The sequence below is a fragment of the Palaemon carinicauda genome, chromosome 3 (assembly GCF_036898095.1).
Source record: "Palaemon carinicauda isolate YSFRI2023 chromosome 3, ASM3689809v2, whole genome shotgun sequence".
Lineage (NCBI taxonomy): Eukaryota > Metazoa > Arthropoda > Malacostraca > Decapoda > Palaemonidae > Palaemon > Palaemon carinicauda.
This window is the reverse complement of record NC_090727.1, coordinates 124,225,154-124,368,399: the sequence shown is the minus strand read 5'-3', so window position 1 is coordinate 124,368,399 and position 143,246 is coordinate 124,225,154. Positions and strand designations below refer to the sequence as shown.

Here is a 143,246-nt window from a genome sequence, read left to right as displayed (position 1 = left end):
CTTATTCGATGAACCTCAGGATGACTCAAACTGCTTTTACAGGAAATAACGGAGAAATTGCTGTAAATATTTTCAACTGGGAAATAAGATTTAGATATTTTTCAAGGATACGCAATCTCTATGTCAACTACAGACAACCACCAAAATAAAATGGTTGTTAAACTAGAAAACAACAAAAGGAATTTGTCATTGCAATCTAGCAATTAGCAAAAGTATGTTGAAGGCAAATGCAAAGTTGTCGGGTTTAGATGTATGCAAAATTGTGCATATTTGAAGACAATACTCTGCTTAATAGGACAGTGAAAACCAGTAGAATTATTTTGAAAGTATTTGTTAGTCCAAACAGTTCAAAGTAAATATTTGCAGTAGTAGGTTTATGATAGTAAATTGAATCAATAATTATTATGGCAGTAAATATTGACATGTGTAGTGGAGAGATGGAAGTGATTAATTCATTTCAGTGTTTGTTAGTAAGTACAGTAAATAATAGTATGAAGGAGAAATTGCAGTTACAGAATTGGTGAATGGCCGGAGGGTGTTTAAAATATTGATAGGATCCTCTAATCATATTTGAAAGTTTAGATGGGCATTTATAAAAGGCTTGTTGAATCAATTGTTCTTTATGACTCTTGAGTATAAAGTACGAATAGGGAAGGAAATGATAAAATCAATGGATTGTGCAGTCAATGTGCATGTAGATACGGAAAAAATGAAAGAAACTATATATCATGTGCGAGGTGCCAGTTAGGTGATAACTGAGAGACGAGGTGAATGCAACTAACTTTATTTTAACAGACTGCGCGCTTTTATAAGAACAGTTTCTGTGGAAGAATAGACAGGCTTAAACCGGTTCTGTTAACAGAGGCGTAGACCAAGATATACAATAAAAAAAGAAAACACTGTTACAATATACGAGTGTGTGTGTGTGTGTGTGCGTGTGAAACACGTTGTGGTACAATCTTGAACTTGGTTAATTTAGCATGAATGGAGGATGATATATTTGTGAAAATGAGAACGCATGAAGAAGTTCTAATAGGTGAGAAGTTCTTACCTATTAGAAACACTTACTGAAAGATTGAAAATTCCAAGAAGTTGAACAAATGTCCTGAAAGCATTGTGGACAAGGATGGGTACGAGAAACTTATATGTATTGACGAGTGAGTGATTTTTTAAGTATATGAAGTAGATATTAAAGTCTAAATTTTGCTGATGAATTATTCCATTGCATGATTTGGCCGTTAAAGTAAGAAAGTGACAAGAAAAATGGCCAAATGATTATTATTATTATTATTATTATTATTATTATTATTATTATTATTATTATCTAAACTACAAACCTAGTTGTAAAAGCAGGATCCTATATGCCAAGGAGCTCCAACAGGGAAAAATAGCCCGGTGAGGGAAGGAAACAAGGAAATAAACAAACTAAAAGAGAAGTAATGAACAATTAAAATGAAATATTTTAAGAACAGTAGCAATATTAAAATAGATCTTCCATATATAAACTTAAAAAAAAACCTTTAGAAATGATGAAGAGAAATAAAAGGAACTTCACATTAAAGCCAATTATTATTCTCTCATCAATTATGAAAAGACCAACTCTGACCTTATATGCAATCACAGGAAATCCGCCATATCAGAAACAAAGCCACGAAATGAAGCTCTGTCAGCGTAATGGATTTAATAAGGCCAACTATTAATTAGCAGCATTGCATGTTTATGAGGATCGTGTTAAAGATTTAATTCGGTCACTTACCTTCATTACAGGAGGTTATATAAGGCCATGGCAAAGACAGAAGGTCTAAGCAGCCTTCGTTTGCTTTTCCAATTACTCCAATCTTTGTTTACATATTTTGTTATTCGACACGACTTTACAATCATAGAAAGCAATGCTCTTAGTATGATTGATGCAGATAAAGTGTTTTATATTGTAATAAGAACAAACTGAAATGACGAAGTTGAAATGGCATTCTTTATAAACTGATGGTTCGACAGTACGAAGCAGTACCAATTATATTGTTAATGTATAAAGAAAACAACAATACCAAAATAGGCAACGTAATTTCATAGAAATTATTATATGCTATAAATCAGTGATCAATGATTTGAAGAAAAGTATATGAAAAGAGCTGTTGCAACAATAGGAAAATGTATTGAATGTTAACATATATTCAATTTCCACAAAGAAATGATATCATGAGATGTTAATAATGGGAGTTGAACTGCTAATTACTATGCATTGGAACGCTATTATTATTATTATTATTATTATTATTATTATTATTATTATTATTATTATTATTATTACTTGCTAAGCTAACAACCTAGTTGGAAAAGCAGAATGCTGTAAGTCCGAGGGCTCCAAAAGGAGAAAATAGCCTAGTGAGGAAAGCAAATAAGGAGGCTACAAGTCATTATTCTTAGCTCTTGTTATGGATAATACCTTCAAATGTCATTTACTATTTCCAACTTAGAAAAAGATGAGTCCATTGTAGTTTGTGTATACATATGAATTGGTAGTTACGATGGATTATTATTATTATTACTATCCAAGCTACAACCCTAGGGTGAAAAGCAAGATGCTATAAGCCCAGGGGCTCCAACAGGGAAAAATAGCCCAGTGAAGAGAGGAAATAAGGAAATAAACAAGTGAAGAGAACAAATTAACAATTAAATCATTCTAAAAAAGTAACAACGTCAAAACAGACATGTCATATATAAACTATTAACAATATCAAAAACAAATATGTCATAAATAAACTATAAAAAGACTCATGTCTGCCTGGTCAACAAAAAAGCATTTGCTCCAACGTTGAACTTTTGAAGTTCTACTGATTCAAATACCCAATTAGGAAGATCATTCCACAACTTGGTAACAGCTGGAATAAAACTTCTAGAGTACTGCGTAGTATTGAGCCTCATGATGGAGAAGGCCTGGCCATTAGAATTAACTGCCTGCCTAGTATTACGAACAGGATAGAATTGTCCAGGGAGATCTGAATGTAAAGGATGGTCAGAGTTATGAAAAATCTTATGCAACATGCATAATGAACTAATTGAACGACGGTGCCAGAGATTAATATCTAGATCAGGAATAAGAAATTTAATAGACCGTAAGTTTCTGTCCAACAAATTAAGATGAGAATAAGCAGCTGAAGACCAGACAGGAGAACAATACTCAAAACAAGGTAGAATGAAAGAATTAAAACACTTCTTCAGAATAGATTGAAAATCTTAAAAGACTTTCTCAATAAGCCTATTTTTTGTGCAATTGAAGAAGACACAGACCTTATGTGTTTCTCACAAGTAAATTTGCTGTCGAGAATCACACTTAAAATTTTGAAAGAGTCATACAAATTTAAAGAAACATTATCAATACTGAGATCCGGATGTTGAGGAGCCACTGTCCTTGACCTACTTACAATCATACTTTGAGTTTTGTTATGATTCAACTTCATACCCCATAATTTGCACCATGCACTAATTCTAGCTAAATCTCTATTAAGGGATTCACCAACCCCAGATCTACATTCAGGGGATGGAATTGATGCAAAGAGAGTAGCATCATCTGCATATGCAACAAGCTTGTTTTCTAGGCCAAACCACATGTCATGTGTATATAGTATGAAAAGTAATGGGCCAAGAACACTACCCGGTGGAACACCGGATATCACATTCCTATAATCACTATGGTGCCCATCAACAACAACTCTTTGAGATCTATTACTTAAAAAATCAATAATAATGCTGAGAAACGACCCACCCACTCCCAACTGTTTGAGTTTGAAAACAAGGGCCTCATGATTAACACGGTCAAAGGTAGCACTAAAATCAAGGCCAATCATACGAACTTCCTGACCACAATCAAGGGATTTCTGTACAGTATTGGAGATTGTAAGAAGGGCATCACATGCTCCAAGGCCTTTACGAAAACCAAATTGCAAACTAGGGAGTATTTAAGACGTTTTGCCGGAAGACGTTCAAAAACTTTAGATAATATGGGAGTTATGGAAATTGGGCGGTAATCAGTGGGACTTGAGCTACCACAAACAAATTTACATAGAGGAGTAACAGTACCAATTCTCCAACAAGTGCTAAAAGCTCCTCTTCTTGCTGACTTGCGCAAAATAACTGATAACTTTGGAGCTAGGAAATCTGTTGTCTTTATAAAAAACAAAGGAAAATACCATTTGGGTCTACACTGTTTAAATTAGAAAGTTATTTGAATTCCCTTTAAAAGGGGAAAAGAAAGCTCATCACTCGGTTTTTTAAGTGTGCAATATTATATGCGGTAAAAGCAGCAACGGATTCTGCCGATAAAAAGCTAAACATCTAAACTCCGAATCTTTTATTAATAAAGTAAAAATACTTTTAGTTTTCCAACAGAAAGTTATAAAACGTTCTCAACAACCTGGTCTTGAAAGCCACAGCCTTCCCAGTAGAGAATATTTCATGGTTGATTTTTGAACACCAGTTCTCATGCAAAAGCCCTATTAACAAGGTTCAACCTCATCCTCTACTGTGGGTGAAGCTGTATAACATGCAGCTTTTGCCTTGAGAAGATGCATTGAATATCTCGGAATCTTTTCCAATTACTTTCAAGTTAGTTCAAGCATATTTCGCATTTCACATTCGTTATCGTAAACAACTAGCAAAACTCAGATAGAATTGCTATTTTCTTATCTGAGGATTTCCCCCAGTCAGGTTGCCATTCAGAATTAAAACTGCAACTCTTCCATCAAGTAATATGATACGCCATTATCAAGAATTTGCAAGAGGCCAATGCCAGGATTCAATCATGCTAAAGATATTTTAGGATAATCGTATTGACCTTTTTGGCTGCCAGCGATATTTTGCGCTGTTATATATTTACTAGTGAATCCGGCCCGTCAGAAATGACATCTAAATATTAGGTACATATGTACACTAACGCTCAGGCAGCCCCCTCTCACCAGGATAAGACTACTCCCTCTCCTCACTACCCAAGAGACGGAGAGAGCTGAGCGTGACCGGAGAGAAATATCTCTCTATCTACCTATATATATATATATATATATATATATATATATATATATATATATATATATATATATATATATATATATAAAGAGAGAGAGAGAGAGAGAGAGAGAGAGAGAGAGAGAGAGAGAGAGAGAGAGAGAGAGAGAGAGAGAGAGAGAGAGAGAAATTTGCTCTTTATTATTTAAGGAAGATTCCCCAAGCTATTTTGCTGTTTTTACAGCATTTCTAAATGTGTTTTTTATTTGAAATGTTTTGGAAATGAGGCATAAATTGATATGCCATAATTTATTGTGTATTTCTTTTGAATTCTTTTGCATCAATTTTCTATTCACTTGTCATTGTTTTGTTTATTCTGCAATCATTTTAATGTTCTGCGCTTTTGATTTTAATACTCATTGTGTTTAGGCTTTGCTAAGTAAATTAACACTATTGACAGTTTTTTATGCTACTCTTTACACACACACACACACACACACACACATATATATATATATATATATATATATATACATACATACATATATATACATACATATCTAAGAGCGAGGATAACACACCACCCGGATTATTTAATTATTTATCTATCATTATTTCTTCTCCCTGAATAAACCCCTCTAGAGATTAGACCTATATGGTGGGTGGTCTTTTTTTCCTATGTCACTTCGTTCGGCGACACTTCGTCCACGTCTTTTTGTCCAATATAGGCAACGTTGAATATAATCTAAGCTTCGGCTTATAATAATTTATTGCAAGTTTCAAAACCACGACAATAACTTTTGCTTTATACACAAAACGACATAAGCAAAATCATATAATAACTTTGAATTCAAAACCCAAATGCATAATTTGTTATCATTAGACTACAGGACTAAGCTTAAATTATTTCCCCTCTTGACGCCCTCTTCCTCACTCAGACATTAACGCATTTCTTTTCTTTTTTTTCGATTTTTTTATCGCTCTGATATGTTTCTATAATATTTTTTTCATAAAAGTAGACCAACGTTGTCTCATACAAACACACACGCTTGTCCGACGCAAACATTTATAAGCATCACCAGTTTCCCACACCTCTAAGAGAGAGAGAGAGAGAGAGAGAGAGAGAGAGAGAGAGAGAGAGAGAGAGAGAGAGAGAGAGAGAGAGAGAGAGAGAGAAAGGAGAATTCAGCACCAGACTAAAGAAAGCCTGTTGCTGTTTTGCTGGATAACCGGGGGACGTCAGTAGCAGGATACTCTCTTTCTATCCTGCCTGTCTCAGAACCCCAAACCGAGAGGTAGTCCTGAATCGGAAGACACCTAAGAGAAAGGATCCTCAACGGAGTCGATTTCTTAGGGCTTGACCCGAACCAGGACTCTCGGAAAACCCGAGTCTCTTTACTTCAGGTTATCCAGGAAACTAGAGACATCACTGCCATTACTGGTCGGAAAATATTTTCCAATTTAGAAGACTCAAACATTTTATGCAAAGTTTATAGATTTGTTAATAAATTCCCTAATTTCTTATATCGGTTGATGATTAAGAATTTAGTTGCCTTTACTGCTAATTATTATTACAGCTACCTATGAATTTTAGATTTTTTTTTTATCAAATAAATCAGTAATATGATGGGCAAGAAGAGGCACCCGGGGAGATACTACTGCCAGAGAGTTATTTGGTACTGTGATGGCAAGATAGTACTACACTGGATCCCTCTCTGGCTAAAGCTCATATTTTGTTTGCCTAATTTTCGAGTTAACACAATACTAATCTCTCCATTATTCTTTTAAAGGCCAAGACTGAATAACAATATTTTTTTTTCCAAATTTGATTTGAAAAAAGTTTGTCTTTAAAATCATTGATTAAAGATTTGGTGTTAATGTACTGTACATAAGATGAAGAGAATATAAATAGATGGAGAGAGTTGACTCGAGCGGCCGACCCTGCTATACAATGGGAATAATAAAGTTAAAAGAAAGAGACAGTTACTTGAATAGCTGAGCCAATCTATAGTCTACGCTTTGCAATTAGAACACAACTGCTAAGAACCTTCTTTTTTTTTTAATTATGGCTCAGCAATAGCTTATTCGGAGGCAGCGGGTTCTCTGGTGTGTTGCAAGAAGTCTAAAATGATTAAAACATTATTTACATGAACAGTATCATGTCGACCTTTCAGGGGTCGGAAATATAGTCTGAACTCTATGTCACTGAGATATTCTTTAAAGATACAAGACTTTTCACCCTCAACTTCATTACACCTTATTTGTTAGGCCTATGAATATTTTCATTCCTTAACTTGAATATCCAGCCTAGAATATCCATCGAACAGTCACAAATAATTTCCAAAATTTCACTATAACTGTTGTTTGTTCGTAACTATGACGGTCTACGTTCAAACAATATTTATATACCATGTTTAATACAATTCTTTGGACACTTCCATTTTACAGAATATGAAGTGTGAAGTGGATGATGAATGGAGAAGTATTGATTTAAAAGCTCAAGATAGAGACGACTAGCGAAATGTAACCGGGGCCCTTTGCGTCAATAGGTGTAAGAGGTGATGAGGATATATATAATGAATTTACATTGAAACGCTTTAATGTAAAGATAATAAAACTGGTAATTTTTATTTATGAAAATTAACTTCACTGAAAATAGTTCTTTCACATCGAAAAAAGCCATAGACCTACAATGCAACGCTTAAAACATATCGATACAGAAGCTGTAATGTCATATAGGCCTAAGATGCAACGCTTAAAACATAGATGCAGAATCTCTAATGTCATATACGACTACAATGCAATGCTTAAAACATATAGATGCAAATGCTGTAATGTCATATAGGCCTACAATATCAAAAATTTTAAGTAATTTTTATTTTTTCTAACATACTTACCGAGAACTACTTTCTTAGGAGTTACCTGTAATCTCTCTACCGACCAGAGTTTTGTGTAGGGTACCCTCAATCCCGTTTTCTATGGAGGCCTACCTCGGCATTAAAGAATGTGCCCCGAGGGTAGGCTTAGCGCTAGGTTGATGTCCACTTCGGTCGAAATCTTCAGTAAGTTCTATTGAAGTAGCACAATACTTGCAAGGGAAGAGAGGCATTCGGGGAAGGAAGGGAGGGCCATTACCCGAAAGTAGTTCACGGTAAGTATGATAGGAAAAATAAAAATTACTTAAAATTTTTGATTTGTTCCAACACGAATACTTACCTCGAACTACTTTCTTAGGAGACTTATACTTTAGGAGGCGGGAGTGCTATTCTGACCTACAGACCCAGTAAGCGGAGGCCAAGAAGCCTAGGTATAACGGTACATACTAGAAAACGGACGAGAGGGTAACTACACAAAGAGCTCACGTTAGTGTCTAAGTACTCACCCTTTGAAAAAACTTCTTCTGATGTTGCATCCAGTAACGTAGTCGTGAAGAACGTATTATCCAATGGTACAAGTTGGTAATCCCCGATGAGGATAGGGAGCAACTGGGTAGGATGAAAGGAAACGCACCTGTGTCTCCCGGTTGCTATCCGTGATTGAGCCTGGGGCTTTTACCGTTAAACCACTTGGAGGGCGGAGATGACTGTTCCAATGGAGAACCCGTCTAAGGACTTCCTCGAGTAGTCCTTGAGGTAATGGGCAGTAAAGGTCGACTGGTTCGACCAAGTACCTGCCCGAAGGATCTGACCCACTGCCATGTTTTTCTCAAAGGCTAAGGACGTGCTCAGGCCTCTGATGTCATGAGGTCTGGGGGCGCCTGGCACGGCCAGGCCTTCTTCCTTGTAGGCTCTGGCAATAACTTGTCTCAACCAGAAGGAAATGGTGTTCTTGGATACTTGCTTCTTAGTAACACCCGTGGAGACGAAGAGGCTCTTGATGCCTGGCCGAAGATGAGCCGTTCTTTCAAGGTATTTTCTAATGGTCCGGACAGGGCATAATTTCAAATCCTCCGAATTACCCGTCTTAGGGATACCTGGTATGGAGAAACCTTCGAACTTCGGATCCCAGACCGCTGGGTTCTGGGTCTTCGCCACAAAAGAAGGAACGAACTTGAAGGATACTTCTTTCCACCCCTTCGAATGAGAGACGTCATATGACAGCCCATGGATCTCACCTACTCTCTTAGCGGACACCAAGGCCAGCAAGAAGACTGCCTTGAGAGTGAGATCCCTGTCCACGATATCTTTCAAAGGTTCAAAGGGGGGGGCCACACAACATCTTCAGGACCTTAGCTAAGTCCCACTGGGGCACCCTACTCGCTTGTGGGGGGCAGGACTGCTCAAAGCTCTTGACAAGCATCGCTATGTGCCTAGAGGCCCCCAGGTCGATGCCCTTCAGGAGGAAGACTTGGCCTAAGGCGGCCCGTACCCCTTTTATGGCTGGGATTGACATTCCCATTTTATCTCTGAGAAATACCAGAAAATCCGCTATGTCCGGGACAGAGGCATTGAGGGGCTTTATGTGCTTCGCAGCGCACCACTTCGTGAAGGAGGCCCACTTAGCTTGGTAGACCGCAGCTGAAGACTTTCTCAGGTATAGCGACATTCTCTTAGCAGTGGATGAAGAATATCCTTCCTTCTTCAGGAGTCGCTCGATAGTCTCCAGGCGTGAAGACGTAGGGACTGTGGGTTGTCGTGGAGCCTGAGAAAATGAGGTTGATGTAAAAGGTCTGACCTGTCGGGTAGAGGCCACGGAGGTTGACTCGCCAGGTCTTTTAGGTCCGCGAACCACTCTCTCTCCGGCCACCAGGGCGCTACCAAAGTCATTTTTAAGTTTCGGGCTGCCCTTACTCTGTTGAGCACCTGCCTTATCAACGTGAAAGGGGGAAAGCGTACACGTCTAGATTGTCCCACCTGTGCTGAAAGGCGTCTTCCAAGGCTGCCTTCGGATCTGGTACAGGAGAACAATATACGGGGAGTTGGGCGTTCAGTTTGGTTGCAAAGAGGTCCATCACCGGGGAACCCCAACGTTGGATGATGAGCTTGGCTACTTCTGGGAGGAGGGACCACTCTGTCCCTACTATTTGGCCCACTCTGCTGAGACCGTCGGCCAGCACGTTTTTCTTCCCGGGAATGAACCTTGCTAACAACACCACTTGGTTCTCTTCTGCCCAATCTAGAATCTTTATGGTGAGATCGCACAACTCCTTCGACTTCAATCTTCCTTGCTTCTTTATGTATGCTACTACCGTGGCGTTGTCGCACATCAACGCCACGGTGTTTCCCCTTAGAAGATCTGCGAAGTGTAGGCAAGCCTTCTGGACTGCCTTCAACTCCAGGACATTGATGTGGAGTTCCTTTTCCCCGTCCATCCAGGTTCCTCGCGCTGTCTCGTCGAGGAGATGGGCTCCCCATCCTTGGTTGGAGGCGTCTGTGAACAGTAGTAACTCGGGGGGGGTCGTTCGCGAAGGGCATCCCCTTGAGTGAGTTCGACCGGCAATGCCACCATTCCAGGGAGGGCCTCATGTTTGGTAGAACTTGGATTAGTACTTGTTGCGAGTCCAGTTGGCACCAGAGGTTCTTCAGGTTCCATTGCACGGCTCTGAGTCTTACCCTCCCCTGGGGAACCAGTTTCTCCAACGACACCAGGTGCACTATCAGTCTTTGCCAGTCTTTTGCTCTCCTGGGACGCCCCGATAAGAACAGGCGAATGATTTCCATGAGGTTGTTTATTCTGTCTTACGAAGGGAAGGCTTTTCCCAGAATGGTATCTAGAGTCATTCCCAAGTAGGTCATTCTGGTGGATGGGGATAGGTTTGATTTTTCCGGGTTGATCACGATGCCCAGATCCTTGCAAAACTGGAGGAGTTTCATCCCTTGTTCCTCCAAGAGGTCCTTCGAGGAGGAAAGAAGCAACCAGTCGTCCAGGTATCGGATGAGGCGAATGCCTCGTTCGTGAGCCCACACTGAGACAGTCGTGAAGACTCTCGTGAACACCTGGGGCGCTGTTGACAATCCGAAACAAAGGGTCTTGAATTGCAGGATCTGGGAACCCCATTTCACCCGGAGAAACTTTCGACTCGAGGGGTGGACCGGAATTTGGAAGTAGGCGTCCTTGAGGTCTATGGTCATCATGTAATCTTTCTCCCTCAAGGACAGTAGGACTGACTTCGGAGTGTCCATTTTGAAATCTGTCTTCTTGATGAACTTGTTGAGAGCCGACAGATCTATAACCGGCCTCCACCCCCCGTCGCCTTTTCTACCAGGAACAGGCGACTGTAGAAACCCGGGCCTGGGTGAAGAATTTCTTCCATGGCGCCCTTCTCCAACATGGAGGACACTTCCTCTTGAAGGGCGGTCTTCTTCAACGGGTCCTTGGGAGCCAGCCATTCCGCCCGGCTGGCCGGGATTAGAGGGGGTGGTTCTGCTAAGAACGGCAGTCTGTAGCCCTCCTTCAGTACGGACACTGTCCAAGGCTCTGCTCCGTGAGCCTTCCATGCTTGCCAATGTAGTCTGAGGCATCCCCCAACCCGAGGCTTGGGCGGGGATAGGGGGCCTCTCACTCTATCTCCTTCTGGAGGAGCGGCCTGAACGGCCTCTCCTAGAGGCAGAATAACCTGTTCTAAAGGAGGTTGAAGATGCTGGAGCCCCCCTACGGGGGGGCTGAGGCGCTGAGGACCAGGAGGAAGAAGGAGCCTCTCTCCTTGTCGTGCTGGGAGAGGCCTGAGCCGTCGCGGCACTGTCTGAGACGGACCTCTTGTAGGGCGGTCTCCTTGTAGGCGTAGGCCTGGGGGTGTTCAAATCTTTCCTCTTCGAGACCTTCTCCATAATGGTCTCTAATTCTTTTAAGGGGAACAAGGAGTCACCCCACAAGGGCAGGCTCCTCATGGCCCGAGCTTCCCTGTCTGGGACCTTCCGGGACACCTTAGCCAGGATGGTGTCTCTCTTGCGGAGTACCCAATTCGCTGTCAAGGCGAGAGACTGGTACGTCAAGAACTTTAAGGTTTTACCCCCGGAGGTAATAAGTTCCCTCAGGAGGTTCTGCTGTTCCGGGTCCGCGGGGTCGAACGAGGCTTGCACTCCTACTAAGGTGGAAGCCCACCAGTACAGCCAAGAGGAGACGTGCACCAGGTCCCTCGACATTTCTTCCATCATGGAGGCCTCCGATGGAGAAAAACAAACTGGGGCCAAAGAGGCTCTATCCTCCGAGACGCCTTGACTCAGGATGTCAAGGGAAGGTTCTACTTTACAGGGGCCTGGCCGACGCCCTTCCGGTATATATACCTTGCCCTGAGTCTTGAGACCCTGGAGTAATTTTGAAGAACTCTGAGTTTTGGGGGCCTCGGCATTACTAGCCACCACTTTGTCAACATATTCTTGCCCTAGGACCAGATCTCGGGCTAGAGGAAGAGCTAGAGAGGTCTTAGGTTGGGTAGGGGCCTGCATTAGCCGTATAAGGCTGGACCTCCAGTAGTCTTCGTCAGTAGCTACAGGTTCTTCAATTTTATGGTGCCTCCTGATAAGGCCAATCACCCTTCTATAGGCCGAGTCCTCCGTTGGGGAACCCTCCCTACCGTCAGCCGAGGTCTCGGCTTGAGACCGGGGAGCCGGGTCGCCGGGCACACCCACCGGACGTCTTGTTCTTGGAGCCAGGGGCGCCGCCCTACCGAGGTACTGGACTTCTTCGGCGGAGGCGTCCGCACCAGGGGCAGGGGTTAATGCAGGCATCGTCGACTCAGCGAGGACTCTCGTCCGCTCAAGGTCTCTGGGGGACGAGGACGCGGTTCCCGTGGGCTGACCCGACAGCGGGAACCGTTCCTTCCGACCCGAAGGCCGCACCAGCTGGGCTGGTTCGGCCAGGCTGCCTGAAAGGAAGCGCGGTTCCCCCCGCTGGGCGGGGTGAACCGGAGGTTTCGAGGTCTTATGCCTGCCTGTAGAGTCCTTCTCGCGAACTTGCTTGCGAGGGTCAAAACCGTGTTTGGAGGAAGATATCCTTGGCGAGAACTCCTTGGACCGGCGGTCCGGGGAACAACGTACCCCTGTCTCACGGGGTACGAAGACCCAATCGCCATCCGGTGACCTACTCCTTCTGTACTTTCGTCTTGGAGAGCGGGAGCGTTTCCTGCTGTAACCGGAGCGCGACCTTGAACGGGAACGCCTGCTCCTGGACCGCTCTCTCCGACGGCGACGTTTTCTCCTGGCGTCTTCCGCCGACGAGTAATACTCCTCTGAAGAGCCCGACGACACTGCACTTACCGTACGGCGGGCGGGAGCGGGGACCGCGGGCGGGAGCGGGGACCGCGGGGGACTTCGTGACTCGTTGAGTGCCCGAGGTAGACGGTTGAAGGAATTCTTCGGGGACTTCCGTGAGAGGGGTCAGGAACGATGATCGACGCCCAACGCTAGGAAACCATGGATCCAGGCCCTCTTCCATTCGCAACGGCGACCTACCTGGTGTCTTCGGAAGCTTCCAACCGAAGGCATCACTCCCCGTAGAACCTAACTTACCCTGGTTGTCGCCGCCTGCCGAAGACCCTGAAACACAGGCCCACGAAGGGGGCAAAGACACAGAGACAACGTTACTACCCCACAAGGGGTCATCGGAGGACATGTGCCCCCCGAGCACAAGGGCCGAGTCTCCGGACGCACTGCTGGGCTCTTCACTAGCCCTAGAAGGACCCGCAACCCCCACTGCACATTCACTAGATTCTTGGGGAAGATCGCTCTGTTCTTTCCCCACGACAGACTTACCTCGGCCCCTACTCTGTGTAGGGGACGGCGAAACAGAGGCCCCGTCGGACCGTTCACTGGGTGATGGTAGCGGCGAAGTAACGCTAGCCTTCCTGGGGGAACGTTTCGACGATTTTCTCTTCTTAGTTCCGTAACGTACCCACTGGATATCACTCCAACCTACACACTCGGGGCACGTATCCGATGATGAACAAACCTTTCCCCTACAGGAAGAGCAAAGGGAGTGAGGGTCCACTTCAGGCTTGGAGAGGAACGCTCCACACGATTTACCGGCTCTAGGCCCAGGACAACGGCGGATTTGCTCCATACTGCACAAACGCAAGACACAGGCACGCAGGGAATCAAGGAATACACTGGGTAAGCACAAGGGTGGAAGGTGAACACACAGGAACACCCGGGAACAGTACACAGGAAACACAAGTTACCACGCGGGAAACACGTGGGACACACACAACGCACACAAAGGATCGATAGAGAACGAGAGCGACGTGTTGACACGTCGCGACCAGAGAACTTACTGAAGATTTCGACCCAAGCGGATATCGACCTAGCGCTAAGCCTACCCTCGGGGCACATTCTTTAATGCCGAGGTAGGCCTCCATAGAAAATGGGATTGAGGGTACCCTACACAAAACTCTGGTCGGTAGAGAGGAGATTACAGGTAACTCCTAAGAAAGTAGTTCGAGGTAAGTATTCGTGTTGGAACAAACAACAGTTAAAACATAAAACAGTTAAAAGGAAAACATGACGGTGTTTTTATGCTTTGACATCTCCGCACTTGAAGAATAATCTCCAACCAAAGGAGGAGGCAAGAAAAGACACAGTCCTTTAGACCTATTCAATACGAGCTGGCAGTTAACTGACTTATGAAAACTCGCTTATCAAGCCATTTTCTAATCTTGCTTTCTAATTTGGCCCTTTTCCTTATTTCTTCATCTGAGGCTTTGATCTAACTGATTTTATTCTTTTATTAGCATATTTAAATTGTCTATGGATAATTGAAACACAGGATTTCCTCTGTTCCTTTCATGTAGCCGCTTCTCTCACTCCGAGCACCTCCCACAGAAGCAAATTATCTCCTCGATTTCAAGGACAAAAATGCTTATACAATTAGTTATCCTATATACAAATAATTAAATCCTTTAGTAAATATATATTATTTCGATAAGTGTATAATTCACATTAGTTTTGGAATGAAATTTAAATTTTGAGGCTTTTATAATTTAAGAATCGCATAGAAATTTAAAATATCGATATATCATGAAATTATTTTGATCAAAGGTTTCTGCGCGTGGAAGTCGTTTATCTTTTCGAAACCTAACCTTTCTTTACCTCTATAGTTAAGCAACCAAAACTGTTTCTTATTTTAATCATTAACTCCGTCTTTTAAATAATACATTCTATTACTATTACGATTCCTTCCGACTTTTTGCTAGCTCCCTCCCCCATCAGCTAGCACACACATACACACACTCTCTCTCTCTCTCTCTCTCTCTCTCCTGCTTAAGGGCCCGGCCAGACCAAGCGCGGCTAGCGGCGAGGTTAGCGGCAAGAGGTTATGGCGGCAAATTGAAACCTTAGGTATCTTATGTAGGTCTCCTGCTTAAGGGCCCGGCCAGACCAAGCGCGGCTAGCGGCGAGGTTAGCGGCAAGAGGTTATGGCGGCAAATTGAAACCTTAGGTATCTTATGTAGGTGGCCAGCTAGCGGCGAGGTTAGCGGCAAGAGGTTATGGCGGCAAATTGAAACCTTAACCCCGCCGCTAGCGCTGGCCACCTACATAAGATACCTAAGGTTTCAATTTGCCGCCATAACCTCTTGCCGCTAACCTCGCCGCTAGCCGCGCTTGGTCTGGCCGGGCCCTTAAGCAGGAGCTTCCCGCGCCTCCTATCTGGCCACCTACATAAGATACCTAAGGTTTCAATTTGCCGCCATAACCTTTTGCCGCTAACCTCGCCGCTAGCCGCGCTTGGTCTGGCCGGGCCCTTAAGCAGGAGTGAGAGAGAGAGAGAGAGAGAGAGAGAGTTACAAGGATTTTGAATGTCCTAAAGACCTTTTCATCTTTCCATGTGGACTCCATTTGCTCTTGGGTGGTAGAGCAATTCACATTAAGTATTTAGAGAGTTCTTATGATCTTGTCTAACTTATTCTTGAGCTTGTTTACCATATTACTGTATACATCCGCTGGAAGTCTATTCCATGTATTTGCTATTTTGTATGTAAAGAAATTGCCACATTGAGTGGTGGTGTATCTTTTCAATTCCAGTTTGTATCCATTACCTCTGGACTGATTTGTGCTAAGTGCTAATAGATTGTTGTAATCTATATTTGTTATTCCTTTAAGAATTTTGAATGCCTCTATTAACTGTCCCCTTAGTCATTGAGTTTGTAGTTCAAACGTTCCATCCTCCATCTATATCCAAATTGCCTTTCTGTTCAAACTAGTTTGGTGGGCCTAGCTTGTACTGCTTCCTGTCTATCTATATTCTGAATACTCTACTTGGGGCCCAATGTCTTTGTTTCTGTATCTGAATTGTCTCTTTATGTAACCTAATAGTTTTTATACTTGCTTTCCAGCTTTTATGCTCTGTTTGGTTAACTTCAAATCCTTGCTGATAATAATACCAAGATCTTCCTTCTGGTTCACACTTTCTATTTCATTTCCCATTTATTATTCCCATTGTATAACAGGGTCGGCCGCTCGAGTCAACTCTCTCCATCTATTTATATTCTCTTCATCTTATGTACAGTACATTAACACCAAATTTTTAATCAATGATTTTAAAGATAAACTTTTTTCAAATCAAATTTGGAAAAAAAATATTGTTATTCAGTCTTGGCCTTTAAAAGAATAATGGAGAGATTAATATTGTGTTAACTCGAAAATTAGGCAAAGAAAAGATGAGCTTTAGCCAGAGAGGGATCCAATGTACAGTATTGTCTTCAGAGCCATGCTCTTTGGACTAAACATAGCCCCAAGGATCTTCAGGAAACTTGCAGACGCAGTCGTTCAACAACTACGCCTAGAAGGTGTTCAGGTAGCAGCATACCTGGACGACTGGCTGGTGTGGGCAGCATCCAGGACAGCTTGTCTGCAAGCATCCAAGAAGGTGATCCAGTTCCCGGAACATCTGGGATTCAGGATCAACTTCAAGAAGTCTTGACTCTCTCCAGCTCAGGAGTCACACTGCCTCTCCATTCCCCCAGGAAAGAGGAGAGAGATTGTGGGGTTTGTTAAGAGACTACTGAAATCCGACAGGATCTCAAGATGCCAACAGGAAAGAGTACTGGGCTCTCTCCAGTTCGCAGCAGTAACAGACCCAGTGCTAAGAGCACAGCTGAAAGATGTGTCAGGAGTCTGTAGAAGATACGCATCAAACGCTCGTAGAGATCTAAAAAGACCGATACCGACCTTACTACGATCACTTCTCAAGCTGCGGTCGAAGGCCAAGAACCTATCGAGGACTGTACCCTTGGAACCACCTCCACCATCGGTGACCATCCACACGGATGCCTCGACTGAAGGATGGGGAGGTCACTCCCATCAAAGGAAAGTCCAGGGGACTTGGTCTTCTCTGTTCAAGACCTTTCACATCAATATTTTGGAGGCCATGGAAGTCCTCTTGATGTTGAAAAAACTCTCCCCTCGCAGATCAGCCCACATCAGGTTGATCTTGGACAGCGAAGTAATAATGAGATGTCTGAACCGACACAGCTCGAGATCGCCCCATATCAACCATGTAATATTAGCCATCTTTCGTCTAGCGGAAAAGAAGAGATGGCACTTATCAGCAGTTCACCTACAAGGGTTCCGCAATGTGACAGCGGACGCTCTATCCAGGCTCAAGCCGATAGTCAGAATGGTCCCTAGACGCAGACTCATTCTCCTTCATCTTGGAACAAGTCCCGGAACTGCAGATCGACCTCTTCACGACGAGCGACAACAAGAAACTACCTCGATATGTAGCCCCATACGAGGACCCTCTAGCGGAGGCAAACGGACGTCATGTCCCTCGATTGGAACGAATGGACCCAGATTTACCTGTTCCCTCCTGCTGAAGGTCCTCAAAAGGCTGAGATCCTTCCTTGGAATGGCAGCTCTAGTGGCTTCCAAGTGGCCCAAGAGCAACTGGTTTCCTCTGATAATGGAACTGAAGCTGAGGCTGGTCCCTCTACCGAACCCAGCACTATCTCAACGGGTTCAGAGTCGACTGTCTTCGCTTCGTCACAGAGAACCCAAAACCTTCATCTCATGATTTTCTCGCCTTAGTGGTTAAGAAAAGATTTGGGATCTCAAAAGGCAATACAGTATAGACTTCTTAGAAGAATACAAGTCCAAGTCAACCAGAAGACAATATGAATCGTCTTGGAAAAAGTGGGTTGCTTTCATTAAAGCAAAAGGACCGAAAGAAATCTCAATAGACGTTTGTCTGTCCTTCTTTATCCACCTTCATGAACAAGGTCTGGCAGCCAACACGATAACTACGTGTAAATCGGCCTTGACTAGACCTCTTCTATACGCCTTCCAATTGGATCTGACGAACGAAATCTTTAACAAGATCCCGAAGGCATGTGCTAGACTTAGGCCTGCAGTTCCTCCAAAGCCCATTTCATGGTCCTTGGACAAGGTCCTACATTATGCTTCAACCGTGAACAATGAAGATTGTTCTCTTAAGGATATAACCCAAAAAGTTATTTTCCTGTTGGCTATAGCCTCAGGGGCTAGAGTTAGTGAAATAGTAGCCCTATCCAGTAACGAGGGCCATATTAAGTTCACAGAAGTGGGAGAACTGAATCTTTTTCCTGATCCAACATTTCTCACCAAGAACGAGCTACCCACTAAGAGATGGAGTCCCTGGAGAATCTGCTCTCTGAAGGAAGATGTCTCTCTGTGTCCAGTAGAATGTCTAAGGGTCTATCTTCGAAGAGCTAAAGACTTCAGGGGAGGACAGCTCTTTAAAGGAGAAACATCAGGATCAAACTTATCCCTAAAACAACTGAAGGCGAAGCTCACCTACAGTACTTCATTCGCAGAGGAGATCCTGACAATCCACCCGCAGGTCATGATCCAAGGAAAATTGCTTCATCACTGAACTTTTTTCAGTATATGGACTTTGAGCGTCTTCGCTCATATACTGGATGGAAGTCATCCAGAATGTTCTACAAACATTATGCGAAGCAAGTGCAGACTGAAGCATTATGTGGTGGCAGCAGGTAGTGTATTAAAACCTGTCATCTAGTACTGCGATGAACAGTGAATTGATTGGGACTATCAATTAGGGTGAAAAGGTGTTGACACCTTCCAGTGCAATACCTTTTAAGTGAGTATCACCATGGTGACACTAAGACTGTTCAAAACCTCAGGTATAGAATTATACAGATAACAATTGTGCCGTGTGTACATTGTACACAGTGTTGATAATATACAACATTTACAGAAAATTATATTGGAAAATTTTATCAATTTTTCAAATTTCATAGTGGCACTAATCATTTCTTCCCTTTCAGGTAGAAAACTTTTCTGTTTAAAGTTGTATGTATAATTCCCTTAATGTTACACTTGTTATTCTATTTACTCATTTATCGTAAATAAATGTCTATTGAAGTGTAATTGTGTCTTATTTCGCCCTGCAATTAGCACAATAAACATAGCCATAGTTCTCATATTATTGTATGCTTACAAACAATGGATATAGTTTATACTTATTGTTCCGACAACATATACAAACCGTTAGACTTTTGTATATCTAGTTGATACTTATGTTTGTTCCTAAAATATATGCAAACCTTGAGACCCCTTTTCTACTGTCTAGTATAACTCTTCCCTGAAGGGGGCAGGAAGCCCTAACATTATCCATGATTAGTGGTAATGACGTATAACGGTAACGTCGTGTCTCAATGGTCCAGATGACCATAGAAAAAATTGCCCCAAGGTTAAGGCACCTATGAAAATCCACAGATACAGTACTTTCTAGTAATTCTCTGGTAAACTTCCAGCAGGACGACATGGCTTGAGCCCAGAAAACGGATTTTGCAGCAAAGCGAAAAATCTATTTTTGGGTGAGATGGCCATGTCGCCCTGATGGACCCGCCCTCCTTTTCCATAGAAAAGGCTTAGGCAAGATCCCTCCCGAAACTACTATATCTGTAGCACCATGCTCAATGCCACAAGGAATGAGCCCCATCTTGGATCCTTGTAGTACAGGAGGAAGGGTAACCTTTATAACAGCTCCCCTTCAGTTTCGCCACTCTTCCCCCTCGAAACGAAAATGCGTCCCCTGATTTTATGCGATATCCTTAAGAGAAATTTTAAGGATATTCGCGCCAGGAGTTAGAATTCTGGAGATCTAAAGGTCAATTCTCTGGGAATATCACTGTAGCCAAATATCCCTTAGAAAGCTACCAATAGGAACCTTCCATCAGGACGACATGGCCATCTCACCCAAAAATAGATTTTTCTCTTCGCTTCAAAATCCGTTTAGGGTGTCTTTGGATCCCATACATATGGTCCAAGACCGTGTCCCTGCCTTTCTGAGGAGCTCTCTTTGGGTCAGAGAACCCGTTGATCGCCCTCATGCAAGCTAGGAATTGCTGGAAAACGTACTTGGACTTCCAACGCTCTGCTTTGAACTGGAACTTAGGACTCCCTGCCTTGGGGAAGTTTTCATCATCAGAGTCAAGGAAGTCATCCACCTCCAAGCTCTCACCCAAAGGAGCCTGGGGTGGGACAAAGCCATCAACTAAAGGGGGGTCATGTGAGGATCCCACTGCATGAGAGCCTCCCATGCCTTGGTGTTCTTGGGAACCGTCTTTGTATCCTTAGGCTCCCTACGGGACGTCAAATTTTCCTCCAGTAGGGAAGGTCTGGATGGTGCCTGCCATTCCTTAGGGACCTTATCCTCTCTTGCTCAAGGTTCATCGTCCTACGACGGTGGTCTGGAGACGGGCCGTAGTTCAGTGAGAACTACCTCGATAGGAGACAGACGGAAGTAAGGCCCATGAGATATCTCGCGAGGAGAACCTAAGTCCCTACTCACTCGAGGGTGGAGAAGGTCTACGTGAGGAGGAGTTTGTTTCGGCATCCTCCTCCTCTGTTTCGCCGTCATGATGAGCATCAGTTCCAGGGTATTGAAGTCCTGTGTAAAGGGTCCCTTGCCCCTCTATCTACCAATGGGATAGAAGGACATCAGTGAGACTAGGTCCCTAGCGGAAGCAGGTCTCTTGCTGGGGTCAGTTGGAAAGAGAGAGAGAAACGAAGGAAACGGACTTCTCCAACAAAATCACAGGAGTAGAGGCTATAACGGGCCTCTGGCTAGGAGAAATCTGCGCCCACTGCGAAGTGTCTACCATTCCCATTTTGACCGCCATAATAAGGTTGTCAAACCAGGATGGCTGTTCGCCTACAAATGACAGGTCCAAGGTGTCCTTGGGGAGGCCTGGAGGTGGAGATCACTTCCTCGCAGGGCGTTGCCTCGGAACCTGAAACTATAAGGAAAATGGATGGGGAACAGGCATCTGGTGATCTTCCTTCGAAACTTTCCATGGGCGATCCGCAGAGATAGTCACGCCAGCATGCCGATATAGAGGATGTTGGAAGCCTTCTGAAAAAGGAATGGGCCTTCTGTTAGCTGCAGCAAAAGTCGAGGACTCTTGAGGAACCTCCTTTCTTGTGAATGCCCGTGAAACTCGCTGTGGTAACATCTAATCGCAGGGGCCCATAATTCACGAGCAAGAGATGGAAAACAAGGAGAAGGTCAGGAAGATCTCAGAGACCCTCGACGAATAGGCGATCAATGATCACCCACTGGAGATCGACGAGCAGGTGACCGTAGAGCAGGCAAACTGCGAGAAGGGGAGTGACGCGTTGGCGAGCATCGCGATGGAGATCTTCTCGAAGGCGAATGAAGAGATGATGCGTAATGCGTTGGTGAACAACACGTTGGCGAGTGACGCATAGTAGAACGCCGTGTTGGTGATTGTTGCGTAGGGGCAGCAACGAGCTGTAGAGCGTCGCGTAGGAGATCCGACGAATTATGCCTCAGGTATAAAAATCAAGTTCTTCAAGATCTACATTTTATCAACTTCACAAAATCAAGATTAGTCCCAAGAAGTATATTTCAGTAGCTAGGTCTTCAATGTAATATGTTAAGACACCCCAAGCTTGTCAAAAGCATCTCTGCAAAGAATTCTAAGTAAGGTCAGACTCTTTCTTTCTAACCGCTTCTCCTCCAGACCGCATCTGGAAATGGTCTAGGGCCTTCTGATGGCCTCAATAGGCGACGTAGTCTTAAGACAAGGTTGAAGGACCTTAATTGAGTGCGTAGAAGGGTGACTCAGAAAGGTTGTTGAGGCATTTGGGCTCAATTGTCCGAGCATTGCCAAAGAATTCTCAGGCCATGTATGACACCAAACACCCTTTCCATGTCGGTCCCATTGGTCCTATATGTTTAGAAAATGGTCCCCTCAGTTTGCAGCATTTTACATGTATTTGAACTCATGGTGGTCTTCCTGATGCTGAAGACTCAGTCCAAGAAGGAACTCTAATATCAAGATTCTCATAACAACTAGGAGTCAGTCTGTTGCCTCAAAAATTCTCAATGCAGTGACTCTTTCAATTAAGATGTTCCTTCACAAAAGGAAGATGTTTCTTTGCCTACTCCATCTGTCCAAGTCTTTCAATGTAGTAGCAGATGTCCTGTCCTGACAGATAGTCTGTTGCCAGACAAAATATGAAAGTAATATGTGGAACATGACAGGGGTGGTAGAGGCGGGCATTTATATTAAATGATTACGGGTTTGTATAGCTAGGAAAAATACAATTTAGGACAAATTGTCATTTGTTCCGACACAATATACAAACCTTGTAACCACTTAATACAGGAAGACTCATTGGTTGGTGGGAGGTCTGCCTTTGGTGCTTGTGGACAGCTAACTGCCCGGATATAGACCTGGTCTCGAATGAGAGCAGAGGACTAAATCCACCCACCCCTGTCTCTTGACCCAACATGGTGATGGTGGGGTCTGAGAGACTGAGAGCCGCCGCACGATGTGTAAGAGCATCGCGCGACCAGAGAGCGTGAACGTAAGAGACACTTGACCCTAGGGTTACAGTGACTGGATGAAACTCCAAAACCAAAAGGCAAAGGGTTTATACATCCACCGTCTTCCCTGCCTAGAAGAAGACGGGGGGAGAATATTTGTAAACAAACACTAACAATCTTACCTGGGAAGACTTGTCTTGATGTATGGAACTCCAAGGGAGGAGACAGAGAGAAAGGCGGATCACCTGCAGACTGCTTTCACACTGCCAAACATACCATAAAATCAAGACAAGAGACTTCCCTGTCCCAGAGGAACTGGAAAGGTCAGACAATAGCTTGAGCTGCTACCACAGGGCCAAGAACAAAGGTGTCCAAGGACTTGTGCATAAACTCCTTCAAGTAAAAGGCCGTAAAGGTGGTCTGGTGTTTCCCAACACCAGCCTTCAGCACTTGGCCCACTGCAAGATTTCTCCTGAAAGAAAGTGTGGGGGGGGGGGGGGGCAATGCCCTTGATCTCGTGAGCTTTAACCCTCGCTGGTGCTTGGACTCTTGAGGAAGTCTCATACGCCTTGCGGATGGTCTCACGGATCCAGAAGGATATCGTGTTCCTCGACACCTCCCTCTTGGTTCTGCCGGTGCTAACGAAGTTGTCGACATTTAGGTCTGAGATGCCGAGTTCACTTAAGATAGCACCGGAGACCCCTGACGGGACAGAGAAGCCTCTCACCTGAACCGCCACATCCGGTAAGGATGGAATAGTGAAGGCCTCAAACCTGGGATCATGGATCGCTGGGTTCTGAGTCTTGGCCACAAACTCTGGCACAAAACTGAAGGAGATCTCCTTCCAACCCTCTGCGTGAGTGACATTACAGGAGAGGCCGTGTAACTCCCCGACTTTCTTCGCGATGCTAAGGCTAGCAGAAAAAACAGTCTTAAAGGTCAATTGCCTGTTTGAGGCACGGTTCAAAGGTTCATACGGAACACGAGTAAGAGACCCGAGAATTAAGGTGACATCTCACTGGGGAATTCTAAGTTCCCTCGGGGGACGCGACTATTCGAAGCTCTTGACGAGCATAGAAATCCCCAGGGCGTTGGAGATATCTATGCCCTTCAGATGGAACACCATTGCAAGGACAGACCTGTACCCTTTAATGGCAGAAACCGAAAGGAACTTATCTCTGCGAAGAAAGACTAGGAAGTCCGCAATCTGAGTCAGAGAGGCTCCTACTGGAGAGATACCCCTTCCACTACACCAATCACAGAAGACCAACCACTTCCCCTGGTAGACTGAGGAGGAGGATCTTCTAAGGTACCCTGACATGTCTCTCGCAGCGAGTCGCGAAAAGTCTTGCGGTCTGAGGGGATGCTGGATAGTCTCCACGCGTGAAGTCTGAGCGACTCATTGCCTGGTGGTACCTGTTCGACAAGGGTTGCCAAAGGAGATAGGGCCAGTGTGGTAGCTCTCGCGGTGCCTCGACCAGGAGTAACAACAGATCGGGAAACCACTACATGTGTGGCCATAGTGGAGCAATGAGAGTCATCCTGAGTCCTGGAGCTACTAGGACCTGGTACAGGACTGCGAGAAGCAAGCAAAGAGAGGAGGAAACGTGTAGCAATCCAGTAGTTCCCAAGGATATTGCAGTGCGTCCTCAAACGCAGCCGCGGGATCTGGTACTGGAGAGCAAAACACAGCATGCTTGGCAACCGTGTTGCGAAAGGTCGATGCATGGTTCTCCCCAGAGGTCGAGTACTCTACTCGCGACCCATGGGTGAAGAGACCATTCTGCCCCTATTACCTGGTTTCTGCGACATATGGCGTCTGCCCGAACACTTCTCTTGCCTGGAATATACCTGGCTGACAAGGTTACGTGTTGACTCTCTGCCCACAGAAACACCTGCCTCGTCAACTGCTGCAAGGGACGTGAGAGTGTGCCCCCTTGCTTATTGACGTGCGCAACCACGGATGTGTTGTCGCTCATCAGCACTACCGAGTGCTCTCTCCAACGGGCCTGGCAATGAAAGAGTGCTCTCGAGACTGCCATCATTTCCAGCATGTTGATGTGCAGGTGTTTCTTCTCTTCCGACCACACACCTGACACGACCAAGTCGTCCAGGTGTGCACCCCAACCTTCCGTGGACGCGTCTGTGAACAGACGAAACCGAGGTGGAGGAGGGTTTATGAGAAAACCCTCTCTTGAGGTTCTCATTTAGCCACCAAAGGAGATCCTCTCTTACCTCGCATTCCATGAGGACTGGACGAGAGGGAGGATCGGTGGCTGCCGACCACTGCTCCTTCAGACACCACTGAAGGAAGCAGAGATGGATCCACGCGGAAGGAACGAGCTTCTCCAGTGAGGAGAGGTGAGCTAGAAGAGCTTGTCACTGGAGGGCTGGAATGTGGAGTCAATCAGCATTCCCAGATACTTCACCTTTTGCTTGGGAATGAGGTTCGACTTCTCGCAGTTCACCACGATCCCCAGATCGCGACAGACTGCCAGAAGCGAGTCTCGATCCTGACTCAACTGCTCCTGCGAGGGAGCGAGAATTGTCCAGTCATCGAGGTACATCAGTATGCGGATGACCCTCGAGTGGGCCCAAGCTGCTACCGTCGTGAACACTTGCGTGAACACTTGGGGAGCTGTGCACAGTCCGAAGCACAGTACTTTGAACTGGTACACCGTGCCGTGGAAGGTGAATCGTAGGTACTTTCTAGATGACCGATGAACTGGTACTTGAAAGTACGCATCATTCAAGTCTATTGAAAGCATAAAGTCGTACTGCCTGATGGCTAACAGCACAATGCGAACTGTTAGTATCTTGAACGCAGTTTGTTGAACAAACTTGTTCAGTGGCGAAAGGTTGATGATCGGTCTCCAACCTCCTGGTAACTGGTCATGTACGACTTCTAGCGCATCCTTCTCCAACATTTCTTGGACCTCCGCCTCCAAGGCCAGAGCCTTCAGGGATGTTGGAGCGTATGTGTGGAACGCTATTGGAGTGGAGGATGGGGGGGGCCGATGAAGCACGAATGGGAGCTTGTACCCTTCGTGAAGGGTCGACACTACCCATTCCTCAGCCCTGAGGTGCTGCCACATCGCCCAATGGCGCGATAGGCATCCTCCTACCCTCCGCAGCATGGGAAGTGGAAAGCCAATCTCAGCGTTTCCCTTTCCCTTGCTTGCCCTTGTTTTTTCCCCGACGTGGCAGAGCTCCCGAGGGAGGCTGAAAGGTCTGTTTGGGGGCAGAACCCTTCTGAACAGGAGCAGGTCTCGGCTGCATAGGAGCAGCAGGAGCACGACCAGTGGTACTCTTGCCACTTCCCGTGGGCTTGGCCTGACTCGGCCTGGCTGCGGACGGTTTCGTGGGACCAGGTCCCTTGAAACTCACAGCTTGCACCTAGTGGATAATGGAGTCCTTCGAGTCGAAGCGCCATTTATCCCGCGCGGCCCGAACTTCCTCTGGTGGAAAGAGAAAAGTTGCAGCTCTAATAGAAAAGTTCCTGAGTGCCAGGGCCTCTCCTGTAACAATCTATCCCGCCAAACGAGTGGCTATTGCCTCACGTTTTTTGAGGATCCGATTGGCATACTGGGTAGTAAGCTGGTCCAAGAGAAAAGCAACAGCTTTCCCACCAGACAAAGACAGGTTCCTGTACTGCTCCACGTGTTTGGGGTTAGCGAGCTTGGGGTCCGGCGCGAACACTGTGGCCGTACCACACCAGTGGTCCTGCCACGAAGCAGCCCTGAGAGCAGCTACAGAGATGGACTCCATAGTTGAAATCTCAGAGGCCGAGAAGGCCACTCTCTGGGATTTCAAGCTCTCGACTGAGGAACCCCCAGCAAGCGCTCCGACCGCGGGGTCGAGAGGGAGAGGACAAGACACAGAAGTCTCTGTGACATGGTACCTCTTCTGTCGCTGGAGTGGTTGAGGGAGAAGCTTGTTCGAACCTTGGCCCAAGCGAGTCACCAGGTCCTGCGATCTGGTCACTCACTCGGTCCAATGCTCGAGCAGCCTGTCTCAACCAGGGTAGTGTGAGGGGCCGTGAACTGCCTTCGGGAGCTCCCCATAGGATGTCCAAGGCTGTACATTTATCTCAGACACTACCGCAGGAGGAGCCCTGAGGCCATTAATCTCACGCATGGGGATAATGACCTCTAGGAACTGCGACTCCACCTCGGGATCTTCCGTCTCCACGGCCGGTGAGGGCCGTAGAAGTGGCTGATCCCTCGGTCCCGCTACATCCACAGGTGTAGGGGAAGCGACATGCTGCACGGGTGATGACATCCCCCATGAATACCCTTGCTTTGATCCTATGACCGAACCAGGCATGTATTCAGGAGTCAAGGAAGGACCCTGGCAGGGTTCATCCCCGACGGAATGCATCGAGGTACCCACTGCGACCGAGTGCGTGACTGGTCGCTGCGAGCCCTATGAAGCTCCCGAAGGAGCTTGAGCGTGAGCGGGGTCGCTGGGAACTGCGACGCTCACACCAGGAGGAGTAGACAGGTTAGTCGCGCGAGTGGTGCGCGCGGCCGCACCTGTTACATGGCCAGAAAACATGGGGGTTGGCTGCATCTCTCGCGGCTGATAAGTCCGAGAGCTAGCCTGATCGTGCATGACCGGCCCCCATGCCGGGGGCTGAGCCGCGAGGTGGCTCCATGCCAGGCCCGGGTCGTGCGGGTCGAGTGCGCGACTGTCTGGGTCTGCTCCCTGCTCACGCGACACACGAGTCGCTGAGCTAGTCCGCGTGGCTACTCCCGTGGAGGTAGTCATGCGAACTGCGGATTCTTCACGAGAGACCACAGCTGAGATTTCTCGTGCCGAAGCCAGGACTCTCTTTTCCTCACTCAAGAGCGTTTCAGTTCGAGTCTGAGCAGTAGATCGGGGGCCCGAGGACCCCATCACCATACTCTGGGAGACAATACCTACGCCCTCGAGCACGGTTGTCGTGCATGGACGCCTTGCACGAGATTCGCCGTGAACAATCCCACTAGTGCGGGGAACACGGGAATCTCGCACATCGCTCTCATTCTCCGGAGGAGAGAGGTGTCCCAGGGTGCCATGTCCCTTCTACTGCGACTGGCCTTCCTGGCCCTCTTCACTTTCCTCTTCTTCCCCTTGGGGAGAAGAGTTAGAGTCAGAAGATAAAGACGAAGAGGAGGAGGAACTAGAAGGAGAATACCGCCCAGGCTTCCTCTTTTGTGCCCCCTCCCATGTGCTGGAATGTTGGTTAAGGCAACAGCAGACGACACTGGACGAGGATGAACAACCTGAGCCATGTTTGTAGGAAGAGCTGTAGTCGGTGAACATGGTGAACCTGAAAAACATATTGTATCAGCAGGAGTTTGGCAGATTTTAATTTTAAGCTTATCAGCAGTAGGCAGATTTTAATTTTAACTGCTTATCAGCAGAGGATTTGGCAGATTTTTATTTTAACTGACGCGGGTGAAGCTGTAAAGGATTTGCCATCCGTCGTTAAAGAAATCTCAGTGATTAAAACCTTACTCTCCCTTGTTTTAACAGGAAGTCCTGCAATTATTTTACCCTTGGAAAAAGTTTGCATTTTGCCAGGAACAAATGCTTTATCAGCTACATAGCCAATAACAACAGGGCATCAGTGAACATGGGAGTCGATAAAGTTTACAACCCAGGGTTGCCAGGTTTCCTAAGTGAGAAAAGGCCAATTTTGATCAACTGCAGCTTTAATAAGTTAAATAATGCCAAAGGTATAGCCTTTAAGGCCAACCTTTTATGATATTGCTAAAGGCTAACCAATTTCAAATAAAAAAAGGACAAATTTGATGTCTTTAGCTGAAAAGGGCCAACCTGGCAACCCTGTAACAAACTCGATTACATTCATGTGTTCATCAACAATCGTATCATACAAATGACGTTGAAGCTCGTCCGCCATATTTAAATGCCGTCTTAACAAATTTAAGTCAAGCTTACCTGATAATCCGAGAGACACCCAAAATTCCCCCTTCTTACCGGGTAACGTGTCGTCATCGGTAACAGCAATCTGTTGGGTGTCTCTCGGGATCGCCGAAATAGTGGGAGCGCTAAGGTCGACTGCTCCCTCGGCGAAACCCAAGAAAATCCCAACAGGCTGTGAATCCGGACTTCCCAAAATGGCGGCCAGGATTAACACTACGGCAAGGAGAACCTTGAGAGCAAGGTTTTCCCCTGCATGTCGAGCAGAGCGTGTGCGGGTCTACAGGTGACGAACGCCACCCAATGGAACGCCCGACACGGCCTGCACAACATCGCATTTTAAAGAGTAACTTTCTACTTCATAACAAAGACCAATCACTAGTACACAAGCACAAGAGAAGGCAAAAGGGTGTAGCGGAGAGTAGGCAAGCATCCACATTGAGCCGAAGCGAGTGAATGAGGAAAGCGAGCTGGCGGTGGGGGGGTCGGCGGAGCTAAGCTCCGCCCCATACCGCCAGCCAACCAATCAGCACAACTGCCTGCTTTTCTTTCTCTTTGGCTGTTTCAGCTGAGCTGAAGCGAATTCCTATATTAAATGAGTACGAGGTTTGTATATCACGTCGGAACAATTAAATTTTTCAATTGGCAAAAACAAATTTTTAAATATATCCAGAAGTATTTTTAATAATTTTTTGTTGTCTTTTCTTATTATTTTGTTTTCAAAATCTTACACTCAATATTGATACACTACTGTATACTGTATATAAACATCATACTGGTTTTTAAATTCTCAAGATTGACCCAGATATAAAGGAGATAGTTTTAAAAAATGAATAAAAATAAAATAATTTTTTTTTTAAATAAAACCTATTCAACATAGAAAAATTAAATTTGGAGGAATCACCTAGTACCTAAAGCTGAATAAATTTTTTGTGAAAGTTTTACTAACATATGGCAAAACTGACATTCGACCACTCCTCTTTAAGAAAATATAGTGTATTGTCTGCAATATTCAAATACCATATTACTTCTCCCAAAAACGTGGTCAGGAACCATACGAACATAATCTCGTCTACCAAAACAGGTAGCAAGCTTTCCTTTTTATGCCAGAAGTCAATATTTGAACTGAAATTCAACATCTAGGGATGTCCTAATTTCCAGACAGCAAAGTGGCCTGTTATAAGTATTTGGGTTTAATGAAAAAGATTGTTTTGTGTAATAAATACAGTTGTTAATGCCAATTTTCCATACTGATACAGTATACAGTCTCTTAATTTTTTACAGTAACAACTTACAAAACATTTGCGTTTACATGGATCAAAAGGTTATTGAGACTTGATAACATTTTCTATGCAGTTACAGTACAGTATATTCAAATCTTTAATGTACAGTACTTTATAAAGAAACACATAGTTCAGTAATAATAATAATAATAATAATAATAATAATAATAATAATAATAATAAATGATGAGAAAGAAACACATAGTTCAGTAAGTTACAGCTGCTAAAGAACTTGATACCTGGATAAATTGGGAAATAAGAAGGGCCCTCAAAACTGATTGTAAAGATTAGTTTGAAATTACAACTAACTACAATAAGGGAATAGCTATTGTATATTATACAGTACACATGATGATGGTGAATGTAGCTATAAAATGGTAAAACTGGCAACAAAGAAAGTTACTTTCACAACTAAAGAGTTATTTTCACATTTATTTGAACAACAAAGCCCTTAAAAAGGTTCATATTCAACAACCATAACCTGGAGTCAGGACATATTGTAACATTTGTAATTTCAAGCAGCTTTTGATCTCAAGTTTTGATGGGTATAACTGGGGGTGTTAGTAAATAAATAAAAAATACTTGGCTTTTCATTGCACTGTAATTACCGAAAGCACAATCTTTAATAATAAAAATAATTTGTAGATTACACATTAACTGATATATAGAGTGAAAACCAATCGTAACTTACTTTAATGACTTTATTAAGGAAACATATATCAAGCAAAATGTGTGAACTGAACAGCATCTCAAATTAAGGAGTTCCTCAAAGTAAGGACCAGTACCAATCAACAAACACCTTACAATAAATCTTTGTGAATACTGTACCATACCCCTATGGTGATGATATCAGAAAAAAATAAAATTCTTACGTTACTTTAACTGAAGGAAAAGAAAATGATATGCAGACATCTTTAACTTGATCTTTCACAGTATCACTAAAATATGAAAGTACAACAAAATGAACCTAAGAAAACCAAAACTGATCAATAAACATTAAAAGAATTTAAAAAGATGGTTTCTGGTTGAAGATAAAATATAGTAAAGAAAATGATGCCAGCCAGATTAATAATCCTGACTATAAAATTGTACCAATGCTAAATAAATTCATGATCGCAAACAGGCTATATCATCTGATATTACTAAAAATAATGAGTCATTAACATTGCAAAGCATCCAACACATCTTATTCATAAAACTATTGAATCTGAAAATACAGTGCAGTTCACCAATTCTATCTTTATATTTCTCTAGGCTTAACTAAATACTCTTCATGGATTGTTATATCTTAAGCTTTGGTCAATATGCTTGATAAGAAAATATTTACCAGTATTTCAAAATGATTGACATGTTCTGGTTAGCTACTAGTTGTGCAAATCACTGAGAAAAAAAAAGAAAATCTGGAATTGGTAACACTGGCAAGTATCCACCAAAAAAGAGAGAGAGAGAGAGAGAGAGAGAGAGAGAGAGAGAGAGAGAGAGAGAGAGAGAGAGAGAGAGAGAGAGAGAGAGAGAGAGAGAGAATATTTGTAGCACAGTGAGAAAGGGGCTCCCTCTCGTAAAGTGATTAACATGAAGGAATGGTTCTACTTATTCTTATTCCAGATAAAAATATACAATTGGCTGACAAATCAAACTACAATTGGCTGTAAAACTTAGTACAATATTAGAAAAGGAGTAAGAAACTTATACTGTAATGCATATTGCGTGGATACATCTACCTGAAATATTTCTTTCATTATCCACTCTATCAAATATGTATGTAAATCAAAAAAAAAAAAAAAAAAAAAAAAAAAAAAAATCCATTGTCCCATGAAAACCTTTTCTCACTGGTCAAAACAGTTTTTTCCTTCTACTTAAAACCTTCCACAAAGACTAGATTATTTAAAATCTAAGAAATACTATATACCTCAACATTTTACCATCAAATCTACAGTACCTCTATGTTAATACAGTATATTGCATCACATATCCCGCATTGTTGTTTTCAAGTAGTTTAACTAGAACATAGAGAAAGAATATTTAACCATTACAGCTGGCCAACTCCATCTTCCAAAAATACATAATATTTTAACTATCAAACTATCAATGAAGCACTTAGACCCCACTCTTTTCTTTAAAAGTCAGTTTACTTTATCATGAGTGAGACTTCTTATGCTTAAAAATATCTTTTATTGTCAGCCAGAGGGTTCTCTGGCAAATACTGCACTCATATTTCTTCTTAATAGAGTTTTCTTCATCACATTTCTCCTCATCATTATCTAGTACCACAGAAGTAGTACAGTTTTTTAAGCACTGCGCCATGTGTTCCAATCGTTCTAATGTTGTTGTATAAAATTCAACATCGCAATAAGGACAAACAGTATTGTACGATGTTATGGTGGTTACAGTGCACTCCACATCAAGCAGGCAATTATAAGTCAAAAAATCTGTCAAATCCACTCCTCCCTTGACATCATTTGACCTGCAGGGTTCTTTGCCATCTTCACTGAATGGATTTCCACTCAACACACAATCCCCCGGACCAGGGCCAGAATGAAGAAGTCTGACATCAGCATCGAGAAGACGGCGCAATGAATACAAAGGTTCACTAAGATAGAAGTCAATTAGACCCACAGATAGATCTTTTTCAAGAGCATTAGCTTCTGCTACGAGCCTGTCCTGGTTTTCAATTGTCGGTACTGAAGCTTTAGTTCGCAATTCTAGCAAGTTCTTCCATTTGCTTCTGAGCTGTACAGCTTGAAATACCAAGTTCTGTGCAGACATAGCATCTGGGAAACGGAATTCAATGAAGTTATCACAGGCAATAACAGTCATATCAGCATTGGTGTCCACATTGTGAGCAAAAAGAAGCATCACTTGTACTGCTGGGACCCTTAGCATATCAACAAGATACGCCTTATTTGTTTCTAAGAGTGACACATATGCTAACAGTTGATGCTTTGAACTTATTGGATATCGTGAAGTAGAGCTTGGAAGCTCAAAGATGTCCGAATCACATACTTGCAGGACCTGTGGAGAGCTGGCAAAAACACTATTGGGATGAAGAATAGCAAAAGGCTTTGATGAAGTGTGGAAGAGCTGTTCAGATCCTGGCTTATAGTTGTTGTGTTCATCTGCAATGGCTACATTTGGATACAAACCACTACACAAAATTATTTTTAGCATCAGTACATCTTTGAATGTGTGAATGTTAGAACTGCGGTATATCTCATGAAGCCTCTTTTGGTCATTCTTAATTCTGAAGTCTAAGTCCTTAATATCAGTGGAGACATCTTCCTCATCACTTGCAATACTCTCCGTATGTGAGACTTTCAACACTCTAGTTTTTCTTGGTCCTTCCTTATGAAGCTCTTTCTTTAACTCATGCAGTTGTCGAAGCTCTCCATGCCTTCTTGCACGTTCAGCACCAGTAAGGGCTGTTCGAGATTGGCAAGCCATATCTTGCAACCCTGAATCTTGAAGCAATTGTGAAAACTGACCTCGAAGCTTGGTCATTTCATAAAACCGTTGCTCTTCTAGTCCCCGACGACGACACCACTTTTTTGAATTTTCATAGCCTCCTAATTTTATATTGAGCCATTCTCTGAAAAACCACATAACTGTTATTTACTGACAAATGAGTGAAACAGGAAAGTATTTAGAGAAATTCTTTATTTGGTAAGCAACACTATGCAAGTACTTTTACAGGATGTATGATACATAAATTATATTTCAAATAAAAGGCACATACATAGTGTCATTAAAAATAATCATAAAAAACCTCATTTAATGTAAAAAATAAAATAATTAAAAAAATGTATCAGATGTACACAGGAGCTTAACAAATGCCCTAAAGTTTGCAACTTGACAGTCAGACAATTTGAGTGACTATTGTGGCTGCGGGGGCATAAAAACAATTGGAATAGCGCCAACGTATCCCTGCGTGTCGTAAGAGGCGACTAAAAGGGACGGGACGAGGGGGCTGGGAACTCCCTCTCCTGTATTACAATCCTGTGAGACATCAAAGAAGTGGAGCTGGGGGGAGAGTGACTGCTCCCCGCACTCTAGTTTTTGGGTATTTGAATGTGCGTGGATGTAGTACAATAGAGTAAAAGATGTGAGATTGGAAGTATGTTTAGGAATAGAAGGATGGATATATTGGCTTTGTGTGAGACAAAGATAAAAGGGAAAGGATAAATGATGTTTGGTGAAATGTCTGGTAGAGTGTCTGCGATTGAAAGAGGAAGAGCAAGAGAAGGTGTGGCTTTATTGCTGAGTGAATGAATGACAGGTAAAGTAGTGGAATGGAAGGAGATATCATCTAGGTTAATGTGGGTAAGGGTTAGGTTGGGTAGGGAATGTTGGGCTTTTGTTAGTGCGTATGAGCCAGGTTGTGAGAAAAGTTAAGAAGAGCGGAATGAGTTCTGAAATGAATTAACTAGGTGTGTAGAAGGACTGGGTAGAAGGAATTATGTAGTTGTCTTGGGTGACTTAAATGCTAGAGTGGGCACTGGAGAGGGAGAAGGTGTCATTGGGAAGTATGGCGTACCAGGTGAAAATGAGAGTGGTGAGAGACTGGTAGATATGTGTGTTGAGCAAGAGATGGTGATAAGTTCTAGCATTTTCAAAAAAGAAAGATAAAAACAAGTATACATGGGTAAGAGAGGCATATGGAAGAGTGGTAGAAAGGGCGTTAATGGATTATGTGTTGATAACTAAAAGAATGTTTGGAAGATTGAAAGACGTGCACGTGTTTAGGGGTATGGCTAACAGTATGTCTGATAATTTTTTGGTGGAAGGAAAATTAGTTGTAGCAAAAGAGTGGGGGAATAGAGTAGGTGGATGTAAAAGGGAGCTAGTGAGGGTTGAAGAGCTAATAAAACCTGGGGTAAAAAGTAAATATCAAGAAAGGTTGAAAATGGCATATGACGAAGTGAAATTAAGAGAAACAGGTAATTTAGAGGAGGAGTGGAAGTTACTAAAAGAAAATTTTGTTGGGATTGCAAGTTATGTATGTGGCAAGAAGTTTGTTGGAGGCAGCATGAGGAAGGGCAGTGAATGGTGGAATGAAGGAGTGAAGGTAAAAGTGGAAGAGAAAAAGAGGGCTTTTGAAGAATGGCTACAGAATAATAGTGCAGAGAAATATGAAATATATAGAAAGAAAAATGTGGAAGTAAAGCACAAGGTAAGTGAGGCAAAGAGGGCAGCTGATCTGAGGTGGGGTCAGGGATTGGGTCATTCATATGAAGAGAATAAGAAGAAGTTTTGGAAAGAAGTGAAGAGAGTAAGGAAGGCTGGTTCAAGAATTGAAGAGACAGTGAAAGATGGAAATGGAAGGTTGTTAAAAGGAGAGGAGGCAAGGAAAAGGTGGGCAGAATATTTTGAAAGTTTACTGAATGTTGAGGATAATAGAGAGACATATAATTGCTGTTGCAGGTGTTGAGGTGCCAGTGTTGGGAGATGAGAATGAGAGAGAGATTACAAGAGAGGAAGTGAGGAGAGCACTAGATGAAACGAGAGTAGGAAAAGCATCTGGTATGAATGGTGTGAGAGCTGAGATGTTGAAGGAGGGGGTGTGGGCTGTACTTGACTGGTTGGTGAGATTGTTTAATACTGTATATGTTTTGTGTTGTCAATGGTACCAGTAGATTGGGTTTGTGCATGTATTGTACCACTATATAAGGGTAAGGGAAATGTGCATGAGTGTTGTAATTCAAGGGGTATTAGTTTGTTGAGTGATGTGGGAAAAGTGTATGGTAGAGTACTGATTAATAGGATTAATAATAAAACAGAGAATGCAATCTTAGAAGTACAGGGTGGTTTTAGAAGAGGTAGGGGTTGTATGAATCAGATTTTTACAGTTAGGCAGATATGCGAGAAATATTTAGCAAAAGGTAAGGAGGTGTATGTTGCGTTTATGGATCTGGAAAAAGCGTATGATAGAGTTAATAGGGAAGCAATGTGGAATGTGATGAGGTTATATGGAGTTGGTGGAGGGTTGTTGCAAGCAGTGAAAAGTTTCTACAAAGGTAGTAAAGCATATGTTAGGATAGGAAATGAAGTGAGCGATTGGTTTCCGGTGAGAGAGGGGCTGAGACAGGGATGTGTGATGTCACCGTGGTTGTTTAACTTGTATGTTGATGGAGTGGTGAGAGAGGTGAATGCTCAAGTGCTTGTACGAGGATTGAAACTGGTAGACGAGAATGACTATGAATGGGAGGTAAATCAGTTGTTGTTTGCGGATGATACTGTACTGGTTGCAGATGCAGAAGAGAAGCTGGGCCGATTAGTGACAGAATTTGGAAGGGTGTGTGAGAGAAGGAAGGAAGTTGAGAGTTAATGTGGGTAAGAATAAGGTTATGAGATGTACGAGAAGGGAGGGTGGTGCGAGGTTGAATGTCATGTTGAATGGAGAGTTACTTGAGGAGGTGGATCAGTTTAAGTACTTGGGGTCTGTTGTTGCAGCAAATGGTGGAGTGGAAGCAGATATACGTCAGAGAGTGAATGAAGGTTGCAAAGTGTTGGGGGCAGTTAAGGGAGTAGTAAAAAATAAGAGGGTTGGGCATGAATGTAAAGAGAGTTCTGTATGAGAAAGTGATTGTACCAATTGTGATGTATGGATTGGAGTTGTGGGGAATGAAAGTGACGGAGAGACAGAAATTGAATGTGTTTGAGATGAAATGTCTAAGGAGTATGGCTGGTGTATCTCGAGTAGATAGGGTTAGGAACGAAGTAGTGAAGGTGAAAACGGGTGTAAGAAATGAGTTAGCAGCTAGAGTGGATATGAATGTGTTGAGGTGGTTTGGCCATGTTGAGAGAATGGAAAATGACTGTCTGCTAAAGAAGGTGATGAATGCAAGAGTTGATGGGAGAAGTACAAGAGGAAGGCCAAGGTTTGGGTGGATGGATGGAGTGAAGGATGCTCTGGGTGATAGGAGGATGAATGGCGAGCGATTGTGACGCAGTTCCGGCAGGCTCTGCTACTTCCTCCGGTGCCTTGGAAGACCGTGGAGGTAGCAGCAGTAGGGGATTCAGCATTATGAAGCTTCATCTGTGGTGGATAACGGGAGAGGGTGGGCTGTGGCACCCCTAGCAGTACCAGCCAAACTCGGTTGAGTCCCTTGTCAGGCTGGGAGGAACATAAAGAGGAGAGGTCCCTCTTTCTGTTTCATTTTTTGATGTCGGCTACCCCCCAAAATTGGTGGAAGTGCCTTGGTGTATGTATGTACAGTGAACCCTCGCTACTTCGCGGTTCGACCATCGCGGATTCACCACTTCGCGGATTTTTTCCATAACCCATATATATACAGTAATATATATATATATGTATGCATGTATTTATGTATATATGTAGGTATGTATACGTGTATACATATAAATATATATATATATACACACACACACACACACATATATATATATATATATATATATATATATATATATATATATATATATATATATATATATCTAAAGTAGGAAGATGTGATGTAGTTCTAAGGGAAAAGTATGGGAAATATGTCTGGGTAATAAGCAAAGCTCTACCTCCAGTCTGTTTCTACATTATGATCAGAGATAAATGTAAACAAAACATTGGTTGCCATTTTTTATCGTGCTTTTTAGCATGTTTAGGAAATGCATGATATAAAATCACCTTTAATATTTGTGCCTGTTTTAGTTTAGGGTACTGTAGTACATGCATTAAGTGTTCTGTACATTAAAGGGTAGTTTGTTAACAGTACTACGTACAAGGGAAGGTTTTAAAAGTCTGAATATACATGTTAAATGAATAGGTAAATATAGTGTCACTACTTCGCGGATTTTCACCTATCGCGGCCGCGACTGGAACCTATCTACCGCGATAAACGAGGGTTCACTGTATCTTCAATACAGTGTACACGTTAGAGCAAAACTTCTCATTTGCTCAACCTTTCATTCTTTCAATTAATGTTGCATTAAGAAAGCCAGTTCTATGACTGACATTTCATTTCTTAAGCAAATTATTACCATATTTCCCGTATCATATGACACTACACGTGGTAACACGCACCCTATACTTAGCTTGGTAATTTTTGGAAAAAAGAAATTGAGGTTTTTAAAACCTACTATAGCAGCAATTCTAGCGTGATTTTTCGTCTGGCACAGTAAATTTTCATATTTTGGATGTATTATGAAATGTGACAGAACTATTAATTAGCTGTACATTTGTTAACCCAATTTTATTATATCATATAAAATACAACAAAACCAGTAGTACAGTAGTTGCATAGCATCATAGTAATGTTTTCAAGTGTTTGTTTACATGAAACTTTTTAACTTGAAGTGAGATGTTTATTCAAGGTTCTGTTCAGCAATAACTATGTATTATTTTGGAGGCCATGCAACAGTCATTACTAAAATATTGTTTTATTACAAAATATCATCAAAATATGAGAAAATATATAAGTACTGTATAAACAACTAATGCAACCTAGCATCGTCTGCTTGCTTAACACTAATTGGTATGTTTGCGTGTAGATGGTGTTGGCAACTTGGTGAGTAATCAATCAAGTGTTCACCAAAACAAAACCAAATATCTTGTTACCTTCATTAATTAAAGGAAGGGCAATTATTTATTACACATGATTGATAATTGTGGGCTTATTTTATGTCTAGTGAGTGTGAGCATTTTCATGTCAATACTGGGGCGTTTGAGAGTTGTCAAACTTCCCGGTACAACTTTACCTTAGTGTTATGAAGAAGGGTGATATTTTGGGGTATTTTTTTGGAAAAAATGGACTTCTTATGACACTGGAAATACAGTACTTTAAAAAATCTTTGAGTTCACATAAATATACAAAGCTCAGCTTTACAATTGACACTTCTAAATTGAGATTGCATGCTACTGCTATAGAGCATGGTTTTAGTTGAAGCCAATTGGGTTTGGGGAAATACAAAGAGTTTGATCACAACCCTCAGAATTCTGTCCTAACCAAGGAAGTAAGGCGCTCAACACAACAAACTATGTGGAACAGCTATCTAATATTCATTTCACCACCCTTACCAACAAAATTCTCTAAGCCAAAGATTCTCAAGAATTATGTGAGAAAAAAAATTCATACAAAAATACAGTATATTGTTTTTCCTTTCAGGATATAAATTACTTTCTTATTAGCCTTTATAAAAACATTTAAATATAATTAGGGGATAAAATTAGTTGACATTTAGTTTTACTGAAAAAAAATGATGTATCAAGAAATTACATCAATTTAAAGAAAAAAATATATTTTGTCTAAATAAATATCATCTACAGTATACAAGTGTGTAAAGGGAAACTTAAGGGCCAAAGCTAATCTTATTCCTTGCTGGATACTCTAAGCGGAGATGTCTTGTCACACTATTTATGATGCATCAGGATCTGGTTGACAATCCTTAATACATCTAGAAATATGGTACGTTCATGGGGTAGAGAGTTTGGTCATTATAATGCAAGCTTGCATTTCATATGAAATGCTTGTGGAAACAAACATTTGAAATCCTTATCAAATAGCTCTTTGGTGAAGTAGGCCCTAAAATGGAACCTTTACAAGGCCAGGGTAGAAAAATGTTATTTTTATTAGTAAAATAAATTTTTGAATATACTTACCCGATAATCATGTAGCTGTCAACTCCGTTGCCCGACAGAAATCTACGGACGGGATACGCCAGCGATCGCTATACAAGAGGGGGGTGTACTCACCAGCGCCATCTGTGGTCAGGTACTCCAGTACTTCTTGTCAACACCACCTCAATTTTTTCCTCGGTCCACTGGTTCTCTATGGGGAGGAAGGGTGGGTCAATTAAATCATGATTATCGGGTAAGTATATTCAAAAATTTATTTTACTAATAAAAATAACATTTTTCAATATTAATCTTACCCGATAATCATGTAGCTGATTCACACCCAGGGGGGTGGGTGAAAACCAGTGTACATGTTAATCAAGAAGCTAAGTATCCCGTATTTCATTTTTATCAGTTATTCAAAATAACAAATGAAAATATAAGTACCTGGTAAGGAAGTCGACTTGAACCATTACTCTGCCTTTAATAAGTACGTCTTCCTTACTGAGCGCAGCGGTCCTCTTAGGAGGCTGAACAACTCTTAGGTGCTGAAGTATAAAGGGCTGCAACCCATACTAAAGGACCTCATCACAACCTCTAACCTAGGCGCTTCTCAAGAAAAGAATTGACCACCCGCCAAATCAACAAGGATGCGGAAGGCTTCTTAGCCTACCGTACAACCCAAAACAACAATAAAAGCATTCAAGAGAAAGGTTAAAAAGGTTATGGGATTATGGGAATGTAGTGGCTGAGCCCTCACCTACTACTGCACTCGCTGCTACGAATGGTCCCAGGGTGTAGCAGTTCTCGTAAAGAGACTGGACATCTTTGAGATAGAATGATGCAAACACTGACTTGCTCCTCCAATAGGTTGCATCCATAATACTCTGCAGAGAACGGTTCTGTTTGAAGGCCACTGAAGTAGCCACAGCTCTCACTTCATGTGTCCTTATCTTCAGCAAAGCAAGGTCTTCATCCTTCATGTGAGAATGAGCTTCTCTAATCAGAAGCCTTATGTAATAAGAAACTGCGTTCTTAGACATGGGCAGCGAAGGTTTCTTAATAGCACACCATAAGGCCTCTGATTGTCCTCGCAAGGGTTTTGACCTTTTAAGATAGTACTTAAGAGCTCTGACAGGGCAAAGTACTCTCTCCCGTTCGTTACCCACCAAGTTGGAAAGGCTAGGAATTTCGAACAATTTAGGCCAAGGACGTGAAGGAAGCTCATTTTTTGCCAAAAAACCGAGCTGTAAGGAACATGTAGCCGTTTCAGATGTGAAACCTATGTTCCTGCTGAAGGCGTGAACCTCACTTACTCTTTTGGCTGTTGCAAGGCAGACGAGGAAAAGAGTTTTGAGAGTGAGGTCTTTAAAAGAGGCTGACTGGAGAGGTTCAAATCTAGATGACATAAGGAACCTTAGGACTACGTCTAGATTCCAGCCTGGAGTGGACAACCGACGTTCTTTAGAGGTCTCAAAAGACCTAAGGATGTCCTGCAGATCTTTGTTGGAGGAAAGATCCAAGCCTCTGTGGCGGAAAACCGCTGCCAACATACTTCTGTACCCCTTGATCGTAGGAGCTGATAGAGATCTAACATTCCTAAGATGTAACAGGAAGTCAGCAACTTGGGTTACAGTGGTACTGGTAGAGGAAACTGCATTGGTTCTGCACCAGCTACGGAAGACTTCCCACTTAGATTGATAGACTCTGCGAGTGGATATCCTCCTTGCTCTGGCAATTGCTCTGGCTGCCTCCTTCGAAAAGCCTCTAGCTCTAGAGAGTCTTTCGATAGTCTGAAGGCAGTCAGACGAAGAGCGTGGAGGCTTGGGTGTACCTTCTTTACGTGAGGTTGACGTAGAAGGTCCACTCTTAGAGGGAGAGTCCTGGGAACGTCGACCAGCCATTGCAGTACCTCTGTGAACCATTCTCTTGCAGGCCAAAGGGGAGCAACCAGCGCCAGCCGTGTCCCTTCGTGAGAGACGAACTTCTGAAGAACCCTGTTGATGATCTTGAACGGCGGGAATGCATACAGGTCGAGGTGGGACCAATCCAGCAGAAAAGCATCCACGTGAACTGCTGCCGGGTCTGGAATCGGGGAACAGTACAATGGGAGCCTCTTGGTCATTGAGGTAGCGAACAGATCTATAGTTGGCTGACCCCACAGGGCCCAAAGTCTGCTGTACACGTTCTTGTGAAGGGTCCATTCTGTGGGGATGACTTGACCCCTCCTGCTGAGGCGATCTGCCGAGACATTCATATCGCCCTGAATGAACCTCGTTACCAGCGTGAGCTTTCGACTTTTTGACCAAATGAGGAGGTCCCTTGCGATCTCGAACAGCTTCCTCGAATGAGTCCCTCCCTGCTTGGAGATGTACGCCAAGGCTGTGGTGTTGTCGGAGTTCACCTCCACCACCTTGTTTAGCAGGAGGGACTTGAAGTTCCTTAAGGCCAGATGAACTGCCAACAACTCCTTGCAATTGATGTGAAGCGTTTCCTGTTCCTGGTTCCATGTCCCCGAGCATTCCTGTCCGTCCAATGTCGCGCCCCAGCCCGAGTCTGATGCGTCCGAGTAGAGATGAAGGTCGGGGGTCTGAACAGCTAAAGAGAGACCCTCCTTGAGAAGAATGTTGTTCTTCCACCACGTTAGAGTAGCCCTCATCTCTTTGGAAACAGGAATAGAGACCGCCTCGAGCGTCATATCCTTGTTCCAGTGAGCTGCTAGATGGTACTGAAGGGGGCGGAGGTGGAGTCTCCCTAACTCGATGAACAGGGCTAACGATGAAAGAGTCCCTGTTAGACTCATCCACTGCCTCACCGAGCATCGGTTCTTCTTCAGCATGCTCCGGATGCACTCTAGGGCTTGGTTGATTCTTGGGGCCGACGGAAAAGCCCGAAAAGCTCGACTCTGAATCTCCATTCCCAGGTAAACGATGGTTTGGGAAGGAACGAGCTGGGACTTCTCTAAATTGACCAAGAGACCCAGTTCCTTGGTCAAATCCAAAGTCCATCTGAGACTCTCCAGACAGCGACGACTTGTGGGGGCTCTTAAAAGCCAGTCGTCTAAATAAAGGGAGGCTCTGATGTCTGCCAAGTGAAGGAATTTCGCAATATTCCTCATCAGTCGCGTAAACACAAGAGGTGCCGTGCTTAGGCCAAAGCACAGGGCTTGGAATTGGTACACAACCTCTCCAAAGACGAATCTCAGAAAAGGTTGGGAGTCTGGATGGATGGGAACGTGAAAGTAGGCGTCTTTCAGATCCAACGAGACCATCCAGTCCTCCTGCCTGACCGCTGCTAGGACCGACTTCGTCGTCTCCATTGTGAACGTCTGCTTGGTGACATAAGCATTGAGCGCACTGACGTCCAGCACCGGTCTCCAACCTCCTGTCTTCTTGGCCACCAGGAAGAGACGGTTGTAAAAGCCCGGGGATTGATGGTCCCGGACTATCACCACTGCCTCCTTCTGTAACAGGAGCGACACCTCTTGATGTAACGCTAGCCTCTTGTCCTTCTCCTTGTAGTTGGGAGAGAGGTTGATGGGAGATGTGGTCAGAGGGGGATTGCGGCAGAACGGAATTCTGTAACCCTCCCTTAGCCACTTGACAGACTGAGTGTCTGCACCTCTTCTTTCCCAGGCTTGCCAGTAGGTCTTGAGTCTGGCTCCTACAGCTGTCTGGAGAGGAGGGAAGTCAAAGCTTGCTTTTCGTGGACTTGGCACCTTTCTTGGACTTGCCCCTGTGACTGTCTCCACGGGAACTTCCTCGGCTGGGGGCTCTGCCACGAAAGGGCGGAATGAATCTGGTAGCAGGTGTATCAGCCACAGGGGTGCGGTAAGATCTCGGCACTGAAGGTACGATTTTAGCCTTACGTGCTGAAGAGGCCATGAGGTCATGCGTATCTTTCTGGATAAGAGCCGCAGCCATCTCCTTGATTAGCTCCTCTGGAAACAGGAACTTGGAGAGAGGAGCAAACATCAACTGTGACCTCTGGCAAGGGGTGATACCAGTAGATAAGTAGGAGCATAGATGTTCCCTTTTCTTGAGGACTCCTGAGACAAAAATAGAAGCAAGTTCGCCAGAACCATCGCGAATTGCTCTGTCCATACAGGACATGATCAGCATGGCCGAGTTTTTGTCAGAAGGGGCAGTCTTCTTGCTCAAGGCCCCCAGGCACCAATCGAGGAAATTAAAAATTTCGAAGGCGCGAAAGACTCCCTTCAACAAGTGGTCCAGATCAGAAAAAGTCCAGCAGACCTTAGAGCGTCTCATAGCCGACCTACGGGGAGAGTCAACCAAACTTGAGAAGTCAGCCTGGGCAGAGGCAGGGACCCCCAAGCCTGGTTCCTCTCCCGTGGCATACCAGACGCCCGACTTAGAAGCCAGCTTAGGAGGAGGAAACATAAAAGATGTCCTTCCCAGTTGCTGCTTGGACTGCAACCAATCCCCTAAAACCCTCAAAGCTCTCTTTGATGATCTGGCGAGGACAAGCTTGGTGTAGGCAGACGTAATAGGCTGCATGCCTAGAGAAAACTCGGATGGGGGAGAACGAGGGGTTGCAGAAACGAAGTGTTCAGGGTATAACTCTCTGAACAGAGTCAGGACCTTACGAAAGTCTAATGAAGGTGGCGACGACTTGTGTTCCTCCACATCAGAAGAAGGATCATCCAGGTGCGCAGCTTCATCCTCAGAAACCTCATCTCCTGAGAGTTGAGAAGCGAGAGGTAACGGTATAGCGGCATGCTGAATGGCTGAATCCTGTAGAACGGGTGCACGCGCACTTGAGGATCCATCATCACGCCTCTGCTGAAAAGGATGAGGGCTGGCAATGACAAAGTCATGAGGCTGGGGTGAAGGAGGTTCTGCGGAGGTCTGAGGAGCAAGCGTGGTCAGAAGCGAATGCTGTAAGGCATGAGGCTCATGCTGCATGGTAAGCGGTTCGTGTTGAATGGGAAGAGGCTCATGCTGCGAAGAATGCGGCTGCTGCATGCGTTGAGGAGGCTGCCTCATAGCATGAGGTTCCTGCCTCAAGGGTTGCGCCTGCCTCAAGGGTTGAGGAGGTTGCTGCGCAGAGAGAGGCTCTTGCCTCAAGGGTTGAGGCGGTTGCCGCATAGCATGAGGCTGCTGCCTCATGGGTGGAGGAGGTTGCCGCAACGCATGAGGCTCCTGCCTCAAGGGTTGAGGCGGTTGCCGCATAGCATGAGGCTCCTGCCTCATGGGTAGAGGAGGTTGCCGCATAGCATGAGGCTCCTGCCTCAAGGGTTGAGGAGGTTGCCGCATAGCAAGAGGCTCCTGCCTCAAGGAGAGAGGAGGTTGCTGCATAGCGCTGGTACCTGGCAACTCCCAATGCGGCAGCTCACGCATGGAGGCAGGAGGAGCCTCAACATCATACGTCTGGCAGGGTGGACTGCGCAGAGGTGGAGGAGCGCTCGCAGGAGGAGGTGTGCTAACCTTCTCTGCCTGAAACTCCTGCATCAAAACCGCAAGCTGAGACTGCATTGTCTGCAGCATAGACAACTTGGGATCAACAGAAGTTGGCTGCCTCATAGCATGAGGTTCAGTAGAGGCCTGTTGAGGCATCGTCTTACCTCTCTTAGGAGGTGTGGAGTCATCAGATGACTGCGGCGAGTCCGAACTGGCCCAGTGGCTACACCTGGGCCGTTGGACTCGCTCGGCTGGGACCTTACGTTTAAGAGGTCGTGAGACCTGGGTCCAGCGTTTCCTCCTGGAAACATCTTCCGCAGACGAGGAATTTAAGGGCTCAATCGTCTGGGAGTGGAAGTGACGATCTCTATCAGATACGCCCGCAACCACTGAGGATACAACTGTGCGCCGATCAAGGCCTGCCGAACCCTTTTGCCCTTCGACTTTGCTTCTCCCCTGGGCTTGGGAGCTTGCAAGAGGTCCCGGACTGGGAGGACGACTGGCACGCACAGAAGTATCCTCATGCGCAACACTGACACTGACACTAGGCACAGCACTGGCACTAACACTTCCCACTGCACTTTTCACTTTAAGTTCCTTGACATCTGCCAAGAGAAGATTGTGGTCACTCACTAAAGACTCCACCTTATCACCTAGAGCCTGAATGGCACGTAACATATCCGACATATCAGGCTGAGCACTCGTAATAGGTTCGGGGGTCACCACCACAGGGGAAGGAAAAGGTTGAGGATCATGGGGGGAGGAATAAACCAAAGAGCGAGAAGAACTCCTCCTAACTCTCTCCCTCTCTAACCTAGTCGTATACTTGAGGAATTCATTAAAATCGAATTCCGAAAGCCCAGCACATTCCCCACATCGATCTTCCAACTGACAGGATTTTCCCCTACAGTCGGAACAAACGGTGTGAGGATCAACCGAGGCCTTCGGAAGACGCCTACTACAAGTCCTAACACTACATCGCCTTTGTCTAGGAGCTTGAGAGTGGTCGGACATCTTGAATTTAGAGAACAGTCAAGGGGGAATTCCAAAGTAAAGCAAAGATCGTTAACCAATAAATCAATTTAATTCCAAAAGCTATCTAAGCTAAGGGAAAAGCTTCCTGTATAGCGAAGGCTAAATTTTAGAGCAATACTTCACCAAAACCGTGAACAAAGACTCCAAAATCAACAGCGTATCCATGTAGGTCTTGCCGGCGGCACGACAGAGGAAAAATTGAGGTGGTGTTGACAAGAAGTACTGGAGTACCTGACCACAGATGGCGCTGGTGAGTACACCCCCCTCTTGTATAGCGATCGCTGGCGTATCCCGTCCGTAGATTTCTGTCGGGCAACGGAGTTGACAGCTACATGATTATCGGGTAAGATTAATATTGAAAAAGGTAGGGTATAGGTACTTATAAGTGGCTTACTATATTTGAAAGTCGACAATACTGAACTCGGCTTCCAATAGTATTTGTGGGAAGATATACGCAGAACTTTAAGGCTGGATAAGAAGCTGCCCCCAAGGCATCTGAACATTACCACAGAGACTGAAGACCCCTGATGGGCTATACAGTACTGAGTAATCTGAATTTGGGGTATAAAAAATAAAAATTCAGAAAGAAAAAGTATTCTTTACAGACAAAACACCCAATCATTTGCTGTTATTCAGAATTTACAAGGAAGGACATCAGGAGAATAATGTGTATAAACATCACTATATCACTGGCAAGAGAAAACTCAATCCATTGGTAAGTCATGATAAAGAAAGATGTCTGATAGTGAAGCAGACAGGAGTTCCAATAAACACAGGATCCATAGCCACCTAAAATGACAAATTCGTAGATAGTTTGTATTTTTCCTAACTATACAAACCTTAGCTATTTAATAGGGGTATTACTTTCGGCGTAGCTGAAATGACGAGTCATTAATTTTTAACGAGGGTTTACTACCCACACCGCTAGTTAGCAGGGGTAGGGGAGGGTAGCTTGCTAACCCCCCCCCCCCCCTACACCTGTGCTTGAGCTCACTTTGCTTGGAGGTAGGACTTCAAGGGGGATAGGGCTGGCGGGCAAGTTTGGTTAGATAGCTAAGGTTTGTATAATTAGGAAAAATACAAATTATCTACGAATGTCATTTGTTCCGTAACTGGAATACAAAACACGCTATTTAATAGGGGTGACTCACCCATTAAGAAGGGTGGACATCCCAGCCAGCCTGGCTTTTGGCTTTGCCCGGGGACTCGTTATTTGAGTGTGTAAGCACCCAAGAAATAAGGAGTCCCTGCACCTCGCTAGAACCTTGCTATGCAAGGACTGTGGCCTACGCGAGCTGTGTGTGAAGGCATGAAGAAGTGTGACTCGTCCTAGGAAGTTGTTCTGAAGTTCTTTAGATGGAAACTTGTAGACTAGGACTCTCCTAATACCACCTCGTTAGGGTATGGGGACGTAAGAGTATTAATCTTAATGCTAGGAACACAAGGGAGCATGGTTTACCTGCAGTGGTTTGAGGTCAGCTATGCAGAGAACCCAGGATGCTGCCTTCCCCAAGAGAGGGGATGATGAAGAAAAAAATAAGGGCCAGTCAAACCTTTTCATTCATGCAGACTAAAACTGGGTAACAATGCCCTCAACCTTCTGCTACTTGTCCAAAAAGGAGCTTGAGGTTTTATACCAGCTGTTGTGCAGCCACCACAGGGCCGATAGCGAATGTATCAAGTCTCCTGTGGGTCACGTCTTGCAGGTAGTGGGATGTGAATGTTGTTTGAAGTTTCCACACCCTAGCTTGAAGAACCTGCGTCACTGAAAAATTTCTTTTGAAGGCCAGGGACGTAGCTATGCCCGACATCATGTGCTCTAGGGCGATATGATGGAGGAGGGTCTGGATTCAAGGCCAAGTCAATAACCCTACGAATCCATGCAGAGATGGTGTTCTTGGTGACCCTCCTCTTAGTCCTTCCTGTGCTGACGAATAGAGCTGGCACATGAGGACGGGCTGCAGCTGTTCTTTTGAGGTACAGCCTCAAACTCCTTACTGGGCATAGTAAGAGATGGTCTGGGTCATCTGTTACAGTACGGAGACTAGAAATCCGGAAGGAGTCGAATCGAGGATCCGCCACTCCAGGATTCTGAGTCTTAGCAATAAAATCAGGGACGAAGCTGAACGTTACCTCCCTCCATCCCCTTGAATGGGCGATGTCATACGAGAGACCATGGAGTTTGCTGACTCGCTTGGCCGAGGCCAAAGCTAGCAAGAATACCGTCTTCCAGGTTAGGTGGCGATCTGATGCCTGACGTAATGGTTCATAGGGAGGTCTCTTAAGAGACCTGAGAACTCGAACCACATTTCATGGAGAGGTCTCACTTCCGACTGAGGGCAGGTAAGTTCATAACTACGTATGAGTAGAGAAAGTTCTAGCGATGAAGAAATGTCCATTCCTTTCAGCCTGAAGGCTAGACTTAGCTAAGTGATAGCCTTTCACTGCCAAGACTGAAAGGCGCATTTCTTCACGCAAATACACGAGGAACCCCGCTATTGTTGAAATAGTGGCATCGAGTGGAGATATACCCCTTCCACGACACTAACCACAGAAGACTTTCCACTTTGCCTGTTAGACTGCTGCCGAAGACTTTTGCAGGTGCCCACACATCCTGACAGCAACTTGTTGTGAAAATCCTCTCACAGAGAGATGTTGGATAGTCTCCAGGCGTGAAGTCGTGGTGAACCTACGGCTTTGTGGAAGACGTTGGCATGTGGTTGTTTGAGTAGATTGTGTCGTGGAGGGAGCTCTCTTGGTAGCTCCGTTAGGAGTTGCAGAAGGCCCGGGAACCATTCCGCGTGATGCCATAGCGGAGCTACGAGGGTCATTGAAAGATTGACCAATGTTCTGGTCTTGTTGAGTACCCTCCTCATCAGACAGAACGGGGGAAAGGCGTAAACATCGATGTTGTCCCACCGTAGTTGGAAAGCATCTTGCCAGAGAGCCTTGGGGTCTGGGACTGGGGAACAGTACAGAGGGAGCCTGAAGTTCAGGGCCGTTGCGAAAAGATCCACAGTCGGAGAACCCCACAAAGTCAGGACTTTGTTAGCTACTAGATGATCCAAAGATCATTCGGTATTCACTATCTGAGAAGCTCTGCTCAGATTGTCGGTGAGCACATTCCTTTTGCCTGGAATGAAGCGTGCCGATAGTGATATCGAGTGGACTTCGGCCCATCTCAGTATCTCTACTGCTAGATGGGATACTTGTTGATGTAGGCCACTACTGTGGTGTTGTCACTCATCACCACCACAGAGTGACTTGCCAGGTACTGTTGGAACTGTTGAAGGGCCAGAAAGACGGCCTTCATCTCTAGGAGATTTATATGGAGGTACAGTACTTTTCTGACGCTGACCAGAGGCCTGAGGTCGTGTGGTGCAGCACGTGCCCCCCCCCCCCCCCCCCTGTTTTTTGAAGTGTCCGAAAACAGCATCAAATCCAGGGGGAGGACGAGAAGATCCACTCCTTTTCGTAGGTTCTCGTCTGCCACCCACCACTGGAGATCCGTCAGTTCCGCAGGTCCCATGGGGATCTGGATGTCCGGGGAATCGTACCCTTGATTCCACCGGGACTTGAGTTGCCACTGGAGGGATCTCATCCTGAGGCGACCGTTGGGAACTAGACGAGCCAGCGATGAAAGGTGACCGAGGAGACGTAACCACGATTGGGCTGGAAGTTCTTCTCGTCTGAGAAAAGGCCTTGCGACTTTCCTCAGCCTTGCTATCCTGTCGTCTGATGGGAAGGTTTTGTGGAGATTGGTGTCTATAATCATGCCTAGGTATACCAGTCTTTGAGTGGGAAGCAGTGAGGACTTCTCGAAATTTACCATGATCCCCAGATCTTGGCAAAGTCTCAGAAGTTTGTCTCGGTGTTGAAGAAGGGATGACACCGAGTCTGCTAGGATTAACCAGTCGTCCAGACAACGGAGGAGACGGATGCCAATCCTGTGTGCCCAAGATGATATTAGGGTGAACACTCGGGTGAAAATTTGTGGTGCTGTGGAGAGACTCAAGCACAGCACCTTGAACTGGTACTTTCTGTTGTCTAGGCTGAATCTTAAGTACTTCCTTGAAGACGGATGGACTGGGATCTGGAAGTACGCATCCAGTGTGCATATGAAGTCTTGCGGTCATACTGCTAGTCTGACCATGTCCGCCGTCTCCATGCTGAACGGAGTTTGTTTGACAAACTTGTTCAGAGCCGAGAGGTCGATGGCTGGTCTCCAGCCTTCAGACGCCTTCTTTACAAGAAAGAGTCGACTGAAGAAGCCTGGGGATCCATCGAGGACCTCTTGAAGAGCGCCCTTCTTCAACAGGGTCTGGATTTCTGCCCGAAGGGCTTGCTCCCCTTGCCGATCCCATGGCAAGGGAGCTCGATGACACTGGATTCGTCATCAGGGGAGGTAGAGATGTTATGAACGGGACGCGATATCCTAGACTGATCACGGAGATTGTCCAGGAATTGGCCCCGAGTTGCTTCCACCTGTTTGAGCAACTTTGTAGGCATCCCCCACTGGTGGACATGCAGAGGGCCTGCCTATCCTAGCGTTTGCGGCCTCGGCTGCTCCCTCTAGGATTCTTGCCTCCCCTGGAGGACTTTTTGTCTTTCCTTCCTTTGACAGGAAAGGGCTTAGACACCACGGTCTTCGCTGCTGTCGTCGTTTTAGCGGTCTTGACTGGATGGGACTGCTGTGGTGCTGGAGGCTTATAGGGCTTAAATGTTAAAGTACTATGAAGGAGGGACTCTTGATGAGACTTCCTCCACCTCTCAGCGGCCTGTTCCACATCCTTAGGCTCAAACAAGATGGATCCCTCTAGAGAGGAATGTCTGAGCCTATTGATCTCGGTGCTAGGGACCTTCTGATGGAATCTCTCACCTACTGCATCCCGATGTTTTAGAATAGTATTTGCCCACAAGTTCAAGACTTGGTGGGCCAGAAACTCGATCGTGCGAGTACCTGAGAGAAGAAAGGTCTCCATAGCTTTCCTGGTACGTTCTTTGGAGAAATCCTCAGAATGTATCAGGATACCTAAGGTCCTCAACCAGACGTCGAGCCACGAAGTGGCTTGCATAGCACACTTCGCAACTTTCTCCTGGTTAAAGATCTCGGTTGGTGAGAATGAGACCTGCCGGTTGGAGAGTCTCTTAAGAGGGACTCCCCTGGTACGCTCTTCCAGCGAGTGGTGAAGAGGAAGAGCTAAACAAGGCTCCTTAAGGATCTCAAAGTACCTCCTCTGCTGTATGCAAGGAGGTGGAAGGAGCTTATTGGTGGCACTGGAACGGTTGGAGGAGGACATCTCAGAGAGCTGTAGAGAGATCTTGTCCCTGGTACTCTTAACCCCTGAGACCAGGGCAGTGCTGCACTGGTCTTGGAGGGTTTCTGAGTACCAAAGACATGGTCCAAGACCGTGTCCTTGCCCTCTCGAGGAGGGATCTCTGGGTCGGAAAACCCGTTGAGAGCCCTCATTAGAGTCAGAACTTGCCAAAATGCATGTTCTGACTCTTGCTGGTCTCCTCCTGATGTAGGACTTGCAGCGAAGACTCCTTCTGTCCCCAAAGGCTCTTCTTGGGGAGAGTTGCGGACGTTCTCTGAGTGGCTAACTGGCTCCATCCTAGTCCTAGTAGAGGACTTCGGTAATGTTTTAGAGTCCTTAGATTCCTTCCTGGGAAGGATGTAGGACTCCAACATTGACGAGGATGGCATGTTCCTTTCAGTCCCCACCTGAGAAGACATCTCGGCGCGAGGAGAGGTTTCCCTCATTGGTGCAATGGGAGAAAGTCTCTCCTCGCGTGATTCCCCTGAGGACGGGAAACCTTTGTCCGAAGGGGAAGGAGAGACAGTCTGGGGGAAAGAAGGAACCTCCCTCGAAGGTCTGCGTGGAGTCAGTTTTGCCCTTGGAGGAGTTACTGCGTCCGGAACTCCTTTTTCTCTTCAAAGGGGTAGAAGTAGCCAAGGATCTGTGCCCCAATTCAGAGAAGACAGGCTTGCACGCCTGCGTTATGGCTCTGATCAGTGCACCAAACCAGGGCTGTTGGCTGACAGACGCGCTGTCAGACATACCCCTTGAAGGGACAGGAATTGAAGGATCCCTGGGAGTTCTCATCATTGGTGGGTTTGCCTGAAAAGGCTTTGGGATCCTGGACCCCTCTAGATGTTTCCCTTCTCCCACAATGCACGCTGGTATGCACTTGCGGGGAGGGGAATGAGGCGATGGTGACCTTGCCGTTCGTAGTTGAGCAGTCTCGGGCGCGGGAGGATATTGACGCTCGCGCGAGGGAGAGTAATGGTGCTCGCGCGTAGGAGAATACCGGGGGCCACGCGTGGGAGACTTCTGGCGCGCGCGGGAGACTGCGGGCGTGCGCGTGGGAGACTGATGGCGCACAGGAGCGCGTGCGAGAGACTGTGGGCGCACAGGAGTGTGTGCGGGAGACCGTTGGTGTGCGCGCGCAGGATCAAGGCGTTGAGTGTGCGGGCGTGAGTTCGCGCGTGCCTGTACCAGTCGTAGGGCACGCGCATGCAGGAGAAGGACCCCTAGCGCACGGGCGCGCAGTTGAAGCCTGTGCTGCTCGAGGTCGCGCGTCAGAATGTGGGCACGAATCCATAGGAGAGGATGGGCGAGTGCGCGCGGGTATCCTTGCGGATGCGTGCGGGCGATGGCGAGAGCTGGAACGTGGGAGAAGTCACTCTAGTTGACTTCCCAGTAGTGCCCAGATCAGTAGATCGTGGGTGCGCAGAAGAAATAACTGCTGGGCGTGAGCGCTGGCGCGCAGGATAATCGCTGGCGAGTAGGAGAGCTCTGGCGTGCAGGAGAGCGCTGGCGCGTGGGAGAGCGCTGGCGCGCAGCTGGGCATGGGCGCGTATTCTTAGGCTCAGGCAAGGCCTGGCGCACAGGAGAACATGGGCGCGTATGTGCATGAGTGCGTGCATAGCGTGTAGAAGAACCGGGCTCCTGTTGGGACGTATGTGCGTGTTGGCGCATACGCCCTTGATGCCCTGTGTTAGAGTTTGTTGACGGAGCCTGACGAGCTACTATAGCGCGTTAGTCAGGTTTCGTTGGCGCATAGCGCGTATCTAGTTGGTGCGCCTTAGTGTGCTCAGATGAAACCTTGCTAGATTTATATAAGAACGGTGAAGGCAGGTCGGCAGGTCTGTCGGGTGGAAGGTCGACGTGTCCTTTAAAAGGACGACCTTCCACCGAAGTAGATTGCGAACGATCTGCAGAAAGGTCCAGGACCAATGCAGGAACAGTGACCGGTGATTGATGTCGAGGCTCCTCTGCGGGGGACTGCATCGAAGATGTTGAACCGACGAGGCGCCTCCTCACCGCAGGTGAAGGAAGGCCTCTCTGGTGAAGAGGAAGGCGACCCTTGCGACGACTGCGCCCTCTGGGGGCCGTAGGGTCACCGAGCTGACCTTCTGCAGTCTTCCGAAGAGGAGTCTGTAAGTGAACTTCCCCGAGGGGAAGAAACACTAGCAGGAGAGACTGTTGGACTTAGTTTCTCCCTCGTTGGTTGAACAGGAACGGGAGAAACTAAGCCGTCAGCTACCATAGGGTTTGAAGAGGCAGAGGTGATGGGTGATACCGCATTGGATACCTCTGACACCACAACGTCGACAAGAGACAGAGGATCAACCTCTGCCGGTGACAGTGATTGCTTGACAGCGGCACCCTATCGGATGTAGTCAAGTAAAACCTCCTTGGAGGACGAACTCTCAAGCCCCAAGTCGGACAAAAGCTGAAAAAGGGGGATTAGTGACATATCCTCCCCCGGGGGGAGAGGTGGAGCTGGTTCGCTAGGGGAAGCAACGTCATCTCTCGAGCCCCGAGTTTGGTAAACAGTACATCGGTCTACGCTACCACTCGACGGTCCCGATCGAGTGGGAGCTTCGGAGGAGGTTTGGGCAATGGAAGAATAGGCCTTGGGTTTTTCTCCTTTCAAAGAAACTTTCGAAGGAGAAATATCCCATTTAGACTTCTTCTTCCGTCGTCACGAAAACCTCTCCCACTGGGAAGTAGACCACTCCCTACACCTGTTATTGCTATCACACCGTTGGCCCCTACATGAAAGGCAAAGGACGTGAGGATCGGTCTCGACCGCCGACATGAATGTTCCACAGGGGCGGTCGGGAAACCCAGGGCAGGTGCGCATATTCGCAGAGGCCAATTTCACACACAAAACTAGAAAAGAAAAAGCAAAAAAGCATTAAATTTCTGCCAAATGACGGCGAGGATGAAAGCGGACACATCTGACTACCATCCGAGCCGAGAGCAAAGTGAGCTCAAGCAAAGGTGTGTGAGAGGGGGGGGGGGGTAGCAAGCTACGCTCCCCTAACCCCGCTAACTAGCAGTGTGAGTAGTAAACCCCCGTTAATAATTAATGGCTCATCATTTCAGCTACGCCGAAAGTACTACCCCTATTAAATAGCGTGGTTTGTATTCCAGTTCGGAACAAACTCACAGTAGTACATCAGGTTGCATCATTGTATGAACACGAACGAAGCCTAACGAGAATACATAATACTCCTGATTCCACAGATACAAAAAATTATGGAAACTAAGAGAGTCATAGATATAATGGCAGCAAAAATTTTGTAGTTGATTAAAGCATAAATGAAATAATATGCTACAACTAAAAATTCTAAAACTACCATGATAAATCTCAAATCACAGCTACAACAACATTAACAATAAAAAAAAGTTTACCTGTATGAGGCAAGTAAGGTAAAAGGATCCCCATGGTCCGACTCCATATTTTTTATTGCTGCCAAGCATTCCGGGTCTCGATAGGCACGATTAGTGAAAGGACTCTGTACACTCATGGCAGCTGCTAGAGACAAGACAGGATCTACCTGAAAACATAAATGGCACATTATGAAATATGCTGCCTGCCAAAACACAGCTGATGGAACTTCAAACAAAATTGGAATGCAGTCAAAATTGGAAAGTTAAAAAGCATGAGATTCCACACGCATGCAAGGAATATTAAACAAAAAATTAATAAAATACAAGGCATTTTTATAAAACATTTACCCCTTTAATAAGAATTCCTAAACAAACCAATGGAAAATGCACAGAAGATTGTTTCCTTAATCCATAATACATACCTATAATCTTACTTATACAGGTATTGCAATACCCAGAATGGAGCAGTATAAATAGGAAAGAATCAACAAAAGAAAGATAGTTTCATCTCCAGTCTCCTTTACAGAGAGTATCTCTTACTAGAAGATGCCCCTTCTCAAGATGTCACATTTATTAGCAGCTTCAATACTGTTAGAAATTAGTAGGAGAAGAATATAACTCGAGTGATGAAGCAGCACTGCCAGTAAATAATAGTATTTCAACTTTAATTTGGTATTAAAATCTTAAAATGTACAAAACTCTTTTCTTTATTCTGTATCCATTCTGTACTAGCTACGTAAGTAGTTATGTATCTATTCACCTGTTCCCTAGTTTGTAATTTGGTTTTCGTAAAGGCCTTGGAGCATGTGATGCCCTTCTTACAATCTCAAATGCTGTACAGAAATCCCTTGATTGTGGTCAGGAAGTTTGTATGATTAGCCTTGATTTTAGTGCTGCCTTTGACCGTGTTAATCATGGGGCCCTTGTTTCCAAACTCAAACAGTTGGGAGTGGGTGGGTCGTTTCTTAGCATCATTATTGAATTTTTAAGTAATAGATCGCAAAGAGTTGTTGTTGATGGGCACCATAGTGAGTATAGGAATGGGATAATGTTTCTTTAACTTTATATGACTCTTAAAATTTTAGGTGTGATTCTCGACAGCAAATTTACTTTTGAGAAACACATTAGGTCTGTGTCTTCTTCAATAGAACAAAAAATTGGCTTATTGAGAAAGTCTTTCAAGATTTTTAGTGATCAATCTATTCTGAAAAAGTGTTTTAATTCTTTCATTTTACAGTACCTTGTTTCGAGTATTGTTCGCCTGTGTGGTCTTCAGCTGTTGATACTGTCTTAATTTGTTGGACAGGAACTTACGGTCAATTAAACTTCTTATTCCTGATCTAGATATTAATCTCTAGCACTGTCTTTCTATTAGTTCATTATGCATGTTGCATAAGATTTCTTATAATTCTGACCATCCATTACATTCAGATCTTCCCGGACAGTTCCATCCTGTTCGTAATACTAGGTATGCAGTAAATTCTAATAGCCAGGCCTTCTCCATCATGAGGCTCAATACTACACAGTACCCTGGAAGTTTTATTCCAGCTGTGACCATGTTGTGGAATGATCTTCCTAGCCGGATAGTTGAATCAGAAGAACTTCAAAAGTTCAAACTCGCAGCAAATGTTTTTATGTTGAACAGGCTTACATACCGGTAAGTCCTTTTATAGTTTATACAGTAAATCAAATATGTTTTAATGTTGTTAATATTTATAAAATATTTTATTTTACTTTTCATTACTTCTTACATCGTTTATTTATTCCCTTATTTCCTTTCCTCTCTGGGCTATTTTTCCCTGTTGGAGCCCTTGGGCTTATAGCATCTTGTTTTTCCAACTACTGTTGTAGCTTAGCTAATAATAATAATAACAATAATATTCATAAAGATAATTTTCTTCCATGTTTATTTGTTACTACAAAATATACATAGGTCAAAAAGAAATTCCAGGATTCAATAAGATGCATATTACATTTATGTTCATCTATACCGCATACTTTTTGCATTGAGAATGTAAATTTTAACTTGAATGTTATATCTTTTAAAGTTGGGTAATTGTCACAAATCTCCTAATCACTAACATGTTTGTTGGGAGTCAATATCTTCACCACTAATGTACCTTCAAAATCCCTTTTCATATAAGGACATATCACTGGGATACAGATACTAATGAAATGTGATAAAACGAGCAAAATAATTCCCTCGGGCACACGATTCTGATGTCACACTCCCCTGCTTATTAACTACAATATCACATTATGAGTGTTTTAGGATAATCAACTTTCAATTTTGTGGAAAAAGACTGGTCCTGGGGTATGTTTATTACTAATGACTATGCCATCAAATAAAGGCGGAGTAAATTACTCACTTGGCTGAAAGTCGCTGAAATTGATTACATTTTAAAGATGTTAAACATTTACTGGCCAACAAAGTGGATTTTCTTTCTTTTTTTTAGCTCTTTCAGCATACGAGGGTTAACAGTCAGAACAGAAGCTTGGGAGGGAGGTGCATTGGACTGCTAATAGTCTTATAAGTTGAGAAAGACCAGGAGGGAGAGACAAGAGTCTTGCTGAGAAAGGAAGAATGCACAAAGTTAAAAGGAAAAAAGGTTTTCAAAAGATTGACTACGAGAGTTGTGTGATATTGGAGCTTTATAAAAATTGGCATAAGAGCTCCTAAAAAATGAACTACCTAACATTCTTATGGTCCAAGATCAATATCCAAAGTATTAGCTCAAACTGTTAATTAATAATGGAGTAGTGACAGGTAATCTTGCAAATTCTTAACCACCTCACTACAAGGCAGCGGATCCACCCATTATAGCTACACACAAGATTTGTCACCATAATATATAGATGCACACTTACTTTATAATAACCTACATTTTCATGTTCATTTGCTTTATTACTGATAACAGAATAAACTTTTCAAAAGTTTGCTTTATTTTCTTTTATACAGTATTTCACTCTAAAAAACTGATTATACTGTAGAATAATTTTCAGATTTTTTTTTATATTTTATTCTAAATAATAGTAAAGCACAGTGATTCTGTGTGTAAAGAAAATTATATAATCATTGTGACTTATGAAATAGTTCCATGATAGAGATAGCCGTAGAAAGATATAAAACTCGTTGGCAACGGACCGTCCATATGTTATACAGAAATGTAAAGAAAATATCAGTTTGTTTTCTTGGACACATGAAGTCAATTATAATGTATACAGTAATTATAAGGCATATATAACATATGAGAGAGAGAGAGAGAGAGAGAGAGAGAGAGAGAGAGAGAGAGAGAGAGAGAGAGAGAGAGAGAGAGAGAGAGAGAGAGAGAGTGTTACAAGGATTTTGAATGTCTAAAAGACCTTTTCATCTTTCCATGTGGACTCCATTTGCTCTTAGGTAGAGCAATTCAAATTAAGTATTTAGAGAGTTCTTATGATCTTGTCTAACTTATTCTTGAGCTTGTTTACCATATTACTGTATACATCCGCTGGAAGTCTATTCCATGTATTTGCTATTTTGTATGTAAAGAAATTGCCACATTGAGTGGTGGTGTATCTTTTCAATTCCAGTTTGTATCCATTACCTCTGGACTGATTTGTGCTAAGTGCTAATGGATTGTTGTAATCTATATTTGTTATTCCTTTAAGAATTTTGAATGCCTCTATTAACTGTCCCCTTAGCCATTGAGTTTGTAGTTCAAACGTTCCATCCTCCATCTATATCCAAATAGCCTTTCTGTTCAAACTAGTTTGGTGGCCCTAGCTTGTACTGCTTCCTGTCTATCTATATTCTTCTGAATACTGTACTTGGGGCACAATGTCTTTGTTTCTGTATTTGAATTGCCTCTTTATGTAACCTATTAGTTTTTATACTTGCTTTCCAGCTTTTATGCTCTGTTTGGTTAACTTCAAATCCTTGCTGATAGAAATACCAAGATCTTCCTTCTGGTTCACACTTTCTATTTCATTTCTCAGCAGCGATTAATCTGATTGTGGGTTACTATGACATATGTGCACGACTTTGCATTTCCCATGGTTGAAAGGCATTTGCCACTTTCAAGACCATTCCCCTAGCTTCATTAGATCCTCTCTTAAGGCTTCTACGTCTTCTAAGTTTGCTTCATTTATGCATAGTTTAGTATCATCGGCAAATTTGACAATTCTACTAGTTAATCCTAAATCTATGTCATTAATGTAAATCCGAAATAGTAATGGGCCAAGGACGAATCTTTGAGGTACTCCGCTTGTAATAGCTGCCCCCTTTGAAGCTTCTCCATTGATTACAATTCTCTGTTTTCTGCTTGTTAGCCGATCTAAGATCCATTCAGCTGGCTCATCAAAGATGCCTAGTGCTCTAATTTAGACCATTAATTTTATATGAGGAACGTAGTCAAAAGCTTTTTGAAAGACTAGGTATATAATGTCTATTGTCCTGCTTTTGTTATAAACGTTAAACGTGTTGTGGAAAAATTCCAATAGATTTGTCACACATGATCTCTTTTGTCTAAAACCATATTGGCTGCCTATAAGAAGATTGTTTTTCTCTACTATAATTGATTAAAAAATTTTGCAAGGCACTGAAGTTAGACACAGTGGTCTGAGGTTGCCAGGTTCTACTTTTGGTCTCTCCTTGTAGATTGGAGGAACATTGTCTAGTTTCCTTTCTTGTGGTGCCTTATTTCATTGGCTGTCTTTTCAGAACATTTTGTAAAAGTGTGGGGTTATCTCTTCTAGTTCTATAATCTCTGGTGGATGAATATCATCTGGACCCGGTGCCTTAGAATTACAGTCCTTTTATTTCCTTTTTTACATCAGCCATAGTAAAGGCGATTCTATTTAATGGTTGTGGCCCTTCATACTTGATAGCTAATTCGGGGAGGGCCGCTGATTCTTCCCTAGTGAATACAGTTGTGAAATATGCATTCATCAGTTTAGCTTTTCCCAAATCATAAATCAAAAGATTACCCTCAGAGTCTCTTAATGGGCTAATGTTGTTTTTTATTGGTTTTATATTGTTTACATATGCAAAAACTTCTTTTGGGTTTTCTTTACTAGCTGAAGCCACTCTTTTCTCTTCATTGATCTTGGCCTTTCTAACTAGCTTATCTAATTTTCGGCTAAACTGCTTGTGCTCGGAAATTTCATGAATTGAAGGCTGTTGACCCACTGATTTATGTATTTATGTTTCTCCGATTCTTATGGCATTGGCTATTTCTCTGTTGAACCACGTAGGTTGTGGAGTTCCATTTGGTAAAATACCTCTATGTATTTAGCCCTTTTCTCTTTATATATTTCTACAAAGGAGTCCCATTGCATATCTTTGTTCCATGTTTTGCTGCATTCTAAATTCTTTGTGTATTCCTTCAGTTTTATCCAGTTACTCCAACTGTAGTCTAACCTTTTTATAATTTTCCTTTCTTTTACATGAGGAATATTTACCTGAAACCTAACTATACTGTGTTCACTTTTGCCAAAATTTTTGCCAACAGAAACACTGGATACTAAATTTTCTTCAGTTGTTAGCACAATATTTAGTATGTTGTTTCCCCTTGTTGGTTTATCAACCCACTGATGGAGGAATTCATTGTTGACAAACTCTAGTAGCCTATGTCCCGCTGTGTATGATTTGGAATTCATAGTGTCTCAGTTTACTGCTGCATTGAAGTCTCCCATTAGGACATCTAGCTGATTGTTAACTTCTTGTCCAAGTTGTCTATACAACTCTTCGTCCTGTTCTTGTGCTTGATGTGGTGGTCTGTATATTAATAGTATGGACATGTTTTATCCTATGGTGTTGATATTTGCACCTGTCACTTCATATTTGGTTTCTAATTTAATTTCTATGGGGTTTAAGTGATTTTTAACAGAGCATTAACCCTCCACCTTTTTTGGTAAGGTAATCCTTCTTGAAAAGCTTAAAACCTGGGATTTCATATTCACCGATAAAATCCTTTGTTATTTTCTTGAATCCAGGTCTAGGTAATGCCTATGAAATCTAATTCCTCGCTAGCTATCATTGCCTTGAAGTTTTCCAATTTAGTTACTGACTGAGCACTGAAGTGTGCCACTCTGAGAAAATTTTCTTTTCTTCCTCTGTGGGTTTGCTAATTTCCCTGATTTACTAGCGTTTTAGTTTTACTTTTATCTTCATTATCCAAGTTTCTGCCAAATTTCTTTTATTTGTTGTTGGAGGATTTTCTGAGGGTCTAGTTTGTTCTTGGTCTACTGAGGATTTTCTGAGGGTCTAGTTTGTTCTTGGTCTACTGTGTTTAAATAATTGTAGAGGCTGAGATTATGTTGTTTTCTGTATACTCTCTTGCCTTCACTGAAGTGTAATCAGTCTCTATTGTATTATTTTCTCTTGCTGCAGAAAGTGTCCCAAAAATCTATAAATTTAACTTTCTTTTCTGGCATGTGGACGGAAGCCTTTCGTTTATCCCTATGGTTTTGCTGAGGGTGAAGTGGCTGACATTGAGTCTTGGGAGAATACCTATACATTAACTATAGTATCATTGGTCTTGTTTCTAGCTGTTTCAACAGTTTATTTCTAGCTGTTTAACCAAAGGTTCTGTTCGGCAAGCAGTATCCTTTCTTAGGAGTAGGTCATTCTGGTTGCCTGAACAATAATAGTGGTCTTCTTGTTCTCTGTGTGTTGGCACCTGAATAGGACTTAACCTTTCTCCTCTTTTTGTTCCTTTACCCTAGAATCTTCAATTAACAATGTCTCATCTTCCTCTTCCTCTGCTAGGGGGGGGGGAGAATCTTTTTTGGGTGGTAGTTACATTTCTAGACTGTTGTTAGGTCTTCTTGGCCTTAGCTACCCTTCCTCTTGTGGGTTTTGTGAACTCTCTTTTTGTTGGTTATTTCTTCTTTAAGTTCTGTCCTTAATTTTATCTTATTTTGTATTTTTTGGATACTAATCCCATTTTCTACATCATAAATCCATGACTTCTTTGTTCCTTATTTCTAACTGTTGGAACTTGGTCATGATCTCTATCAATTGTTTCGTAGTTCTTGGTTTTAATTTTTCTATTTTTCTATTTCCTGTTTATGCAGACAGAACAAGCATACACTATTATGGTGCAGGCTTGCAGTGCACCCTTCTTTTAAGTTGACTCACCATTTGCTTATTTGGCATTCTGCACATTTGTGCTTTAACGGTAGTTTCTCACTCCTTTTCAATTTCTGTGATATTGTCTAATGTGTAACTATTTGGAAATCTAGGCTAATAACTTCTATAACTAGCTTTTTGACCACTACTGTAAAATGGGGGAGTGGCTGATGGTTACCCACCTGCTGCCGCATCCGCATGATCCTGGGTCACCTTCCATCTTTTCTGTCCCCAACCTCCCGTAAGTGCTCCCAAACTAACAGTTAAGTTTCATCAACATTGGGGCGTCCCTTACGTGTCGCAGCTCCCTACTGAGTAGCACAAGGCAGAAGCCTGTTTTCTTGACAGGACCGACAGTGGAAGGCTAGCAATTACAGGGATTTCCGGACATCCAAGAACAGCTAGACTCTTAGGTACTACGGAGTATTACCAAGAAGCAGCAACTGGGTGTTTTAGTTGGCCAGGGCTCCAACAAGGCACAAAAGCTATGTCAACCTCAAGAGTAGTTGAGCCTATTTCGCTAGGGGGTCAGTCATAGGGAGTGGTCAGCTAGCATACGTTAGCAATGTGCTTTGCGGGGCACTAATGGCATCATTCCATTCTTGTGTCCCCTAGCATTGTTTATAGAGGTTCCAAAGCCTCTTCTTTGTTGCATGAGGTAGCTGTAAGCTCCTTAACCCTGGAAAGGTATGATGGGTCGTACGCGACCCCTACAGCATTTTCAAAACCTGTTTTTTTCCCCATAAATCATCAGCTGTCTCGAATATGGAAGTGATCAACCTGCAAGGGGTGACTAGTCTACATGCCATTGTCTGCTTTAGGACTGATTTTCGTCTAACTTCCCTCCTTCCCCGTTTTTTTACCCCCCAGGGGTCGACCTCGACCCTGACATACCTTTATGGGGGTAAGTGATCAAACAGCAAAGTTATTACATAATTATAAATTGTCGAACAGTGTTGATACTTGTTTGGTTCTTTATAGTTGGAAAGTGTGGGTGGATGGTGTGTCTACCACTTGCATGACATTGGTTTTGGCTTAGATGCCATATATTGCCATGAGGTCCATTTTCCCTCAAATGCTAATTTCTGAATTTTTTTTATTTTTTGCAAATTTTATTTTTTTTCTATTTATTTTGAATTTATCTTCAATAATGGCCAGCAGGCAGTATTCCCTCGGCATGGATGTCATCAACACACTTCTAATGGAGTTAAAAAGAGATGTTGATGATAATATGGAGCTTGCAACCCCATTCTTCATTTCAAGTGGTAGATTGGGCTGTAAGAGATGTTGCGGTCTGCTGCCATTTTGTTGACATACCCGAAAGGTAAGTTGGCATATCTCTATATATTCTTGTTCTGTATAGAATTCGTGATATTTTGGTATACTGTATTTTAATGCATAAATATCATATTTTATAGGAGATACAATGATTTTCATAAGAAATTTACATTGTGAAACTAGGCCGTCAAAAAATGACCTTTAGATTTCGCCCCTGATATAACAGTAAATTACATCTTAGTGCACATTTTATTATGTATTTCTGTTCTAGGATAATATGAGTTTATTCTATAAAAAAAATTAGCCTCTTCCTATTTCATTTGAGTACCCAAAAAAAATTCATGAAATTTGGACAAATTTTTTTGGCCAAAAAAAGTTACCCTTTTTTTCTCATTTCAGATATTGACTTCTATGGGTCCAACTCATTTCCAGCAATTACACGCTGTTGCTTTGCCATCTCAGAAGGTGTCCCTAAAGGGATTTATGTGTATATGTATATTTCTATTTTTTGTGAATATTTACGTCGTCTTTTTTTTTGTAAAGTGAACCCTCGCTACTTCGCGGTTCGACATTCGCGGATTCACCACTTCGCGGGGTTTTTCCATAACCCATATATATATACATATCGCGGATTTTCCGGAAAATTCGAAAATACCGCGAAATCTGAAGACCCCCAAATACGATATTTTGTTACCTGTAATTCCATTAATACTGTAATTAGTAATATCTGCTCTTACTGATTGTTCATTGCATTACATATGATATATAATTCAGCACAGAAAGAAATAAAACACGAAAAGAGAATGTGATCATGCGATAATTCAGTACGTAGTAAAATTAAATCGAACATGAAACGCAAATCAGATGCAGTCATACCATATTAGAATGGTGTGTACTGTAATGGATGTGCTTCTTTTCCATGAATATTTTGTATGTATACGTACGTAGTACAGTACTGCATCCAATAATATTCTTTGTTGCAAAAATCACATTTCGAATAAGCGTACGAGAGAGAGAGAGAGAGAGAGAGAGAGAGAGAGAGAGAGGGAGAGAGAGAGAGAGAGAGAGAGAGAGAGAGAGAGAGAGAGAGAGGCGTAAAATAGCGTACGTAAAGTGTGTATTATTATTATTGTTGTTGTTGTTAATAAAATTATTATTGTTATTATTATTATCATTATTATTATTATTATTACTGTACAGTATTATTATCATTATTTATTATTATTACGGTATTGTACTTAATCTACGTACGTTCAGTATGCGCGGGGCATCTTCTATGAGTAGGTAACCAACGCATCATAGTACTGTAAGACGGGTTGTGATTGGTTCAAGCGCTGATAGATGACGAATCAGAACTCAAGTTTTGTTATCTAGCCTGTGATTGGTGTTTTGCCCGCATCTTCTACCCGCAGCATCAAAGTTCTCGCGGGGCTGGATCGTTCACTTTCTCTTACCGCGTATCGCTGAGTAGACGTTCTTAAGTTTGTGAAGTTTAATCTGTGCTGTGTGCGACCTTTTTAAGTTGAACTTTTTGTTACAGTACTGTACGTAAATCCTACTGTAATGGCTCCCAAGCGTTCTGCTTCTCTTAAGGCTGGTAGTGAGCCTAAACCACCGAAGGATGATGACGATAGCTGAGAAGGTTACGCTTCTCGACATGTTAAAAGATGGTAGAAGTTACGCGGCCGCCTGCCGCCATTTTGGCATCAACGAATCCACCGTTCGCTATATCAAAAAGGACGAGGCGAACATTAGAAAGACGGCTGCAATCACCTTTAGCAGATCAGCGAAGCGAGTCGTTACAGCGCGTAATAAAACGATCGTACGCATGGAAGGTGCTTTAGCTGTGTGGATTGCCGACTGCCGGAAGAAGAACATAGCGTTGGATACGAACACCATCCAAACAAAGGCTTTGAGTTTATATGAGAATTTTGCTGCAAAGGAACCTAAAGACGACGACGGCAACCATGCTGAAGATGATGATGATGCAGATGATCCTCAACCAGGGACATCCACTGATTCCCAGCCTCAGAAACGTTTTTCCGCAAGCAAAGGATGGTTCGCGAAGTTTCAGAAACGCTTCGCCCTGAAAAGCGTTTCCCTGCATGGGGAGTCTGCTTCCGCTGACACTGCCGCTGCTGAAACTTACGTGAACCAGACGTTCAAGAATATTATCGCCGAAGGTGGATACAAGCCGGAACAAGTCTTTAATATGGATGAGACTGGCTTGTTTTGGAAGAGAATGCCGTTGCGAACTTTCCTGTTCAAAGAGGAAGCCAAAGCCTCTGGCTTTAAGGCATTCAAGGATCACGTTACCCTCGTGATGTGTGGCAATGCTGCTGGATTTTTGTTAAAGCCAGGGCTTATTTATAAGTCGAAAAATCCTCGCGCTTTGAAAAATAAAAATAAGAATCTCCTTCCCGTGTTGGCAATGCTGCTGGATTTTTGTTAAAGCCAGGGCTTATTTATAAGTCGAAAAATCCTCGCGCTTTGAAAAATAAAAATAAGAATCTCCTTCCCGTGTACTGGATGCATAATCAAAAAGCATGGATTACGAAGATGCTGACCTCCAACTGGTTCCACCAGTGTTTTATCCCGCAAGTCAGTAAATATCTCTTAGAGAAGGGCTTGCCATTCAAGATCCTTCTCCTTATGGATAACGCTGGTGGACACACAACTGACCTGTTGCATGAGGGCATTCAGGTTGAGTTCCTGCCACCCAACACCACGTCATTAATTCAACCGATGGACCAGGGGGTTATCAGGGCGTTCAAGGCCCTCTACACGAAGAATACCTTGGCGGACCTCGTTGCGTGTGTGGATGCTGCCCCAGATGACGAGGATGAAGATTTCAACTTGAAGGCGTACTGGCGGCAGTACACCATAGCCATGTGCCTGCAGAATATTCAGAAGGCACTTCAAGAGATGAAACCTGCAACCGTGAATGCGAGCTGGAAGAAGTTGTGGCCCGATATTGTTTACGACGACAAGGGATTTACTCCGTCGGAAATCCAACACTCTGCAATACGGAAATCTGTGCAGTTGGCTGCCATAATTGGAGGTGACGGGTTTGGCGACATGACGACTGAAGACGTCGACGAGTTGTTGGACTGCCATTCCCAGCCCCTAACTGACGCAGACCTCGAAGACCTGACGAAATCGGCTAGTGAGGAAGAGAGTGATACCCAGGAAGAGACCCAAGAAAATGTCGAAGAAACGGGTTTAACATTAGAACGGCTTGCCAAGGCCTGCAACCACGCGAAGGAGTTGAAAGAAATGTTGCAAGAGTGGGACGAGGATATGGTTCGCTCGATGCAATTCTGCAACAAGGTTGATGACATAATGACTCCCTACAAAATGCTCTTGGATCGAAAAAAGAAGCAGCGGCAACAACTTCCGATCACAATGTTCTTCCAGCCTCGCAAAAAAGAGCCAGTTCCTCCTGCTAGTACGCCTTCGGAAGAAATTGAAGTTTCCCAGGAAGAAGTTGAAGAGGTGTCCCAGGAAAAGACACCTCCGTCTGAAGAGACGTAAAATACTATCATTGGCTGCACAGTAGAACACATCATCAGCTTCATCATCATCATTTCTACTGTGCAGCAAATTCATCGCCATCACCATTCAAGTTTTTCTTCAACTTCTTTCGTGGTGAGTACAGTAACAATCTTTATTTTTTACTTTAATATTCTTACTGCCTGTTTTATAGTTTAGTAATGTACGTACTGTATGCATTAAGTTAAAGGGAAGGTTTTAAAAGTCTACATGTTGTAACCTATCATATTTTTTTTGTTTAAAATTTACATTTACGTACGTAAAACAATCTCTCTCTCTCTCTCTCTCTCTCTCTCTCTCTCTCTCTCTCTCTCGTAAATTGTTTTCCTGCTTTGCTACGTACAATACTGTATAATTTATATTTGTAAGGTAACATATTTTGTAAATGCTTTTACTGTAAATACTGTATGTACTGTATCATTATTTATCACTATCATCATGCGCGTTAAATGCCTTGTTTGTTCTGAGCGTGGTTGTTTACTGAGCGTACACGCCGTCGTTTCAGGCGGCGTCATAAAGAAAAACATTTCATTTGGAAGTCCTAAGAAAAATACGTAAACTAAAACATTGGTAATAAACAAATCAACATACAGTACAGTACTGTATAATCAATATAATCGATGCAAAAACTAACCTATACATATATGTGTACTGTACACTAAATGAGTTTGTTTCTTCATTATGATCAGAGATGAACGTAAACAAAACATTGGTTGCCATTTTTTATCGTGCTTTTTAGGTGTTTAGGAAACGCATGATATAAAATCGCCTTTAATATTTGTGCCTGTTTTAGTTTAGGGTGCTGTAGTACATGCATTAAGTGTTCTGTACATTAAAGGGTGGTTTGTTAACAGTACTACGTACAAGGGAAGGTTTTAAAAGTCCGAATATACATGTTAAATAAATAGGTAAATATGATGTCACTACTTCGCGGATTTTCACCTATCGCGCCCGCGTCTGGAACCTATCTACCGCGATAAACGAGGGTTCACTGTACTTAAATTTTTAATATATTTCCAATAAATAGTTATTTTGTAGATGGGTATCATTTATATTTTCAGTAGTTTTTAGCCTTCTTTGAAGTATTTTTAGCAAGTCAAACAATACAGATTGATGCATAACTAGATTTTTCCTGAATTTTTTTTGGAGTCGGGGTCGCGCTGCGACCGAGTATACCCTTAAAGGGGTGTCCGAGTAGCGTACCTATCCAGGGTTAATGTCTATATGAGTTTAGGCTAGTTATGATTAGCCGTTGTATTTAAATATCTATTTTTTTTATGTAAGCCAGGATATATTCACAGCTGAGAGTTTGGATAGAAGGGTTGAGAAAGAGAGCAAAAAAAAAATGAAAATATGACAAATTCGTGTATAATTAGTATTTTTAATAACTATACAAACCTTAGCTATTTAATAAGGGTATTACTTTCGGCGTAGCTGAAATGACGAGCCATTAATTTTTAAAGAGGGTTAACTACCCACACCGCCAGTTGGAGCGGGGTAGGGAGGGTAGCTTGATACCACTCCCCCTCACACACCTGTGATTGAGCTCACTTTGCTTGGAGGTAGGACTTCACAGGGGATAGGGCTGGCGGGCAAGTTTCGTTAAATAGCTAAGGTTTGTAGTTAGGAAAAATACAAATTATCTACGAATGTCATTTCTTCCGTAACTGGAATACAAACCACGCTATTTAATAGAGGTGACTCCATTCGGAAGGGTGGACGTCCCAGCCAATCTGGCTTTTTGGCTTTACCCGGGGGCTCCTTATCTGAGTGTGTTAGCACTCGAGGAACAAGGAGTCCCTGCGTCTCCCTAAAACCTCGCTACGCAAGGTTCGCGGCCTACGCAAGCTGTGTGTGAAGGAATGTAGAAATGTGACTCGTCCTAGAAAGTTATTCCGAGTTCTTTAGAGGGAAAAACTGTGCACTAGGACTTTCCCAATACCACCTCGTCAGGGTATGGAGACGCAACAGTATTAATCTTAATACTAGGTACACACAAGGGAGCATGGTTTACCTGCAATGGTTTGAGGTCAGCTATGCAGAGAACCCAGGATGCTGCTTTCCCCAAGAGAGGGGATGATGAAGAAAAGAATAAGGGCCAGTCAAACCTTTTCATTCATGCAGACTAAAGCAATGCCTTCTACCCTCTGCTACTTGTCCAATAAGGAGCTTGAGGTTTTAAACCAGCTGTTGTGCAGCCACCACAGGACCGATAGAAAACGTATCGAGTCTCCTGTGGGTCATGTCTTGCAGGTAGAGGGATGTGAACGTGTTCTGACGTTTCCACACCCCAGCTTGAAGAACCTGCGTCACTGAATAGTTTCTTTTGAAGGCCAGGGACGTAGCTATGCCCCTGACATCATGTGCTCTGGGGCGACGTGACAGAGGAGGGTCTGGATTCAGTGCATGGTCAATGACCCTGCCAATCCACGATGAGATGGTGTTCTTGGTGACCCTCCTCTTACTCCTATCTGTGCTGACGAATAGTGCAGGCACAGGAGGACGGGCTGCAGCTGTTCTCTTGAGGTACAGCCTCAAACTCCTTACTGTGCATAGTAAGAGATGGTTTGGGTCATCTGTTATAATACGGAGACTAGAAATCCGGAAGAAGTCGAATCGAGGATCCGCTACTCCCGGGTTCTGAGTCTTAGCAATAAACTCAGGGACGAAGCTGAACGTTACCTCTCCCCATCCCCTTGAATGGGCGATTTCATGTGAGAGACCATGAAGTTCACCGACTCGCTTGGCCAAGGCCAAAGCTAGCAGGAACACCGTCTTCCAAGTCAGGTGGCGATCTGTTGCCTGGCGTAATGGTTCATAGGGAGGTCTCTAAAGAGACCTGAGAACTCGAACCACGTTCCATGGGGGAGGTTTCACTTCTGACTGGGGGCAGGTAAGTTCATAACTACGTATGAGTAAAGAAAGTTCTAGCGATGAAGAAATGTCCATTCCTTTCAGTCTGAAGGCAAGGCTTAAGGCTGAGCGATAGCCTTTCACTGCCGAGACTGATAGGCGCATTTCTTCACGCAAATATACGAGGAACTCCTCTATTGCTGGAATAGTGGCATCGAGTGGAGAGATACCCCTTCCACGACACCAACCACAGAAGACTTACCACTTTGCCTGGTAGACTGCTGCTGATGATTTTCGCAGATGTCCAGACATCCTGATCGCAACTTGTTGCAAAAATCCTCTCTCAGAGAGGAGATGCTGAACAGTCTCCAGGCGTGAAGTCGTAGCGAAATTACGGCTTTGTGGAAGATGTTGGCATGTGGTTGTTTGAGTAGATTGTGTTGTGGAGGGAGTTCTCATGGAGGCTCCGTTAGGAGTTGCAGAAGGTCCGGAAACCATTCTGCGTGATGCCATAGCGGAGCTATGAGGGTCATTGAAAGATTGACCGATGTGCTGGTCTTGTTGAGTACCCTCCTCATCAGACAAAATGGGGGAAAGGCGTAAACGTCGATGTTGTCCCACCGTTGTTGGAAAGTATCTTGCCAGAGAGCCTTGGGGTCTGGGACTGGGGAACAGTACATCGGGAGCCTGAAGTTCAGGGCCGTTGCAAAGAGGTTCACAGTCGGAGAACCCCACAAAGTCAGGACTTTGTTGGCTACTAGATGATCCAAAGACCACTAGGTACTCACTATCTGAGATGCTCTGCTCAGGTTGTCGGCGAGCACATTCCTTTTGCCCGTAATGAAGCGTGCCAATAGTGGTATCGAGTGGATTTCGGCCCATCTCGGTATCTCTACTGCTAGATGGGATAGTTGCTGCAAAAAAGGACCTCCTACAGTAGTTTGTTGATGTAGGCCACTACTGTGGTGTTGTCGCTCATCACCACCAGAGTGGCTTGCCAGGAACTGTTGGAACTGTTGAAGGGTCAGAAAGACGGCCTTCATCTATGGAGATTTAGGTGAAGGTACTTTCCTGACTCTGACCAGAGGCCTCAGGCCATGTGGTGCAGCACGTGGGCCCCCCACCCTTTTTTTTGAAGCGTCTGAAAACAGCATCAAATACACGGGGAGGACGAGAAGGTCCACTTCCTTTCGTAGATTCTCGTCTGTCACCCACCACTGAAGGTCTGTCAGTTCCGCAGGTCCCATAGGGATCTGGATGTCCGGGAAGCCGTGTGCTTTATTCCACCGGAACTTGAGTCACCACTGTTGTCTGATGGGAAGGCTTTGTGGAGAATGGTGTCTATAATCATACCTAAGTATACCAGTGTTTGAGTAAGAAGCAGAGAGGACTTCTCGAGATTTACCATGATCCCCAGATCCTGGCTGTCTCATTAGTTTGTCTCAGTGTTGAAGAAGGGTTGACACCGAGTCTGCTAGGATTAGCCAGTCGTCCAGATAATGGAGGAGATGGATGCCAATCCCGTGTGCCCAAGATGACACTAGGGTAAACACTCTGGTGAAGACTTGTGGTGCTGTGGAAAGACCGAAGCACAGCACCTTGAAATGACAAATTCGTAGATAATTTGTATTTTTCCTAACTATACAAACCTTAGCTATTTAATAGGAGTATTACTTTCGGCGTAGCTGAAATGACGAGCCATTAAAATTCAAGGAGGGTTTACTACACACACCGCTAGTTAGCGTGGGTAGGGGAGGGTAGCTTGCTACCCCCTCCCCCCCTCACACACACCTGTGCTTGAATTCACTTTGCTTGGAGGTAGGACTTCACGGGGGATAGGGCTGGCGGGCAAGTTTGTTTAAATAGCAAAGGTTTGTGTAGTTAAGAAAAATACAAATTATCTACAAATTTGTCATTTGTTCCGTAACTAGAATACAAACCCCGCTATCTAATAGGGGTGACTCACCTATAAGGAAGGGTGGACGTCCCAGCCAGTTCTGGCTTTTTGGCTTTGCCCGGGGGCTCGTTATTTGAGTGTGTAAGCACCCATTAAATAAAGAGCCCCTGCATCTCGCTAAAACCTTGCTACGCAAGGACTGCGGCCTACGCAAGTTGTGTGTGAAGGTATGAAGAAGTGTGACTCGTCCTAGGAAGTTGTTCTGAAGTTCTTTAGATGGAAACTTGTAGACTAGGACTTTCCCAATACCACCTCGTCAGGGTATGGGGACGTAACAGTATTAACTTAATACTAGGAACACAAGGGAGCATGGTTTACCTGCAGTGGTTTGAGGTCAGCTATGCAGAGAACCCAGGATGCTGCTTTCCCCAAGAGAGGGGATGATGATGAAAAGAATAAGGGCCAGTCAAACCTTTTCATTCATGCAGACTAAAACCGGGTAACAATGCAGTCAACCATCTGCTACTTGTCCAATAAGTAGCTTGAGGTTTTAAACCAGCTGTTGTGCAGCCACCACAGGGCCGATAGAGAACGTATTGAGCCTCCTGTGGGTCACATCTTGCAGGTAGTGGGCTGTGAACGTTGCTTGACGCTTCCACACTCCGGCTTAAAGAACCTGCTTCACAGAGAAATTTCTTTTGAAGGCCAGGGATGTAGCTATCCCCCCTGACATCATGTGCTCTAGGGCGACGTGACGGAGGAGGACCTGGATTCAAGGCCAGATCAATGACCCTACGAATCCATGCAGAGATGGTGTTCTTGGTGACCCTCCTCTTAGTCCTTCCTGTGCTGACGAATAGTGCTGATAAATGAGGACGGACTGCAGCTGTTCTTTTGAGGTATAGCCTCAAACTCCTTACTGGGCATAGTAAGAGATGGTCTGGGTCATCTGTTACAGAGCGGAGACTAGAAATCCGAAAGGAGTCGAATCGAGGATCCGCTACTCCAGGATTCTGAGTCTTAGCAAAAAAGACTCAGAGACGAAGCTGAACGTTAACTCCCCCCTTTCCCTTGAATGGGCAATGTCATACGAGAGACCATGAAGTTCGCTGACTCGCTTGGCCGAAGCCAAAGCTAGCAGGAACACCGTCTTCCAAGTCAGGTGGCGATCTGATGCCTGGCGTAATGGTTCATAGGGAGGTCTCTTAAGAGACCTGAGAGCTCAAACCACGTTCCATGGGGGAGATCTCACTTCCGACTGAGGGCAGGTAAGTTCATAACTAGGTATGAGTAGAGAAAGTTCTAGCGATGAAGAAATGTCCATTCCTTTCAACCTGAAGGCTAGACCTAAGGATGAGCAATAGCCTTTCACTGCCGAGACTGATAAGCGCATTTCTTCACGCAAATACACGAGGAACTCCGCTATTGTTGGAATAGTGGCATCGAGTGGAGAGATACCCCTTCCACGACACCAACCACAGAAGACTTTCCACTTTGCCTGGTAGACTGCTGCTGATGACTTTCGCAGGTGTCCAGACATCCTGACAGCAACTTGCTGCAAAAATCCTCTCTCAGAGAAGAGATGCTGCATAGTCTCCAGGCGTGAAGTTGTAGTGAAGCTACAGCTTTGTGGAAGATGTTGGCATGTGGTTGCTTGAGAAGATTGTGTCGTGGAGGAAGCTCTCTTGGTAGCTCCGTTAGGAGTTGCAGAAGGTCCGGGAACCATTCCGCATGAAGCCATAGCGAATCTATGAGGGTCATTGAAAGATTGACCGATGTTCTGTTCTTGTTGAGCACCCTCCTCATCAGACAGAACGGGGGAAAGGCGTAAACATCGATGTTGTCCCACCGTTGTTGGAAAGCATCTTGCCAGAGAGCCTTGGGGTCTGGGACTGGGGAACAGTACAGCGGGAGCCTGAAGTTCAGGGCCGTTGCGAAAAGATCCACAGTCGGAGAACTCCACAAAGTCAGGACTTTGTTGGCTCCTAGATGATCCAAAGACCACTCGGTACTCACTATCTGAGATGCTCTGCTCAGATTGTCGGCGAGCACATTCCTTTTGCCTGGAATGAAGCGTGCCGATAGTGGTATCGAGCGGATTTCGGCCCATCTCAGTATCTCTACTGCTAGATGGGATAGCTGCTGCGAAAAAGTATCACCTTGTTTGTTGATGTAAGCCACTACTGTGGTGTTGTCACTCATCACCACCACAGAGTGACCCGCCAGGTATTGTTGGAACTGTTGAAGGGCCAGGAATACGGCCTTCATCTCTAGGAGATTTATATGGAGATACTTTTCTGACTCTGACCACAGGCCTGAGGTCGTGTGGTGCAGCACGTGGGCCCTCCACCCCTTTTTTGAGGCGTCCGAAAACAGCATCAAACCCGGGGGGAGGACGAGTAGATCCACTCCTTTTCGTAGATTCTTGTCTGCCACCCACCACTGGAGGTCCGTCCGTTCCGCAAATCCCATAGGGATCAGGACGTCCGGGGAATCGTAACCTTGATTCCACCACGACTTGAGTCGCCACTGGAGGGATCTCATCCTGAGGCGACTGTTGGGAACTAGACGAGCCAACGATGAAAGGTGACCAAGGAGACGTAACCACGATTGGGCTGGAAGTTCCTCTCGTCTGAGAAAAGGACTTACGACCTTTCTCTGTCTTGCTATCCTGTCGTCTGATGGGAAGGCTTTGTGGAGATTGGTGTCTATAACCATGCCTAGATAAACCAGTCTTTGAGTGGGAAGCAGTGAGGACTTCTCGAGATTTACCAAGATCCTCAGATCCTGGCAAAGTCTCAGAAGTTTATCCCGGTGTTGAAGAAGGGATGACACCGAGTCTGCTAGGATTAACCAGTCATCCAGATAATGGAGGAGACGGATGCCAATCCTGTGTGACCATGAAGATATTAGGGTGAACATTCTGGTGAAAACCTGTGGTGCTTTGGAGAGACCAAAGCACAGCACCTTGAACTGGTACTTTTTGTTGTCTAGGCTGAATCTTAAGTACTTCTTTGAAGACGGATGGACTGGGATCTGGAAGTATGCGTCTTTCAGATCCAGTGTACACATGAAGTCTTGCGGTCTCACTGCTAGTCTGACCGTGTCTGCCGTCTCCATGTTGAACGGAGTTTGTTTGACAAACTTGTTCAGAGCTGAGAGGTCGATGACTGGTCTCCAGCCTCCAGACGCCTTCTTTACAAGAAAGAGTCGACTGAAGAAGCCAGGAGACTCGTCGAGGACCTCTTGGAGAGAGCCCTTCTTCAACAGGGTCTGGACTTCTGCCCGAAAGGCCTGCCCCCTTGCCGATCCCATGGCAAGGGAGCTCAATGACACCGGATTCGTCGTCAGGGGAGGTAGAGATGTTGTGAACGGGACGCGATATCCCTGACGGATTACGGAAATCATCCAGGAATCGGCTTCGAGTTGCTGCCACCTGTCTGAGCAACTTTGTAGGCATCCCCCACTGGTGGAAATGCAGGGGGACTGCAAATCCTAGCATTTGTGGCCCTGGCTGCTCCCTCTAGGATTCTTACCTCCCCTGGAGGACTTTTTGCCTTTCCTATCCTTGACAGGAAAGGGCTTAGGCACCACTGTCTTTGCTGCTGTCGTTGATTTTGCGGTCTTAGTTGGATGGGACTGCTGGGGTGTTGGAGGCTTATAGGGCTTGGATGTCAAAGCCCTATGAAGGAGGGAGTCTTGGTGAGACTTCCTCCACCTCTCAGCAGCATCCTATTCCACATCCTTAGGCTCAAACAGGATGGATGCTTCTAAGGAAGAATGTCTGAGCCTATTGATCTCAGTGCTAGGGATCCTCTGATGGAATCTCTCAGCCACCGCATACCGACATTTCAGGATGGTGTTTGCCCACAAGTTCGAGACTTGGTGGGCCAGAAACTCGATCGTGTGAGTGCCTGAGAGTAGGAACGTCTCCATAGCTTTCCTGGTACGTTCTTTGGAGAAATCCTCAGAGCGTATCAGGATACCTAAGGTCCCTAACCAGATGTTAAGTGCATAGCACAATTCGCAACCTTCTCCTAGTTAAGGATCTCGGTTGCCGAGAAGGAGACCTGCCGGTTGGAGAGTCTCTCAAGAGGGACTCCCCTGGTAAACTCTTCCGAGTGGTGGAGAGAAAGAGCTAAACAAGGCTCCTCCAAGATCTCAAAGTACCTCCTCTACTGTACGCGAGGAGGTGGAAGGAGCTTGTTGGCGGCACTGGAACGTTTGGAGGAGGACATCTCGGAGAGCTGTACAGCGATCTTGTCTCTGGTACTCTTAACTCCATGAGACTAGGGCAGAGCTGCACTGGTCTTAGAGGGTTTCTTAGTACCGAATACACGGTCCAAGACTGTGTCCCTGCCCTCTCGAGGAGGGATCTCTGGGTCGGAAAACCCATTGAGAGCCCTCAGAGCCAGAACTTGCCAAAACGCATGTTCTGACTCTTGCTGTTCTCCTCCTGACGTCGGACTTGCAGCAAAGTCTCCAGTCCCCAAAGGCTCTTCTTGGGGAGAGTCGCGGACGTTCTCCGAGTGGCTAGTTGGCTCCGTCCTTGGTCTTGTAGAGGACTTTGGTAAAGTCTTAAGAGTCCTTCCTGGGAAGGATGTAGGACTCTAACATCGAAGATGGTAAGTTCCTTCCAGCCCCCACTTGAGAAGACCTCTCAGCACGAGGAGAGGTTTTCCTTATTGGTGCAATGGGGGAAAATCTCACCTCACGTGATTCCCCTGAGGATGGGAAGTCCTCATCTGACAGGGAAGGAGATATCTGGGGGAGTGAAGGAACCTGCCTCGAAGGCTTGCGTGGAGTCAACTTAGCCCTTGGAGACGTTACCGTGTCCGGAACTCCTCTTTTTCTCTTTAGAGGGGTACAGACAGCCAAGGATCTGTGACCTAATTCAGAGATTAGTGCACCGAACCAAGGTTGTTGGCTGACAGACGCGCTGTCAAACACCCCCTTTGAAGGGACAGGGACAGAAGGATCCCTGGAGGAGGAGTTCCCATAGGTGGGTTTGCCTGGAAAGGTTTAGGGATCCTGGACCCCTCTGGATGTTTCCCTTCTGCCACAATACGCGCTTTTATGCGTTTGCGGGGAGGGGAATGAGGCGATGGCGACCTTGCCATGCGTTGCTCAGCAGTCTCGCGTGCGGGAGGATATTGACGCTCATGCGGGAGCGCGTAATGGTGCTCGTGCGATGGAGAATACCAGGAATCGCGTGCGGGAGATAGCTGGTGCGCGCGCGCGGGAGACTGATGGCGCACAGGAGCCGCACGGGAGACTGTGGGCGCACAGGCAAGCGCATGGGAGACTGTGGGCGCACAGGCGAGCGCGCGGGACAATATTCGCGCACGTGGGCGCGCAGGATCAGGGCTGTGAATGAGCACGCGAGGGTAGAGGAGATTGCTGTCGGTCAGGAGAACGATGGTGCGCAGGAGATCGACGGCGCACTGGAGATCGATGGCGAGTTGGTGAACGATAGCGCGTTGGAGAGCGATGGCGCATTGGCGAACGATGGCGCGCAGTGCGTGCAGGTGACCGACCGCGCGCAGGTGATTTACTGTGTGTGCGCGTTGGAGACCTGTGACGATCCGAGGCATGGGCGTGTTGGCGAGCGCTTGCGCACAGGCGAAGGATCGCGCGGGCGCGCAGGAGATCGTTGGCGTGCAGGAGGGTGTCGATGCGCAGTCAGCTGGGGCGCAAGATCAGATGGCGAGGAAGTGCGCAAGGGCGAACGCTCGCGGTCGGCTCAGAAGACTCGCGGGCGCGCTGTTGCGCAGGAACTCTTGAAGTGCGCACCAGAGTGCGTGCGCGCTGTTGCGCAGGCAAAGATGGGCGCACAGGTGCGCGAGGGCGAGGCAAAGGAGTAAGGTCCTTGCCTGCGTCCAGATCCGAAGATCTAGGGCGCGTTGGTGTGCGTTGACGCGCAGGGTGCGCATCAGGAACAAGGTGCGCAGGTGCGCGCTGACAAGCAGGAGATCGTGGGCACTCAGGAGACTGATGGCGCCCATAGCGCGCAGCAGGAACAGAAGAGCGCTGGCGAGCAGGAGAGCGCTGGTGAGGCGAGTCTGAAGGCTGCAGCTCTGGAGAGCGCATGTGCGCTACTGCGCGCAAACGCGCAGTTGAGCGCACAGGGGAACCCTGACGCGCAAGGGATTTACCCACACCGTGGGATACGTCCCTTTGCCCCGAAGGGACTGGTGTCCGTCGGATGACGGGATGAGAAGGCGCCTGCTGCGCATCTGCATCCAGGGGCGATGGCAGGCCGGAAGGACTGGAAGGTCTGGAAGGCGTAGGAGATCGTGAGCGATCTGCGGAGAGGTCCAAGGACGTGGCTGCGACGGTCTGCTCCCGACGAGAAGAATCCTCTGCAGGGGAAGGCGGCGGTGAAGAAGACCCGAAGAGGCGTCTCCTAACTCCCTTGTAGGGAGAAGGAAGGCCCCTACAGCAAAGAGGACAAGCCTTACGACGAAGGCGACCTCGAGGCAGGGCATCCACATCGTCGGTCCTCCGAAGAGGAGTCTCTGTCAGTGCGCTCACCCGAGGAGGAGACGCACCCGCAGGAGAGACCATAGGACTCAACTTTCCCCTCGAAGGATGTTCGGAGGGGGAGGCTGAGCCTTCAGCAACGTCCGCAACAGCAGCAGCAGCAGAGGTTTGACCAGACCCGTCGGAAGCCTCTGCCACAACAACGTCGACAATAAACAGAGGGTCTACCTCTGCTATTACCGGCGATTGCTTGACAGCTGCCCCCAACTGGATCAGGTCAAACAGGGCTTCCTTGGAGGGCAAGCCCTTAAGCCCCAAGGAAGCCCAAAGCTGAAAGAGATCATCATTAGACACAGCCTGGTCATCATCGTAATGAGAATCAATATCCTCCCCCGGAGGAGGAGGGGGAGCTGCCTCGCTATGGGAGGCAACGCCCTCTCCCGCACCCCGAGGTCGGGAAACAGAACAATGGCCTACGCTACCACTCGACGGTCTCTCAAGAGAGACCGACCGAGTGGGAGCTTCGGAGGAGGTTCGGGCGGCGGAAGAAGAGTCCTTGGAGCCTTCCTTCTTCAAGGCAGCCCTTGAAGGAGAAAGGTCTCTCTTGGACTTCTTCTTACGCCACCGGGCAAACCTCTCCCACTGGGAGGTAGACCACTCCCTGCACTCACTACAAGTTAAGTCTCTATCACACCGTTGACCTCGACACTGTGGGCAAAGGGTGAGAATCCGTCTCGACCGCCGACATGAAAGTTCCACAGGGGCGGCCGGGGAGTCCAGGGTATTTGCGCATAATTGCGATGAATGTAGCGGCCAACTTCCAAACACACAAAGCCGAAGAAAAAGAAAAAACAGATTAAGGCTGTCAAAAGCGAGGACGATAGACAGACACGTCTGCTCATCGTCCGAGCCAAAAGTGAAGTGAGACAATTCACCGGTGTGTGGGGGGCAGGAGGGGTAGCAAGCTACCCCTTCCTCTACCCCCTTGCTAACTAGCGCGGGGGTAGTTAACCCTCGTTAAAAATCGAATGGCTCGTCATTTTCAGCTACGCCGAAAGTAATACCCTATGTAAATAGCGTGGTTTGTATTTCGGTTACGGAACAAATGACAAATTTTTAAGTAATTTGTATTTTTCCTAGCATACAAACCTGGAGTTATTTATCGGGGTATTACTTTCGGCAAAGCTGAATGACAACCCATGATAATTTTAGAGAGGGATAACAACCCCAACCACTAATTAGCTGTGGGTGGGGGTAGCCCAGCTACCCCACTCATTCACATACCTGGGATGAGCAACCCCTTTTGCTTTCTGGCAGGTCTTCCTGGGGGACAGGGTGGCAGGCCAATTTGTATAAATAGTTCCAGGTGTGTATTTTTTTTTTTTTTTATGCTAGAAAAATACAAATTACTTACAAATTTGTTATTTGTTCCTGTGCAAATCCAAACCCTTCGCTATCTATAGGGGTGACTTGCTCTAAGGAGGGAAGAAGTCCTCACCAACTGGCCTTGGTCATGACCTGGAGTTCTCTCTACCTTGATGTATGATCGAGTTATTAAGAAACCTACCCTCGCTAAAATAAAGTGCTGAAATTTGTGTACGCACTATTAGCGGCCTTCAGAAATGTATGTGTTCGTGAAACTAGCAATGTGGCTTGTCTTTAACGTAGGAATGCGATACATGGGTACGAGAGTTCTTTAGACTTACCCAATACCCTCCCTCGAAGAGGTATTGGGGATGCAACAAAGTATTATTTCTATACTCAGGATGCACAAGGGAAATGAGTCTTACCTGCAAAGAGGTGAGGTCAGCTGTGCTGAGGACTGCGGTGCTGTTTTCCCCAGGTGGGGAGAAGGTGAAAGGAAGAAAGGACCCAGTCATTCTTACTCATTCACACCAGACTAACCTGGGTAATCTCAGACCTCAACCCTTGGCTACTTGTCCAGCAAGGAGCTTGAGGTGTTTAGACAAATTAATTATTATGCAGCCACCAGAGGATCAATGGAAAACATATCCATGTTACTGTAGGTTAAGTCTTGCAAGTAGTGGGCAGTGAAGGTCGTCTGATGCTTGCACACGCCAGCTTGTAGTACCTGCGCCATAGAGTAGATCTTTTTGAATGCCCCTGATGTCATGAGCTCTCTGGGTCGTTTGGAAAGAGGATGATCTGGATTGAGGGCGAAATCCAAGAGGAAATGGTATTTTTTGTGAGCTTCCTCTTGATCTTCCTTGTGCTAAAAAGTGCTGGCACACAGGGGGGGGGGGGGGAGGGAAGCTTCTGCTGTTCTTTCCAGGTAACAATTCTTCACCCAAGGGGTTAACGGCTGCACTGTAATTGTCCAGTGGCTACTTTTCTCTTGGTAAGAATAGAAGAGACTCTTTAGCTATGGTAAGCAGCTCTTCTAGAAGGACACTCCAAAATCAAATCATTGTTCTCTAGTCTTGGGTAGTACTGTAGCCTCTGTACCATGGTCTTCCACTGTCTTGGGTTAGAGTTCTCTTGCTTGAGGGTACACTCGAGCACACTTTTCTATCTCATTACTCTTCCTCTTGTGTTTTAAAAGTTTTCATAGTTTATATAGGAAATATATAAATGTTACAGTTCTTAAAATATTTATTTTTCCTTGTTTCCTTTCCTCACTGGGCTATTTTCCCTGTTGGGGTCCCTGGGCTTATAGCACCTTGCTTTTCCATCTAGGGTTGTACCTTAGCAAGTAATAATAATAATAATAACACCTCGGACTCCTGACTGGGCAAAATACCAGTTCTTCTTCAATTATTATTATTATTATTATTATTATTGTTATTATTATTATTATTACTTGCTAAGTTACAACCCTAGTTGGAGAAGCAGGATACTATAAGCCCAGGGGCTCCAACAGGGGAAAATAGCCCAGTGAGGAAAGGCGAAAAGGAAAAAAAATATTTCAAGAAGAGTAACAACATTAAAATGAATATCTCATATATAACTAAAAAAACTTAAACAAAAAAAGATTAAGAGAAATAAGATAGAATAGTGTGCTCGAGTGTACCCTCAAACAAGGATCTTGGGTTACAGAACAAAAGACTATCCGGAATGGGCCAAAACTAGTGTCCAGTATAACTAGATTTTGAGTCTTAGCAATACACTCCAGGACATAGTTGAGAATTACTTCTCCCCATCTAAAATGGGGCACATCAGAAGATAGATCATGTATTTCACTAACTCTCTTGGCCGAGGCCAAAGCGAGTAGGAACACCGTCTTCCACATGAGGTGCAAGGAGGAGGTCTAAGCGTCGACTGAGGGCAAGTAATCTCCTAATTCCGTATGAGTAAGGAAAGTTCCGAGGAGGAAATATTAACTCCTATTAGTTTAAAGGCGAGACTAAAAGCTGAGCGGTAGCCTTTGACTGCCGAAACCGAGAGAAGCCTTTCTTCCTGATGGTATACAAGGAACTACACTAATAGTTGGGACAGTGGCATCGAGGGGAGGGATACCCCTTCCACGACACCAACCACCTAAAACTGACCACTTTGCCTGGTAGACTGAAGCTGTGGAGCATCTTAGGTATCCAGCCATCCTTCTCGCAACTTGTTGCAAAGAGCTTCTCTGTGTGAGAAGGTGCCGGACAGTCTCAGGGCGTGAAGTCAAAGGGAAGCTACAGCTTTCTGGTAGATGTTGGCAAGTGACTGTTTTAGTAGATAGTGTCGTGGAGGGAGCTCTCTAGGGATCTCCGAGAGAAGTTGCAGAAGGTCCGGAAACCATTTAGCATGATGCCATAGCGGAGCTATGAGTCATCCATGAGTTCTCGCTTACTAGGACCTGGATGAGGACTTTTCTCATCAGACAAAAGGGGGGGGGGGAACGTGTACACGTCCAAGGTCACTCACCGATGTTGGAATGCATCTTACCAAAGAGCCAGAGGATCTGGGACTGGAGAGCAGTACAACGGGAGCCTGAATTTCAGGGCCTTTGCGAGCAGATCCACAGTCTGGGAACTCCACAAAGTCAGGATTTTGTTGGCTACTAAAAGATTCAAAGACAACTCGGAGCCCACTATCTGAGTCGCTCTGCTCCGATTGTCTGCTAGCACATTCCGCTTGCCTGGAATGAAATGAGCCAATAGGGTCACTGAGTTGTCTTCTGCCCATCTGTGTATCTCTACTGCTAGATGGCAGAGCAGCTGCAAAAAGGTGCCACCTTGTTTGTCCAGGTAAGTAACTACCATGGTATTGTAACTCATCAATACCACGGAGTGCCCCGCCAGGAACTGGTGGAACTGCTGGAACTGTTGGAGGGCAAAGAAGGCTGCCCTCATCTCTAAGAGATTTATATGTTGATATCTTATGGATTCGGACCATTGGCCAAAGACATTGTATTATAGCATGTGGGGCCCCCACCCTTCTTTTGACACATCTGAAAAGAGCATCAACTCCAGGGGAGTAACAAGAAGACTGACCCCTCTGCAGAGGTTTAGGTCTGCCAGCCACCATTTGAGGTTCTTCCGTTGCTCTTGTCCTCTGCGGACTAGACAGTCCTTGGAGTCTGTGGACTGATTCAATTGGGATTTTAGACTCCAATGGAGGATCTCATTCTGAGATGACCATTGGGAACTCAACAGGCCAGAGATGAGAGGTGACCAAGCAGGCACAGCCAGCTCTGTGCTGGGAGCTTTTCTCATCTGAGGAAGGGCTGTGCTACCTTCCACAGCCTCTGAATCCTTTCGTCAGATGTAAATGCTTTGTACCTTAAGGTGTCTAATTGCATGCCCAGGTATACCAGTTTCTGAGAGGGAGACAGATGAGACTTCTTGAGGTTTACCATGATCCCCAGATCCTGGCAAATCCTTAGAAGCTCATCTTGGTGGCAAAGAAGGGGCGCCTCTCAGTCGTCCAGGTACCTTAGGAGATGGATATTGATTCTGTGGGCCCAGGAAGACACGAGAATGAACACTCATGAATACCTGAGGTACTGTGGATAGACCGAAACACAGCACCTTGAACTGATAATGCTTCTGGTCTAGCATGAATCTCAGATACTTCCTGGAAGACGAATGGATTAGGATATAGAAGCATGCGTCCTATAAGTCTAGAGTGCACATCAAGTCCTGCGGTCTTACTACTTGTCTGACCGTGTCGGCTTTCTCCATCCTGAAGGGTGTTTACTCGACAAACCAGTTCAGGACTGAAATATCGATGACTTGTCTCCAGCCTCCAGATGCCTTTCTCACAACAAAGAGTCAACTATAAAAGCCTGGGGACCTGTCGAGGACATCTTGGAGAGCCCCCTTGTTCAACTTCTGCCCGAAGGGCTAACTCCTGCACTGATCCCTTCGCATAAGGGTTTGATGGAAGTGGCACTCGAGTCAGTGGAGAGAGATAGTGAACGGGACGTGATACCCTGAGCAAATCACCTCAATTGTCCAGGGTTCGGCCCCGTCATTAAGCCACCTCTGCCAACAGGTCTGCAGGCATCCCACCATAGGTAGTCATATAGGGGAACTGCTTGTCCTAGTGGGGTCGGCCATGGCCAGACACCCTCTTCCCCCTACCTCCACGGAAGGACTTTTTACCTCGAAAGGTCAGCTTAAACACCTTGGGACCCTGGTGTTTTGGGTCCCTAGCCCTCTTCCTTGGCAGTTTAGTTGCTGGTCTCTGATGTGACTGAGCGTGATTGGGCTTCCTCCATTTCTCAGCCAACGGCTTGACAACCTCAGGGTTGAACAGGGAGTTCCCCTCAAAAGGAGAATTCCTGAACCTTGCCACATCGGGCTCAGGTAGCTACCTATGGAACTTCCCTATGACAGCATCACTCTTCAAAATGGTGTTGGCCCAAAGGTTCACCACATGATGAGAAAGGAACTCGACTGCCCGAGTGCCGGACAACTGGAAAGTCTCCATAGACTTCTAGTGAACTCCCGAGACCAGTTCTGAAACCAGATCAGTTGTCCCACAGACCCCAAACAAAAAATCAAGCCACGAAGTAGCCTGCATGGCATACTTGGTGACTTCTTCTTAATTGAGGATGTTGCAGGCCAAAAATGAGACTGGCAATCCTGTCAACTTCTCAAAGGGTTTCTAGAGTGGTCAAGAGGCAGCATTGGGAGAGGCTCACTGAGGATCTCATAGTACCTCCTCTGTAGCACAAAAGGTGGCAGGAGGAGTCTGGAGTTGTTAGAAGAATGGAAGGAAGATGAGCCCGTAGCCTGGGACACTGCCTTCTGCTTGGCACTCCTCGACCCCATTGACCAAGGCATCGCTCCACTGGCCCTCAGGGGTCTCCGGGTACCATAGAACTGGTCGAGGACCGTGATCTTACCTTCAAGAGGGGCTACCGATGGATCTGGCAGCCCACTGATGGTACGAATGCAGGCCAACACCTGACAGAAGGCGTGTTGAGACTCCTTTTGTTCATCCTCCATCATCAAAGGGCTGGCAGCAGCTGGCAAAACGTTGTCCTCAAAGTCGTTTGCTCATCCACTTCCAAGCTCTAAATCATAGGAGCATTGAGTAGGCCAAGGTCTGTATTAGGATCCGAGGACAGGGCAATCAATCCCCGTGGACATGCTCGACTCCCTTTGCCTCTCAGGGAGGTCTGGCCAAGGATTTGGGGATAGTATACAAATCCTTCAGCTATCTGCGCTGGGCAGAAGTTCCTCCATCAACGTAGGCCTGACGGTCTGTGCTGACCTGCGGGGGAGATGGAGGAACCACGTTGCGCTGTGTTGGAAGGCATGCTTCCCTAGGCACTACCTCGACAGGGGTAAGGCTGAACGAGATTGTCCTATCTTCCTTAGGAGGAGATGGTCGTATCCTCTTCCTCTTCCCTTTGGATTTGGCCTGTGGTAACTTGAACTGCAGGGGACTCTCGTGTGGTTCTGAAGCACTCTCTTCCTGGGCCCTTTTGCACGGGGAGATGGGTTTCTCCTTGCGTGGAGCCTTCGGCGGGGGGGACTCCACTGAACTCCTTCTGGGGTCAGCAGGAGGAGAGGAGCCTGGGATGAGAGGAGGCAACTGTGGAATCCTGGGAGTACTCCCCAAGGAACGTCATAGCTTGCCGCATTACATTTAATAATGCTTGCAGCCATGGGGGGTCACTGGGTCCCAATGTGCTGGTAGGGAGGCCCTTGGGGCAGTATGGATCCCTGGGCTTCGAAACCTCGGCTGGAATCTTAGCCCTCGTACCTAGAGGCAAGATCGGCACAAGCCTTCCCTTTGGGGGAGGATCTGGGCGTTGTTGTGTGGGCGACAATTGTCCTGGGGCAGGTGGAAGCCCACGAGACTGGAGAGACTGATGGGAGTCTCTCCTGGTGGGAGGTTTGCCCTGCGCAGGAAACATTCTGCAACCAAAAAAGGTGAAGGAATCTTGTCCGAGGACGAGGAGAACACTGAAGCGGGGCAAGACAGGTCTCGTAAGGATGGATAATTGCGAGACCCAGCTCTATCACGAGACGCTACCTAATCACGAGTTACTGCTGCGTCACGGGACACTGCTCTGTCACTCAACGCTGGTCTGCCGCGCGACACGGCAAGAGACTGAGCATGAGCAAGGGAACGAAAACCAGGGGAAGGAGCTACCATGGAGCGTGATTCCAGGTCGCACGACACTAAGGGATCATCATGATGAGAACCTGAAGGAACTTTGTTACCAACACCTGATGGGAGATGAGATCCCTCAGGAATCGCGTAGCGGGAGACATGGTTCACACAAGGAGGACGAGGAACATGACAAGAACCCAAAGGAACTACGTCATTGAAACCTGATGGGAGATGGAATCCTTCAGGAACATGACGAGAGCACGAAGAAACTATGTCATCGAAACATGAAGGGAGATGGAATCCCTTACAAATCGCATTGCGCGAGACCACAGAGTTCATGCGACGAGAGTCCAAAGACTCTCTATTATGTGAAAAAGCAGACTTCAGCATTATGGAGGTCATGAGAGCCCGAGGGCTCAGTGTAACCAAGGTCACGAGAACCTGAAGGTTCTACGCGAAGGAAGACCAAGGACTCCATGCCACGAGAGCTCGAAGGCTCAGCATAACCCTTGTTGCGAGATCCCGAAAGATCAACACAACGGCGGGAGACAAAAGTCTCCCTGTCACGAAAAACTGATGTCTCTGCGTGACGGTTAGTAGGAGAGCCCAAAGGTTCAGCGTAACCAACGTTGCGAGAACTCGCCAGCTCAACGCAACTGAAACCCAAAGGTTCCATGCTGCAAGACCCTGAAAGGTCAACTAGACTGTCATGAGTCCCCGAAGGGACATTGTAGCTAGAACCCGGAGGTTCAAAGAGGTGTCTCCTGACTGCATGAGGAGGAGCACATCCTGGAAGGAGAGGGGTCACAAACTCCTCCACCTGACGGGCCCAAGAAGGGGAACGTCCAGCAGAGACCGCCTGAGGGGGAGTCTGCCTTAGATCTAGATCTACCTCCCCCAGAAGTACGAGTGCATCGTTTACGCTGCCTGCTAGTGGTTTTCTCTTGGGAACGAGAGACATGTTCCCCCGAAGGAGAACCCTGCCTTGCACTTTCTTCTGCTACCGTCCCTGGTGGGTCAAAAAAGTCCTCGGCGTTGATCTCAGGGGACCAAAAGTCAGATCAACGTGCTGCAGCGTCTACGCCCACAGGAGGATCAACCTCCACAGAGGAAGGAGATGACCGGCTCCTCTCCGCTCCAAATTGAAGTTCAAAGAGAACGTCCTTCAAAAGGGGACCATCAATGCTCAGTGATGGCCATAAAGACAATGTTAGAGATTGAACAGGCACGCCCTGGGTAAAGGGGTGGAGCTGACTCACTAGGGGAGACAGCGCCGTCACCTTGCCTACAAGGTTGACCTCGAGTAACCAGGCTTGCGCTGCTACTCGGACGATCACTAGAAGGCACCGGCGGATGAACAGCTTCGGGAAGAAATCAGGGGTGGTAAAAGAAGACCGCGGTTTCTTCAACTCCAAGGAAGTAATATCCCTATAAATAACAAAGGGTTTATGTTTGCGCAGGAACAAATAAGTAATTGGTTCTACATAAGAACCACCCTCAACCTCATAAAGGATGGTGGGGGAGATACTTCTATACCAGTGCTGGGTGTGAAAGCTTACCTGCATCAATGACCGATCCAGCAAATAAAAGGATGACCGCTTCACTCCCAGAGGCGCTTCTTGTCCTATAAGGAGCCAGGTGCACTACACAAACTCTTGAGCAGCTACCACAGGTCGCAGTAAAAACTTGTCTGAAGATCTGTGTCTACTGTATACTCCCGCAGACAGTGGGTTGTAAAGGTTACCCGACGCTTCCAAACTACGGCACTTTAATACTTACGCCACTGACAAGTTCTTCCTAAAATCGAGCCAATTCCATGATACATGGGCTCATAATAGAGCTGAATCATTACGATTCTCTGCTTGGGAATATGCCTTTCAATCCTGCTGGCACTAATAAAGAGATTTTGAATCTACAGCCGGAAGGATTGGGGGTTCTATTCAGGTAGTGTCTTAAGAACCCCCATAGGACAAAGAATCAAATCATCCAGTTTGTCAGACGCATCTTTAAGGGAAGAGATGGAGAAAGACTCATACCTGATGTCTTCAACTGCAGGGTTCTGGGTTTCCGACAAGAACTCTAGGATGAAGATAGAATAGAACTTTCTCCATACTTTGGAATGAGATACAACACAGGAAATACTTTGAAGTTCGCCTAATCTCTTGGCAGAGGCTAACGCCATGAGAACAGTCTATAGAGTGAGGTCCTCATCTGATGCGTGTCATAGTGGTTCGTACGGTCCTCTTCTCAGGGACCTAAGGACTCTACAGTAGTTACATAACATGCGGGTTGTCTGTGTTCCCTTGGTGTGCAAGACTGTTCAAATTCCCTCCTAAGCATGGACAATTCCTATGATGAGAAAAGGAACAAACCCTTCAGTCGGACAACCTGGCTCAAGGCTGAGCGATAGCCTTTCACCACTGCAACTGAAGGGGGTTCCCAGCAAAAGCAGATGAGAAAATTTGCAATCAATTGCAGAGGTTCCAACCGGAGAATTACCCCTTCTAAGGCACCTATCGCAAAAAATTACCCACTTGGCTTGACACACCGCTGCATAGGATTTCTGGGAATATCCAAACATCTCCTTCGCAGTGCTTCGCAAAAATCCTCTCTCAGAGGAGATGCTGGATAGTCTTCATCCGTATAGAGATAAGGATGTCACAGAGCTGTAGAATCTGCATGTGTGGTTGGCAAAGCAGATTGGGCCATAAGAGATGTTCCCCTGGAACTTCTGTCAGGAGAATCAGCAGGTCTTGGTAACATCCAGCTTGTGGGCACTTGGAAGCCACTAGGGTCATTTTGAGATCTGGTGTAATCATTATTCTGTTGATTACCCTTCGAATCAGGAAAAACAGCGGAAAAGCATAAGCATCGAGGCTGTCTCATTGATGTTGGAAACCATCCTCTAGATCTAGATCTGCTGTTGAGTCCGGGATTGGTGAACATTAAATCGGAAGCTTGTTGTTGAGCTTTGTGGCAAACAGGTCTATCGATGAAGAACCTCAAAAAGTCAGCAGCCTCTTCACTACAAGAAGATGGAGCGACCATTCCGCTCCTATCACTTAATCCTGGTGACTGAGCTTGTCAGCGATTACCTGGAATGAATCTTGCTGACAACTCCCCCCCGTTATCCCAAGACAAGGAGCGAGCCTGTTTTGCCAACTCAAAAACGAGCTGTAAAACAGTACCTTCTTATTTGTCGTCACTCATTAACGCCACCGTGTGACCTATCAGTTGTTACAGTATTGAAAATACTCCAGGGACAGAATCACTGCTTTTAATTCTCATACATTGAAGTGAAATTGTCTTTTCCCTTTAGACCAAAACCCAAAGGCTACGTCATTCCTCAGGAGTGCACCCCACCCTTCCTTTGATGAATCAGTGAAGAGCAGCATCTCAGGAGGAGGGAACTCTAAGGGTAAAGTACATTCTTGTCCCGTAGCCACCATGCTAGATATTCCCTTACTTCCTGGTTGACTAAAACTGGGTGTTGAGGGGAGTTGGTGAAATCCGTCTAATGTGACTTTAGGCACAATAGACAGGAACATTGATAGAGTTGCCCGTGAGGCACAAGCTTCTCTAGGGATGAAAGGTGATTGAGGAACTTTTGCCATTGCCACGCTGGGACAAGTTGTTGCACTTCTTTCCCGAGTATGTTGATGCGTCTCTCTAAAGGAATGATATTCGCCTTCTTTGTGCCCACCAGCATACCCACCCTCTGCTTGGACTCGAGGATGGAATTATCCTGATTAATCATAATGCTCAGATTGTGATAAAATGCGAAAAGTCTGTCACCGTGCTAAAGCTGACCATGGGAGGAGGACAGTATCAGCCAGTCATTGGAGTAGCACAAGCTAAAACAAGTGATAAGATTCATCTGAACACCTGGGGGGCAATTGACAATCCGAAGCACATGACTTTGAATAGGAAGATTTTTCCCTCAGGATAAAGAGGAGGAATTATACAATTCAAGGGGATGGTTGATAATGTCATTGGTTGGCAATACAGTACTTGCTTCAGCTGAGATTGCTCTCTGATTGGCTTTAATTTCATGCAGGGACAAATCATTTCAGACTTTGCTAATATACGGTCTGGACACCTAAAGGCAACTGTGAGGTTGATGAAGGCTTCACGACTAGCCTTCCTCCACTTCTCCACCACTGCCTCTATGGTATGTTCTTCTGAGGAAAGAGACGTAGCCTCCAGAACTAAGCCTTTCCTCAACCCCGGCAACACCTCCTTTCCAACTTCCTTTGAGAAACAAGATACTACAATACCCTTACTATACAGTACCCAGTCGACCCACTGGTTGGCTGACAGAGTTTCATGAAAGCCATCGCCTTCCCACCAGACAAAACCAACTTCTAGTGCTTTGCTAATGTCTCATAATTTGACAAATCCTGATTACAGTAATGGCAAAGTATCTGACTGCAACAGACCACTGGTGGATTTTGGAAGCTGCCTGGAAACTGGCCACAAAAGAGGCTTACATGGTAGAAGACTCAAGAGCTGAAAAGACAGAGTCTTTGGTTTTGAGTCTCTCCATTGGAAATACCATCTTCAGAGCAGAAAAAGAGAGATCAACGGAAGAGGAGACAGATTCACTTTTTCAGGCATATAGAATCTCTTCAGTCAATAGACTGCAGGGGACCGGATCCTACTTGGACAACTAGACTGAAGTGAATTCTAAGACCACGAGATCTGAGAGTACACTCTGTTTAAGGGCTTATAAGTAAGTTCTTACCAAGCCAACTCCTATGAGGTCTCGCTAGTCAATGACCGTAGATCCCACTGTCAAAGAAGCCATGGTAGCTGCACTAACGAAGAAGTACAAGAGCATGGACAAACAAAAACTCGTATCAGGGTTCTCTGCCTTCACCAGATCTGAACCAAGGTCAAGTACCCTTATGTGTCAAGACCCTAGACTCCTCCTCCCTTACGAAAGATAAGGTCTCAACAATCCACTCAAGAAACAGCTCTATCCTCTCAGAGTAGACATGGTCAGGAAGGAAAATGGAACCGGAAGTGCAACCCAAAAAAGCTGATGGGGGCTCAATCAAGCATAATCACATGCCTTCAGAAACTGAATTGCCTCTGGCAAACACGCCCCCAGAGACTAACAAAGTATTGCATACTTCAGTCTATATGGTGCATGCAGGTGTACATGGTTGTAAGCAGCATGCAAGCGCATTGTGTACATAGCGATCACACCGAGGTGAAGGACCTTGTCATCTATTGCACGTACATTATAGAACATCTCGGTGTTCGTAACAACGATGAGAACGATCCTGGTGGTTCCCTGTTCCTCTTTCTGGTTGCTCAAGGGAACTTATCAACGTGTGGAATGGTTATGCAGAGGGAAAGACAAGTGACAAGAGACCATGCTCCTACCCCTCAAGAATGTGGGATCATTTCCACTGACCCGGGAGTCCGGAAGTGACCAACCCGAAGGTAACCGTTCAAGAGGAGACCAATTGTGATGAGACCAAGGATTGTACTAACTATTATGCTTACACAAGGGAACGTTTCGTCGCTCATAAAAGCAAGGAGAATGATCGGTGGTTCTTCTCACCACCTGAATCTCTGCAAAAACTTGATGGAGCCTTACCATGAGCAAACCTTTCTTCCTTCGATACCGAAGTAACTCTTGGGAAAGACTCTGTGGTTTCTCACTCACAGAAGAAAGAAAAGAAGGGCAGTGCCATTCAACCTGACAGTACCCTACTTGCTCCAGTACAAGACTGAGTACCAGTAGCAAGAGAGTACGCTCCTGTACCAAGTCATTAAGTCACATTTCCTGGATAACCCGGTCCTCAGTAATGCACCGTCTCTTTCTTGCACATAATGAGAAAGACTGCTTGGAGCCCCATTAGATTTTGCAATTGTTTGAGTCCCGAAAAAGGGGAGGAAAAAGGTGTAGCCTTCTGACCGACAGTGTGTGTGCTCAGTTCCATACAAGACTATGCACAGGTAGCACAAGCTTACGTTCCTGTACTGCACACCAAATCACCTTCCTGGATTGGGTTAGTTCTTGGTACTGAACTCTCTCACTCTCGTATGAGGAGAAAGCTCAGTTGAAGTCTCATGAGACATCTGTTGGTTTATTTTCTTGAACTACTATTAGTCCTTCCTAGAAGCAGCAGTGTTGAAAAAACCTGACAAAGATGAAGAAAAGGAGGATTACACGTGCTTCTTCCTATTGTCCGCCTTCGTTGGAGTTGAGGTCTAGGAGACCAACAATGATACTGCACTCCCATGGAGAGAGGCAACAGGAGTTTCTTCAAAAGAAACCGAAACCACCCTAGTACACGCCTTCAAGAGCCTCCACAGGTGTAGCAAATATCATGGCAGAAACCAAATCCTTCCTCAGACGGAGCACCGGTGATGCCCAACTTCTTTAGGATAAGGTCATCATCTCACCACCACAAGTGAACTCCACTGTAGAGGAGGAAACAATGTGATCTCATAACAAGGGGATGACTGCGAATAGCTGTGCCCACAGCAAAAATGCACAAAGATGATGAGGATCAATGGATATAAACCTGCCATACTTCACACCGGCTTTACTCGTACACAATTGCTTATCCTTGCACTTCTCAATTTATTCTGGAGTGAAAAATGTTATTTTCATTAGTAAAATAAATTTTTGAATATACTTACCCGATGATCATGTAGCTGTCAACTCTGTTGCCCGACAGAAATCTACGGTCGGGATACGCCAGCGATCGCTATACAGGTGGGGGTGTACACAACAGCGCCATCTGTGAGCAGGTACTCAAGTACTTCTTGTCAACAAGAACTCAATTTTCTCCTCGGTCCACTGGTTCTCTATGGGGAGGAAGGGCGGGTCCTTAAATTCATGATCATCGGGTAAGTATATTCAAAAATTTATTTTACTAATGAAAATAACATTTTTCAATATTAATCTTACCCGATGATCATGTAGCTGAGAGACCAGCATACATGTTAACAAAGAAGCTAAGTATCCCGTATCTTATTTTAGCCGTTATTCAAAATAACAAACATAAAATAAATAAGTACCTGGTAAGGAAGTCGACTTGAATCATTACTCTGCCTTTTTAAGTACGTCTTCCTTACTGAGCCTAGCGATCCTCTTAGGATGCTGAGCGACTCCTAGGTGCTGAAGTATTAAGGGCTGCAACCCATACTAAAGGACCTCATCACAACCTCTAATCTAGGCGCTTCTCAAGAAAGAATTTGACCACCCGCCAAATCAACCAGGATGCGGAAGGCTTCTTAGCCTTCCGGACAACCCAGAAATATTTCAAGAGAAAGATTAAAAAGGTTCTGGAATTAGGGAATTGTAGTGGTGGAGCCCCCACCACTACTGCACTCGTTGCTACGAATGGTCCCAGAGTGTAGCAGTTCTCGTAAAGAGACTGGACATTCTTAAGATAAAAGACGCGAACACTGATTAGCTTTTCCAAAAGGTTGCGTCGAAAATCTTTCGCAGAGATCTATTTTATTAAAAGGTCACGGAAGTTGTGATAGCTCTAACTTCGTGTGTCCTTACCTTCAGCCAAGCTTGGTCTTCCTCATTCAGAAGGGAATGAGCTTCTCGTATTAACAGTCTGAAAATAATAGGATAAAGAATTCTCTGACATAGGCAAAGATGAATTCTTAACTGAACACCATAAAGCTTCAGACGGGCCTCATAAAGGTTTTTAAAATAGAACTTAAGAGCTCTACAGGACATAATACTCTTTCTAGTTCCTTTCCAACCATATCGATAAGTTTGGAATAACGAACGATATTGGTCAAGGCCGAGAAGGCAGCTCGTGTTTGGCTAGAAAACCAAGATGTAGAACATGTAGCCGTTTCGGATGAAAATCCGATGTTCTTGCTGAAGGCATGAATCTCACTGACTCTTTTAGCTGGTAAAGCATATCAGGAAAAGTGTCTTAAAGGTGAGATCTTTCAAGGAGGCTGATTGAAGTGGTTCGAACCTGTCTAACATAAGGAATCTTAGAACCACGTCTAAATTCCAACCAGGTGTAACCAAACGACGCTCCTTCGTGGTCTCAAAAGACTTAAGGAGGTCCTGTAGATCTTTATTGTTAAAAAGATCTAAGCCTCTGTGACGGAAGACTGATGCCAACATGCTTCTGTAACCCTTGAAAGTGGGAGCTGAAAGAGATCGCTCTTTTCTCAGATATAAGAGGAAGTCAGCTATTTGAGTTACAGAGGTACTGGTCGAGGATACGGATACTGACTTGCACCAGTTTAGGAAGATTCCCCACTTCGATTGGTAGACTCTAAGGGTGGATGTTCTCCTTGCTCTAACAATCGCTCTGGTTGCCTCCTTCGAAAAACCTCTAGTTCTCGAGAGTCTTTCGATACTCTGAAGGCAGTGAGACGAAGAGCGTGGAGGCCTTGGAGTACCTTTCTACGCGTGGCAGACGTAGCAGGTCCACCCTTAGGGGAAGAGTTCTGGGAACGTCTACTAGCCATCGAAGTACCTCGGTAAGTTATTCTCTCGCGGGCCAGAGGGAAGCAACTAGTGTCAACTTTGTCCCAACGTGAGAGGCGAACTTCTGCAGTACCTTGTTGACAAACTAGAACGGAGGGAATGCATATAGATCTAGATGAGACTAATCTAGTAGAAAGGCATCTAAAAGAACCACTGCTGGGTCTGTTGAGAGCCTCTTGGACATCGAGGTTGCGAAGAGATCTATGGTTGGATGGCCCCAGGTGACCCAAAGTCTCTTGCATACATCTCTGTGGAGGGTCCAATATGTTGGAATTATTGTCCCTTCCTACTGAGACAAACTGCTAAGACATTCAAGTTGCCTTGGAAGAAATTTGTTACTAGTGAAAAGTCTAGACCTGTTGAACAGGAGAGGAGGTCACTAGCGAACTCGCACCATGTCAGAGAGTAGGTCCCTCCTTGCTAGGAGATGAACATCAAAGCAGGGAGTTGTCCGTGTTGACCTCCATTACTTTGTCTTGAAGGAGAGACCTGAAGCTTTTCCAGGTCAGACTTACTGCCAGAAGCTTCTTGCAGTTAAAATGCATTGTCCTTTGACGCGAGTTCCATAATCCCGAGCATTCCCTACCGCCTAAGGTCGCACCCCAGCCTACGTCCGATGCGTCTGAGAAGAGAACGTGGTTGGGAGTCTGAACAGTCAGGGGAAGACCCTATAAAAGGTTGATAAAGTCCTTTCCTCAGGTTAGACCAGACTTATCTTCCGGAAACCGGGATCGAGACCGCTTCTAGCGTCTTGTCCTTTTCCAGTGAAGAGCTAGATGAAACCGAAGAGGACGGAGGAGTAGTCTTCCAAGTGACACCAAATGCACCACGGATGACAGTGTCCTAACCAGACTCATCCACAGCCTGACAGGGCCGTATTCCTTCTTCAGCATCTTCTGGATGGATAGCAGGGCTGGGGATTGATCTTCTTGTTCAGCCATGTCCTCATCAGAGGGTTCCTCATCCGAAACTGATGAGGAAACGGCAACGGAGTGGGCAACGTCTGACTCGCTGAATCCGGTCGCACTGGTGGATGCGTGACGGAGCCGGACACAAGATCATGGTACTGCTGCACAGTCTGTGAACTGTCAACCATGGGGAAGCGAGGAAGTACAGCGACAACCCGAAACTGACTAGACTGTCTGGGTAGTACAGACAACCCCTTATCGGTTTGCTGAGGTTGCCGCACTGCGTCACAACAAGTCACCTCTGCTGGTTGTTGAACGTCTTCCCAGTGACACACTGAACGTCCACAACCACCTCCGAGAGTAGCATAACATCAACATGCGACTGGCAACCCACACTGGGTCGCACCGGTGGAGGAACCATCTCAACTGGCGGACGTGAGTAGGATACCTCAGCGTCAACAGGGCGTACAACCAACCGGTAGGAAGGTCGTTGGCAAGAAGGGTCTTCTCCGTAAAAAATCCTCTATCAAGGACTAAGCTTGGACTGCATGTCTTGCAACAAAGCCCAAGGTCTATGGGAGCAGGTGTGGCAACAGACGGGGTTAGCGACTGAAGCGGAACCATTTACCCTCCCTGGAAGCATGTTATGCTTAAATAAAAGTCCATAGGAGGCTAAGCAGCTTAAGGCTCCTCTCCAAATGACAGAGTCCTCAAGGGAATATCAGAAGGAGGGAGAACAGCACTTTCTCATCTACAGGAACCATATCCGAGAAAAGCTAGGTTCTCTCAGTGAGGGTTTCACTGGTGCAAAAGCAGCAGACCAGAAGGCAACGTTATGAAACTGCTTGACAGTCTGTGAACTGTCAAAAACTGAACTGTCAACCACAACAGGAGCGTGAGGACATACAGCACTGGTGTATAAGTAGCAGACCAGAAGGCAACGTCATGTAACTGTATGACAGTTTGTGAGTTGGCAACAACCAAAGTTGTGTGGGGAAGCCTCAACTCCTGACTGACTAGTTTGCTGCTGGCGAGTGGCGGTAACCACAGTGTGTTGCGGAGGCTGACACACCGTGTCAAAACACGGCAGCTTGTGGTAGCTCACGCATGGCAACGGAGTGCTCTGTGTGTGGGAGTCATCATACATCTGGCAGGGTTGACTGTGCATGGGTGGAGGAGCTCTCACAACAAGAGTGTGAGAGCAGGAAGCCATGCCGGGCGCACAACCGTGGGAGGTGTAGGCCCACGGGTGCATCGTCAACCTTCTCCGCAGTCGGAGTGTGGGAGCTGGCAACAACAAAAGCAGAGTGCTGGTGCGTGGGAGGGGCTGCGGTGGGTTGAGGAGCATGCGGTATGGTATGCGGAGCATGCTGTAAGGTATGCGGCTCATGCTGCATGGTATGCGGAGCATGCTGTAAGGTATGCAGAGCATGCTGTAAGGTATGCAGAGCATGCTGCATGGGCAGCGGAGAATGCCGCATAGTGCTGGAACCCGGCAGCTCTACAGAACCTTCCCACTGCTGATGTGGTAGCTCACGCATGTTAGCAGATGGTGCAGCAAGAACATGCGTCTGGCAGGGTGGACTGCGCATCGGTGGTGGAGCTCTCACAGGTGGAGGGTGGGAGCAGGCAGCCGCAGTATCTGCTGAGCGCACAACCTCGGAGGGTTGTAGGTTAACAGGTGCATTGTCAACCTTCCAGCATGATACTCCTGCATGAAGGAGCAAGCTGAGACTGTATAGTCTGCAGCATGGACCACTAGGGTCTATGAAAGACAACAACAAACGGAGCTACTGTCCGTTGTGACTGAGGGTCTAAAACAGCTGGTGCGGCAACAGACGGAGTTACTGCCTGTTGCGGTACCACCTTGCCTCTCTTGGGAGGTGTGCAGTTGTCGTACTGCAGCGAGTCCGAACTGACCCAGTGGCTACACCTAGGCCGTTGGACTTGCGCGGAAGGGACCGACTTGCACTTAAAAGCTGCAAGATTTGGTCCATGGTTTCTGCGAGAAACCTCTTCCGCAGACGAGGAATAAAGGGGCTCTCTCGTCTTTGTGTGGGTGGGGTGATCACGTCGGCAACGTGTGTAGATACACCCGAAACCACGGAGGGAAACGTCTGTTCGTCGATCAAGGCCTGTGGAACCCATAAGTCCTTCGACATTACTTCTCCCCTGGGCTTGGGAGCTTGTAAGAGGTATCGGACTAGGTGAACAACTGGCACGAACAGACGAACCCTCGAACGCAACACTGTAACACTTTGCGCATATCACTTTATCACTTTTGATTTTCTGTTTGCACTTATTTCACTGAACTCGAAACTTTAAGTGGTTTGTACCTGAAACACGCAATCCTATCCTTCATTAAAAGGTAGTAATTGCGAAAACAGTATTACAATGTAACAGAAAAACATAATGAAAGATAAAGAATTCAGTGGCTGGAAAAGAGACTAAACACTAGATCAAATAAACTACGTTTAAAATCTCTCACCGCATAAAGCCTGGGAACAAGAATAAAACTCTAGAAACGTTTTACCTTCTTCCCCTATAGCGACTAGGGAGAAGAGCAAAAAACGAGAACAACGTTACCCGCTTGAACGAAACGTTTATCCTCCTCTCTCTCCCTCCGTCTCTATCTCTCTCTCTCTCTCTCTTGACTTAGAACCTGAGAGATGAGCCCAATTATATATATCGTTAAAACATATTATTTGTTAAAGGAAAAAAACTGAAAGGTTTCCCAAATAAAAAGTTCCTTTATTAGAATTAAAACCATTTAAGCTAAGATAGAATGAACAAAACGCTAGAATCGGTTTACTCTTACTGCAACGTGAAACCCTGAAATACTCTCTCTCTATCGTAACGATAGAGCGCAAGTTGAACGTTCTGAACGTCAACAACTGCGGAGACTAAACAAAACGTTAGTTCAACTTTGAAAACAGTACGAGACTATCAAAGAAATTCTTTCAAAAACATTAATATTAAAATAGCATAAATTCTTAACAGGAAAAACGATATGACGGGCTCAATGTTAATTAACTTCGGTTCTAAGTAAGGACCGCCTACTATTAGGAAAGGTCGCATATAAACAAACATAAAAATTAATTTTTATAAGTTTATAATAAATGGAAAGTTAATCGAAGAGGCCTATAAATGGCGGAGAGATATAAAATAAATCTATAACTTTGCCCAAAAACCTAAACACACTTCCGTCTAAGGGAAGGGTGGGTCATAAAAAGTGAAAGAGTCTAAACTCTCTTCGACACCAACACTTCCGTCTAAGGGAAGGGTCGGCCATTTAAAAGTGAAAGAGAGTCCATACTCTCTTCGTCACCATAATTAAATCAAATTAATTCCAAAAGCTTGCTAAGCTAATGATAAAGCTTCCTGAATAGCGAAGGCTAAACTCTAGAGCAAATACATCACCAAATCTTGAACAATAACTCCAGAATCAACAGCGTATCCAAGTAGGTCTAGCCGGTGGCACGACAGAGGAAAAATTGAGTTCTTGTTGACAAGAAGTACTTGAGTACCTGCTCACAGATGGCGCTGTTGTGTACACCCCCACCTGTATAGCGATCGCTGGCGTATCCCGACCGTAGATTTCTGTCGGGCAACAGAGTTGACAGCTACATGATCATCGGGTAAGATTAATATTGAAAAAAAAAAAATTAAAAGCTAATAATTTGAGAGGCTTGAAGAGTACGTCTGTACTGTTTGCGGGCAAAGTCCAAAAGTACTAGCCTTCCTAATTGACAGGTGGGGTGAGGTTTTCCCCTCAACGCCTGTCAGTAGCTACAACTACCTCATTAGGTTTTCATGACCATTCCAACTTTGGTGAAGTCATACTCCTATTGACGAACAATGGTTTGTATTCATATAGGAACAAAAGCAAATTTTATTTATTTTTTATAAATACAGTATCAGCAATATAATATTTGAAACTTTCTTCTGAATAGCAATAATAACCTCTGATGATTACACACTAAAACATAAGAAGATAATACTAAATTACATTTTGTAATAACCATGAATACTGTATCTCTCACCTGATGGAAAAGCGATCCCATAATCAACATTTTGCCAAGGCTGACATCCACTGGTAGTTGAGCCAATAGTTTCCCTATTGTGGTAAGTCCTTCTACATCTGTCAGTGCTCCCTGAGCTTTCAAAGCGGTCACAGAATTCTCTAGACTCTCAGGTGCTGGAGGTTCGATGAATGGAAATAGCCTAACATCTGGCAGTCCCATGGAGATCATTTGTAAAGTAAGAGAATCCAAAGGCACACGCTGAATTTCTGGAGTGCTGTACTGTATGAAAGAATTGTACTCTTCTTCAGAATACAAGCGAAAACAAGTCCCTGGGCCTGTGCGACCTGCTCGGCCCTTCCTCTGTTCTGCAGAAGCCTGACTGATCCAAAATTCTTTCAACTTTTGCATTTTTGAAAGAGCATCATAACTCATTTCTTTAACTTTACCCGAGTCTACGACAAATCGCACACCATCAATGGTAACTGATGTTTCTGCAATGTTGGTGGAAACTATGCATTTTCTCACCCCTTCAGGTGGCATATCGAACACTTTTTCTTGTTCTGTAACAGACAATGTACTATGTAATGGGAGCACGATCCACCTGTTCGTTTGTTGTGCATAGACTTTTGCTGCTTCTACAACATTTGATATTTCACTCATGCCACTTAAAAAGATAAGCACATCTCCTCGTTCGTCATCCGGATATTTGCTGTCAATGAGTTGCATCACACGAATGTATGGAGCTGGGTTGATCTTCTCTCTTTTGTTTGCTTGTTCAATCATAGGAATGGGAAAATACTGCAATTTTATTGGATATAACCGTCCTGGAACTTGAATAACAGGAGCCTGGCCCATAAAATAGTTACGGAACAGGTCAATATTAATTGTGGCAGACATCAGAACAACTTTGATACTGTCACGCTGTAGCAAAAGACATTTCATGACTCCCAAAAGGAAGTCAGTGTGCAAGTGACGTTCATGAATTTCATCTAAAATCATCACATCATATAAAGATAGAGAAGGATCCACTGATACCTGCCTTAAAAGAAGCCCTTCAGTCAGGAAAACAATTTTCGTATGTTCTGTTTTGTGCTTCTCAAATCGTATTTGATAACCTACTTTTGAACCAAATTCATTCAAAGTTTCATATGCAACTCTCTTTGATAATGATATACAAGCAATTCGACGAGGTTGAGTGCAAGCAATGTTTGAAAACCCTGCAGATAGAAGATACTGAGGAACTTGAGTGGATTTACCACATCCTGTGTCACCTGCAATAATTACAACACTGTTCTCTTTGACTGCTGACACAATTTCTTGTCTATATGCAGCAATGGGAAGGTTAGCCTGTGACTCCCGTAACTTCCTATACTTCTCAAATCTTTGTTTTTGTATAAAATCTAAATAAAGAAGAATAATAAACTTGGCTTCCAGAATTTTTTTACGTGATAATCTCTTTTTGCAATCTTCTAAATCTCTTGGGGGAAGTCTTCTCTGTAATTCATCTACATCCTTCAGATTTAAACCAAAATTGATACAGTATCTCTTATTGAATTTCAGAGGAAGTTGGTATAAATTACTGAACTGATCTTCGTTGGTGTTATTTTTCTGTCCACCGTGATCTTTGCACATGTCACGAATCTTTTTTTGTTTCTGCAGTCCGTGATATTTCTTCAAAAACTTCCAGAAATCATGATACTCCTCAGTTCCTCGTTTGATAACATCCTCATCTCTGAAAAACATTTGGTTAAGCTCATAACGATAATCTTCCCAATTAAACTTCAGTTCCTCCTCAGAATCAGAGTCACTGTCCTCTCTGAAACCTCTATCTCTAGAAGTTGATGGCTCTGGTTCTTGAAAGCCTTTCGAAACAAGACCCCTCTCACTGCCTTGCAGACAGTCAGCCTCAGTATCATCTTCAGTATCACTGCTTACTTTCACAGGGGACATACTACTGTTGCCAGAATATGGATTTAGGAACGACCTTGATATGCCCATATCCTTTCTTGATCGATCTCCACCTTCTAATTCTTTCCCATGAAATTCTTTTTTACCTACATTTCCTTTTCTGATAAACTTATGAGAAGAATCTGTACCAGAGTCTGAACTTGACTTCAGTGAAGAATCTGAGCTTGAACTTCTTGAATCTGAACTAGAGTAATCCCTTCTCTGCCTCTTATGCTTCCTGCTGTGAGAGCCATGACGTCTCTTGCACTTACTCTTGTGTTTCTCCTTGTGGTAATTATGTGAACGTCTTCTCTCGGGGGAAGGTGATGGAGATAAAGCTCTTTTTTGCTTTTTTTGACCCATAATGACTAACAAAATACCTACACATACAGTAAAGGACCAATTGATAAAGTGACACACTATGTAGCTGAGTATATCAAACTTAAAATTTTACACATTCAAGCTTTATTTTTCAAACAGTAAATAGCAGTACAGTATACTGTAGGTAATTCACATCCAAGGCACTACATTACTCTTTGAATTTCCATTCTTGACGGCACATTGGACACTGCTGGTGGAGCTGCTGTGATTGTAACCATTTCATAATGCAATGGATATGAAAGCAATGAGAGCACTGGCCCCATACAAGAGGGCAATCATCACCTGGTAGTCGACAGTCTGAACAGCAACCGTCAAAGGACATGCGACAAATCCCACAACTATCATCGTTGGCAACCCATCTCCAGGTTGCTACTCCAGTCCAGGATTTAATTTTTACCTTCATTTCCTATAAAGAGAAAACTGTAATTAGGCTAATTATTTATTATCAAAATAGAAAACTGTAATTAGGCTAATTATTTATTATCTAAAGAGAAAACTGTAATTAGGCTAATTATTTATTATCAAAATGTTCTTAAAAGTGACTAACTTTACTTTTATACAACTTGTACACTGTATATCTACAAAGCCATACGGTATACACCAACTTTCGAAATTCATAGCATAAAACCTATAATCATAAATATGGAATTTTCATAATAAAATTAATATCAATAATTATTTGGATAATTCATATAGCCCTGAATATCTCGCCCCCACCCCCCCACCCCAAAAAAAAAACAATTTAACCTCATTGGCAACCCTACTACCTCCTCTTCTGTCACCCAGTTGGCAACACTGCCTGCTGAACCAGCTCATCCCCCCCCTGTGAAAATCAGTTGAGCCTGACAGATCGTGGAGAAAGATGAGTGGGACTGGGTAATTTATCAAGGTAAATATCAATATTAATATTACCATAAGAATAAAAAATTAAGTACAGGTAATTTGTATTTTTCCTAGAACTATAGTATACAAACCTTATAAAAAGCACAATTTTATTTTTAGGTACAGTAATGTTTATTTTTCGTAACTATACAAACCTGAGTCCTTTACTATAGGAGAATAGACAAGTGAAGCTGGAATAGGGCACTTAAAACTTATAACAAGATGTAAACAACCGACAGATGGTTTACCTGTCGGTAGCGGCAAGGAAACCGTCCCACTTTAGCTCACTGACAACTCACTTGGATGGCAGCCAGGACTTACTAAGAGGTTGGAGCTGACTAGGAGGTTGGAGCTGACTAGGAGGTTGGAGCTGACTAGGAGGTTGGAGCTGACTAGGAGGTTGGAGCTGGCAGGAAAGTTTGAGTAAAGGACTCATGTTTGCAGAGTTAGGAAAAATGACAAATTCGTAGATAATTTGTATTTTTCCTAACTATACAATCCTTAGCTACTAATTAGGGGTTATACTTTCGATGGAGCTGAAATGACGAGCCATTAAAATTTTAGCGAGGGTTAACTACCCACACCCCTAGTTAGCAGGGGGTAGGGGGGTAGCTTGCTACCACTCCCGTTCACACACCTGTGATTTAGTTCACTTTGCTTGGAAGTAGGACTTCAAGAGGGATAGGGTTGGCGGGCAAGTTTGTATAAATAGCAAAGGTTTGTATAGTTAGGAAAAATACAAATTATCTACGAATTTGTCATTTGCTCCGTAACTGGAATACAAACCACACTATTTATTCGGGGTGACTCACCCATTAGGAAAGGTGGACGTCCCTGCCAATCTGGCTTTTGGCTTTACCCGGGGGCTCCTTATCTGAGTATATTAGTACTAAAAATAAGGAGTCCCTGCCCTCGCTAAGACCTTGCTACGCAAGGTCCACGGCCTACGCAAGCTGTGTTGAGACATGCAGAAGTGTGACTGTCTAAGTAAAGTTATTCCGAGTCTATTGTAGGAAAAAACTGATGTAACCAAGGCTTTCCCAATACCACTTCGCCAGGGTATGGAACGCAACAGTATTAGCTTAATACTAGGTACACAAGGGAGCATGGTTTAACTGCAGTGGTTTGAGGTCAGATTTATGCAGAGAACCTAGGATGCTGCTTTCCTCAAGAAAGGGGAGGATAAAGAAAAGATTAAGAGCCAGTCAAATCTTTTCATTCACGCAGACTAAAACCAGGTAACAGTGCCCTCAACTTCTGCTACTTGTCCAATAAGGAGCTTAAGGTATACAACCACCTCTTGTGCAGCCACCACAGGACCGATAGAGATCGTATAGAGTTCCTGTGGGTAACGTCTTGCAGGAGAAAGGTTGTGAAAGTCACCTGGAGCATTCACACCCTTGCTTGTAGAACCTGCGTCACAGAGTAATCTGCTTAGAAGAGCCAGGGGGATAGCTATGACCTTGACCTCGTGAGTCGACGTGTTGGATAAGGCTCTGGATTCAGAGTGTAATTGATGACTCCGTGAATCCAGCAAAGATGTTGTTTTGGTGATCCTCCTCTTGTCTCTCCCAGTGCTGATGACAAGAGAAGGGACCTGGGTGGGCTGTTGCCGTTCTCTTGAGGTAAAAGCCTCTTCTCTTGAGGTAAAAGCCTCAAACCTCCCCCTGGGTACAGTAACAGATGATCTGGATTGTCAGTTACTGAGTGGAAACTTGTTGTCAAGGATCCGTCACCTCTGGAGACTGTCTGGCAACATAGTTGGGGACGAAACTGAACGTTGCCTTTCACCCTTCTCATGAATGGGCAATGTCAAAAGAGAGACCATGAAGTTACTTGACTCGTTTGGCCGCTGTCAAAGTGTGTAGGAACACTGTCTTCTAAACTAAGTGAAAATTTGATGTCTGGTGAGGTGGAACGTAAGGAAGTCTCCTTAGAGACCGGAGAACTGGAACCTTGTTCCGAGAGGAAGGTCTCAATTCCTACAGGGAAAAGTCAAGTTGTAAGTACGCATGAGTTAGGAAAGATCTAGCGATGAGGGGGTGTCCCTTCCTTTCAGAATGAAGGCGATGCTCAATGTTGAGTGATTGTCTTTATCTGCTGAAACTGAAAAGGGGGTCTTTTCCTTCTCCATATACTCCAAAATTCCGCTATTGCTGGAGAGATACGCTTTCCCATGACACCAACCACAGAAGACGTTATACTTTGCCTGGTAGACTGATGCTGAGGAATTCCTCAGATATCTAGACAACCTCTTCGCAACTTATTGCGAAAAGCCTCTGTGACAGAGGAGGTTCTGGGTAGTTTCCAGGTGTACAATCATAGCAAAGCTATAGCTTGTGGTAGATGTCGAAGTGTGGTTGTCTGTGACGTGGAGAGGGTTCTCTTAGAGGGTCTATCAGGAGCTGCAGAAGGTTTGGAAACCGTTCTGCGTAATGCCATAGCGGAGCTATGAGAGCCCTTGAGAGGCTGATCGATTTTTTAGCTTTAACCTTGTTGAGTACCATTCTCTTCAGACAAAAACAAAGACGAGACGTAAATGTCGCTGTTGTACCCACCGTTGTTGGCATGCTTCTTACCAGAGAGCTTTGAGGTTCAGGGGCATTGCGAACAGATCCATAGTTGGAGAACCCCATAAAGTCGGGACTTTGTCGGCTACAAGTTGATCCAAAGACCATTCGGTACATTTTATCTGAGATGCTGTGCACACATTGTCGGCGACAACATTCCTCTAGTCTGGAATGAAGCGGGCTGATAGTGGTACCAAACGGACTTTGGCACATATTAGTATTTATACTGTTAGATGGGAAGAAGCTGCGAGCAAGTTCCTTCTTGTTTGGTGATATGAGCCTATATGTGGTGTTGTCGCCTGTTAGCAACTGATGAGGCTGTTGAAGGACCAGAAAGTTGGCCTTCATCTCTTATGAGATTTAAGTGAAGGTACTTTCAGACTCTGTCCATTGGCCTGAGGTCGTGTGGTGCAGCACTATGGTCCCTCCTCCCTTTTTTTGATGTCTAAGCACAGCATCAAGTCTGAGGGGTGGGTAAGGATGAGAAGGTTATACCACACTGTAGATTCTCGACTGACACCCATCCCTTGAGGTTCGTCCAAACTTCTAGTCCCATGGGGATCAGAATGTCCGGGGAATCAAAGGCCTGATTCCAATCGGACTCAAGCCGCAACTGGAGAGTGAATATTGAGGCGGCCATTGGAGGCTAGACAGGCCAGAGGCGATAGGTGTCCGAGGAAAAAATAGTCACTCTGGGCTGGGAGTTCTTCTCTTTTTGAGAAAGGGTCTTGTGACTTTTCTACGCTGTCTTTAATGAGAAGGTTTGTGGAGATTGGTATCTAGAATCATTCCAAGATATACCAGTCTTCTGAGCGGGAAGTAGGGAAGACTTCCAAAGATTTACCATGATCACCCTGTCTTTGTAAAAAGACTTAAGAAGTTCCGGTGCTAACGCAAAGTTGCCACCGAGTCTGCTAAGGTCAGTCCGTTGTCCAGAAACAGAGGAGACAGAAGCCAATCCTGTGAGTCCAGGATGGGTGCTGTGGAAAGACCAAAGCACAGTGCCCTGAACTGGTGTTTCTTGTTTGTCTAGACTGAATTTTCAATCCTTCCGGGAAGATGGATGGTTTGGGCCTGGAGGTAAGCGTCCTTTAGGTCCAACGAGCAAATGAAGACCTGTGGTCTTAGCCCTTGTCTGAACACCTCCAACATGGTGTGGACATCAACCCAAAGGGACAGCTCTTTGCGGATCCTTTCGTATGGGAGATTGTTGACGCAAGGGTCTTGACAAGTGGCGGAAAGGATGGGACGCAATACCCTATGTAAGGATTCTTCCCTGGGAGAGAACTCCTTTAACTTATAGAAGTAAGGCAAGGCTTAACCCTACCATGTGCCCTGATGGGATTGATGCTATTCCTTAGAACAGCATCAGTCTGGCGAATGTTAATCAATGGTTAACGACTGGGTATCATGGTTACTGTGCAGTTGGAGAGTGCTCGCGAGAAGTCACCTGTCGACAAGCCGCTGATGGGGGGTTGTTGATCGTTTGCCGATCACTTTAGTGGGTTGGTGTGATAGCGAACGGCGAGTAGCGAGAAGTCTGTTGTATGCCTTCCGATCTAGGGAACCAAGGGCAGAGGTCGTTTAGTAAGTCTGAGTGACGAACTGCTGGTGAACGGCAAACTGCTGATGATCGGTGAATCGGCGACTTGTGAGCTGAAGATGGTAACTGACAGGCAGATGAAGGCTGTCTGGTCAGTCAGACAAGGGAAGTTGGCAATTAATGGGTTGACGATTGGCTTGGAGAGCCCTGAGAGACAGCAGAATGGTTTAATGATCGTCAGTTGGTGATCAGTGAGCCATTGATGATCAGCGCTCGATCTCGGACTGGCGATCGGTGAGCCAGAGATCAGCATGCTGACGATTGGCTGGTCAGAGATCAGCGAGCTGAGTCGATGATCGAAGAAAGACGAGCTGCCCATCAGTGATCTAGTGATCAGCAAGTTGATGACTGGTTATTCACTAGCAATCGGCGATCAGCACGCAAGCAATCGGAGATCGTAAGCAATTGGCGAGAGATGAGCTATTGATCAGCAAACGTTGATCTAGTGATCAGTCAGTTGATGATATCTCATTGGTGGAAGATGAGCTAGAAATACGCGATCGGCAAACTAGTGAACGGCGGTCGATGAGCTGGTGATCGGTGTTCTGGTAATTAGAGATTTGTGAGCTAATGATAAGCCGTTTGCAACGTTTAGATCGTGTTTGCTGACAGTGGTACTGTCAGAAAACTCCTGAAGAGAAAGGCACTAAGGGTTCCCTATGAGAAGTCTCGACCGATGGTAGATGCGGTTGATTAGTCTTGGAAGATGGAATCTTCGGGATCTTGAACCTTTCTGTGAAGCCTCTTCCCTTTTTTCCCAGCGGGCATGTTGTAATGCATTTGCGGGGAGGGGAATGGGGCAATGGTGACCTGTCCAAAAGTTTTCATTCTTTTTGCCTCTCGCGCAAGTGCGCAGGAGAGTACTGCAACAGTGGCGCACAGGATGATGCTGGTGCTCAGTTTCGGCTGAAACAGAGTTTTTGGTGAAGGCGCATTGGCGAGCGCTGGATCTGAAAGTGCAAGTGCACAGGAGAGCGCTGGTGCGCCGGAGAGCATTGGCGCACAATAAGGCGCTGTGCAGTCTCCCTAGAATGAGCAGGAACGTGCGGCCCGTGGTCGCTCAGGACCGTGAGCGCACAGACGGGAGGGTGCGCAGGCAAAATCTTGCGCGTAGGAGAGCGCTGGCGCACGCCCGAGAGGCTAGTGCGCAAGCGCTAGAGAGAGTGCTGGCGCGCCCCCGCGGGGGAGAGAGCTGGCGCGCCCGCGCGGGGGAGAGAGCTGGCGCGCCCGCCGAGGGGAGAGAGCTGGCGCGCCCGCACGGGGGAGAGAGCTGGCGCGCCGGCGCGGGGGAGAGAGCTGGCGCGCCGGCGCGGGAGAGAGAGCTGGCGCGCCCGCGCGGGAGAGAGAGCTGGCGCGCCCGCGCGGGAGCGAGAGCTGGCGCGCCCGCGCGGGAGAGAGAGCTGGCGCGCCCGCGCGGGAGAGAGAGCTGGCGCGCCCGCGCGGGAGAGAGAGCTGGCGCGCCCGCGCGCGAGAGTGCTGGCTCGCGCGGGAGAGTGCTGGTTCGTGCGAGAGAGTGTTGGCTCGCGCGTGGGAGAGAAAGCTGGCGGGCATGACTGGGAGAGTGTTTGCGCGCAACATTAATGCGCAGGAGATCGTTGGTGCACAGGAGAGCGCTGGCGCATAGGGGAGCGTTGACGCATAGGAGCTGATGTGCAGGAGATCATTGGCGCGTAGGAGAGCGCTGGCGCTGTAGCTATTTGATAGGGGTATTACTTTTGGCATAGCTAAAATGACAAGCCATTAATTTTTAACGAAGGTTTACTACCCACACCGCTAGTTAGCAGGGGTAGGTGAGGGTACCTTGCTAACCCCCTCTCCCCTCTCACACACCTGTGCTTGAGCTCACTTTGCTTGGAGGTAGGACTTTAAGGGGGATAGGGCTGGCGGGCAAATTTGGTTAAAAAGCTAAGGTTTGTATAGTTAGGAAAAATACAAATTATCTACGAATTTGTCATTTGTTTCATAACTGGAATACAAACCACGCTATTTAATAGGGGTGACTCACCCATTAGGAAAGATGGACGTCCCAGCCAATATGACAAATTCGTATGTAATTTGTATTTTTCCTAACTATACAAACCTTAAGCTATTTAATATGGGTAATTACTTTCAGCGTAGCTGAAATGACGAGCCATTAGAATTTTAACGAGGGTTTACTACCCCACCACTAGTTAGCGGGGGGTAGGGAGGGTAGCTTGCTTACCCCCCCCCCCCCCCACACACACACACACACCTGTGCTTGAGCTCACTTTGCTTAGAGGTAGGACTTAACGGGGGATAGGGCTGGCGGGCAAGTTTGATTAAATAGCTAAGGTTTGTATAGTTAGGAAAAATACAAATTACCTACGAATTTGTCATTTGTTCCGTAACTGAAATACAAACCATGCTATTTAATATGGGTGACTCACCCCTTAGGAAGGATGGCAAGTCCCAGCCAGTACTGGCTTTTGGCTTTGCTCGGGGACTCAGTATCTGAGTGTGTCAGCACTCAACAATAAGGAGTCCCTGCACCTCGCTAGAACCTTGCTATGCACGTGCTGCGGCCTACATAAGCTGTGTGTAAGGTATGAATTGTGACTCGTCCTAGGATGTTGACCTGTAGTCCTTTAGATGGAAACTTTAGGCTAGGACTCTCCCAATACCATCTCCTCAGGGTATGGGGACGTGACAGTATTAGCTTAATACTAGGAACACAAGGAAATCACAAATTTTAAGTAATTTGTATTTTTCCTAACAATACTTACCGAAGAAACACTTTATAGGAGATTACTGGTAACTCCTCTCTGACGACCAGATTTTTACGTAGTTTCCCCCTACTTCCATGTTCTATACTGTCCTGAATAACGGGAAATAACATGACCTGGGGGCATTGCCCAGGCAGGTCGCCCGTCTTTGAGAAGCTCTCCCCAGTATGTTTTATGTAATGAACAAAACCACGAGGTCAGCGGGGCACTGCGGGGACGGTTGGGGGGGCCCTAAACCTAAAGTGTTTCTTCGGTAAGTATTGTTAGGAAAAATACAAATTACTTAAAATTTGTGATTTGTTCCGACACAGAGACTTACCTTGAAACACTTTATAGGAGACTTACACCTTAGGAGGGGGGAGTGCCCTTTAGCCCTGACCCCGATGGACAGTAGGGAAAACTACGTAAAAGACTCATTAAGTGTGATATAACACTTACCCTTCTGCAATATCTTAGTTGTGCTTGATATGGCGAATTTTCGTCTTGTGTAATGAGCGATATTTCTTGATGACGACTGACGGTACGAGAAAGTTAGAAAAGGGGGGAAAATAGAACTCGGCTCCTTGTGTCTAGATACTTTATGTTTCGCGATTGAGCCTGGGGCTTGAGCCGTCAAACCGAATGCAGGGCTGAGATGACCGGCCCGATAGAAAACCCATCTAGAGACTTTCTCGTACAGTCCTTGAGATAATGTGCGGTGAAGGTCGACTGGTTGGACCAAGTTCCCGCTCGAAGAACCTGCGCTACTGACATGTTCTTTTCGAACGTTAGAGAGGTGCTAATGCCCCGAACAACGTGAGCTCTGGGTTTCCCCGGTGTAGGAAGACCTTGTTTCAAGTAGGCTTGCGTGATCACTTTCCTGAGCCAGAACGAAACCGTATTTTTGGATATGTTTTTCTTTATTTTCCCCATGAGACGAAGAGATTCTTGATAGACGGGCGGAGGTTTGCCGTTCTCTTAAAGTATTTCCTAATAGTCCTGACCGGGCATAATTTTAGGTCCTTCGGGTTTCCTTTATTCGGGATTGCCGGAATCGAAAAACTCTCAAACCTCGGATCCCACACCGAGGGGTTCTGAGTCTTGGCGACGAAGGATTTGACAAACTTAAAGGTTACTTCCTTCCATCCCCTAGTGTGTTCCACCTCGAATGACAGTCCGTGTAGCTCGCCCACCCTCTTAGCCGAGGCTAATGCTAGCAAGAAGACCGCCTTGAGCGTGAGATTCTTGTCATCGATGTCCTTTAAGGGTTCGAATGGTGGTTTCCGTAACATATCTAGGACTCGCGCTAAGTCCCAACTCGGGATTCTAGGGGCGGAAGGGGGGCATGATTGTTCGAACGCTCTGATAAGCATGGAGATATGCCTGGAGGAGCCGAGATCTATGCCCTTGAGAAGAAAGACTTGACCTAGGGCCGCCCGAACTCCCTTGATCGCTGGAACTGACATGTCTAACTTGTCCCTGAGATAAACCATGACGTCGGCTATCACGGGCACTGACGCTTCCAAGGGCTCTAACTTCTTGTCCCTGCACCACTTCACGAATACCGCCCACTTAGACTGGTAGACGGCTGTGGATGATTTCCTCCGGTATAGCGACATCCTCCTGGCTGTCTTGCCGGAGTACCCTTGCTTCTTCAGGAGCCGCTGGATAATCTCCAGGCGTGAAGACGAAGGGCTTGCGGGTTTCTGTGAAACCGCTGAAAGTGAGGTTGTTTTAATAGGTCTGACCTGCCGGGTAGAGGCCAAGGAGGTAGGACGGTGAGGTTCCTTAGGTCCGCGAACCATTCTCTCTCCGGCCACCAAGGCGCTACCAAAGTCATCCTTAGGTTGGTTGCTGCCCTTACTCTGTTGAGGACTTGCCTTATCAGGGAGAAGGGGGGGAAGACGTACACGTCCAGTCCGTCCCACTTGTGCTGAAAGGCGTCTTCCATTGCCGCCTTCGGATCTGGGACGGGAGAACAAAATACGGGGAGTTGCGCGTTCAACCTTGTTGCAAACAGATCCATTACCGGAGATCCCTACATCTGTATAATGTAGCTTGCCACTTGTGGGTGTAGGGACCATTCTGCTGCTACCACTTGCCCCACTCTGCTGAGGCCGTCTGCTAGGACGTTGTTCTTCCCTGGGATGAACCTTGCAGTCAGGATGACGTCCTTCTGTTCCGCCCATTTTAGGATTTGAAGGGCTAGTTCGCACAACTCTTTTGATCTCAGTCCCCCCTCCTTCTTCACGTAAGCCACCACCGTTGCATTGTCTGACATTAGGGCCACCGAACGCCCTCTCATGTCTTCCTCGAAGTGGTTGCAGGCTTCTTGGACCGCTTCTCATTTCCAGGATATTTATGTGTAGGGATTTCTCCCCCTCTGACCACGCCCCCTTTGCTGTCTTTTCCCGGAGATGGGCTCCCCACCCGTCCTTCGATGCTTCCGTGAAGAGAAGAACCTCCGGAGGTTGGGAGGACAGTAGCATCCCCCTTAGGGTGTTCGACCGATCCTGCCACCATTCCAAGGCCTTCCTGGACTCCTGAAGGAGAGGGACCACAATGTCCGGGGAGCTTTTCTGGTTCCAATGTTCTTTCAGGTTCCATTGAACCCTTAAGTTCTGTCTCCCGTGAGGTACCAGCTTCTCTAGGGACACCAGGTGCCCTACCAACCTTTGCCAACCCTGCGCTCTTCTGGGGCGACCCAGAAAGAAAGGGCCGGAGCACTCGATCCAGGTTGTCCAGCCTTTCCGTGGTTGGGAATGCCTTGACCTGTAACGAATCCAGGACCATTCCAAGGTACGTCCTCCTGTTGGATGGGGTTAGCTGTGATTTCTCCAAGTTGACCACGATGCCCAGGGTCTTGCACAATTGAAGAAGATCTTCGCCCTGTTGTTTCAAGTCTTCCTTTGAGGATGAAAGGAGTAACCAGTCGTCCAGGTAGCTGATCAGTCGAATGCCCCGTTCGTGGGCCCATATGGGGACCGTCGTAAAGACCCTCGTGAATACCTGGGAGGCTGTTGAAAGACCGAAGCATAGGGCCTTGAATTGTAACACCTGGGTACTCCACTTGACCCGGAGAAACTTCCTGCTCGACGGATGAATGGGCACTCGGAAGTAGGCGTCCTTGAGGTCTATAGAAATCAAAAAGTCGCCCTCTCTCAAGGACGCCATGACCGTTCTTGGAGTGTCCATTTTGAAGGTCACTTTCCTGAGAAACCTGTTGAGGGCTGACAGGTCTATTACAGGTCTCCACCCTCCTGTCTCTTTTTCCACTAGGAACAGGCGGCTGTAGAACCCCGGACCCGGGAATGTCACTGTTTCTAAAGCTCCCTTCTGCAGCAACGTCTTGACTTCTTCGTCCAACGCTGCCCTCTTCGCCAGGTCCTTGGGCACCAACCAGTCTGCCTGCGTTGCTGGAACTATGGGGGGGTGTCTCTTCCATGAAGGGGATCCTGTAGCCCTCCTTTAGTACTGTAACTGTCCACGGATCTGCTCCGTGGAGCTTCCATGCTTGCCAAGTGAGTCTGAGGCATCCCCCTACCTGAGGCTTGGGCGGGGGAGGGGGCCTCCCATCTTATCTCCTACGGGAAGAACGGCCTGTTCTCCCCCTCCTGGAGGAGTAGAAAGAAGACCTATACGTTGGGGGGTTAGAAGATGAACCTCTTCGGGGGGGAACCACAGAGGAAGACCACTGTCCTGACGAGGGTTCCCTCCTTCCTTGAGTTGGTGTGGTACGCGCGGCCATGGGTGCTTCTGTCACTGGCCTCCTGAAGATGGGGCGGCGTGCCGCCTGTGGCTTCAGGGTAGGTAGCTCCCTCTTTTTGGCCAACTTCTCCACGACCTCTTCCGCCTTCTTCGTCGGAATAAGCTGCTCCCCCCAGACGGAGCAGGTCTTCAAGGCTTTAGCTTCTCTGTCAGGAATCTTAATGGGAAGGTTCTTGACTAGGGCGTCTCTTCTCCGGAGAATCCAGTTTGCGGAGAGAGCCAAAGACTGAAAGGTCAGGAATTTAAGGGCGCGGCTACCTGACCCCAGCAACTCATTCAGAGCCTCCCGTTTTGCAGGTTCCATGGTGTCTATAGGAATCTGGGTGCCTACTAGGGTGGTGGCCCACCAATCCAGCCAGGAGGCCATATTAACTAAGTCCTTGGACATCTCCTCCATCATTGCCGACTCGGAAGGGGAGAAGAAGGTAGATGCTGCCGATGCCCTCCCGTCGGAGATGCCCTGGCACAGGATGTCTATGGTTTCCTCGGTCTTGTACGCACCGGTCGGCCTATTTTCTAAAAAGTAGTATTTCGTCTGCGACTTCAAACCCTGTAGGAGCTTTGCTGAGCTGTGACCCCTGCAGGAGTCGCTATTGCGGGATATGACCTTATCAATGTGAGTCTTTCCAATCCCCACGTTACTGGCCTCGGGAAGAGAGAGAGAGGACTTTTTCTGGGCGGGGACCGCTATGAACTTGTTCAGGCCTGAAGTCCAGGGTTCTTCCTCTTGAGTGGCGGGTTCTATAAGGTTGTTATAACCCCTAATTAAGGCAAGGACTCTCCTGTACGCTGGGACTTCCCGTCCCGAGATCCTGTGGGAGACCGCAAGGGGAGTTCCTCCACACAGACTGATCCCCATTCTCCTGGAGGACCTGGACGACGGGACGGGCTCCTCCGTGAAACAGATCGACGGGGGTGCCAGTCCCTGTCTATCATCTCGATGGGGAGACCCGTCTAGGCTGTCCATCCTAGGCGACGGCTCCCTCCACTGAGCGGATGGAGTGGCTCTAGGAAGGGACTAGGCCTACAAGACGAGGTCCTCCGCCCACCGGCTGACTCTCTGGCGGGGTTCTTGGCTTGTATGGAGGGGAACGGGGACTTCCCGTCCCGAGATCTTGTGGGAGACCGCAAGGGGAGTTCCTCCACACAGACTGATCCCCATTCTCCTCGAGAACCGGGACGGCTCCTCCGTGAAACAGATCGACGGGGGTGCCCGTCCCTGTCTATCATCCCGATGGGGAGACCCGTCTAGGCTGCCCATCCTAGAAGACGGCTCCCTCCACTGAGCGGATGGGTTGGCTCTAGGAAGGGACTTAGGCCTACAAGACGGGGTCCTCCGCCCATCAGCTGACTCTCTGGCGGGGCTCTTGGCTTGTATGGAGGGGAACGGGGACTTCCCGTCCCGAGATCCTGTGGGAGACCGCAAGGGGAGTTCCTCCACACAGACTGATCTCTCTTCCTCCTGTGTCGTCTCCGACGTTCCTCGCTTGAAGGGCCCGAAGGATCGAGCCCCGATGCGGATCCAGGGTGAAGGACTAGCATAGGACCTCTTCCATGTCCAGTGGGGACCTCAACGGCGTCCTTGGTACATCCCACGCCAGCGGATCCCTCCGCAGCTGAAGCGCCTGAGGCCTCTACCCATGAATCTGGTGATAAGAAAAAAAGGGAACATTATTAGGCCACATGGGGTCCTCCGCCGAGACGCCGTCCCTACGAGAGAGACGTGTCCCTCGGACCCCCACACACTCACCTGTAGGCGCCTGATCTGCCCTGAACAAAGAAGGTTCCCCCCACAACATCTCACCCTTGGGAAGGAGGCACCAACTTCTTACACTTCAAGGACTTACCTCGTCCCCTACTCTGGGTAGGGGAGAAGAATGCACTCAACCTGCCCCCTCTCCTGCCGACGTCGCAGGGGAAGACATGCTAGTTTCCCTAGGAGACCTCTTCGAGTCCGTCTTCATCGTGCCGCATTCTGACGGCGAACTGGCTTTGACAAGAAAGCCCAACACGAATACCCGGCTCTAGGCCCAGGACAACGGCGATCGTACTCCAAAGCACACACAGAGATCGCTAAACCCAAGCATAAAGCAAGGCAAAGCACTAAAACGCCAATAAAAGCACAAAGGAACGATCCTAAAAGAACACAGATAAGGCACTAATCACTCGTGAAGGAATCGAGACCATGTAGTAACTACATAGTAACGCGCACAAAGGGGGTCGCACAGAGAATAAGGAGCGGTGTGTGTGAACACAACGCGACCAGAAAACATACTGGGGAGAGCTTCTCAAAGACGGGCGACCTGCCTGGGCAATGCCCCCAGGTCATGTTATTTCCCGTTATTCAGGACAGTATAGAACATGGAAGTAGGGGGAAACTACGTAAAAATCTGGTCGTCAGAGAGGAGTTACCAGTAATCTCCTATAAAGTGTTTCAAGGTAAGTCTCTGTGTCGGAACAAACATGGTTTACCTGCAGTGGTTCGAGGTCAGCTGTGCAGAGAACCCAGGATGCTTCTTTCCCCAAGAGAGGGGAGGATGAAGAAAAGAATAAGGGCCAGACATACCTTTTCATTCATGCAGACTAAGACCGGGTAACAATGCCCTCAACCTTCTGCTACTTGTCCATTAAGGAGCCAGAGGTTTTAAACCAGCTGTTGTGCAGCCACCACAGGGCCGATAGAGAACGTATTGAGCCTCCTGTGGGTCACGTCTTGCAGGTAGTGGGCTGTGAAGGTCGTCTGACACTTCCACACCCCGGCTTGTAGAACCTGCGTCACTGAAAAGTTCTTCTTGAAGGCCAGGGATGTAGCTACGCCCCTGACATCATGTGCTCTAGGGCGACGTGACGGAGGAGGGTAGGGATTCAGGGACAGATGGATCACCCTACGAATCCATGCCGAGATGGTATTCTTGGTAACCCTCCTCTTAGTTCTCCCAGTGCTCACAAACAATGCCTGCACTTGAGGATGAACTGCAGCCGTTCTTTTGAGATATAGCCTCAGACTCCTTACTGGACACAGTAGGAGATGGTTGGGTCATCTGTTACAGAACGAAGACTCTAAATTTGGAAAGAGTCGAACCGAGGGTCCGGCACTCCCAGATTCTGAGTCTTGGCAACAAACTTAGGGACGAATCTGAACGTTACCTCCCCCATCCCCTTGAATGGGCGATGTCATAAAAGAGACCATGAAGTTCACTGATTCGCTTGGCCGAGGCCAATGCTAGTAGGAACACCGTCTTCCAAGTTAGGTGGCGATCTGAAGCCTGGCCTAATGGATCGTAGGGAGGTCTTTTAAGAGACCTGAGAACTCAACCACGTTCCATGGAGGAGGTCTCACTTCCGACTGAGGGCAGGTAAGTTCATAACTTCGTATGAGTAGGGAAAGTTCCAGCGAGGAAGAAATGTCCACTCCTTTGAGCCTGAACGCTAGACTTAAGGCTGAGTGATAGCCTTTCACTGCCGAGACTGAAAGGCGCATTTCTTCCCGCAAATACACGAAGAACTCCGCTATTGCTGGAATAGTGGCATCGAGTGGAGAGATACCCCTTCCACGACACTAACCACAGAAGACTCCCCACTTTGCCTGGTAAACAGATGCAGATGACCTTCGCAGGTGTCCAGACATCCTGCTCGCAACTTGTTGCGAAAATCCTCTCTCAGCGAGGAGATGCTGGATAGTCTCCAGGCGTGAAGTCGTAGCGAAGCTACGGCTTTGTGGAAGATGTTGGTGTGTGGTTGTTTGAGTAGATTGTGTCGTGGAGGGAGTTCTCTCGGAAGTTCCGTTAGGAGTTGCAGAAGGTCTGGAAACCATTCCGCGTGATGCCATAGCGGAGCTATAAGGGTCATTGAAAGATTGACCGATATTCTGGTCTTGTTGAGTACCCTCCTCATCAGACAGAACGGGGGAAAGGCGTATACGTCAATGTTGTCCCACCGTTGTTGGAAGGCATCTTGCCAGAGAGCCTTGGGATCCGGGACTGGGGAGCAGTACAGCGGAAGCTTGAAGTTCAGCGCTGTAGCGAACAGATCCACAGTCGGGGAACCCCACAAAGTCAGGACTTTGTTGGCTACTAGATGATCCAAAGACCACTCGGTACTCACTATCTGAGACGCTCTGCTCAGACTGTCGGCGAGCTCATTCCTCTTGCCTGGAATGAAGCGAGCCGATAGTGGAATCGAGTGGGCTTCAGTCCATCTCAGTATCTCTACTGCGAGATGGGATAGCTGCTCTGAAAAGGTACCTCCTTTCTTGTTGATGTAAGCCACTACTGTGGTGTTGTCGCTCATCACCACCACCATGCTGAACGGGGTCTGCTTGACAAACCTGTTCAGAGCTGAGAGGTCGATGACTGGTCTCCAGCCTCCAGATGCCTTCTTTACAAAAAAAAAGAAGCCTGGGGACCCGTCAACGACCTCTTGGAGAGCGCCCTTCTTCAACATGGTCTGGACTTCTGCCCGAAGGGCTTGCCCCCTTGCCGATCCCATGGCAAGGGAGCTCAATGACACTGGATTTGCCGTCAGGGGAGGTAGAGATGTTGTGAACGGGAGGCGATATCCTTGACTGATTACGGAAATCGTCCAGGAATCGGCCCCAAGTTGCTGCCACCTGTTTGCGCAACTTTGTAGAAATCCCCCCACTGGTGGACATGCAGGGGGACTGCCAATCCTAGCGTTTGCGACCTCGGCCACTCCCTCTAGGATTCTTTCCTCCCCTGGAGGACTTTTTGCCTTTCTTGTCCTTGACAGGAAAGGGATTAGACACCGTTGTCTTTGCTGTAGCTGCCGGTTTCGTGGTCTTGGTAGGACATGGTTGCTGGAGGTTTATAGGGCTTCGATGTTAGAGCTCTATGTAGGATAGAGTCCTGGTTGGACTTCCTCCACCTCTCAGCCGCCTGCTCCACGTCCTTAGCTCGAACAAGTTCTTCCCCATAATGGAAGAATGTCTGAGCCTGCTGATCTCGGTACTGGGGACCTTTTCATGGAATCTCTCAGACACCGCATCTCGACGTTTCAAGATGGTATTAGCCCACAAGATCGAGACTTGGTGGGCTAGAAACTCGATCGTATGAGTGCCTGAGAGTAAAAAGGTCTCCATGGCCTTCCTGGTACTTTCTTTGGACAAGTCCTCTGATCATAACAGGATGCCCAGAGACCCTAGCCAGATGTCCAGCCACGAAGTTGCCTGCATGGCACACTTCGCTACCTTCTCCTGGCTAAGGATCTCCGTTGCCGAGAACGAGATCTGCCGGTTGGAGTCTCTCTCTAGAGGGACTCCCCTGGTAAGCTCTTCCAAAGAGTGGTGTAGGGGAAGAGCTAAACAAGTCTCCTCCACAATGTCAAAGTACTTCCTCTGATGGACACGAGGAGGTGGGAGGAGTTTGTTGCCGGCGCTGGATCGGCTGGAGGAGGCAAGCTCAGAGAGCTAGGCTTTGACTTTGTCCCTGGAACTCTTAACCCCTTAAGACCAGGGCAAAGCCGCGCTGGCCTTTGAGGATTTTTGAGTACCAAAGACTCGGCCCAAGACCGTGTCCTAGCCCTCACGAGGGGGAATCTCGGGATCCGCAAACCCATTGAGATTCCTCATAAGGGTCAGAACCTGCCAGAATGCATGCTCTGACTCCTGCAGCTCCCCTCCTGAAGGGCTAGCAGCGAAGTCTCCTGTCCCCAAAGGCTCTTCTTGGGGGGACTCATGGACGTTCTCTGAGTGCTTGGCTGGCTCCGGTCTAATCCTTGAGGATGACTTTGGCAAAGTCTTAGAGTCCTTCGACTCCCTCCTGGGAGAGATGCAGGACTCCAACAGCGATGGAGGGAGGCTCTTCTCCACCCCTACCCAAGAAGACTTTCCAGCGCGAGGTGGGGTTTCCCTCATTGGTGCGATGGGGGAACGCCTCACCTCGCGTGACTCCCCTGAGGACGGGAAATCTTCGTCCGAAGGGGAGGGAGTGAAAGACGGGGGGGGAGGAGGCCTTCCTCAAGGACTTCCGAGGAGTCAGCTTCGCCCTTGGAGAAGTTACCACGTCAGACACTCCTCTCTTCCTCTTCAGGGGAGTAGAAGCTGCCAATGATTTGTGGCCCAGCTCAGAGAGAACAGGCTTAAAAGCCTGCATGAGTACTCTGACCAGGGACCCAAACCAAGGCTGCTGTCAGAAACTCCCTCTGGAGGGAAGGGGATCGTTCGATCCCTAGGAGGAGTTACCTAAGGGGGGTTCGCCTGAAAAGATGAAGGAGAAAAGTCCCTGGACCTAACCGGAATCCTCCCACTGGCGAGCGCGCTGTTCTGCGCTTGAGGGGGGGGGGGGGGCGGCACGCAACGATGATGGCCTGGCCGCGCGTTGTCCTGCAGCCTCACGTGCGGGATCGCGCTGGGGAGCTTGCTGGCGCTCGCGCGATGGGAATTGCCCTGGTTCGCGCGCGGGCATGCGAGGGCAATGGCGAGGGCGAGCAGGCGAGCGATGGCACGGGCTGGAGATGGCAGAGGGCGCGCTGAAGGATGAATAAGCGCTTGTGCGCACGAAGGCGACTGTTCGTGCGCGCGGGCGCGCAGGGTCCAACTGAAGAGCCCGTGCGGGCGATAACGTTGGGCGCGCGCGCAGGAGACATATCCCTTGCGCGTGGGCGCGCATGAGAGCACACATCTGGCTGTGGTGATGGGCGTGGGCGCACAACCTCGTGGGCGAGCGTCGGAGACTGCGCGTGATGGTGCGGTGGTGAAGAATGGCGCGCAGCCGGGGACCAATGGCGCGTTGGCGAGTGCTGGCGAGCAGGAGAAGAGGTTAACTTACCCACTGCGCCCAATTCAGAAGATCGTGGGCACGCAGGAGATCGTTGGCACGCAGACGATTGCTGGCGCGCAGGAGAGCGCTGACGCGTAGGCGAACGCTGGCGCGTAGTAGAACAAAGGCGCGCATGGTGCCCAGCAGGATGAGAGCGCGCAGGTGAGCGCTGGCGCGCTTTAACAGAAGCAACTTCTGAAGGCAAGCGCTTGCGCGCAGGTGATCGTTGGCGCGCAGGTGATCGTTGGCGCGCAGGGAAGACCTGGCGCGTAAGGGACTTATGCACTAACTTGTGCGAAAGCCCTTGATATCCCGTAGGGACCATTGCCCATTTTACAACGGGATGTGTTGGCGCCCACAGCGCGTCAGCAGCCAGGAACGGTGACGGCAGGTCAGCATGTCTGGCGGGTGGAAGGTCGGCGTGCCCTTTGTAAGGACGACCTTCCACCAAAGGAGATCGCGAACCATCTGCAGAGAGGTCCAGGGATGTAGCTGGTAGAGTCGGAGAACGGCGGCGAGGTTCCTCTGCGGCGGACTGCGGTGACGATGAACCGAAGAGGCGCCTCCTAACACCCTTGTGAGGTGAAGGAAGGCCTCTACGGCGAAGAGGAAGGCGGACTTTACGCCTTATACGCCCTCTGGCGGGCGTGGAGTCAGCGGGCTGACCATCAGCAGTCCTCCGAAGAGGAGTCTCTGTGAGTGAACTCCCCCGAGGGGGAGAATCACCGGCAGGAGAGACCGTTGGACTTAGTTCCTCCCTCGAAGGATGTTCAGATGGGGGAACTAAGCCTTCAGCTACATCAGGAACATCACAAGCAGAGGTTTGATATAACTCATCGGAAGCTTCTGCCACGACAACGTCGACGATAGACAAAGGATCAACCTCAGCTATAGTCGGCGATTGTTTGACAGCTGCCCCCAACCTGATCATGTCAAACAAGGCTTCCTTGGAGGGCGAACCCTCAAGCCCCAAGGAAGCCCAAAGCTGTAACAAATCATTATTAGACACAGGCATATTTAAATCCTCCCCCGGGGGAGGAGGAGGAGCTGCCTCGCTATGGGAGGTAAATCCCTCTCCCAAACCCCGAGATCGGTCAACAGAACTACGACCTACGCTACCACTCGACAGTTTCTCGGAAGAAACCGATCGAGTGGGAGCTTCGGAGGAGGTTTGGGCCACGGAAGAAGAGCCCTTGGGATTTTCTCCTTTTAAAGAAACCTTCGAAGGAGAAATATCCCGTCTGGACTACTACTTCCGGCGCCGAAAAACCTCTCCCACTGGGAGGTAGACCACTCCCTACACTCACCACACACTTTATTTCTCTCACACCACTGGCCCCTACAATAAGGACATAGGGTGTGAGGGTCCGTCTCGACCGCCGACATATACATTACGTGCCACAAGGGTGGTCGGGTCGGGTAATCCAGGACACTTTCGCATAGCAGAGGCCAACTTCACGCACACCTGTCAAAGGAAAAGCAAAAAGCATTAACAATGGCTGTCAAAGATGGCGAGGGTGACAGCAGACACGTCCGACTACCACCCGAGCCGAGAGCAAAGTGAGCAAGCACAGGTGTGTGTGAGGGGCGGGGTAGCAAGCTACCCTCCCTACCCCCCGCTAACTAGCGGTGGGGTAGTAAACCCTCGTTCAAATTCTAATGGCTCGTCATTTCAGCTACGCCGAAAGTAATTACCCATATTAAATTGCGTGGTTTGCATTTCAGTTGCGGGACAACTGGCTTTTGGCTTTGTCCGGGGGCTCCTTATTTGAGTGTGTAAGCACTCAAGAAATAAGGAGTCCCTGCACCTCACTAAAACCTTGCTACGCAAGGTCTGCGGCCTACGCAAGCTGTGTGTGAAGGTACGAAGAAGTGTGACTCGTCCTAGAAAGTTGTTCTGAAGTTCTTTAGATGGAAACTTGTAGACTAGGACTTTCCCAATACCACCTCGTTAGGGTATGGGGACGTAACAGTATTAATATTAATACTAGGAACACAAGGGAGCATGGTTTACCTGCAGTGGTTTGAGGTCAGCTATGCAGAAAACCCAGGATGCTGCTTTCCCCAAAAGAGGGGATGATGAAGAAAAGAATAAGGGCCAGTCAAACCTTTCCATTAATGCAGACTTAAACTGGGTAACAATACCCTCAAACTTCTGCTACTTATCCAATAAGGAGCTTGAGGTTTTAAACCAGCTGTTGTGCAGCCACCAGAGGACTGATAGAGAAAGTCTCCTGTGCGTCGCGTCTTGCAAGTAATGGGATGTGAACGTGGTTTGCCGTTTCCACACCCCAGCTTGAAGAACCTGCGTCACTGAAAAATTCTTTTTGAAGGCCAGGGACGTAGCTATGCCCCTGACATCATGTGTTCTGGGGCGACGTGACGGAGGAGGGTCTGGATTCAGTGCCAGGTCAATGACCCTGCAAATCCATGCAGAGATGGTGTTCTTGGTGACCCTCCTCTTAGTCCTTCCTGTGCTGACGAATAGTGCTGACACACGAGGACGGGCTGCGGCTGTTCTTTTAAGGTACAGCCTCAAGCTCCTTACTGGGCATAGTAAGATATGGTCTGGGTCATCTGTTACAGTACGGAGACTAGAAATCCGGAAGAAGTCGAATCAAGGATCCATTATTCCCGGATTCTGAGTCTTAGCAATAAACTCAGGGACGAAGCTGAACGTTACCTCCCCCCCATCCCCTTGAATGGGCGATGTCATACGAGAGACCATGAAGTTTGCTGACTCGCTTGACCGAGGCCAAAGCTAGCAGGAACACAGTCTTCCAGGTTAAGTGATGATTTGATGCCTGGCGTAATGGTTCATAGGGAGGTCTCATAAGAGACCTGAGAACTCGAACCACGTTCCATGGGGGAGGTCTCACTTCCGTCTGAGGGCAGGTAAGTTCATAACTCTGTATGAGTACAGAAAGTTCTAGCAATGAAGAAATATCCATTCCTTTCAGCCTAAAGGCGAGGCTTAAGGCTGAGCGATAGCCTTTCACTGTCGAGACCAATAGGCGGATTTCTTCACACAAATACACGAGGAACTCCGCTATTGCTGGAATAGTGGCATCGAGTAGAGGGATACCCCTTCCACGACACCAACCACAGAAGACTTTCCACTTTGCCTGGTAGACTGCTGCTGATGACTTTCGCAGGTGTCCACACATCCTGATTGCAGCTTGTTGCGAAAATCCTCTCTCAGAGAGGAGATGCTGGATAGTCTCCAGGCGTGAAGTTGTAGAGAACCTACGGCTATGTGGAAGATGTTGGCGTGTGGTTGTTTGAGTAGATTGTGTCGTGGAGGGAGTTCTCTTGGCGGCTCCGTTAAGAGTCGCAGAAGGTCCGGGAACCACTCTACGTGATGACATAGCGGAGCTATGAGGGTCATTGAAAAATTGAAAGATTGACCTATGTTCTGGTCTTGTTGAGTATCCTCCTCATCAGACAGAATGGGGGAAATGAGTAAACGTCAATGTGGTCCCACCGTTGTTGGAAAGCTTCTTGCCAGAGAGCCTTGGGGTCTGGGACTGGGGAACAGTACAGTGGGAGCCTAAAGTCCAGCGCCATTGCGAAGAGGTCCACAGTCGGAGAACCCAACAAAGTCAGGACTTTGTTGGCTACTAGATGATCCAAAGAGCACTCGGTACTCACTATCTGAGATGCTCTGCTCAGGTTGTTGGCGAGCACATTCCTCTTGCCTGGAATGAAGCGTGCCAATAGTGGTATCGAGTGGATTTCGGCCCATCTCAGTATCTCTACTGCTAGATGGGATAGTTGCTGTGAAAAAGTACCTCCTTGTTTGTTGATGTAGGCCACTACTGTGGTGTTGTCGCTCATCACCACCACAGAGTGACTTGCCAGGTACAGTACTGTTGGAACTGTTGAAGGGTTAGAAAGATGGCCTTCATCTCTAGGAGATTTATGTGGAGGTACTTTTCTGACTCTGACCAGAGGCCTGAGGTCGTGTGGTGCAGCACGTAGGCCCCCAACCCTTTTTTTGAAGCGTCCGAAAACAGCATCAAATCCGGGGGGAGGACGAGAAGATCCACTCCTTTTCGAAGGTTCTCATCTGCCACCCACCACTGGAGATCCGTCAGTTCCGCAGGTCCCATGGAGATCTGGATGTCCGGGGAGTCGTACGCTTGATTCCACCAGGACTTGAGTCGCCACTGGAGGGATCTCATCCTGAGGCGACCATTGGGAACTAGACGGGCCAGCGATGAAAGGTGACCGAGGAGACGTAACCACGATTGAGCTGGAAGTTCTTCTCGTCTGAGAAAAGGCCTTGCGACCTTCTTCAGCCTTGCTATCCTGTCATCTAATGGGAAGGCTTTGTGGAGAGTGGTGTCTATAATCATGCCCAAGTATACCAGTCTTTGAGTGGGAAGCAGGGAAGACTTCTCGAGATTTACCATGATCCCCAGACCTTGGCAAAGTCTCAGAAGTTTGTCTCGGTGTTGAAGAAGGGTTGACACCGAGTCTGCTAGGATTAACCAGTCGTCCAGATAATGGAGGGGACGGATGCCAATCCTGTGTGTCCAAGATGATACTAGGGTGAACACTCTGGTGAAGACTTGTGGTGCTGTGGAAAGACCGAAGCACGGCACCTTGAACTGTTACATTCTGTTGTCTAGGCTGAATCTTAAGTACTTCCTTGAAGACGGATGGACTGGGATCTGGAAGTACGCGTCCTTTAGGTCCAGTGTGCACATGAAGTCTTGCGGTCTTACTGCTAGTCTGACCGTGTCTGCTGAACGGAGTTTGTTTGACAAACTTGTTCAGAGCTGAGAGGTCGATGACTGGTCTCCAGCCTCCAGACGCCTTCTTTACAAGAAAGAGTCGACTGAAGAAGCCTGAGGAACCGTCGAGGACCTCATGAAGAACGCCCTTCTCCAACAGGGTCTGGACTTCTGCCCGAAGGGCTTGCCCCCTTGCCAATCCCATGGCAAGGGAGCTCAGTGACACTGGATTTGTCGTCAGGGGAGGAAGAGATGTTATGAACGGGATGCGATATCCTAGACTGATAACGGAGATTGTCCAGGAATCAGCCCCGAGTTGCTTCCACCTATTTGAGCAACTTTGTAGGCATCCCCCCACTGGTGGAAATGCAGGGGGACTGCCTATTCTAGCGTTTGCGGCCTCGGCTGCTCCCTCTAGGATTTTTGCCTCCCCTGGAGGACGTTCCACATCCTTAGGCTCGAAAAGAACAGACCCCTCCATGAAGGAATATCTGAGCCTATTGATCTCAGCGCTAGGGACCTTCTGATGGAATCTCTCAGCTACTGCATCCTGACGTTTCAGGATGGTATTTGACCACAAGTTCGAGACTTGGTGGGCCGGAAACTCGATCATGCGAGTACTTGAGAGAAGGAAGTTTTCCATAGCTTTCCTGGTACGTTCCTTGGAGAAATCCTCAGAATGTATCAGGATATCTAAGGTCCCCAACCAGATATCGAGCCACGAAGTGGCTTGCATAGCACACTTCGCGACTTTCTCCAGATTGAGGATCTCGGCTGCCGAGGATGAGACCTGCCGGTTGGACGGTCTCTCAAGAGGGACTCCCCTGGTTAGCCCTTCCAGCGAGTGGTGAAGTGGAAGATAAGGCTCCTCTAGTATCTCAATGTGCCTCCTCTGCTATACGCGAGGAGGTGGGAAAAGCTTGTTGGTGGTACCGGAACGGTTGGAGGAAGACACCTAGGAGAGCTGTTGTGAGATCTTATCCCTGGTACACTTTACCCCTTGAGACTAGGGCAGGGCTGCACTGGTCTTAGAGGGCTTTTGAGTACCAAAGACGCGGTCTAAGACCGTGTCTTTGCCCTCTTGAGGAGGGATCTCTGGGTCGGAAAACCCGTTGAGAGCCCTCATTAGAGTCGGAACTTGCCAAAACGCATGTTCTGACCCTTGCTGGTTTCCTCCTGCTGTAGGACTTGCCGCTAGCGAAGTCTCCTTCTATCCCCGAAGGCTCTTCTTGGGGAGAGTCGCAGACATTCCCTGAGTGACTAGTTGGCTCCATCCTAGTCCTAGTGGAGGACTTAGGCAATGTTTTGGAATCTTTAGATTCCTTCCTCGGAAGGATATAAGACTCCAACATTGACGAGGGTGGCATGTTCCTTCTAATCCCTGACAGAGTAGACCACTCGGCGCGGAGAGGTTTCCTCTATTGGTGCGATGGGGAAAGTCTCTCCTCGCGTGATTCCCTTGGAGACGGGAAATCTTCATCTGAAAGGGAAGGAGAGGCAGTCTGAGGAATAGAAGGAACCTGCCTCGCAGGTCTGCGTGGAGTCAGCTTCGCCCTTGGGGAAGTGACCACGTCTGGAACGCCTCTTTTTCTCTTCAAAGGGGTAGAAGCAGCCATGGTTCTGTGTCCTAATTCAGAGAGGACAGGCTTGAAAGCCTGAGCTATGGCTCTGATCAGGGCACCGAACCAGGGCTGTTGGCTGACAAACGCGCTGTCAGACATACCTTTTGAAGGGAAAGAGATTGAAGGATCCCATGCGCTTGCGAGGAGGGGAATGAGGCGATGGCGACCTTGCTGTACGTCGTTCATTGGGATGTGTAGTCTCACGCGCGGGAGGACATTGGCGCTCGCGCGAGGGAGAACATCGGGGCTCGCGCGAGGGAGAATATCAGGGCTCGGGCGCGAGTTATCACGAAGACCGCGCAGGAGAGTATTCACGCACGTCTGTCCCGGCCATAGGGTGCGCAGTGGATTCATGCGGGGCGCGGGAGCGGGGGAGAATGTTAGCGCGCATCCCTTGGAGAGGACTGACGAGCGTTCGCAGGGCGCGCGTGCATATCCTTGCCGATGCGCGCTGGAGAAGGCTGGCGCGCAGGTGAGCGCTGGAACGTTGGTAAGAGTTGGCGCACGGGAGAAGGCAGCATGGCTGACTTCCAAGAAGTTCTGCTATCAGTGGAAAGTTGACGCACAGGTTTTAGCTGGCGCGTAGGATGGTTCGCAGCATGGCGCGCAGGAGAGTGAGATGTTTGGCGCGTATGCACACATGCATGAGAATGTTGGCGCGCAGGAGAGCGCCATTGCGGAGGAGATTGATGGCATGCAAGTAGTTTGCGCGCAGGAGATTGATGCCACGCAGGTAGTTTGCGAGCAGGTGAGTGTTGGTGCGCAGATGGGTGCGGGCGCGTAGGAGACTGTTGGCGCGTGGCCGCAGTTTGCGCAGGGCGCGCAGGGCGCGCAGGGCGCGCAGGAGATCGTGGGCGCATGTGGGCATGAGGGCGCGTGATGGAGCTATGCTCTTGTTGGAGCGTATGCGCGTGGTGGCGCGCACGCTCTTGATGCCCTGTGTTATGGTTAGGATGAATGTCAGTGCATAGTGATGGGGCCTGACGAACTACTAAAGAGCGCTTGTCAGGTTTCGTGGGTGCGTAGCGCGTATGTTGTTGGCACGCAATAGCACGTTCAGTTGGAGCCTTGTTAGGCCCATGCAGGAACGGCGACGGCAGGTCTGTCGGGTGGAAGGTCAACGTGTCCTTTAAAAGGACGACCTTCCACCGAAGGAGATCGCGAACAATCTGCAGAGAGGTCCAGGACCAATGCAGGTGCAGTGACGGATGATTGGTCTAAAGGCTCCTCTGCGGGGGACTGCATCGAAGATGTTGAACAAAAGAAGCGCCTCCTCACCGCAGATGAAGTAAGGCCTCTATGGCGAAGAGGAAGGCGAGCCTTCCGACGAATGCGTCCTCTGGTGGCCGTTGGATCAGCAAGCTGACCTTCTGCAGTCCTCCAAAGAGGAGTCTCTGTAAGTGAACTCCCCCGAGGGAGAGAAACACTAGCAGGAGAGACTGGTGATGGACTTAGTTTCCCCCTCGTAGGTTGATCAGGAACGGGAGAAACTAAGCCGGCAGCTACCGTAGAGTTTGGAGTGGAAGAGGAGATGAGTGAGACCGCATTGGATACCTCTGACACCACAACGACGACAAGAGACAGAGGATCAACCTCTGACGGTGACGACAATTGCTTGACAGCAGCACCCAATCGGATGTAGTTAAGCAAAACCTCCTTGGAGGGCGAACCCGTAAGCCCCAAGGAGGACAAAAGCTGAAATAAGGAGGTTAGTGACATATCCTCCCCCGGGGAGAGAGGTGGAGCTGCTTCGCTAGGGGAAGCAATGTCATCTCTCGAGACCCGAGGTTGGTTAACAATAAATTGGTCTACGCTACCACTTGAGTGTCTCTCGAAAGAGACCGATTGAGTGGGAGCTTCGGAGGAGGTTTGGGCAATGGAAGAAAACGGCTTGGGTTTTTCTCCTTTTGAAGCAACCTTCGAAGGAGAAATATCCCATTTGGACTTCTTCTTCTGTCGTCGCGAAAACCTCTCCCACTGGGAGGCAGACCACTCCCTACACTTGTTGGTACTATCACACCGTTGGCCCCTACAAGAAGGACAAAGGGCGTGGGGATCAGTCTCGACCGCCGCCATGAATGTTCCACAGGGGCGGTTGGGAAACCCAGGGCAGGTGCGCAGGATCGCAGAGGCCAACTTCACATATACAGAAACTAGAAAAAGAAAAGAACAAAAGCAATTAAATAGCTGCCAATATGACGGCGAGGATGAGAGCGGACACGTCCGACCACCATCCGAGCCGAGAGCAAAGTGAGCTCAAGCACAGGTGTGTAAGGGGGGTGTAGCAAGCTACACCCCCCTAACCCCCCTAACTAGCGGTGTGGGTAATAAACCCTCGTTAAAAATTAATAGCTCGTCATTTCAGCTACGCCGAAAGTAATACCCCTATTAAATAGCATGGTTTGTATTCCAGTTCGGAACAAATTTATTTTGAGAAAAAAATAGTGAGACGGTACGGGTCTCCAACAACCAGAAGCAGCAACCAGGATATATCTAGGCAGAGCCTCTTAGGATTCAATCTAGAAAATACACAGTAAATATTAAAGTATAGATAGTATACATATCTTGGCTAAATTCCAATTTAACCCTTTTACCCCCAGGCTATTTGGAAATTTCCAGCCCTTAACCCCCAGGGAGTTATTTTTTTCCCAGCACATTTTGCAGTATATTTTTTTTAAATTGCTCTAATAGCCCTAATTTTTGTCATAGAGATCTCAGGTTGGTCTCATTCGCTTGGAAAATGCCTGAATTTTCTCAAAAAATTATCAAAAATATGAAAAAAAAAATGTTATAGCCTTTTTTTGCAAGGACATACAGGTACGTCCATGGGGGTAAAGGGATGGCTTTTGTGAAATGTACCAGTACGTCCTTTGGGGGTAAAAGGGTTAATTGGAATGATTGCTTGCATCAAGATCAAAGGGAATATAAAACAAGGTTACACATATCCGACCTGACTAAATTATCACCTCTACATCAGAAAGACAAAAAAAAAAAAAAAGAAGGCTTACAGTCCTCGGTGATACACAGCATGTCAGGGTTATTCTACACACATGAAATTGAATAAGATTCAAGACCACTTATAATAATTTTATTTTTGAGGCCCCTCCTCTTGATTGCAAAGTCACACACACAAAATAAGATTCAGTATAAGTCATTTCTTTAACATATAGGATGCTATTCACAATTTATGCGGCAAACTAGGTCAACTTGATGAGTACCAGTTCAATAAACATTAAAAATTGTCTAAACTGTTTCCCTGCATCATTGTTGAGAATCTACTCATTGCTGGATCACTATACAGTACCAAGTTCACAGAGTGTTTATAAGCTAGAGGAATGTTCACATCACTCCAACAATTCTCTGGGTTAACAGGATACACAGAGTATGTTTGCTATAGATTTGTTACTGCTGTCCACTGTCTAGGCTTAGTCACAATAGTTTTTGTCAAATCCCTGCACACTTGGGGGTTTCTGTCTATAAGAACAGTCGAATGTCAACAAAATGCTTCTCTACTTAATTGCAATTCTAGTTACCATCTCCAAGCAAACCTGCTTTTAACAGTCTTCACCAGGCTGACCAGCAACATAAACAGGTGCAGGATTATGCAATGTTACTCCTATTCTAGTACCTCTATTTGTCTCCCTACTACGGGTACAGTCTTGCTGTCATTACCTGTTAAAAGAAATATGATATTTTAATTATAAAATAAATTTTTGAATATACTTACCCGGTGAATATATAATAGCTGCTGCTCAGCGGCTCGACAGAAAACACACACAAAAACTCGCGAGCGATCGCTATGAAGGTTGCGGATGTGCCCACCAGCGCCAACTATCGGCCAGATACCACACATGCATGTAAACAAGCCTTCAATTCTTCTCGTCCCGCTGCGTCTCTATTGGGGAGGAAGGGAGGGCCTTTAATTTATATATTCACTGGGTAAGTATATTCAAAAATTTATTTTATAATTAAAATATCATTTTTAAATATTTAACTTAGCCGGTGAATATATAATAGCTGATTCACACCCAAGGCGGTGGGTAGAGACCAGAGTTAATTAAGTTTACAGCGTATATGCTTAGAGTTTTTGACAGTTATCAATATAACAAAACCCAAATATATAGGTACCTGGTAAGGAAGTTGACTTAGACGATTACTCTGCCTTGTAAGTCTGTCTTCCTCACGAAGCCCAGCGATCCTCTTAGGATGCTGAAGGACTCCCAGGAGCTGAAGTATGAAGGGTTGCAACCCATACTAACAGGACCTCATCAAACCCCTAATCTGGGCGCTCTCAAGAAATGACTTTGACCACCCGCCAAATCAACCAGGATGCGAAAAGCTTCTTAGCCTTCCGTACAACCCAAAAAACAATATTAAAAAAACATTTCAAGAGACAGATTAAAAAAGGATATTGGAATTAGGGAATTGTAGTGGTAGAACCCTCACCCACTACTGCACTCGCTGCAACGAATGGACCCAGTGTGTAGCAGTCCTCGTAAAGAGTCTGGACATCTTTTAAGTAAAATGACGCGAACACTGACTTGCTTCTCCAAAAAGTCGCGTCCATGATACTTTGCAGAGATCTATTTTGCTTGAAGGCCACGGAGGTTGCTATAGCTCTAACTTCGTGCGTCTTAACCTTAAGCAAACATCGGTCTTTCTCATTCAAGTGGGAATGAGCTTCTCGTATTAAAAATCTGATAAAAAATGACAAAGCATTCTTTGACATAGGCAATGATGGTTTCTTGACTGAGCACCATAATGCCTCAGATTTACCTCGTAATGACTTAGTACGAGCTAAATAGAACTTAAGAGCTCTAACAGGACATAACACTCTTTCCAGTTCGTTGCCTACGATCTCTGATAAGCAAGGAATATCAAAAGATTTAGGCCAAGGACGAGAAGGCAGTTCATTTTTGGCCAGGAAACCAAGTTGAAGAGAACAAGTGGCTTTTTCTGTAGAAAAGCCGATGTTCTTACTGAAGGCATGCAGTTCATTGACTCTTTTAGCCGATGCCAAGCACACTAGGAAAAGTGTCTTGAGAGTGAGATCCTTCAGGGAGGCTGAATGTAATGGCTCAAACCTGTCTGACATGAGGAACCTTAGGACCACGTCTAAGTTCCATCCAGGAGTTGCCAAACGACGTTCCTTAGAGGTTTCAAAAGACTTAAGGAGATCTTGTAGGTCTTTATTGTTGGAAAGATCTAAGCCTCTATGCCGAAAGACCGAAGCCAACATGCTCCTGTAGCCCTTGATCGTGGTAGCTGAAAGGGAGCGAACTTTTCTCAGGTGTAAGAGAAAATCAGCGATTTGGGCTACAGAGGTACTGGACGAGGACACAGATGCTGACTTGCACCAGTCTCGAAAGACTTCCCACTTCGACTGGTATACTCTAATGGTAGAAGCTCTCCTCGCTCTTGCAATCGCACTGGCTGCCTCCTTCGAAAAGCCTCGAGCTCTCGAAAGTCTTTCGATAGTCTGAAGGCAGTCAGACGAAGAGCGGGGAGGCTTTGGTGTACATTCTTTACGTGGGGCTGACGTAACAGATCTACCCTTAGAGGAAGACTCCTTGGAAAGTCTACCAGCCATCGAAGTACCTCGGTGAACCATTCTCTCGCGGGCCAGAGGGGAGCAACCAACGTCAACCTTGTCCCTTCGTGAGAGGCGAACTTCTGCAGTACCTTGTTGACAATCTTGAATGGTGGGAATGCATATAGGTCCAGATGAGACCAATCTAGAAGAAATGCGTCTATGTGCATTGCTGCTGGGTCTGGGACTGGAGAGCAATAGATTGGAAGTCTCTTGGTCATCGAGGTTGCAAAGAGGTCTATGGTGGGTTGACCCCAAGTCGCCCAAAGACTCTTGCACACGTCCTTGTGGAGGGTCCATTCCGTAGGAATTACCTGACCCCTCCGACTGAGGCAGTCTGCTAAGACGTTCAAGTCGCCCTGGATAAACCTCGTTAACAGGGAGATGCCTCGATCTCTTGACCAAATGAGCAGGTCCCTTGCGATCTCGTACAGCATCAGGGAGTGGGTGCCTCCTTGCTTGGAAATGTATGCCAAGGCTGTGGTATTGTCGGAGTTGATCTCTACCACTTTGTTTAGAAGGAGACTCTCGAATTTCATCAAGGCCAGGTGGACTGCCAAAAGCTCCTTGCCGTTGATGTGCATGCTCCTCTGACTTGAGGTCCACAGACCTGAGCATTCCCGACCGTCCAGGGTCGCACCCCAACCCATATCCGACGCGTCTGAGAATAGTACGTGGTTTGGGTTCTGAACTGCTAGGGAAAGTCCCTCTCTCAGGCTGATATTGTCGTTCCACCAATTCAGGCATGCCTTTACTGGTTCGGAGACCGGGATTGAGACCGTCTCTAATGTCTTGTCCTTTTTCCAGTGAAAGGCTAGATGGAACTGGAGAGGTCGAAGGTGTAGCCTTCCTAGCGAGACAAACTGCTCCAGGGATGATAGAGTTCCTACTAGACTCATCCAATTCCTGACTGAGCACCGTTCTCTCTTCAACATCAGTTGGACTTTGAGCAGGGCTTGCTCTATTCGGGTGGCAGACGGAAAAGCCCGAAAAACTGGACTGCGAATCTCCATCCCTAAATACAGTATAGTTTGGGATGGAATCAGCTGGGACTTTTCGAGGTTGACCAAAAGTCCCAATTCCTTGGTCAGATCCAATGTCCAATGAAGATCCTGCAGACAGCGATGACTGGACGAGGCTCTGAGAAGCCAGTCGTCCAAGTAAAGGGAGGCTCGGATTCCCGATAAATGGAGGAATTTTGCAACATTCCTCATAAGCCTCGTAAACACGAGAGGAGCAGGACTTAGACCAAAGCACAGGGCCCGAAACTGGTATACCACATTGTTGAAAACAAACCTCAGAAACGGTTGGGAATCTGGGTGTATGGGGATGTGGAAGTACGCGTCTCTTAGGTCGAGAGAGACCATCCAGTCTCCCTTTCTGACCGCTGCTAAGACTGATTTCGTGGTCTCCATGGTGAACTTTGTCTTCGTAACAAAGACGTTGAGTGCACTGACGTCTAGCACCGGTCTCCAACCTCCTGTCTTCTTCGGTACTAGGAAGAGACGGTTGTAAAACCCCGGTGATTGAAGGTCCGAGACTTTCACCACCGCTCCCTTCTCTAGCAATAGAGACACTTCTAGGTTTAGGGCTTGTCTCTTTGACTCCTCTCGGTACCTGGGAGAGAGGTCGATGGGGGAAGTCGCTAGAGGAGGTTTGCGTACAAATGGAATTTTGTACCCCTCTCTGAGCAACCTCACAGATTGTTGGTTTGCGCCCCTCTTCTCCCAGGCCTGCCAGAAGTTCTTCAATCTGGCTCCTACTGCTGTCTGAGGCTGTGGGCAGTCAGACTCTGCCACGTGAGGACTTGGCTCCTCTCTTCTTTCCTCTCTTTCCCTCGGCACGAGTACTTCCCCTGCTGGGAGCTCTGCCACGAAAGGGCGGAATAAATCTGGATGCCGGAGTGTCTATCCTAGGTCTAGCTGAAAAGGATGTAGAAGGAGTCCCTTTGCGAGCAGAGGACGCCACCAAGTCATGGGTGTCCTTCTGCACGAGTGAAGAAGCTATGTCCTTAACCAATTGTTGCGGGAACAAAAACTTTGATAAGGGAGCAAAGAGCAGTTCAGATCTCTGACAGGGAGTAACTCCTGCCGAAAGAAAAGAGCAAAGGGACTCTCGCTTCTTTAAGACTCCCGACGTAAAAGAGGAGGAGAGCTCATTGGAACCATCACGGATGGCTTTATCCATACAGGACATAATCAGTAAGGAGACATCTCTATCAGCCGATGAGATTTTCCTACTTAAGGCTCCCAAACACCAGTCAAGGAAGTTGAAAACTTCAAAGGCTCTGAAAATGCCTTTCAGCAGATGGTCAAGGTCCGAGGAGGACCAACTAATCTTCGAGCGTCTCATGGCTAGGCGGCGGGGAGAGTCTACAAGGCTTGAGAAGTCACCCTGGGCAGAGGCAGGAACTCCCAAGCCGAGAACTTCTCCCGTGGCATACCAGACGCTCGATCTAGACGAGAGTTTAGACGGAGGGAAGGCAAAGGCCGTCTTCCCCAAACTCCTCTTGGTTTCCAACCAGTCGCCTAAAAGCCGTAAAGCTCTCTTGGAAGAGCGAGAGAGCACAAGTTTTGTAAAGGCTGGCATGTTAGCAGGTAAGCCTAGAGCAAATTCAGACGGTGGCGAACGAGGACCAACAGCGACGAAGTGATCGGGAAACAACTCCTTAAAAATTAACATGACTTTCTTAAAGTCCATAGATGGAGGAACTGTTCTGGGTTCGTCTACATCCGAAGGATGATCATCATGCTGAGGGTCAGCAACGTCCTCATCTGAAGGATCCTCATCTGACAACTGCTGAGTAACAAGCAAAGGGGTTGGCAATGCTTGACACGCAGCGTCCACACGCACTGGTGCATTAGTAGCGGACCAGGACGCAACGTCATGTAACTGCTTAACAGTCTGTGAACTGTCAACAACAACAGGTGCGGGAGGACGCTCGGCGTCCACTCGAGACTGTTTTGACTGCCTAGTCTGAGCAGTCAAAACAACTCTAGACTGCGGTGGTTGACGCTCAGCGTCAAAACAAGTCAACTCCGCTGGTTGGCGAACGTCCTGAACGTTAACAGGAGCATTAGGAAGTGGCCTAACGTCCAAATGCGGCTGAAAGTCAACACGTGACCGCATCGAGTGAGGCTCTACATATCGTGACTGACGTGACTTAGCTACGCTAACGTCAACAGGACGCACAAAGGTTCGTTTGGGCGGCTGAAGGCCAGGATCTCGATGAGATAAACGGCTAGGATCAACGTGAACCTTATCGGCAGAATAGTCTTCCATAAGGGAGGCGAGCTTAGTCTGCATGTCCTGCAGTATAACCCATTTAGGGTCCACGGGAATGGGTGCGGTAAACGACGGGGTTAACGTCTGAGACGGCACAACCTTGCCTACACCAAGACTCTCTGAGCCTGTGTAACGTTGTTGCTTAGGCGGCGAGCAATCATCCGATGACTGCAACGGGTCAGAACTGTCCCAATGACTACATCCAGGACGCTGGACCTGTCCTGAAGGGACCGACTTTCGCTTAAGGGGCCTAGAAACCTTGCTCCACGGTTTCTTATGCGAAAAGCCTTCGGATGACGAGGAGAAAATGGGCTCTCTCGTCTTATGGTAGGGGCGATCTTGGTGAGATACGCCTGATACCATAGAGGGAACATCTGTTCGCTGATCAAGGCCTCTCGAACCCATAAGTCGTACGACATTACTTCTCCCCTGGGCTTGGGAGCTTGCAAGAGGTCTCGGACTAGGTGAACGAGAGGCACGAACAGACGAACCCTCGGTCGCAACACTGTTCACAACACTTTGCGCACTAATCACTTTCCCACTATTTTCCGCTGTGGCACTCTGACACTTAAGCTCTTTAACGTCAGCCATGAGTTGATTACGATCAGTTGCTAACGCTTCAACTCTTTCACCCAAGGCATGAATAGCACGTAACATGTCTTGCATAGATGGTTCCTGAGTGCCAGAAGGGGGGTTAGGTACAACCACTACAGGGGAAGGATTAGGGTCAGGGGCATGTGGAGAGGAAAAATCTACTGACCTAGAGGAACTCCTCCTTACCCTATCTCTCTCTAGCCTACGAGAATACTTATCGTATTCGAGCCAATCGAATTCCGAAAGGCCCACACATTCCTCACACCGATCTCCTAATTGACAGGTTTTACCCCGACAATTAGAACACACAGTATGTGGGTCGAGAGAGGCCTTTGGAAGACGCCTATTACAGTCCCTAGCATTACACTTACGAAATCTAGGGGCTTGTGAAGCGTCAGCCATTTTGAATTAGTCAAAGAAAGTCCAAAAAAACAATCCAAGTCATCAACAATTAAATCTGTCCAATAAAGAGTTCAAGAGTTTAAGTTGAGGAAAAACACCTGCACTGCGAAAGCTCAAACCAAAATGAAGTACTTCACCAAATATGTTGAGAAAACTCCAGGTTATACAGCGAGTATTGATACGTCTTGTCGTCAAGGTCGACAGAGAAGAATTGAAGGCTTGTTTACATGCATGTGTGGTATCTGGCCGATAGTTGGCGCTGGTGGGCACACCCGCAACCTTCATAGCGATCGCTCGCGAGTTTTTGTGTGTGTTTTCTGTCGAGCCGCTGAGCAGCAGCTATTATATATTCACCGGCTAAGTTAAATATTTAAAAAATAACAGATTAAGGTATTTTTAGGGGGGGGGGGGCACTTGAGGGCTATAAAATCAATGTAAAAAATAAATATGACATATTCGTAGATAATTTGTATTTTTCCTAACGATACAAACCTTAGCTATTTATTTAGGAGTACAGTATTACTTTCTGCAAACCTTGAATGACGAGCCATTAAAATTTAGCGAGGGTTAACTACCCTTACCGCTAGTTAGCTGGGGTAGCTTTCTACCAATCCCCTCACGCAACGGTGATTTAGCTCACTTTGCTTGGAGGTAGGACTTCAAGGGGGATAGGGCTGGCGGGCAAGTTTGTATGAATAGCTAAGGTTTGTATCGTTAGGAAAAATATAAAAAATTTGGAAATAATTTGAATTTTTCCTAACATACAAACCTGAAGCTATCTATTAGGGTGTTACTTTCGGCAACGCTGAAAACCAGCCAAGAAAATTTTATTGAGGGATAATTACCCCATCCGCTAGTTAGCGGGAGGGAGTTGAGGTAGACTAGCTACCCCGCTCACTCACACCTGTCGGTTGAGAAACCACTTTTGCTTTCTGGCAGGACTTCAAGGGGGACAGGGTGGCGGGCCAATTTGTATAAACAGCTTCAGGTTTGTATGTTAGGAAAAATACAAATTATTTCCAAATTTGCTATTTGTTCCGACACAGATACAAACCTTCGCTATTTATTAGGGTGACTTACTCTTAGGAGGAAGGAAGTCCTTACCAGCTGGCCTTGGTCATGACCCGGGGTCCTCTCTATTTCGATCTGTGATCGATAGTAGAGGGAACCCTACCCTCGCTACAATCAAAGTAGTTACAAGGTAACTAACTGATAACGGCCTGCAGAAGCTTATGTGAGAGAGACTCGTGGCTTGTCTTCACGTAAGAACTCGAGGATTCTATGACATATCCAATACCCTTCCTCAGGAGGTATTGGTGAAGTATTCATTCATACCCAGGATACACAAGGGAAATGATTCTTACCTTCAGAGAGGTGAGGTCAGCTATGCTTCGGTCTTGCGGAGCTATTTCCCCAGAGGGGGGGAGAAAAAGAAAGAAAGAAGTGAGCCAGACATTCTTTTCATTCACCCTAGACTAACCCGGGTAACATCAGCCCTCAACCCTCTGCTACTTGTCCATCAAGGAGCCTGAGGCATTAGATCACTTGTTGTGCGGCCACCACAGGACCAATGGAGAAGGTTTCCATGCTCCTGTGGGTTACATCTTTCAGGTAGTGGGCTGTGAAGGTCGTCTGACGCTCCCACACGCCCATTTGCAATACCTGTGCCACAGAAAAATTTTTCTTGAACGCCAAAGACGTTGCAATGCCTCTGACGTCATGAGCTCTGAGTCGGTTGGACAGAGGAGGATCTGGATATAGAGCGTATTCGATTACTTTCCTTATCCAGGAGGAAATAGTATTCCTCGTGACACTCCTCTTGACCTTCCCCATGCTGACAAAAAGTGCTCGTACACGGGGGCGAGCTTTTGCTGTTCTCTTTAAGTAACACCTCAGACTCCTCACTGGTCATAGTAACAGTTGGACTGGATCTTCCGTTACAGAACGAAGACCCTCTATCCGAAATGGGCCGAACCTGGAGTCCGGCACACCTGGATTTTGAGTCTTGGCTACAAACTCAGGGATGAAGTTGAGGATTACTTCCCCCCATCTCCTAGTGTGGGAGACATCAGCAGATAGACCATGAAGTTCGCTGACTCTTTTGGCCGAAGCCAAAGCGAGCAGGAACACCTTCTTCCACGTGAGGTGGCGATCTGAGGCCTGGCGTAGTGGTTCATAGGGGCAGCCCTTCAGAGACCTGAGGACCCAAACCACGTTCCAAGGGGGAAGTCGTAGCTCTGCCTGGGGGCAAATAATCTCGTAACTGCGTATGAGCAAAGAAAGTTCCAACGAGGAGGAAATATCGACTCCTTTCAGTCTAAAGGCGAGACTCAAGGCTGAGCGGTCGCCTTTGACTGCCGAGACTGAGAGAAGCTTTTCTTCCCAAAGGTATACAAGAAACTCCGCTATGGTTGGAATAGAGGCATCGAGGGGAGAGATACCCCTTCCACGACACCAACCACAAAAAACTGACCACTTTGCCTGGTAGACTGCCTCTGTGGATCTCCTGAGGTGTCCAGCCATTCTTTTCGCAACCGGTTGCGAAAAGCTTCTCTGTGTGAGGAGGTGCTGTATAGTCTCCAGGTGTAAAGTCGAAGCGAGGCTACGGCTCTGTGAAAGATGTTGGCATGTGGTTGTTTGAGGAGGTCGTGTTGTGGAGGAAGCTCCCTCGGGATCTCCGTGAGGAGATGCAGAAGATCCGGGAACCATTCTGTGTAATGCAATGGCGTAGCTATGAGGGTCATTTGCAAATTGTTGCTTGCTCGTACCTGGTTGAGGACTTTTCTCATCAGACAGAACGGGGGAAACGCGTAAGAGTCCAGGTTTATCCACCGTTGTTGAAAAGCAACTTGCCAAAGAACTTGGGGATCCGGGACTGGGGAGCAGTACAACGGGAGCCTGAAATTCAGGGTCAGTGCGAACAGATCCACCGTCGGGGAACCCCACAAAGTCAGGACTTTGTTGGCTATCAGAGGATTCAAAGACCACTCGGTGCCAACTATCTGAGTTGCTCTGCTCAGCTTGTCTGCTAGCACATTCCGCTTGCCCAGAATGAAGCGGGCTGATAGAGTCACCGAGTTGTCTTCTGCCCATCTGAGTATCTCTACTGCAAGATGGCACAGCTGCTGCAAAAAGGTACCGCCCTATTTGCTTAGATAAGCTACTACCGTGGTGTCGTCGCTCATCAGCACCACGGAGTGCCCCACCAGGACCTTGTGGAACTCTTAAAGGGCCAGAAAGGCTGCCTTCATCTCTAAGAGATTTATGTGCTGGTACCTTTCTGTTTCGGACCATTGGCTGGAAATGTAATGGTGCAGCACGTGAGGCATCAATTCCGGGGGAGAGATGAGAAGATCGACCCCTTTGCAGAAGTTCTGCTCCGCCAGCCACCACCTGAGGTCCGACTGTTCCTCTAGCCCTATGCGGACTAGGTGATCGTGCTGCTTCCATTGGGATTTTAGTCGCCACTGGAGGGATCTCATCCTGAGGCGACTGTTGGGGACCAGTCGGGTCAGGAAGAGAGGTGACCGAGAGGGTGAAGCCAATCCTGCGCTGGGAGCTCTTCCCGACTGAGGAAGACCTGTGCTATCTCCCTCAGTCTCTGGATCCTTTCGTCTGATGGAAACGCTTTGTACCTTAGGGTGTCTAATCGCATGCCTAGGTATACCAGTTCTTGAGAGGGGAGCAGTTGCGACTTCTCGAGGTTTACCACAATCCCCAGATCCTGCCAAAACCTAAGAAGCTCGTCTCGGTGGCGGAGAAGGGCCGCCTCCGAGTCTGCCAGAATCAGCCAGTCGTCCAAGTATCTTAGGAGACGGATGCCGACTCTGTGAGCCCAAGATGATACTAGGGCGAAAACTCTCGTGAATACTTGGGATGCTGTGGAAAGACCGAAACACAGCACCCTGAACTGGTAATGCTTCCGATTGAACATGAATCTCAGATACTTCCTAGAAGACGGATGAATTGGGATCTGGAAGTATGTGTCCTTCAGATCTACAGTGCACATAAAGTCCAGAGGTCTTATCGCTTGTCTGACTGTGTCGGTCGTCTCCATCCTGAAAGGTGTCTGTTCGACAAACCTGTTCAGGGCCGAGAGGTCGATGACTGGTCTCCAGCCTCCAGACGCCTTTTTCACAAGAAAGAGTCAACTGTAGAAGCCTGGGGACCCGTCGAGGACCTCCTGGAGAGCGTCCTTCTCCAACATGGACTGGACTTCTGCCCTGAGGGCAAACTCCTGTGCGGATCCCTTCGTACAGGAGTTCAATGGAATCGGCACTCGAGTCAGTGGAGGGAGAGAGAGCGTGAACAGGATACGATATCCTGAACGAATCACCTCGACCGTCCAGGGTTCAGCCCCGTGGTAAAGCCACCTCTGCCAGCGGCTTTGCAGGCATCCCTCCCACAGGTGGGCAAATAGGAGGATTGCCTGTCTTATTGGGACCGGCCTTGGCCAGATCCCTTCTTACCCTTTCCCCCAAGGAAGGACTTTTTGCTGTGAAGGGCCTGCTTTGCACCCTTTTTACCCTGCTGTTTTGGGTCTCTAGCCCTTTTCGGCTGCGGGTTCTGCTTTGCTTTCCTCTGAAACACATACGGAGGAGGAGGTAAGAGCTTGGAGGACGAGTTGGAGCAGAGAGAAGAGGTGGAACCAGTTGCCTGAGACACAGCCTTCTGTTTGGCAATCTTCAACCCCTTTGACCAGGGCAAAGCTGCACTGGTCCTATGAGGTTTCTGAGTGCCATAGAACTGGTCAAGAACCATTTCTTTTCCATCTAGAGGGGCTGCCGATGGATCTGGAAGTCCATTGATGGAACGGATGCAGGCTAGAACCTGCCAGAAGGCATGTTCCGACTCCTTCCTCTCATCCTCTGTAAACTTAGGGCTAGCGGCTGCTGGCAGAGCGTCGTCCCCGAGATCGCTCTGCCCTTCCACGTCCAAGCTCTAATCCATAGGAGCCCGGCGTGGGTCGAAGTCGTCAACTGTATCGACTGGGGATAGGAAGACTACCGGGGAGGTGCTTGCTTCCGGCTGTCTGGGAGGCAGTGAGGAAGAAAGCCTGGCCGAGAATTTAGGAATGGTGAACAAATCCGTCAGTTCCCTCCTACGAGGCCAGAGATCCTCTGTCCCCAAGGGCCTAGAGGATTCCGTCGGCTTACGGGTGGAAAGTAAGTCCATTGCCGTACGGGATGAATCCCGTCCGGTCGCATGTCGTGCCTCATTAGACACTATCTCAACCGGTAAAGAAGGGAGGGAGTCTCCATAGTAAGTAACCCTATCCTCCTTGGGGGCTGAAGGACAAATCATTTTCCATTCCCCCTTTGGCCTGGCCTGTGGTGTCTTTAACTGCTTGAACTGCAAGGGACTACCCTGAGGTTCATGCCTAATCTCCTCCAGAGGTCTTTTGCAAGGGGATGATCGTCTCCCCTTGCCTGAGGGGCCCGCCTGTGCGAGAACTTCCGACCTCCTCCTAGGATCGGAGGGAGGAAAGGACCCCGGGAAGAGAGGAGATGACAAGGGAATCCTAGGTATATCACCTAAGGTCTGGGAGCGGGATACGACTCTCTTCATGGCTTGGCACATTACAGTACATTAAACAAGTTGCTAAGCCACGGGGGGTCACGGGCTCCTGTGGGACTAGGGGGAAGGTCCTTAGGAAAGGACTGCTCCTTGGGTTTAGGAAACTGGGCAGGTTCCCTAACCCTCTTGTCCGATGGAGGCTTCCCTACAGGCAAGATAGGCACAGGCCTACCCTTAGGGATAGGATCTGAGCTTGGTCGCACAGGCGACCGTTGTCTCTGTTGAGGCAAAAGGGGCTCGAGAGACTGATTGTGAGCGCCAAGATGATCGTGCGCTTTTGCGCCAAGATGATCGTGCGCTTTTGCGCCAAGATGATCGTGCGCTTTTGCGCCAAGATGATCGTGCGCTTTTGCGCCAAGATGATCGTGCGCTTTTGCGCCAAACTGTTGGTAGGCGGAAGAGGGCTCGCGCGCCTCTCCCGATTGTGCGCACCTTTATCGCGTTCCTGGAGAACATGAGGTTGTTTGCGCACCTGGCGCGCATAAGGTTGCTCGCGCACATGGCGCGCAGTGTGTTGTTCGCATGCATTGTACGCAACAGGATGTTTGCGTGCATGGTGCGCAACAGGATGTTCGCGCGCATGGCAAGCAATAGGCTGTTCGTGCATATGGAGCGCCATAGGATGAACCTGCGCGCCATGATCGCCCTTTTGTTTGCGTGCGCCAAGTCGGTCGTGCACGCCGATTCCGCCGTGCGCGCCAACCTGATCGTAAGCGCGAGAGCTCTCAGGTTGTTGAGAGAACTCACTGCTACGCTCACCCAAAGGTTCACAATAGTTTGTGTTGTGAGAGCGCGAACGATCAACACGACGAGAATTTAAAAACTCTCTGTCATAATAAGAATGACTCTGATCACAAGAACCCGAAAGTTCAGCGTGAACTGTGTTGCGCGAACTCAAAGGAGCAACGTAATGAGAAACCGGAGTTTTCTGTCACGAAACATCGAAGTGTTAGCGCGACTAGAGCTACAAGAGCCCAAGGGTTCAGCGTAACTCAGGTTACGAGACACCGAAGGATCAGCGTAACGAGGAATCGAGATTCCTCTGTCACGAGATCCCGAAGGATTAGCATGACTGGCGATACGAGAACCCAGAGGTTCAACGTCACCGTCGTTACGAGAGCCCGAAGGTTCAGCCGTCATCCTCGTCTATCCCCCAAGGTTGACCTGGAGTCACTAGCCCTGCGCTACTGCTCGAACGTACCCCGGAAGGGCCTGATCGAGGATTAGCTTCGGGCAGAGATTTGGGCGTAGAGGAAGCAGAAGCCCGCGATTTCTTCGCTTTCGAGGAAGACCCCGAAAGTGAAGATTCGTGTTTAGACTTCTTCTTCTTCTTCTTACGCGCAAACCTCTCCCACTGGGAGGCAGGCCACTCCATACACTCGGAACAGGTGTTGTCCCGTGAACACTGAGTTCCCCGGTAAAAGATGTGGGTCTATTATTATTATTAAAAGAAGGAGTTTTACCAGCCCAATTATAAGATTATCAAAATTCAATTGATAAGGAAAAAAATAAATAAATGAAAAAAAATTATAAACAGTATATGTACTGTATATACAGTATATACTTATAATCTTTAAATATTCTAAATATGGGTGAATAGAAGGATGAATAGATAGATATATATATAATATATATATATATATATATATAATATATATATATATATATATATATATATATATATATATATATATATATATATATATATGAAATCCGAGTGATAAAAATAATTAACTATATATTAAATCGATGTGATTTAAAATGAATTAGTAAAAAATCTTAGGTAAAAATTTAGATTCTATCAATAATATGTGAATTCCTTAAAAAGGTTAAAATTATAGAAACAGAAAAATTACTTGATTCAGTTAAAATGTCAGAAAAAAGTTTTCTGACCAAAACATATCTCTCTCTCTCGCTGAAAAACTTTACAAACCAAAAATATATGCTTAATAGATTAAAAAGTATCACACTCACTGCACATTGGAACAGTGCCGTGAGGTGTACTCATTAAAAATTCATAGGTCA

General features: G+C 46.6%; 1 protein-coding gene across 1 annotated transcript; it reads right to left on the bottom strand.

Annotated features, from left to right (window-relative positions):
* Positions 1 to 30,626: 30,626 nt before the first annotated feature.
* Positions 30,627 to 101,237, bottom strand: LOC137638465 (probable ATP-dependent RNA helicase DHX34). Its single transcript, XM_068370542.1, has 3 exons — positions 98,781 to 101,237; positions 54,665 to 54,810; positions 30,627 to 33,525 (listed from the first exon to the last, which is right to left on the bottom strand). The coding sequence occupies exons 1-3, from the start codon at positions 101,070 to 101,072 to the stop codon at positions 32,076 to 32,078; spliced, it is 3,888 nt and encodes a 1,295-aa protein (XP_068226643.1). The 5' UTR covers positions 101,073 to 101,237; the 3' UTR covers positions 30,627 to 32,075.
* Between the last annotated feature and the right edge of the window lie 42,009 nt (positions 101,238 to 143,246).

What these genes read in the sequence shown, in the direction of transcription:
- LOC137638465 (XM_068370542.1), bottom strand. Translation starts at nt 101,072, where the DNA reads ATGGGTCAAAAAAAGCAAAAAAGAGCTTTATCTCCATCACCTTCCCCC. An exon ending in TGGGATCGCTTTTCCATCAG is followed by an intron (nt 54,811 to 98,780) that starts GTGAGAGATACA and finishes TTATGTTTTCAG; the next exon opens with GTAGATCCTGTCTTGTCTCT. An exon ending in ACCTTACTTGCCTCATACAG is followed by an intron (nt 33,526 to 54,664) that starts GTAAACTTTTTT and finishes GTGGTTTTTCAG; the next exon opens with AGAATGGCTCAATATAAAAT.